This window comes from Pipistrellus hanaki (assembly GCF_964339955.1).
Source record: "Pipistrellus hanaki genome assembly, chromosome: 3".
Classification (NCBI taxonomy): domain Eukaryota; kingdom Metazoa; phylum Chordata; class Mammalia; order Chiroptera; family Vespertilionidae; genus Pipistrellus; species Pipistrellus hanaki.
Genome location: NC_140505.1, coordinates 32,632,371 through 32,776,549, shown reverse-complemented (window position 1 = coordinate 32,776,549; position 144,179 = coordinate 32,632,371).

Sequence of the window (144,179 nt, the reverse complement as noted above, 5' to 3'; positions counted from 1 at the left end):
AGTCCTGCAGTCAGTGCTGGGTTGCTATGGAGACCCAGCAGTCACTGCTGGAGATGCTGACTGGCATAGAAACCAACCATTCAGAACCACCTCTGGGTGAACTGCAAGGAGCCAATGGCTGCTTAGGAAGCGGAGCTTTTGACACTGACTGGCATAGAAACTGACCAATCAAAACCTAATCTGGGTGAACTATTACAAAGGCAGCACCTAACGTGAGGGCTGAGGAGGGGTTTTAAGGCAGTTGGGGGTGAGATCCGGCCAGCAGGGGAGGTCAGTTAGAGGTGAGATCAGGCCAGCAGGCAGAGAGGTTAGGGACAATCAGGCAGGCAAGCAGAGGCAGTTAGGGGTGATCAGGCAGGCAGGTGAGTGGTGAGGAGTCATCAGTCTCAAATTGTGAGAGGGATGTCCCTGATTGGATGGAATGCAAACTGGGCTGAGGAAACTCCCCATGCACAAATTTCGTGCACCTGGCCACTAGTGTATATATATATATATATATATATATATATATATATATATATATATGAAAGGCTAAAGAACAACGTCAAATAAATATATTAAGTATAAATATATTAGGCAGTTGTCTAATATGGACTGACTAGAAAAAATTTAAATACTAAGAAAGTGATTTAAATTCCTGGGGAAAGAAAGAGAAGATATCAAACTTTGAAAAATTTTGTGTTTTTCTAGATCAGTACACCTTGGGATACATTTTAGAAACACAAATTCTCAGACTCTATCTGTCATGTTATCTCAGAACTGAATCAGACACTCTTGGAGCAATGCCCCAAATCTGTATTTTAGAAAGTTATTGTGATGGTCACTTAAGTTAGAGGACAACTGTACTAGAGAAAATTGAGGATGAGCTACTGATACACATCAATAAATCTTTTAGCTGAAACCGGTTTGGCTCAGTGGTAGAGCATCGGTCTGTGGACTGAAGGGTCCCAGGTTCTATTTCGGTCAAGGGCATGTACACTGGTTGGGGACACATCCCCGGTAGGGGGTGTGCAAGAGGCAGCTGGTCGATGTTTCTCTCTCATCAACGTTTCTAGCTCTCTATCCCTCTCTCCTCCTCTCTGTAAAAAATCAATAAAATATATTAAATAAATAAATAAATAAATAAATCTTTTAAATAGACATGTGAGACATCCATTATCCACTACCACTCACTTCTCAATTACCAGAGGCCAGGCATTATACCACATTGCTGACTCTATGTTTCTTATCCTGTTAGTCTCATCTATTTCATCCAATGACTCTGGACTCCCAATAAAACTCCACATTTTACTCTGCATGGAAAATCAAGTATTTTTGTCACATAGTGTTTTAATTAAAGACAGTAAAAATTACCCATTAAGATTTTCTTCTTAATAAAAGATAGTCTTTGTTCTAAGAAATTTTTTTCTTCCGTTTTTTTTTGTTGTTGTTGTTTTGTTTTGTTTTGTTTGTTGTTTTATTATTGCAACTTGCGTATCTTCCCTCTGGGATGTGAATTTTTCTGGGGCAGAAGCTGTTTTTATTCACTTTCCTCAATTGTTGGTGTTTCACAATGCTTGCCATATAGTAGGTAACATTTTTCTTTTGAGATGACAAATTTAATGCTCTACTAATGCTTAATGCTTGTTTTGTACAAGTTTCTGATGACACTCATTTATTCATATGTCACCATTTATCTTTTTGTTAAAATAACTCAAATATTTACTTATTCATTAGCTATTTTTCTCCATGGAAAACAAGTTTAATAAGGGCATAAATGTTGCTTTTCTGGTTTTCTATTATATATTCCTAGGGCCTAGAACATAAAAGTTAATAAGTGTTTGCTCATCTGGCATGGCTCAATGGTTGAGCATCGACCTATGAACCTGGAAGTCATGGTTCGAATACTGGTCAGGATACTTGGCCAGGGTGTGGGCTTGATCTCCAGTGTGGGGCATACAGGAGGCAGCTGATCAATGATTCCCTCTCATCACTGATATTTCAATCTCTCTCTTCCGCTCCCTTCCTCTCTAAAATCAATAAATTATATATTTTTTAAAAGTTAATGTGTTCAATATTTTTGAATAGAAATTTTATGAGTCAAATGCATAAATAAAATTTTAATAAATAAAGGAATTTTAAATAAAGTGATTCTTGTGTTTATTGTTATTATCTAGTCCTTAGACTGTATTACTTGAGTGGTTAATTGTAGTACTGTATATATCATTCATTTCAAAAAGTACTTCAATTTATTGGTACTGACTTTAAAAAATAGATTATGACACTCAGCAGAACTTTCTAATTTATGGGAATTAAGTTCAATTTTTTTGTAATTACCTTTTCTTTTCTCTTTTTTACTCTCATTCCTTGAATTCATTGTAAACTTTCATTGGTTTTCATATAATTTTCAGATTTTTAAAATATTTCTAGAAAATGACAAATATTCTCCATATTTAATATATATTGCTAAACAATTTTATAATTATTTATGAAAGCAGTACTATTATTTATAGCACCTCTTTGCAATTCCTTCCTGAGCATTCTCAGCAACAAATTACCATTCTCAAAGCTTAAATAATCTAAGTATCCATTTCTGAATCAAATTATTAAAGTAGCCTAAGTTTTATTGTCCAAATGGTGAAACTTTTGAGGATCATGGCTTAACCAGACAACATTCCTGCCACCTCACCAGGTATCAATAAGTGCAAGGACTGTTCACATAAAAGTGACCACATGACCAGAATCTTTCACATTTACACCTCTGACATCTCTGTGGCTATTTATTCCCGAAAGCCAGTTCCAGCATGTCATAATTGCAAGAGTTTCATCAAAAGGTTGATGGAACTTGGGGACTCAAAAAGGGCTGAGTCACATATGTTATCACCTGTTGGGAATGTCTAAAGGCATTTCCTCCAAACCTGAATAGAATGATTATTTGCTGCCAGACAGTTCAGGGCATTTTAATCTACATGTTATTGCCTCCTACAGGCCAAACACTTGAACAGCCGTGGGCTATTCCCCAATCTGACAATGCTTCTGTATGAAACCCTACCCTTTGAAGTGTATATCCCCACCCTGCCTTGCAACAAATTGTGTTAATAAAAAGCAATGGGTCCTGAGACAAGGAGAATTTAGCTCCTTTAGCTAGGCTCCTCTGACCCCCAATGCATTTAAAAATTATCTTTTGTCACTGGACTCTTACTTCAGTTACACACAGCCTTTCTCCAGATTGCTGAACCTTTCTTAATGCCGGAACAAGAAACCTGGCAATTTATGCTTATTTTTTCTTTAAGGTTGCCTTAGGCCCACACTATCTTCAGATTTCTGTCAGTAAAACAGACAGTAAAGAACAGAAAGGACAAAATAGCTAAAGGCATATGCCAGTAAAGTCAGTTTATCTAAAAAAGCAATAGCTTACAGTGACCTCAACTTATTAAATTCTGCTTACCTCCCATTGGCCAGGACCGGGTCACATAATTACTTCTAGCCTTTAGCAAGTCTGGGAAGTGTGTCATGTTGACAACACATATTGTCCTTTGGAACAAAACTAGGTTTCTCTTAGAAAGGAAGAAAGTAGGAGACCATTGCCTTTAGATATCTGCCCTTAATGTAACTAAGGAATAGTACAGGTGATTAAATCTTGATAAAATTCTCATGCCCTTGTCTCCTTTAAAAATATCTTCCATCTAGACCACATAACCACAACTTTGCTTTATCAATATTAATAAACTTTGCATTAGAAATGGTCTATTATGTCAATTTCATAAATAGAATGATGAGATCTACCCAAACAAGTTAAAAATAAAAATGAGAGTAATAAGAAGTCTCAAGATCTCAAGATTAGCCAATATTATTTGTTAGCCTTTCATAGTAGCATTTATGAATTCATGTGAGATAAAAAATGGCAAATTTTGATTTTACTAAAGCCTCATTTTTTTTACTTATTATAGAGTTTTTAGGCAGTCTTAGAGTCATCAGGAAGACGTTCTAGGCACTAACATATGAATGGAGTTAGACTATTAATGATGATTTTCTGATGTTAGTTCACAAGCTTGCTGATGTCAATTCCACAATTCAGTGTGGGGAAGTTTAAAATGTGGCAACTGTTTTATATTTAAAGGTAGTTTACTTTTTGACATTCAGAAAAGTCCAATAAAATGTTTGTCTAAACACTATAACATAAAGGACTTGAGAAGAGAATAAACTGATTCTTTTCTCTTCCCCAGCTGGAATTAAGGTCCAGTTCAATTAGTGAATTTTCCTCACAGCAAAAATGTTCAGTGTTAATTTTATATCTATTTCTCAGTATAAATGCATTCTCTTTTCATGTTAACTTGTTATTTTTTTATATAGGAAAATTCAACAAAATTAAATGGTATGCTTGCAATTATTTTTATCTTAGCAAGGGTAGCAATATATTTTAATCACTTAATGAAAATGTGTCATTCCAATATGAAAAATTAAGCAAAATTAATTTGACATGGGAGTTTAGCATATTATTTTTTGTTCCATAATGGTTGTCCACTTTACTTCCTTTATTTCACAATTGCAATTCAATTTAAAATATTTCATGCAGAAATGCAAACCATGCACCTAGAAAGAGAAGGTTGATGCATTTAAATGAGGTGCACTTGATATGGTAACACCCAAATAGCCTCCAGGCCATATAAGTTTATCTGGCTCATATGATAATCAATTCATAAATTATGCATATCTAAGCCCTTTTCACCTTAGGCAGTTTTAGAATGTCCAAAATATCATCAAATTTAGCACATTCAAATCAATTGTTTAAGCCATCTTAATGGCCAATTAGGACCTCTGCTGTGGTAATCTAATCCATTATGCATAGTTGACTGTTAACAATGAAAAACTTAAAGAATTTTATTCCGGATTTATAAACACACAGTGTCTTTCTAACTTTAACCTCTTACTTATTGCTGATGTCTGTGTGTATTTTTGCAAAAAGTAGACATAAGACATTCTCTCAGTGAAGAGAGAAACAAATATTTGGTCCCATAACCTTTGTACTAATAGAACAGTAGACTAGGAAAAGAGAAGACATTCAAACATTTAAAAAAAATCTTTATTGTTTAAAATATTACAGATGTCACCTCCCCCCCCCCCCTCCTGCATTGACTCGCTGCCCACTACTCCTGTGCTACCTCCACTCTCCCCTCAGGCCCTCACTGCACTACTATCTGTGTCTATGTGTTAAACGAGGGAAGATAGATTTTAAGATATACAGCAAATGAGGCTTTGATCAACAGTGCTGATGAGATACACTGGTCAAAAATGTTAATGATACCATGATATTGGCAGAGCAGAGTATCACAAAAACATCAGGATACTTCCACATAAAATGTGTCATCCCACTATTTAGGCATAAATGTGCTGGGTAAGCAATAAGGTGGGTAAACAATAAGGAAACATCCCTTTTTCTGTCTATGAATTTTTATAATAAAGAATGCTATATATTTTTCATTAATTGGCCTTAGCTGTTTTAAAATTACTCATCATTAAAATATTTTGAGAGTTATTTATTTTCTTCATTTTCAGCATGCCTCCTAAGAGCCTCCAAAAAATGGAAACAAACATGGACTTATATAGAGCTATTTTCAGTGAAAAATAAAGTAATTTTAGAAGTAAAGTCTCAGAGGAAATAAGGAAGGAAATTAAAATAACCTATTGACCAAATCAATGACATTTGAAACATTAATAAAGTTTATATCTGAACCCCCTCTATGAGTGAAAACTTATTATCTTATTAGGGAGTTTGTATAATTATTTCATAAACTAAAATATTACAGAATTATTTCTTTGGTCATTAACTCTTTCAACAATTGCTAACTGTGTATTTACTATATAGAGTGTACTAAAATCTACTATCTAACTTAATTACTTGTTTTTAGTCCTGTTTTTTTTTTTAATATATTTTATTGATTTTACACAGAAAGGAATTGAGAAGGACAGAGTTAGAAACATCTATGAGAGAGAAACATCGACCAGCTGCCTTTTGCACACCCCCCACTGGGGATGTGCCCGCAACCAAGGTACATGCCCTTGACCAGAATCGAACCCAGGACCTTTCAGTCCGCAGGCCGACGCTCTATCCACTGAGCCAAATCGGTCCTGGCTAGTCCTGTTTTTGAAGCCCACTGTATTAGGACAAAGTTATTTCCTTATGCTTTCCTTAGAATACCTTATATTTTGAGAATTAGTCATCATATTTTCTTCTTCAAAAATATTCTTTTTTCCAAGTTGACAAATGAATGCTTTAGGCTGTTTTTCTGTAACCCATTAACCTCATGTTTTCATATCAAGCCCAGTATTTCAGATATTTATACTTAACATTCCAAAATGAGGTCTATACATTTCACTGTTCTATGTATTCAATTTTTACCAGTGCAACATATGTGTTTTTTTTTAGCAGCCTCTTGGCACTGCTGGTGATTATTGAGTTATTTCCAAGTCAGACCTTATAACCATGAACTACTGGCTGCATGATCCTCTACTTAGCATTGTTATTCATTTTTTGAAACCCAAGGCATGACTTGAGTTTCATCCTTATCAAACTTTATATTCTTAGTGTTCATCCTGCATTCCAGTCTTTGGAGACAACCTGAATCTCAATCTTGTCATCAACTGTTATATTGCTTATTTTCCCAGTTTTGAATCATTATCTCAAATTTGACAAGTGACAGGTTCTGCCTGTTTATAATCCGCACCCTATCTTTTCCTTATGGCTGGGGCCAATTGATCAATGTCAGTAAACACAGACTATTGCCCAGTTTCAAGAGCTATTTTTTCCAAATGGGAAGTATATAAAGAGTTTCAACCTTACTTTTGACAAAAATCTCCCACGGTATCATATGGATATGATATAGACATACAGATGTAATTTTGATTTTCATTACATTATGTACATTTTAATATGATTTAATATTTATGGCAGAATACTGATATATGCTATTCAAAATGCAGGATAGAAAAAAGGAAATGGCATATTCATATGCAATTATAGATATTTAATGAAAACTAAATTTTTAGTTTTACTATATTTTTAAAAAATAACCTAAATATCTAAAACTGCATTTACAAAAATAAAGTTAAAACAAAATATAAAGAAACACATTTTATTTAACTCTTACATTATACTATTTTAATTTTCCTAGAATTTAGTGAGACTATCCAACTCATAGTAGCAAGCTCATATTTAAGTGATTAATTTGCTTTAGAACACTATATTTGGCAAGTATAAGCCTCTCTGGCATTGTTTGTCATGAATTTAAATAGTTTCCAAAAATATTTGTGGATTTTTTTACACCAAAATAGTGTCTATAGCATAATGTCTCGGTCCATCTTTAAAATAATAAAAGGTGTTGTGGTTTCAAGTGATTTTAATTTCAGCTTTATATTGTCATTCTTTGTTTTTGAGGGTCAGAGAGAAAACTGCTTCTTCTCTGTTTTTTTTTTTTTTATCACAAGGAGAGAGCTCAATTCGAGCAGCACTTGGCTTCTTTCTGTCGCTCCTCATTCAATTCTTCACAAGGGGAAGATCACATATAACTCATTAGTTTGTTTTAAAGAGAAAGCTGAGCTATTTGGCTGAGTGGGTCCTCTTTTCACTTCTTAGTATGTACCTACCTACAGAAAGCATTCATTTTCTCTACTTTTCTATTATGTAACTTTGGTGGGGAATGCCTACTTCTTAAGTGGGTTTTAGAAGATTCATCTTCATTAATGTAGACATCTTTTGTAATAAAGGAAATATTTAATCTCCATTTCACTAACTCCAGGGGTTATCTGTAATTGAGAAACAAGGCTGCTATTTAATTAACCCCCCCAAAGTGCAATATTAACTAATGAAAAAAGGAGATAACAAAAAAATGCAAGCTAGATATGTATGGTAACAACAGTATACATTTAAGACAAAAAAAAAAGCAAACAAAAATAAGGATTAATATTATATTTGTAATAGCGGCCCAGTGCACAAAATTAATGCATGGGTAGGGTCCGTAGGCTTGGAAGTGATCAGGGCCAATCAGAGCCTTCTGGGTGACAGTTGGAGCCTTTCTTCCCAGGCTGTTGGCTGCTGGTTGGGGCCTTTCTTCATTCTGTGCTGCCCGCTGGTGGTTAGCAAACATCATAATGAGTGATCAAACTCCCAGTCTCCTGGTCAAACTCCTGAGGGGACAATTTGTATTTAGGCTTTTATATATATATATATATATATATATATATATATATATATATATATATATATATACACACACACAAGAGGCCTGGTGCATGAAAATTCATGCACTGGAGGAGGGAGTCCCTCAGCCTGGCCTGGCCCCTCTCACAGTCCAGGAGCCCTCAGGCAGGAGCCTACCAGCGATCAGGGAAAGGCAACACCCCCATCACCCTTCTGCTGCTGCCACTGTTGGCAGTGCAAGCCTTGGTTGACCCTGGTTATCTGAGCCTCTGGTGGCTCTGGGTGGCTGGGTAGCCACCATCTGAAGTTTGCCTGTGCCTCGAGCCCACCCTGGGTTGCTGAGCAGCCAATATCCAATACTTGCCTGCACCTTAGGCCGGCCCTGAGTGGGAACTCTGGAGGCAGGGGACTGGGGAACTCTCTGGAGGCAGGTGCACAGAGCAGGCCATGCCACGCTTGCTTTCCTGGTGGGGCTGAGGGGACTGGATGCTGCCATCTTGCAGCTGTGGGTGCCACCATCTTTGAGGGTATGGCAGTCAATTAGCATATTCGCTCCTTACTGGCTGTGGGTGCTGCCATCTTTGTGAAGGTGTGGTGGTCAATTAGAATATCCCCTCTTTATTAGATAAGATACTAGAGGCTCGTTGCACAAAGATTCATGCAATAGGCCCTCCTTCATCTGGCTGCCAGCACTGGTTTTCCTCAGGCATGTGGAACCCAGGCTTTTGCTCTGGCCATGGCCTTCCACCTTTGCTCTGGCCAGAGTTTCTTGCTGACTCCAGCTGGAGTCTGCAGTCTTAGCTTTGCTTTAGCTGGAGCGCCACTCCTGTAGCTCCCTCTGCCCCCTGCCCTCCCCCTCATAGCAGGTGTCCTACCCAGCCTGGCGGCTTCACACCTGGAGTGGCTGGGGGGATGGGATCACTGCCATCTTTGTCCTGCTAATTTGAATATTCTCTCCTGATTGGCTGGTGAGCGTTGTGGAGGTATGGTCAATTTACATATTTCTCTTTTATTAATAAAGATAGATGATTTTTAAGTATTCTCAGGATCCATCATCACCTCAGTGATGTAACGAACTATAGAAATGATCCCTGAAAGTATAGTCTCATCACCTCAGTGATGTAACATTTTGTTGAGGGGATGGGAGTGGGAAAAGGGAGCAAGTAATATTTTTGGCCTTTTTGGAAATAAACAAGCATTTTAATACACTAATTATAGAGTTTTTATAATTTTTCCTTATTTTAAAATATAACCCATGATTATAGATTCTCTAGAATTGAGAATGACTGAAAATGATATTTAATAACTTATTATACAGATAAATATTTAACAAACTTCTACATGCAAACTTGCCTTGCTTTGGTCCTAGTCCAGTAGCCCAGTTGGTTAGAGTGTTGTCTGATAAGCCCAAATTGTGGATTTGATCTCTGGTCAGGGCACAAACTAAAAGAAAGAAAAAAAAAGTTGCCTCATTTTTATAAGTTCCACAACATAATTTTATTGATATCAGAATGATATTAGGTTAATTTTATCTAAGACATATAATGTACAGGTTATTTAACAAGTGTTGAAAAGGTATTGCAAATTCCTAAGATGAGAGAATCTTGAGTTAAAGATAGAGACTTTAGGCACTCTCTTACTGGCCCATTTAAAAATTTAACAAGTGAATATTAGTGATTTTTGTCTACTTGCCTTAGTATCTTAAGCGTAAAAAAAAAAAAAAAAAATCCACCTGAATTTACTTTATTGTCTCTCTCAAGAGTCCTACAAAGTAGGACTAGTCATAGAGAGTTAGTAGATTTTTATTATTTCAAGTTTGTTCCTAGAGAACCAGCAGTTGATTCTCAAAAATATTAGACTTACCTGGATACTATTTAATATTCTCAAGGGTTTTTTTTAATAGCAGTAATTATTATATCTGATTCCTAGAAAAAAATTTAACTTAGAACAAACCATCTATCTATTTTATAACAACAATGATATTTCTAATGTTTATCCGTTTGTATTTGACATGACATTTTTAAATAAATTTTCTAAATTAATATGTGGTGTATATTATGAGAGAAATTTATTTGCTAATGAATCATGGGAAATAGTGATGTTTGTTACACTGATTTTTTAAAAAAATGACTATCAAATCATTAAAATACTTAATAATTGACTACCAACAAATTAAAATTATTCTTATCTTTTTTATTAAGATTACTTTAAGTTTTAATTTTATAGTTTTTTTTTTTTATCTACCAACACTAAAAACATAATGTTGAAATGTTGAGGTAAATATTTGAAGTTGTTAAAGTTAACACTCCTTCATCAAACCATTCTGTAAACAAAATGTACATATGCAGGTACATGAAAGAAAAAATAACTCAGCATAGTTATGTAAAACAGTATTCAAAAGAATAGAAAATATTGAGGCAGGTTTTTATGCTAAATAAAAAGTAAAATAAACATTTACCTCTAGGAACCATAATTTTCAATTCCAGCAAAATAAATCTTTCCATGAAAATACTTTGAATTAAATAGCTATTAGTTAGAAAAAATATCCAGGTGTGGAGTGCATTTTGCTTCTTCATGTCTAATATTTTACCAATTACCCTCTTTTATTTTTATATAAGTAAAATAAATTATTTATAAAAAGTTACAATGAGACAAAAGAGTTATATTGATTTTACATAATAAATAATCAATATAAAAATAATTTACTTCCACTATCGAGACAATTTTTAAGCAAGTAAAAAAAGAAGGAGAATTTAATATTTCCATTTTTTGGGTCATAAATGGGATAATGATTAATGTTTTCCATGAATATGTCAACCTCCTTAAAAATTACCAAACTAACATTCAGGTAATTTCTGCTTATATCTCCTCTTTTTTAGCAGAATGTCAAATCTGGAGGAAGACTAATTAGAGGAATGGACATCCTGACAACTACACAAGGTGTAAAGGGAGAATGATGAGAAATGAGCACTACCTCTTCTCTGTCTGGTCAGCTGGAACCCTCCAGCCATTAAGCCACTCTTAACACTAGGGAGCACACTTGCCCCAGGAATTATCCTGGGAAGTGAGACAGGAGGCTTTCCTCCTGCAAATCAGCATCAGGCAGGGTGCCAGCCCAGGCCTGCTGTACAGAATGACAAGGCACACAGCTATGACAGTGCTAATAGTAAACAATGACAGTTCTGTCAGGAATCTGAGAAGCTCTTCATACTTGTGCATGCGCCGAAAAAGAAGCAGAGTTATTTTATTTGTGGCATATAAAAATGACGGCATGAACTCTTCACCCCTTTTTTTCCTTTAGACAAATCAAAATTAGAAGAGTGTTAGCAGCTTTATGATGGTGGGAATGGAAAGCAGGAGGCAATAGAAATGTGGCCACTAGAAATTTGAAAATATGAACACCTTGGTTAATTGTTTTTAAAAATTAAATGACTTTATATTTGTAATGATCTTTCCATAATGCTTTGCTTCTCTTATTCTTAAAAGCATGCTATGCTACAGTCATGTAAAGAGGGTACAGAACTAACAGGCACTCACCACAGGATATCTGAAGAAATGGACTCTTTGTAAACTTAGATAATACACATTCTGACAAGAATTCTATAAAGGGGAGGACAGAATGACCATTGACTCTTCTTTGATAAAATATATATAAATATATATATACACACATCTATATCATATTTTATATAAGTTTATTTTTAAAAAAATTTATTGTATACTCAAAGCATATACAGCATCGCTTAAAATCTTGGAGAGATAAAGAAGAAGAGGCAACGTACTTGCTTCTGGGAAGCCTGCCACTTTTTAAGGAAAAGGATGAACACATGCAATGCATGGTATATGAAAAGGTGGAATACAATCAAGTTATATATCACGTGCAAAGGGATATGTTAAAATAAACCTAATGTGTACAGTGTCATGCTAGTTGTTATAGGAATAAGGAGATGAAAAAGATATGGACCAAGACTGTGAGAATCTAGTGTTATAAAGTAAGTAAGACAATTATAATTTTTTTGTTTGTTTGTTTTAAGAGCACAGTATAACCAATGGCACATCAAGAGGAAAGGAAGGAATGGTGATAGTGATATCAATAATAACAAATGTGCTTCAATTTCTGGGTTGTTAAAATAACTTGCCTCATATATCTCAAACAGTGGATTTTATAAATAAGGAAACAAAGCTTAGAGGGGTACCTGGCAAGTCATAGAGTGAAGGTTCAAACACGCATAACCAAATACAAGATCTATTTGATTACCAAATTACTATTTGCACAATGTGACTCTTTGCATGGTCCAATACCCCATTCCTGTTTTCTGCTGAAAGCCTTCCTGGGCTGTGGTTATGTTGCAAGCCAATTATGGGGCTCCTCCATCCTTTTGGATGTAAGGGCCGAAGTGTGGTATAGACCCGAAGCCACCGTAATCTGCCCAGAACGACACAGGAAGCCTAAATTAAATGAGTAAAATTCCTTCCTTGTAGTTTTTATACAAACGTTGGGAGAAGGCTCTTTTCTCTTTCCTTCTGGATTTCTATTTTTTATAGCATAAGCTGTTACCCACTGAAGCGATGGTCTCCCTCCACTTGCTGTATAAAACTCTCCACAACCCCCCAAGTTTAAGGGAATATTGATGGAACTCAGTGAGGTGGAGCTCATTGTTCAATCCATTTGTGTTTGAATCTTGGTCCACCTGAGTACTTGCGAATAGTTTGAGTTGAGTTTTTGTATTTTACAATCTAAAATGAAAAAAAGATTTAACTAGTACATTCAATGCCTAGAGAGAGTAAAAGAATACAAGGAACATTACATGTGTAGTTGAATTTAAAGCATCAGTAGTATTCCAACAAGAATCATTCCAAGGGGAGAAAGGATCCATTGTTTACAAGCAGAAAATCACAAGATCAGGTAAAAATTATGCATCAGGTTAACCATACATCCTGATGTACCTAGAATATATTTGATTTATGTTAGTTATCCCTGTATTTCATTCCCTGTCTTTTTCAATAGTTTCCCAGTCTTAATAATAACTTATCATAGTCACCCTACTTACCTACCAAAAAAGGAGAAAACATTCATACATAATGTGTACAATTTAGAATTTAGGGTTGAGCCAGATTATGAAGTCCCATAGGTGTTATATCAGAGATTTAGCTATTATATTAAGAATCTAGTGGTGTGGGTCACATGAGGTACATGGTCATAAACTACAAAAAATACTGTTGCTAGCAATGTTAAATTTTGATTGAGTAAAGTAAGAATTTTTTATCGTCTATGTGAGAGATGATTACATTCTGAAAAATAGTAGCATAAAAAGAAAAACCAAAATGGTAATTTTTAAACTATGAGTTAAATGATATAGGCCATTTATTTGGATTAGAATGCCAAAAGCTTGAAATATAGAGGACAGAACCAAGCCACCCCTTCTTCCGTCATGGAGAGAGAATCAAAAGCTGGAAAGAGGTTTGGAGCCTTGTTAAATGACCATATATAAAACAGCATTTATATCCAGCAAATAGAAGCATAAACTCCATATAAACAGTTTGTACAAGCTCAATAGGATTGGTAAAAGCCACGGTTTTCTGGTTAGTAGGTTAAGTTTTAGATACATTATATTCTTAGTTTATGGCAAAACAACACAACTAGTTTTAAAATGCATCAGCTCTTGTATCTGATCTATTTGCCTATTTTAATTCAAATTGACTCCAGGTATGAATGGAGCTACTACCAATCTTTTAGCTGACTAAGATCCGAGAAATCAGAAATTGACCTGGTAAGAGGCAGTATAGAAGAAGAACTGAAGTAGGACATTGAGGACATATGAAGCTCAAAAGAGGACAAGTTAATGTAACTAGTTCTGGTTTTAAGGTCTAGATAATGGATAATGTTAATTTTTTCAAAACAGATGGGAAGGCAGAACATGTGGGATTGTCAGGAAAATGCTGGAGGTAGTCACGAAGCCAGTGGTATAAATTTGAGTTAAAGATAACTGCCACATTTTTAGTGTTTTTTCATAATTTACTTTCTTTGTTAATATAAAACTCAAGAATGAGGCTTGATAGAAAATATATGAACATGTAATTTTTATAAAAAAAAAAGAAAGGAAAGAAAGCTGACATCAGGTCTTTGCGAAAAGCCTGCATTTCTATGTGCAAAGGACAGGGAAAGAGACGTTTTAGAGACCAAGGGAACCAGTGGAAGATTTGCCATCTTCTAGCAATTGAAGGAGGAATATATTTAAAAGAGGAGGTGTTTAATTATGTCAACTGGTCTTGTAAGGTATATGAAGTGAAATGAATGCTATAGTTATAAGGTAATATTTGAATAAAAATAATCTCTCTATATCTCTCTATATCTATCTATGTATCTATCTATCTATCTATCTATCTATCTATCTATCTATCTATCATCTATCTATGTATAAAGGAAATATGCAAATTAGGCTGGGATGCCATAACAGGTCATGACTAGACAGGAGGAGGCTGAGTGCCCAGCTGAGGCCTAGAGCAGAGTTGGAGACAGAGACACAGGAGGGCTGGCGAGTTGCTGTGCCCTAGCTCGGGCTGGCCCCCAGGGCCAAGGCAGACACTGACAAGGCCACGGGCTGGCCTACAGCCTCTGTGACAGAGCACAAGCCCAGAAAGGTGACAGAGGGCCTGCCTCCCACGGAAGCAGTGCCACTCCCTCCAGCCTCCTGCGGAATTAGCAAGGGTCCCTCCTGGCTCCCCTGGAAGTGGCGGGCAGCCTATTGCATCCAATGTCGTGCAATGGGCTACTAGTTTCAATATATTGATGACAAGGCGTTGAAAAATTAAAGGGGATTGGTTAACACTGAAAATTGGAAAGCACTCTACCTTGGGAAGGATGATGTTCGATGGAGCAATGAAGTAGAGAATAGGATAGCAACTCAAGAGTAGAGAAAGCCAGAGAGAAGACTTTATGGAGTGAAGTGCAGTATTCATTTAATGACCATATCACAGACGCTTAACATGTTTATTTCTTATTCATGCAAAATATGGAGGAAAATGAGTAACTTCCCATGGCAGCCCTCTTCAATAAAGTAACTCAGTGATACAGACTTCCAATTTTTTTTTACCCTGTTATATGACTTCCATGATTTTCACGGTAGGTGAAGAACTTTCCCTTTTCCTCTTGGCTTTAGATTAGAAATGATACACATCTCTTCTATTTATCACGGATTTACCAGAATTAACGATATTACACCAAAGCAGCTATCTACAAGCAGCTGAGTTGTGGAGGCAAGAGGCTGTTCCATGAGCAGCAATGGCCACAGAAGTATTTAAAAGAAAAAATTCAAATGAGAGGAGAGTAACATTAGACCCAAGAAAAAATAGAATAGAATATGATTATTATTTAACAAATATGGGGAATTTTACACAAAATACTTGTTCAAAGTTATGAATTAGACTTTAGACTCCATTGATGGTCACAAAAATTAATCACTTCCTCTGTGTAGTAAATGCTTATTCTGTAAAATACAACTCTAAAATTCTATAATTCACAGACATTTATTTTAGGAGACTGAGCTCAAACATTATTATATATTTAATAACCATTTAGTATTCAAATAACTATATACCTTCACACTATTCAAGAACCTTTTGAGCTCTGCAGAATATATAGACATTGGAGTACACAATTAATTATGAAAAATGTATTTAGATCCTGTCAGCTTTATTTTCTATTCAGTGTATATAAATGTCAATAAAGATTTTTGTTGCCTTATATACAATTATATTGCCAATTGGCTTATTTTGCTATATCCACCAGTTTTATAGATAGAAGTTGAGTTTTTCTGTTTTTCTTTCTTTCAAAATTACCTATAACTTTTCATTTCTGAAGAAATTGGTAATAAAATAGGCAAAGTAGGAATGAGAGTCATCTGGTTATAAAGCAGACAGAGAAAGGAACACTTCAGCATTTATTTTTTATGGCCTAGTTAACCTCATTGGATTTATGTAGCTGCCAGACATTGATATCTTTTACTGCTGATGCAAATTGAAATTTAGTCCATAAACTACAGAATTGATCTTTTTATTAAAAAAAAAGCCAGTAAGGAAAAGTAGAATGATTCTACTTGATCTTTATGTATGTGAGGCTTATATCAAATCATATAAATATATAAAACAAATTCAAATAATTCCATTTTTGTAGGAATGTTAATTGCCTAAATCAAGGTTACCAATATTATTACTCCCAAAAGTAAGACTTTTTAAAGTTTATCTTTATTGTTCAAAGTATTTCAGATGTCCACTTCTCTTCCCCTCCCCTGCATTGACTGCTTCCATCTCCTTTCCAGGCCTTCACCATACTATTTTTGTGTCCATCGGTTATGCATATATGCACTTAAATTATTGGTTGATCTCTTCCTGCTTCTTACTCCTTCCCCTCTGATATTGGTCAGTCTGTTGTATGCTTCCTTTTCTCTGGATCTATTGTGTCAGTTTATTTTGTTCATTAGAAGATGTGTTAATAAAAAAAAAAAGTTTAATTGTTATAGGTAGGATGTGATTGGGTAAAACAATGACAAATCATTTATTTAGTTAAAGGAATAAAATCTTCATTTTAAGTGGTACATAATTGAGAGATTTTTCTTATTAGGAAATCATAAAGTAGATATATTAGGAGTCTATGCATAAATTATAATTATTTAATAAGTTATGAGGTAAGTCTAGAGTCAGCTTCCATAATACATTGTGTTTTTAAAACATCAGCTATCAAAAAAGTAAAGAAAATAAGTATCAAAATGTACTTGAATTAATTGTGATGTATAGCTAGTTTCTGGCTATTACTATGTAATCAGGATTTGGTTTAAAAAATAGATTCTTTATAATAATGGGTTTAAGATGGAATATGAAAATATGTGCTATAAATTTAATTCTGCATTAATAAATATATTAGTCATTGTTATTATAGCACTCTCACATAACTAAATAACATAATTACACTTTTGTTATTTTAGTTTTTTTTTAATACCATTTGCAAGGGTATGGGATTTGATATTAATATTTTAAATATATTTTTAATCTCCCAGTGAAAGAAGAAATGAAAATAATCCATACAGAATTATGCATTTCATTTGTTATCTTATTTTTTGTTGGTGTTTGTAACTTTGAGAACAATCCATACAAATAGAAAACATGGTCTTTACTAGCTCCTATAGGTTTATACAAACATTTTGCTTTGGGGGAAACATACCTATGCACTGCTCTTAATTAGCTGATTTTTCAATAAAATCACAATATGATTGTTAAAATATGTTCCAGTGATTTCTCATAATTAATGAAAGATGGCACATAAAATAGTTTAGTCTTTAATGATGCCAGTCAGCTCATTTAGATTTTTAATAAATGGAAGGACCATTCTTAGTGTGTCTTTGCAAATACTACTTTCAACTGTTTTCAGCTCATTTTGTTCTTTTGCCTTATTATGTGAAACACTTCTATAGAAATTACTTTCATGGTTCCTTTCCCAAAGACAATATGGTATTGAGATTTATTTCCTGCATTGTATAATCTACTACAGTAATTACAAGTTAAAAGAATACCAAACCTTTTCTGAATTCCTATATAGCATTGTGTGTACCTCCTAATCATATCAATGCTGTTCTAATAGCTAGTGGAGACATTTGTACAACCCTTTCCTGTTTTACCAATTTTAAGTCAAACAACAGTCTAAGGTTAAACTGTATTTCTGTCATCTAATGGATGATAAAATGTAGGAATGAGTTTTATGGCAGATTAACTCCTTAACTCTCGGGACAGAAGGGCTCTGGCTGTCAGTACACAGCGTTCTAGGTTCTGTATTATAAGCTTGTCAGGCTGGTTGTTGTGTTCCTAATAGATAAAGGATTATGGCAGAGATAAGTACTTCTCTAAATGTTGGCCCCCTTTCCACCTACTCTTAGGTTTCTAAAGGCTCCTTTCCTAAGAAACAAGTTAAGGGAAGTAATTGTTATTCATGGGTAGATTGTTAATATTTAAGCAAATTATTTTGGCCTGGTAGTTTATTTTAGTTATGTTACCATAATGGATAAGGCAATCATAGCATTTACTTAGGCTGTGCTGGCATTTTTTAATGTAAATTAAGCTTTTGTTTCTAGGGTAATGTATTGCATCACATAGAAAGCTCTGAGACTCACTGATACATTACAAGCACTTTTAGTAAGTTTTCTCTTTTACACTTTTTTTAAAAATGAGGAATTCTCTGACTTTGTTTAGGAAAAGACATTAAATTTGTCTAGAGGGGTTATTACAATACAGTGAAATCAACATTAGATTAAAGATGTGATTGGGATGATCAAAATGGATGGATGTTGCTTGAGGGTTTTATTAGTGATATTTATTTAAATTTGTATGTACCACATAGAAATTTAGTTACCTGCCTCCAAAGATTCAAGTTGGTATCCCTAGATAACAAGCTAAATTTAGTATGAATACTGAAAGTCAATTTATCTACTTTTGACCAATTAAACTTTTGACCACATACAAAGAGTAACTTTTTAAACTTTATGATTATGTCTTAATTTGGATCCATTCTCTTGCTCAAATTATAAACTACAGTTAATAACAAAGGGGAGAGAAAAGGAAAAAAAAGAGACTTTCCCCCTTTATGTTATCCTTATAACCTTTTAAGTATTCTTAACTTAGAGAAAAGGTTTGTTTAAAACCATTAACCCAGTTTATACAAATTATAATGCCGTCAATGTCACAAATTTAATCACACTAATCCTATAAACAAAGTCAATTTTTTCTTCATTTTAGAGAAGTCATTTAATCTTCCTTATAATTCCCCAGGTTACTTAGTAGGAGATAAATTTAGGTTTATCTCTTAATTTTTATTTTGTTTAAGAAATCTCCTTTGGTTACATTTTAGTTTATTCTAAGTCCAAATAAGTTTTTACATTTTCTCATAGTCAAAGTGAAGTAGGGAGAATCTGCTCCTATGCCCCAGCAGCACGGTAAGGGTAGGTAGTCCTAAATGCTCTCTTTTTGTCTGGTCCTTTTCCGGGATCTTGGCGTGAGAGTCTCTGTACTGTCATCAGTGAAATCAGTGCATTCATCTATCTCTCGCTATTACAGGGTCACCACTGCTGCTGACAGTTGACCACGTGCAACCTATGGGAACCCTTTTCATGGCTTGCGTGGTTCAGGGTTCTGGTTTAGGGTTCGGGTTCTGGAGAAGGGCTGCATGCAAATTAAAGAGAGACTAGATAGGGAGATATGGGGGAGATAAGAGATCAACCAAAGGACTTGTATAAGCAAAACCAATGGAAGAAAAACTCTGGTGGGGAGAGGGCATGTATGGACCTGGGGAGGGGGGCAATGGGAAAGATATGTACACAAATAATACCTTAATAAAATAAAAATAATAATAAAGAGAGACTAGGAGAAATTTAATTTGGCCATATTGGGGTGGGGGGGGGCAGGCGGGATCCCACCTTAGGCTCTGGCCTTGCTATCCCTTTTACTGAGACTATGGGGTGCACTCATTACCCTTAAGCAAGGTTGGCATACACCCATAGCCCTTAAGGAGATAATAAGTGGATTATAGTATCAATAAGGATTTACACAATTACAAGGGGAAATTGCCTCAGTTACCATTGTCTCAATTAGATAGGGAGTGGTTGGCTCTGACTTTTCAGAGCTTCAAGGTTGACCAGCCTTTTACATCTTTTCTATTAGTGAGACAATGGTGGGTTTCCGGCCACAACCCTATCCCAGGTCTCAGCCAACTGAGTGCATCTTTCAGCAGCTACCTATGCCCTCATCAGGGCACATGGAAAGTTTTGGATTCCTTGAATGCCAGGAGCAAGTAGTGCTGTGATGTCTTCCTTCCTCACCTAGCCAAGTAACCCCTTTACTTGCTATTATCTAATTTCATGTTGGATATTGATGCATATAAGACTTCATCTGGAGGCTTGGTAAAACAAGAAAAGCTTTTTGGGGGGTTGAATCGTGCTTATTTGTATGTTTCTATTTCTACCCACCCCCCAAAGTGCCAACTCAGATTCCAAGTTGGACCCCAACAGACTTATAAGGGGTAGGTTTTCTTCTTCTTTTTCTTTTATCCGAACAGGACTTCATTTCTGTGAAACTTTGATTATTCCCTGAGTCACCAAGCATCCAGACTTAACGATGTAAGGGATATCTTTGATATTCTATAAAAGATTATCTAAGTTCAATACAGTTGGCCACTGATAAAAGAAAACCAAACCAATTTGGATACGCATATTACCATGAACCAAAAGAAATATTTTTTAAAACCCTGAGCATTAACCATTTTTTTTTATAACCTTGAAGACAATATTCTGATCCTTTTTCATTAGGAACCTGGATTTGGATTTTATTAATTCAAACCATGTAGAAAAATACAAGATTGAACTTAAAATTTGTTGTTGTTATTGTGTTTATGTCAAAAGTAGTAGAATATTGTCAAAGCACACCCAAGTATTTCAAATTTTCCTTTACCTTGTTTCTGTGACTATAACTTTGGGAAAACTCTGACCAAGTGTCTAAATATAGGTATACACACACACACACACACACACACACACACACACACACACACATGCAGACACTGCAGTGAGCAGGCCAGCGGTGGGGGGGGGGGGAGTTGAGGGTGATCAGGTTAGTGACAGGGGGCAGTTGGGGGCAAACAGGGTGGCAGGCAGAATGTTAGGGGCAATTTGGCAGGTAGGCAGGCAGGTAGGTGAGCAGCTGGAATCAGCAATCCCAAATTGTGAGAGGGATGTCCGGCTGCTGGTTTAGGCCCAATCCCTGTAAACCGCAGGAGGACATCCTTTGAAGGGTCCCAGATTGGAGAAGGTGCAGGCCGGGCTGAGGAACACCCCTTCCATGTGCACGAATTTCATTCACCAGTGACTAGTGTAAAATATATATGTTTATAGTATGTGTAGTTGTTTAATTTCACTGCAAGGGACATTGTGTATCATCGTATTCCAGGCAAAACATAGCTTGTGGTGGGCCTACACAGTGAAGCCCTCCATGAAATAATTTTCCTCTGTTTATAAAAATAAATAAATAAATAAACCTTCACAAAAGAGGTGGAACACGTGCTTAGCAATTAATATGATGTGGGTTGGAACAAAATGAACACATTTTACTTTCACCGTGTCTGCGTCCTGTTGTTGTGTATACATGGCCTTGGTTTCATAGTAATGTGGGAAAATTAACCCACTAGTGATGGCTATGATCTTTTTAGGTTAATTCACTATAAAAGGTTTCTTATTAAATGATTAATGTTTAGTGACTGTTACTAACACTGTGGAAATGGGAAGACTCAGAAAACATTTGATGCCTACTTAAAAGTTTGTTTTTATTTTTTTCAGCATTGAAAAACTTGAACCAGCAGTCCAAAAATATACACTTTGAATATAGGCTTTCTAGGCAATAATTTCTTATTGAAACACACACTCATAAACATAATATATAGTCATTTACCTATAGCAAAATAACTTCCAATTTTCTTCATGTGACTTATAATTTTCTGGATTTGAGATATAAGAAGGAAATCTTGCAATGACCAAATATTGTGAAACTTATTATGCCTTATATATGTTAAATTACATACTTGCATCTATAGGGGAAGGGCATGACTAAAGCATGATATAAATGTATATAATTTAGACAAACAATATGCTGCTAGATAAATCCTGCAGATGTGAAGAATTTAAACAGGAACTTTAGAGGAAAACTAACAGTTAGGTTTTTCAGATCCCTTTGAAAACGTTTGTAGAAAGAAATATTGAAACTTTTAGTGGAACAGTGTGAGCATATGAAAGACTCAGCAGTCTCAAATGATGGTACACTATTTCCCCCTCAGCAATGGAAAAGTAATGATCAGACACTTTCTGTAACTCACCCACTGAGCTGGCAGTGCCCAAGATGCCCAATAACCTCTGTTTGACTTGTCACTTGCAAGACAAATTTGCTCATATATCATGACTGTCAGAATTCCTTTACGGCAACTGTATCAGTAATTAGCTATGCCTTGTTAGTCCTCAAGGCATATGTATTTGTCACATTGATAAAAATGTCTAGTTTTTTTTTCTTCTTTAATTTTAACTAACATGTTAGCCTCTCAGCATTATAATGCCAACAAAGAGCCACAATATTGATCAAACCATCATTGATGACCTTTAAAAACTCATGTTGTTTGAGAAAATAAGAACCAGTATGCAATGACACCATAAAGAGTGTAAAAATTAGAGTATAATAATAGTCTGAAGTTAATAGAACCACTTGGAAACATTCTCATAAGTTTTGGGATAAGTTTTTTGATTGAGCCAAGCAATATGAACTATCTTCTCTAGAGTTTTCTGAGAAATCTGTGATAAAATATATTCATGTGTTTTCTCTTATAAAACACTAAGAAGTAATTACAGGAGTTTTAATTCCACTGAAAATTGTTATTTTAGATGTTTATTTGTATTAAGCACAAATTAAAAAAGCATATATAGAATTTTATAGATCAGAGATTTTCAAATTTATCTTCAACAAAATCAAATGTACAATAGTAATGGTTTAAAAATAACAATTCAAAGACCAAAATATACTGAAGCAAAATATCTTAAGAGAAAAGACATCATTAAAAAAAAAAAAAGCAAAAATGCCAGAAAGTCTCAAATAAAGTATTTGAAAAATTTTATTAGGTGATAGTATAATTAATATTTTATAAATATTTAATCAAAACATTAAAATATTTTAGCCGCTACAAATCAATGATATGCCAACATTAAAATTTAGCATAATATTGAACAAGAAATTTAGAGGAAGAGCAAATGGCCAACAAATACATAAAACTATAGCAAATCTCATTTATAATTGATAACAATGTAAAATGGCAATGTTGATTCTCTTCTCATAAGACTTGCAAAATTTATATATATATATATATATATCCCCAGTAATTATGGTAATAATATTGGTGAGATTGTTCTATTTGTTAACTTTGGGGGGACACATAAAAATATCTACCTACAATATAGTTTCCTCAAAAAACAAATATGTTTATGATGTCTTCTGCTCTGTCCTTATAGTACATCCAATAGAGACTAACACTAGCTAGCACATATTGATTCTCAAATATAATCTGTTCAGTTAATTATTAATTATGCACATTTTCTGACCTAGTTCTCTCTCTAGCAAAAATCAATCCTATAAAAAACATAATATAAATAATTAAGAGTGCAATAAGATGTTCATTAACATGCTGCTTCCTGAAAAGGAAAGGCCATCAAAATAAAAATTAATTTACAAAAAAAGGAAGACCTAGATCTCATATGCTTTGGAAAGATATCTACAATAATAAGAGGGTAATATGCTAATTAGAGCAGACATCTGGTCATCATTCTGGACATCCTTCCCGAGGAAGCCGGGCCCAAGGGAAGCTAACTTGGGTCCCAGGTGCTTGCTGGCGGCAGACAAGGAAAGCAGCCTGGGACCTGAGGGCCAGAGAGAAGCTGGTGCCCACAACCAAGGAAAGGAAGGCCTATTCTTGCACGAATTTTCATGCATCTGGCCTCTAGTCTAAGATATTAAGTTAAAAAAAGACAAAGCATCCTTGGCAGGTGTGGCTCAGTTGGTTGGGCATTGTCCCTTGTTCCGAAAGGCTTCCAGTTAGATTTCTGGTAAGGGCACGTGCATGATTGCAGAGTGGATCCAAGGAAGCTGGTATACATGAGGAGCCAACTGAAATTTTTCAATCTCATAAATGTTTATCACTCTTTCCTTCTTCCTTCTTCTCTCTCTAAAAATTATATACATATAATTTTATATGTGTGTGTGTGCATTTAAATGGATATATAGTTTAAATGAATATAGTCCTTTAAAAAAAAGAAGACAAAGAAAACTGTAATTTAAATGTAATGATGTCATGCATTCTCTAAAATGTTTAGTTCATTGAGAAACATAGCTAGAAGTTTGACAGATCTGTTGGTGTATTTTAAAATTTTAGGGGAGAAAACTAAAGTCAGATGCATAGAATACTGAACAAATGCAAACACATGAATAAATTCTTACATGTGGAAAACCCCTTGAAAATCACCATTATAACAATAATAATACATTACTTGACTGTCAAGTTAAAATACTAAAGTAGTCATAAACTCTAAATATTTGCTATTTATACAAAAGTTTTGATTTCTTTAAAATGGTTTGTTCCAGGCAAAGTGTGGTGGATGTGGAAGAAGCTGAGCCCTCACTCACTACTGTAAGTAGTTAAAAGCTCTTGCCTATAATTACTGATGGAAGAAATTGCTACCAAGTACATTACTATAAAAAATACAAGTAAGTACCAGAAGAAGCGTCTGAAAAAAGAGCAAAGCTCTGTAAGGAATTAATAGTCTGGAAAGTTTTAAGGGAAAGAGACTGCACAGAGTATGGGTGATTTCAAATTTAAATTTTTAGCAAACCATTTTAAGGTTCTTTTGCATTTGAAACAAAATAAGTAACATTTTTGTTTCCATGCTTGCGTTTTTTTGTTTGTTTGTTTTGTTTTGTTTTTTGGTTTCATTTAACTTTTTGTGAAGCTAAGGGGTAGGTCAAAATTATTTTCAATTTTTCATTAGAAGATCCAGTCAAATTATTTAACTACTTGCCCTGGATTACCAATATATTCTTCTATAGTTTTTACTTTTGAAAAGAAGAATTGGTAGTTGAGTGAGAGTGAGAAAAGGCATAGAAAGAAAAATATTATAAAAAAGTGGTTAATACCATTGTGGCATAGCAGGAAACACCAACACACAATGAATAATTTGTCTCTTTTGAAGTCAGAAAAATATCAACTTTAATGCTAAGCAGTGTTAAATACAGTATTTTATAGATATAATTTCAAAAAGTACATTTCTTTTTTCTTGAGGATTTCATTTTTCTAGCATTTAAAACTATATGCTAGTAATAGTATGAGTATTAAGTGTGCTTTCTTTTATTACTTGAAAAGAAATAGAAACTATTTTAGTTCATCAACAAAAAGAAAGTTTTTTTGGTGCAAAAGTATATTTTAATTAACCTAAATTATACTTTCAGCCAGAATACATTTAATCCTGATCAGCACACATTTGATTTTAGCATGTATTGAATTAAACAAGAAAAATTTATATTGATCACTTCATTTGAGTTGGTTATTTCATCATAATTTAGAATGCAGCTATATCTAACTATCTTATATAATAAAAAGGTAATATGCAAATCAACCGAACAGTGGAATGACAGGCAACTATGATGCATACTGACCACCAGGAGGCAGACGCTCAATGCAGAAACTGCCCCCTAATGGTCAGTGTGCTCCCACAGGGGAAGTGCTGCTCAGCCAGAAGTCCTGAGCCAGGCTTACAGCTGGTGAGTGCAGCAACAGAGACAGGAGCCTCTCCCACCTTAGCAGAGCACTAAGGACTAAGGATGTCAGACTGATGGCTTAGGCCCAGGCCCCATGAGGAGTGGGCATAAGTCGTCAGTTGGAGAGCATCTTAGGGCTCCTAGACTGCGAGATGATACAGGTCAGGCTGAGAGACACCCCCCCAACCCCAAATGTATGAATTTTGTTCACCAGGCCTCTAGTCCTATCTAATAAGAGTAATATGCAAATTGATCATCACTCCAAGACACAAGATGGATGCCCCCATGTGGACACAAGTTGGCTGCCACAAGTTGGCCTTCAGGGGAGGGCAGTTGTGGGCAGTTAGGGGTGATCAAACCAGCAGAGGAGGATAGTTGGGAGTGATCAGTCCTGCAGAAGTAGATAGTTGGGGGCAACCAGGACAGCAGGGGAAGGCATTTGAGGCAGGGGATCAGGCCTTCAGGAGAGGGTAGTTGGGAGAGACCAGGCCAGCAGGGGAGGGCAGTTGTGGGGGGACCAGGGCTGTTGGGGGGAGAGACCAGGCCTGCAGGGAAGGACAGATAGGGTAGGGACCCAGGCCCTCAGGAGAGGGCAGGCTTGCAGGGGAGGGCAATTAGGGGCAATTAGGCTGGCGGAGGAGCAGTTAGGCGTTAATCAGGCTGGCAGGGGAGTGGTAAGGGGTGATCAGGCTGGTAGGCAGAAGTGGTTAGGGGCAATCAGGCAAAGGCAGGTGAACGGTTTGGAGCCAGCAGTCCTGTATTGTAAGAGGGGTCCCAGATTGGAGAGGGTGCAGGCTGGGCTGAAGGATCCCCCACCCATGCACGAATTTTGTGTCCCGGGCCTCTAATATAAATATGTCACTAATGTATTTTAAAAAAATGCTTTTGGTTTAATAACTGATGGGGCTATAAACCCTATTTTTAAAATGCTTCTTTAAAGTGATCCAAAATAAGTATCTTCATTTGCCTAGCAATATTAGTCCCCCAAATCCTTAAGCATTTATTTTGTAGGGCACTTATACAATACTAATTTTTATATTTGTTTCAAATGAAAGGAACTAGAAAGACAGTCCCTTACAAATCATAATCAATTCACACTGACAGGGTAGGATCACTATTAGCCATACTATATGTCTGGTTATAAAATGGACTAATTATTATGTACAGGATCTGATAAGTGGATTGCTAATTTACTATGAATGTATTATCCACATTAATGGGAAGTCATAGAAATCTGAAAATATATGTCTTCATTGTTTTTAATGAACTTATCCATCACCCCAATAGTTTTCTCACGTCCCTCTGCAGTTCTTTCTGCAGTCACCCCTGCCGCCCAGACATCCTCAGGCAGCCACTCTGATATGCATTCTTTCATTGTGTTTTCTTGAGTTTTATATAAGTGAAATAATTTAGCATACTCTTATTTTTGGCTTCTTTCAGTCAGCATAACTATAGATCTGTCCATGTTATATGTATATCAATGGATATATATTGGGTCGGCAACTAAGTACTTGCGCATTTTAAAAAGAAAATCAAAGACAATTTTTTCATGGAACTAAATAACTTTATTCTGTAATGTATTGCCCATTTTGATCAATGACCTTTTGCCATCTTTCAGGCAGCATCATAATCCCACGTTCAAAAAACTTCTGGTTTTTATTAGCAAAAAACTGAATCAGGTACGATTTGACATCAACATCATTATTGAAATTTTTACCATTCAAGGAGTTTTGTAAAGATCGAAACAAAAAGTAATCAGATGGTGCAAGGTCAGGACTATATGGTGGATGTGGCAAAACATCCCAACCAAGCTCCATTAATTTTTGCCGAGTGACCAAAGATGTGTGTGGCCTTGCATTGTCATGATGGAATACAACACCTTTTTGATTTGTCAATTCGGGCCGCTTTTCTTCAACTGCATTGTTTAATTTCGTTAGTTGTTCAATGTAGACATCAGAATTGATCGTTCGGTTGGGTGGTAAGAGTTCAAAGTAGACAATTCCTTTGTAATCCCACCAAACTGATAACAAAACCTTCTTTTGATGAATATCAGCTTTTGATGTTGTTTGAGTTGGTTCACCTGGCCTGCTCCACGATCTTTTCCGCTTGATATTGTTGTAAACAACCCATTTTTCATCGCCAGTTATCAGTCGTTTTAAAAATGGATCATTTTCATTATGTTTCTTTAGCAAATCGCAGCTGCTAATGGGTTGCGTTAACTGTGATTCTTTCAGTTCGTGAGGAACCCATGTATCGAGTTTTTGAACATAGCCAAGTTGTTTTAAGTGATTTTTCAATGCATGTATGTGATACATGAAGCTTCTCTGCAATCTCACGTGTTGTACTGTGACAGTCCGAATTGATTATTGCTTTGATTTGGGCGTCATCAACTTCAACTGGACGACCAGAGCGTTTTTCATCTTTGAGTGAAAAATCACCAGAACGAAATTTGGCAAACCAATTTTGACACTGCCGTTCTTTTAAGGCTTCGTCACCATAAACAGCACATAACTTTTTATGAGCTTGCGATGCGTTTTTCCCTTTGGGGAAATAAAAAAGCAAAATATGACGAAAATGTTCCTTTTGATTTTCCATTTTTCAACGAACGCCAAACGAAAACTACAAAACAGATCAAAAAACTTGTTTTACTGATTAATAGCTGAAGAGCCAACTATCAAATAACAAAATGTGTTTTACATTTGTACTAAGTCTGCAAACCTAAAAATTCAACTGAAGCCATATATGTGTGAAACCCGCAATTACGTAGTTGCCGAACCAATATATTTTTTATCCCCCCCCCCCCCCCCCTGATTTTAGAGAGGAAGGGAGGAAAGAGAGATAGAAACATCAAATATGAGAAAGAATCATTGATTGGCTGCCTCCTACATGTCCCCTACTGGGGATCAAACCTGAAACCAGTGGATTCAGCCTTGCTAATGTAGCTCAGCACGTGAGACCAATTCTGCAAGTAAAGGCTGAACTGGAGGGCAGGTGGGGGCAGGCTCAGCCTGGAATACCCCTTCCTGGCCCAGGGCATGGCTGTCCTCACCTGCTCCCTTTTGCACCCACCATGATGACGCTGAGGCATGTGCTGATGATGAGCTTGATGCTCTTGCAACAGTCCCGGTAGGGAAGAACACTTGAGGGCATTGCTGAGGTCCCCACAGTTGAGGTAGTGGTCACCAATTCCTCATGACCACACCTGTAGGCCTGGCTGTGAGTGGACACCACCTGGTGTGGACCTGGCTGTCCCTGCCATCATGCTCTTCCCTGTCCTGAGTGGCACCTGATCCTCTCCTTGATGGAGATGTCCTTGCAGTTTTTCAGGTCTGGGTCCAGCTTCTCCTGCCTCAGCAGGGCCTCCTTTATGTGACCTCCACCCAGGCATTGTCCAGGGGAGGGGGGCATTCCACCCCACTCTCTGGGATGGCGTCAGGCAAGCTGTGCAGGTCCCTGAGGGCCTGCCCATCAGGGCTGATGTGCTGACAGGAGGGCACTTCCTGGAAATCCCTACACTTCCCACTACAGCCCCTGGTGGAAGCATCCAGTCAGCAGGGAACACAGGGACAGTGGGGGAGGGGGAGCAAAGGGAAAAATACTGTGGCCCTGCCTAGCCAGAGGAGTCCAGTGTAATAGCACAAGCACACATGCACAGGAGAGGACAGGGAGGGAGTGGGAGGGGAGAGGGAAGGGAGAGGTGAGAAAGAGAGGGGGAGAGGGAGAAGGAGGTCAAAATCACTTACCATAAGGACAATTTAATGTATACAACTTGATGAGTTTGGATATAAATGTAGATTCAGGAAACCATCACTACAATCTATGTCATATATATGTCCTTCAGATTGTGGCATATTCAGACCCTGGAATAATATTCAGGGTCTTAAAAAGAAAAAGAAAGAAATCCTGTCATTTGTGGACCTGTCGAACACTATGCCAAGTGAAGTAAGCCAGATACAGAAAGACAAATTCTACTTATATGAGGAATATGAAGTGGTGGAACTCATAGAAGCAGAGAATGGACTGGTGATTGTCAGAGGCTGGGAGAAGGGGGAAATGAGGAGGTATTAGCCGAAATAGATTCTTACTCATCAAGGAAGTGTAAATTAGAATGACAATGCTATCCTACCAGGCACTACCATATGGCTTAAGAAAGGGAGCAACAATAAACAAACAAACAAAAAAATATATAGCAATTATACAAAATGTTAACAAGGCTGTAGAAAACGGAAAGTTCTGGCATTACCGGAGAACATGGTAATTGGTAAGACCCTTTGAACCACTTTGGAAAAATTCTGGTGCTGTTTGCTAATATGTAGCTCATAGTCCAGCAACTCCACTCCTAGATATAAACTAATGAATATGCATACAGATGTGCACTAAAGCAACACACTGGGATTTTACAATGGCATTATTTGTTGGTGGTGGCAACAAACTGGCAACTTCCCAGATGCCCATCTTCAGCATGAGGGTGTATTCATATATGGGAATTGTAGAGGGCGATGTAAATGCCCACTCTACAACTACCCACACCAAAACGAATGAAGCCAGACACACACACAAAAAAACCCACATATTGAATGAATTGCTTTATATTACAGAGCAAACAAAGCCACTCTCTGCTGCTAAACATCAGGAAGAAAGATAGTGACAGAAGAGGGCACAAGAGGAATATGAGTATTGGACATATTCTTGTTCTTGATATACCGGGGATGGTTACACAGCTGTGTTCACTTTGTGAGCAGTCATGAAGATGCACAGTTATGACATGTTCTGTTTTCTGTGTGTAATTTAATACAAATAAATATAAAAATGATATGTGGTAGGAAAAATGTTACCCTATGTAATATGAAAGACTGTGACCCCTCCCACTATATTTATTTGCTCAAGAGAATAGTTGATGCTGCATTTTTCTAGCCCTTTCATTGGAACATTCTGAGATAGTTATCTTGTGCCTCCCAGAGGAAATCTGGCTTGTGGTTGCCTGACTTACACAGTTTTGTGGTTTTAAAGCAATGTAGTCAAATTGTCACTGGGTTGAATTGGTTTAAAATATTCATTGTGAGTGAGAAAGAAAATTCTTATTTGAAGCAATACTAAAGTTCTCAGAATTAACCAAGATTTTGGGGGTGGGGTGCACTTTGACCTTCTTTATGTAGGGAACAGATTGTATTCATCACTCTTTTCTTGAACGTACACTCTGTTCTCAGTTTTTAAAAGGAAACGATCATGAAGTAGATAATATCATAAGCAAATGTAATTAAGAAAAAGGGTTATAAAAGAGAGATTTTTATAAGTGCCACTAAAGATTGCTTATATGATTTATATCTCATCAAAAGCTGTGAGTATATGCATGACAGGAATATTGAAGAAGAAGATATCATTGATTATAGTTAGGATTAAGATAGTATCAATTTATTACTAAAATAGAATTAATGATAACAATTATCAAAGACTATGTTCCCGATCACAAACACTTATCTAATCATAGAGCCTCATAGTGACTCTAGTCACTTTCAGATAGAATCTGAATCTCGGTAATCAAATTCATGACTGGGTCAGCCATCTGTGCAGGCCCCAACTCAGAAAGAGGCACACACACTCTCTAGCACATACTTAATATTACATGCATTGTGAGAGCTTACTGGATAAGCCTAACCAAGCCAACTTCTCTTCATTTAATTTTGAAAAGCATGCTTGTTAAACTAAAGCCATAACAGCACTGGAAGGTTAACATTCATTATGTATTTATAATAAAAAAGATCTATTTATTCAAAACAACATTCTGAATGCTAGTGTGTTCTCAAATTACAGTTTGGTATCCTTGGCAAGGCATAGGGTTAATTCACTTTTACAAAGAATTATGATACAGTTTTAGAAATAGATGAACAACTTATTGACTTTCGATGCCTGATGAAATAATAGGGGAAAAAAATAAAACTAGTATATGTATAAAGACAAGAACAAATTAAATTTCTCATACTGTCTGTTATTTATCATCTTCCAAATAGGCCTCATTTTGTAAAGATAAGGAAAGTAATAAGATCTATTTCTAGACCATATGGAACTGCATAATTCATCGGGGATGTTGCCAGATTCAAGAAAAGTGACGGCACTTCACAAGCTGGAGAGTTTCTTTCACAAGTAGAATTACAGAGTGAATATGTTCATCTTAGGGGCTCTCTAAGTTTTTTCATTGGATCTATATGGGATTATAGAACGGTACGATGATGATTTTTTAAAAATACTTTTCAATACACAATGTGGTTCTGCCTTTTTATTTCTGTTTCAAGTAAAACTTGTTATGCTAGACTGTGAGAGATTTCCATTTGGTTGAGTCAATAAGGACATCACAAATTTTATTTTTTCAAGATGATACTTTTCACAAATGTCTAACCTCATTTTCCAAGAAGAGTTATTTCTTGGATGGGTTGATATTCAACCTAGGCATGAGCAAACAGCGTTTATTCAGAGAAATAAACACAGAAAAAAATCAGAGACACACCAAAAGCCTTTTGACAGTCTCTCACATTTCTTTCAGGGAAGTGGCCATTTTTTTTCTTTCAAATTCTTATGGACTGAATTGTGTCCTCTGAAATTTGTATATTGAAGTCCTAACTTTAATTGTATTTGGAGTTAGGGCCTTTCAAAGGTAATTAAGTTTAAATGAGGCTGTCAGGGTGGGTCCTAACCCAACCTGACTAGTAACTCTGTAAGAAGAGATTAAGACACATAGGGAGACACCACAGGTGTGAACACACAGAACAAAGACCACTTGAGGACAGAGCAGGAAGATGGCCTTCTGCAAGCTAATGATAGAGGCTTCAGCAAAACAAAACCTGCTAGCACCTTCAACTTGGACTCTAGCTTCCATTTCTGCTGTTTAACCCTATGGATATCTTATGATGGCAGCTCTCAAAAACTACTACACAAACTAACTGACTTCAGGTAACTAAGTTTCCTGCATGGATGGCTTGGGCTAGTTTCATCTCCTAGTCAACAAGTGAGAAAAATACATGATTGAGCTTTTTGAGAAAGCTGATAAGAATTTTGATAAATAAATTATATATTTAAGGCCCTTTAAAAAGGCTCCTGGAATTATCACATTTTGTCTGACCCAAGACCCCCCCATCCAATTAAGATGGTATAAACAGGTAAAAAGTTAGCTTTCAAAATTTGGGCTCCTACATTGTGAGAAGGGGCAGGCTGGGCTGAGGGATTCCCCCTCAAGTGCATAAATTTCCATGCAATGAGCCTCTAGTCCAATTATGGAATGCTATCAACATTTCACTGTTTCCAAAGCTCTCTGCCCACTTTTGATTAAATACACTGTCTTGAGCAGTGCTAATAGCTTGTTAGTTAGCCATTACTGTTAATGTCCAAGGGCATCCATATTCTGATTATAATTTCTGATTAGTAATATCTTATTTAACAATGCAGTCTTTTAAAAATATATTTTATTAATTTTGTTAGAGAGAGGAAGGGAGAGTGATAGAGAGTTAGAAACATCGGTGAGAGAGAAAGTCCATCAGCTGCCTCCTACACACTCCCTACTGGGTATGTGCCTGCAACCAAGGTGCATGCCTTGACTGAAATTGAACCTAGGATCCTTGAGTCCACAGTCCAACACTCTATCTACTGAGCCAAACCGATTAGGGCAGTGGTTGGCAAACTGTGGCTCACGAGCCATATGCAGCTCTTTGGCCCTTTGAGCATGGCTCTTCCACAAAATACTACAGCCTGGGTGAGTTTATTTGAAGAAGTGGCATTAGAAGAAGTTTAAGTTTAAAAAATGTGGCTCTCAAAAGAAATTTCAATCGTACTGTTGATATTTGGCTCTGTTGACTAATGAGTTTGCTGAACACTGGGTTAGGGCTACGATGCAGTCTTGGTTATTGTTTAAGAAAAGAACCTATCCTCAAATTTGTCAACCCTTTGGAAATTAAACAGGAGGCCATCACAGGTCACTGTGTTATTTGTGTTGGTATTTCTTTTGTTTTCCAGAGATATCCTGTCTATGACTCTATCAAAGGATGATTAAGGATGAAGTAATGCAAACAAGAAAGAAACAATGCAGACAAGCATTTATATTGTTTTTGTATTTTCAAAAAAACTTTCTATTAAAATTGCTTTGTTTCATCCTCTCTTAAGTCCAATGAAATAACATGATATTGCCAAAAGATCATTGACTTGGAATCAGGTTTAGAATGATTACTAATGATTTTATCATCAAGTTTAGAATGATTACTAATGATTATATATATATATATATATATATATATATATATATATATATATATATAATACCTTGTAATCATTAATCTTTAAGTGTATCTCAGGAGGAATTAAAAATATTATTACTCAAACTTAAACTAAATGATGTGACTTAATTGAAACAACCGAAAGATGCTGTCCTTCAATCCAGTATAATAGGTATAATAGGTCCTTGGGTTACATCGGAGATCCATTCCTACCATGCAAAGCAACATGATTTTTGCCATAAGTTGAAACCCACCTACATAAGCACCTACATCCTCACATGGAGCACATACACAGCAGTAATGAAGTGAAACAGTAAAAAAAAAATTAAGATAAAGATAACAAAATAGTAAAAAGCATAAAGCACATATGTATATATGTCAAAATGATGGAACTTTCTTTTTTTTATAAATAAATGGGAGATGGCGACATAACCACGAAATAATGTACATCGAGTCCCACATAACCGATGTCTGACTGTATAAAAGTTTTGAAGAAATCTATAAAATATGAATAGAAAAATATAGATTTCTGATTCTCTGCCAGTCTTTGTGGTCAGTGCTTCCTTGCTGTTTTATTGCACCCAGGGTGAGAATTTGCCTCATTGGTGTCTACTCTGGCTATGACTATAGGAAGACAAAACAGAGGAAAAGCAGAGGAAGCCTCTCTCTACCCTCCTTTCACATGTCTCTATGCCTTTGTTCCCCCCTTTTCTCTCTTACCTTCTCCACTCCACCCCTCACCCTGCCACCAATGCACAAATTCCTGTTAGAATACAAATTGGAGAATAACACACTTCTCTCTTTAGAATCAGAAGTAAAAACAAAACAAAACAAAACAAAACAAAACAAAACAAAAAAAACCCCAGAAGATCAAGGGTATTATTTGCTCACAATTGAGCTCTCACTTTTGCAGAAAAAACAATGACAAAACAAACATTCAAAATCTTTATTCTTTGGCAATTAACCTTGGTCATTCTCATTTACTCAATCCTGATACAATTGATTCAAGTATACTTTTTCCCTAAGTGCAAGACTGAGAAGTTCCTTTAATTTTATTTTTAGCATACTGTTTATATTGTTAACATCAACTGAGAGAATATTATTTATAAGTAATAAGATAAAAAGTAGACAGCTCCTGGCTTTTTTGCCTAACTAACTAATAGAAATGGTGTCACCATCCAGAAATGATAAAATGAAATAATAGAATTGTCTCCTTGAACATGGGTCTTTATTTGTCACTTCTAGTACCTCAAATAACTCACCTTTCTCTCATCTTTACATTCAACACTAAGGTGCTTGCTACTTAAGAGAATTTACCAACTTAAAGATGTTAGAGGTGAGATCAAACTTTCTCTGGCTCATGTTTGCAAGTGTCCTCAGTTACAAACCTTATTTGTCTTCTCATGTTTAATACATTGTTGGCATTCATTGAACAAAAATATTATATAAAATATTTTAGACATAACACTCAATGTTTTTAACCTTTGACTATTTTTTTATTTCAACAGATAAATTCAGTGTTAAGATTGAGTAAATTCAGAGAAGAAAGGATGACTCCATTTTGAGAATAAAAAGAAAGAGTTTGCTTTAAAACACAATAACTTCAATGTATGATTCTGATGGTTTATCACTTCAATCAGTAACTATAGAATACAATAGCTCCAAGGACACTTTAGAGATGATCTAGATGTATTTTGTCATGTGAAATATAAAGAGTATTTCTCCTTAAGGTGAAAACTACAGATATATGATTTTACTGATTTTACTATATGTCTATGTAATATACTTTGGCTAATTTTATATATATATATATATATATATATATATATATATATATATATATATATATATATTTAGTTTAACAATAAATGCCTCCAAAATTTTAACACCCTTTCCTCCTTTCTCTTTTTTAATAAATCCATAAAGCTCATAAATTTTACCTAAATGATTTCCTCCTAAGAAATTCTGATTTTTTTAAATTATATTTAAGTCCACGGATTATCCTATATTAACAATTCTAGTTTCAAACATTATTTTTCTAAGATATTTAAAATTTTATTAAATAAATTTAATTCAAAAGCACAAAACTATACTCAAAAGAGCATTTTCTGTTTGAGGTTTCAAGCAATCAAGAGTCAATTTCTTTTCTTTTTCTTTTTTTTAAATATATTTTATTGATTTTTCACAGAGAGGAAGGGAGAGGGATAAAGAGCTAGAAACGTCGATGAGAGAGAAAGATTGACCAGCTGCCTCTTGCACACCCCCTACCGGGGATGTGCCCGCAACCAACGTACATGCCCTTGACCGGAATCGAACCCGGGACCTCTCAGTCAGCAGACAGACGCTCTACTGCTGAGCCAAACCGGTTTCGGCAAGAGCCAATTTCTTGATGTTGAAATTATGTTACATATTTTCACTACAGATACTGGTAAAAGAAGTTATCTTCACTACCACTTGGGAAGAGTGCATTTAGAAACACATGTCAACATTAAAATAATCAACTTGCCTTTGATTATGTGGTGCATTTTTGTTATTTTATTAACCATGATATTACAAAGGATAGATGTTCCAATAGAATTGATTTCTAGGCTTTTTCTTATAATGGGTTCTGTGATAAAGAGCTTATGCAACTTATCATAAACTAATATTCATGTTTCTGTGTCTATTGTTCTTTGCAGCCACTTTATACATTACATAAACTGAATCTCTTAATGGCTCATTACTTTCTTCAGAGTGAATTGTAATGGCATAAATTCATTGGGTCCTCAAAGCATATGAGCCATACAGCCTGAGGTTCTTGCCACAGGAATAAAAATCCTACCTATATAATTATCTTCCCTAATTTCAAGATTACAAATTTACTTTATGTACTACTATATGATATAGATAAATTTCCCCATACATATAATACTTATTATAATCATACTTATTTCTTCAGCTGTTTCCTGGCAGCATAAAATATGAATTATAGAACTACTAGAGGCCTGGTGCACAAAATTTGTGCACTGTCCCCCAGCCAAGCCTGCAACTTCTCTAATCTGGGACCCTTTGAGGGATGTCTGACTGCCAGAAGTCAGATATCCCTCTCAAATCCAGGACTGCTGGCTCCCAACCTCTGCCAGTTTGATTGATGCCTAACTGCTCCCCTGCTTGCACAGTTGCCCCCAACTGCCCTCTCCTGCAGGCCTGGTTCCCCCCCCCCCACCCCAACTGTCCTCCCTCTACTGCAGGCCCAATTTCCTCCAACTGCCCTCCCCTGCCACCCTGGTCACCCCCCAACTGCCCTCTCCTGCTGGCCTGGTTGCTCCTAACTGCCCTCCCTTGCTGGCCTGATTGTCCACAACTGCCTTCCCCTGCCAGTCATCTTGTGGTGGCCATCTTGTGACCAATGGGAGCAGCCATCTTGTGCAAGGGTGTGATGGTCAATTTGCATATTACCTCTTTATTATATAAGATTTGTGTTCAAAGTAAGTTTTGCAAACATTTTTGAGAAAATGTCTATTTGCCACGAATTTGCCAATAACTGTGTCCTTTATACAACAGTCTTTAGGAATTTAGGGACTCTTGACATATGACTAAGGAGAAGCCTTGTGATTATGTTAATGTTTTCTGGGCTGGCTCCAGGACCAGGAATGCAACGATTTTTACAGGACTTTCTGGTAGTACCTGATTCTAGGTTGAGTGGTGACCATGGAAGGAACGCTTACATCCAGCACTAACCTGACTCTCATCCACATTTATATTTCATATTTAGTGGTTATACAAGCTCAGAAAGGAAAGAGCCCCTACCCTCCTTTTTTTCTTGACTATCCAAGAAAATAATATCCTAGATAACTCTTTCTTGGCAACACATCTTAAATGCTTAGAGTGATTCTAACACTTGTTACTCTAGCATATACCAAAAATAAATAAGCACATACAATTATAAAAACACTTATAATTAAAATATTTTTAAACATAGAATTCCTAATGTGAAAGAAAGCATCTCTCAATTTAACAGATTATTGTTATGTACTTTGTAATACAATGTCCAGTTCCAGAATTATTTGATGACTTTCAGAATGGCAAAACATATTATTCTGGAATTATCCTAGAAGACCTTGACATTCACAAAAATTCTCATCTTTGCATATACATCTCTTTCTAGAATATTCATTTTAGCACTTTGACCCTAAGCAAGTAAAAGACCTAAAAATCAATGTTAGTTTTTGAAGTAAAACACAACCAGGCAATAAATCAATGGAATGTACAAAGTCTTTGCATATTTTAAGAAAACAATCAATAATGATGACATATTTGGCTTCAGTTGTTCGTTTATTATTGTTTGTCTTCAAATTTTATAACAGATAAGGGTAAAAGTTCACATAAAATTTGTTATCTTTCCTATGGAGAAAAATAGGATGATTCTTCTAGAAAAAACAATAGGACAAGTGATAATATTTTGAGGGATCAAGGGAAATGTATATGACATGTTCCAATTGAGCATGTAGTATATCTATACATTTTTAGAATACTATATCTGGTACATTGTAGGTAAACATTAAACTTTTATGGAAGGAATAAATAAAATAAAATACTGGTCTTGTACTAGTGGAATTTTTATCTCTAAATATGCCTTTTAAATCTTTGATATGTAAATACAGTTAACTTATTAACTTCAAATCTTAAATGAATAGTTTTTAGTATTTCTCAACTAAGAAATGGTATGCATTGAAGAATGTCAAGTGAAATCAATATTAAAAATAAAAAAAGAGTCTTATAGCATTACCATTAACTAACTTATCTAGCAACATAAATTTGTTTAAAATACATGAGTAATTTGTTAAAATGTTTTCTAAAATGCTATATTTCCAAACACTCAATAATTTTGCATCTATCTTCAATATAATTAAGACATGATAGCTATTCTGTTCATTCATAGCTGAATAGTTAATAATGAAAAAGTGGTTTTATAGTTATATTTAAAAAAATCAAATCACCAGAACATTTCCAAGAAAAAATTATTTTTTCAATTGTAAAATTATAGATGGTCAACAACAAATTTTAATTATCTGTTCTTAAAAATTCAATAAGATATTTAGGTACATATTTTATTTTGTTTTGGAAAGCAGATGGTACATCATTTTAAATAAAACTATTATTCAGTCTGAAAGAGGAAATTTATTGTAGAAATGCTTTATTTCTCTTGTGACCTTAACCTATGTTGTCTCAGAAAGCATTTATGTAAGATAAATTTAGTTAGCAATGATTTGAATTTTACATAAGAAATTTGGTATTTAAATCCATCTTTATGTCATTTTATTATTAATAATTTATCTACTGATACCATAATTAATAGAGTCCTCTTGGTATTTCAGTTGTAGCTAATTTATTCATAGATTAGAAGACTACATGTAGTTATGTTACTTTATTTCATACTGATAGTAATATCTATACAAAAATAACTTATGAAAATATTTTAATATGGGGAAAAGCAAACTGAATCAAGAATGAGGAAATCTGTGTTTGATTAAGAATTCTGTTCCTTTTGGCCAGAGACCTTTGAAAGCCACCTGTACTCTGAGACTCAGATTCTTTAAATATAAATGCATCCTATGCAAATATATAGGCACTTATCAGACTTTGCAAAGTGTCTAAATAATAAAAGCAACAGCAAAGCATAAATGGAAGTAACAAAAATGCTTCACACTTATTTAACACCTTAATTTATTTTAAGAATGTGGACATATGTGCTGCCATGTGATCCTATAGCAACTTTGTAGATTAGTCAGGGAAGAAACTTTTGCTCCAAAGTTATTTACAAAAAAGCAGAGGATAATAAAATTTATATGCCTTAAGCAAATCCACATTTGCAAAGATATGACATGCAAGAAATATTATTAATTTATGTGTTTGTTTATTACATAAAGCAATTCCAGATATATTAATTTCACTCATTCAGACTAATGCTAATGAACACTATGGAAGCATTATTGGATTGTAATATTAATGATAAATGATTAGTAGAAATTTAGAAATCATTCCAAATTCCTCTTTAGGATGAATGGAATAATAAAGAAGGTAAAACAACTTATTTTATATGTAAGGGTGAAAATATGTGAACTAATATTTATTATTTCTACTCTTTTCTAAGTACTTCCTGTAAGTCAATTCATTCTTAATCTCCACAATTAACTTTAGAATATCCTTAAATCTTTTTTGTTTTCAAGCAAGAAACTAGACATAAGCAAGATTAAACAACATAACCACAGCAAGCCTCTCTAAAAAAGAGTAATATGCAAATTGCCATACCTCTGCTATACCCACAAGATACACCTACAAGCCAATCAAGAGCAAGTATGCAAATTAAGCCAACCAAGATGGCTGATGCAAGCAGGAGGCTTGGATTTCCTTGGCAATGGAGGAAGGCAAGCTTCCCTGCTGCCCTGGCAGTCCCAGGACTACACTAAAGGCTACAAAGTTTCAATGATAGAAGATGAATAAATCCCAACAAAAATAGCAGCAACTACGGAGAGAGCAGGAGGCTTGGCTCTGCTCAAGGCTACAAAGTTTCAACTATAGAAGATAAATAAATTCCAGATACCAGGGCCTCTGCTTGGTCGCCTGGTGATGTGGCTGGCCTGAAAAGCACCACAGACCTCTTGTCCAGGCTGCCCCACGCCCCAAGGGAATCGCCACCCTGACCTGGGACACCCTTCCGGGCAAACCAGCTGGCCCCCACTGTGCACCAGGAGTCTATCCTATCTAATAAAACAGCAATATGTAAATTGACCGTCACTCCAACACACAAGATGGCTGCCTGGACATGTGCCCTTGACCTGAATTAAACTTGGGACCCTTTAGTCTGTGGGCTGACACTCTATCCATTGAGCCAAAGCAGTTAGGGTAATATTTTAAAAGTAAGAGCTCATTAATTTTGTAAGGTTTGCTTACATAATCTCACTTTTTGACTCATATATCTTTAGGTACAGTCTGGAGTCGATCAGTGTTATCTAAAGCTTCCATACCAAGATACTCAGTGGAAGAAGAAGGTGGATTACTTAGTAATTTATAAAACAAAAATTCAGTAAAATATAAGACAGCTTCTTAAAACATTTTTCTATTCATGATTGTATTTCTTTGTGAATTAAAAAAAATTGTCAAGAAAAAAATCGTTTTGTAGAAAGGGTTTTATTAATTAATAAAAATAATTATTTTTTATTTGTGTTTTAGGAAAATTTATTTTCCGTATATATCTTGTGCCTATTTTATTGTATTTATTTATTTCTGTATCTCAATTTAATGTGGATTACTGAAAGTCTCATAATTTAGTTTTGATAAATGAAAGAATTTCATGAAAATCATATTCATCTACCGCATTTTCCGGCATATAAGACGACCTTTGAAACGAAAAAAAGCCTGCTCAGATAGGCCAGAGTCAGAAAGGAGGTCTATTAAAAAAAGAACTGGTGTTGCCTCAGAAGTGGGGGGTAGTCTTATACAGCGAATATAGGCCTAAACCTATGTTTTAACTATAAATTAGGGGGTCGTCTTATACACCGGAAAATACAGTAATTAATTTGAGTGATACACACACACATACTCACACATATATATAAATTTATATTTTAAAATCATTCAATTGGTGTTGAATATTTTAAGGATCTTTTGCATAAGGGTATTTAGTTCTTAAATCTATTCATTTTAATACAGGGTAGGCACTAATAGATAAAATTTGACTTTCAGGTTAATAGGTAGCATTTTCAAATTAAAATATATCCAGCCATAAAAGCTATGTTACCTCAAAATAGTTATTGCCTACCCATATCCATAGTAATTTCATGTGCCACTGCCATTAAATGAAAATACACTTGAAAGATTATTTAAATAAACTACTTTGAAATGATTTTTTTTTTTCTAACTTCTACTCAGCTCTTTTTTTGGTGACTGGTGTTTTGTGTTCCTATAGTTCACAATGTGAGGGAATCACACTTTACTTATAAATTCTTATCACAGATAACATGTTTTAATATTGCCATTCTTTAAGGTTTTGCTTACGATCAGAGTGTAAGGCTCTAAAGACTAAATTGTTAGTTAGTGTTCTTTGTAAATGGAGAACCAATAAATAAATGAACAAGTCATGAAATTCTGCCCGATAAAGGCTGATAGGGAGCTAAGTGAGAACGCACAATTAACATTCAATCTGATCCACCCTCCAGGGCAAATGGCTTCTCCAACTTACTTCCTTCACAGACCTCAGACAATTTGTGCAGTAATGTTTCGCACACATCTGTTGCACTATTACATTCTGTCTGTCAATTTTCTAAAGGAAACCCCTTGTCCCTAGTGTATCCATATGCAAAGCTTCTTTGTTCTGCTGGATAATTGCCCATGATATGCACAGGGTGAGTATTCACCATATGATGTGAATACTTCATTTATATGTGTTTTTAGAGGCCATCTCATTGTGAACTGTTTTTTATGTTTATGTCTGGAACACAGCTGTGTCATCCTAACCATAATTTCCTATATTCTTTCTCTTCACCCTGTCACTCCCTCCATCCCCATCCATTACTCACCTACTCCAACCCCCTTCACTTCCTTCTGGTCATACCTTAAATGGCTAGTGATTCGTGATACTACTTATCACACAGAATATATTATTTACTTACTTATTTTCTTCTCTAAGGTACTATGTAGTAATTGTCTCAGCTATTCTTTTTATCTCACTAGGCATATTTCAAGTACTTCTCATAAGATCTCTTTCTGATTAGATGCATATGCTGTTTAATATTTTGATATTATCTTTACTCTTCAAATTTTGGCCCATTTATTTAATATAATTTTCTATATTCATAATATTTTATACTTATTTGATAGCATCTATATAGTATAGAACTCTGTAAAACATATGAATGAACATATATTACTTTATTTAAATATAAATAAATGGTGAATACATGAATGAAAGTAAAAATCACATTTAATTAGCCAACAAATTAATGGCAATTGTTGCAATTTGTTACAATTAGATCAGATATTTATTCTATTCAAAATAGATATATGTTTATTTAAAAAAAGAAATACATATTTTCTTACAAATATTTAGCCTGAATTTTAAAATGCATTTTCAACTTTTTTCATTATCAATAAATATTCTGAAATTTCATTTAAATTCCTGCATAGTATTTCATATATGGATAGATTTTGTCAGTAATGTATTTTTGTTATTTATATTGCTCCCAATACTTCAATGTTTAAAGTGATACTGTGAATAACATTCTGTATCAATCAACAACACATTCTTTGGCATGCAGATAAGTGTAGAAATGTTATAAATATAGAAAATTACATTAAATAAATGGACCAGAATTTGAGGAATGAGGTTTATATCAAAACATTAAACAGTATATATAAAATTGAATTGATCAAATAATTCTGAAATTTTTAAAGTATTGAGAAGAATATACAAAGAAGTAAACTATTACTATTAATAATACACTCAGAAATGTTAATATAGGCAATTTTGATTTAGTACTAATGATTTGCTATGCACTTAAATTCTTCAAAAGACAATCTCATTTGGTGAGCACAGTTTTCTTATTTACAAGTAAGGAAGTTTCAGGTTTTAGAATCTATTTCACTTGAAACAAACCAGAAATGATAACACAATTATGAACAAAATACAAAATGTTAGTGTTAAATGAGAAAAGTAAGTTATTTGATTTTGATAAATAACTAATGCTTATTAGTTATAAAAATATATAAATCACAAATTTACAGGAATATTTATAAATACATATCATAAAAACCTATTTGCTAAATAAGACAAGCATAAATTAGATGAAGTATAGTAGACATCAAAAAGAAACATTCAGGCCTGGCTAGTTTGGTTCAGTGGATGGAGCCTTGGCCTTCGGACTCAAAGGTCCAGAGTTTAATTCCTATCCACAGCACATGCCAGCGTTGCGTGCTCAATCCTCAGTAGTGGTGTGCAGGAGGTAGCTGATCAATGATTCCCTCTCATCATTTATGTTTCTCGCTCTCTCTTACTTTCCCTTCTTCTCTGAAATCAACACACACACACACACACACACACACACACACACACACACACACACACTACAGGCCTGGTGCAACAAATTTGTGCACTGGGGGGGGTTGTCTTTCAGCCTAACCTGCACTCTCTTACATCTGGGACTGCTGGCTCCGAACTGCTCACCTGCCTGCTAGCCTGATCACCCCCTAACCACTCCCCTCCCCTGCCAGCCTGAAGAACAGCTAACTGCTCCCCTGCTTACATGACCACCCCCAACTGCCCTCCACTGCTGGCTCATTAACCCCCAACTGCCCTCTCCTGTAGGCCTGGTCCTCCCAACTGCCCTTCCTGCAGGCCTGGTCACCCCTAACTGCCCTCCCCTGCAGGCCTGAGAGTACACAATTACCTTCCCCTGCTGGCCATCTTGTGGTGGTCTCTTCTTTAACCACATGTGGGCAGCCATCTTTTACCAAATGGAGGTGGTCATCTTGTGTGAGGGTGTGAGTGTCAATTTGCATATTAGATCCTTATTATATAGGCATGTATATATATATATATATATATATATATATATATATATATATATATATATATATATAAAATAGAAAAGAAACTGCCTATCTAATAAAAGGGTAATATGCAAATTAACTGTCACACCATCACAAAGATGGTGTTTCCCAGTCTTTTCAGCCCTGCCAGAGTCCCTCATACCTAGAGGTGTGGCTGCTAAGTGAGGGCAGTGTGAGCAGCCTAGCAGAAAGCTTGCTTCATTGCAGCAGCCACAAGGCAAGTGTTCCATGCCCGGTCGTGGATGGGCCTCTGGACCACGGAGAGTCTCTAGGCAGTGGGCGTGGAGCAGTCAGGTCCTGCAGAGAGCTATTAGTGCACAGATTTGTACACAGGGCTACCAGTTCATAGGTAAAGAATAATCTTAAAGATAATCAAAGAAATGTACACATCATATATTTTTAGCTAGATTTTCAAAGATTAAAAATAATGATAGCATTCTGTTATAATTGGAAGACTCAAGAGATTATTTTGTCTTTCTTATTTCCAAGTCCTATTAGCTTTTAAGGAAAGACATTTTTAAAAAGAATAAGGCCATATCAGAAAGATTGAGAAGGGCCCAACAGAAAATAAGATATTTCAATAAATTCCTCAGAGAGAGAAGCAGAGAGAAGCAGAGTAAATACAGTCATAAGTACAGGATTTTGTAGTTATGACTGAAAGCATATATACCCAGAGCAGGGAGTAGTTAATTAAATCTATCTATGGAAACACAATAGCAATTTTTAAATTATTATTATATCTCACTATTCTTGCCTTTCTCTGACATTTATGCAGGCTAACTTTAGATAGCATCCTGTTTATCCTCAGGCTAAAAGACAAAAATTCAATGCCTTCTTCCCTAAAGATATTGAAAGAAATGTCAATAAAGACTTAAGACAGTGATGGACTTATATGAAAAAAATCCAAGTACTTTGAAATTAAAATTTCAGCCTGAAGTGCAGATTTGTGATTGTTTTACCTTTATTTAGGAATTCTATCTTATTGATGCCTTGGACAACAAACTCTTCTCACAATCTGAATTACTAATCATTAATCAATTTTCTCAAAGAAAGATGCAGGAAGGGTGTGGGAGGAAGTGGAAAGATGAGCATACATACACAGGTAGGAAAAAATATCAGAAAATATTTTTAATACAGTATCACATTTATGTTTTAAAAATATAAATCTCTAATGGAAAGTTTATAAGACATATGAGGATAGCTAAAATATAAAAGAAAGTTATCAGAAACAAAGAAAGCTAGAGAGTGTCACAGATGAAAGGAACCTAAATGTAAAGTGATGTCCTGGATGGAATTCTCTAAGTGACCAAAACATTTGGGTATAAAAACTAAGTAACACTGAATCTAGTATAGACTTTGCTTAATATTACTAATAACCGTCTTTGCTTATTTATTATGAAAAAATGTATTACAGTATTACAATGAAAGATGTTAATAACAGATAAAACTTGGCAAGGGTTAGATAGGAATGCTATGTCATTCTAAAACTATCCTAAAATAAAAGTTTTATTTAAAATAAAACAATAATAATAAGTATTGAGAGAATTTTTAAAAAGCACAAATGTGCCAAAAATTTAAATGGTCAGTCTGGGTACAGAATATATAAAATTTCATCTTTATTATTATAACTATTAATATGATAGAAATGATTTCAAAATAAAAAGCAAAGAATAATAAGCAAACAAAGAAAAATTCATCCCAGAAATAAGCTGAGAATTTAGAGTAAAGTTTTAACAGCAAAAAGATTAAAAAAAAATGTAATTATTTTTCCTTTGTCATGAAAATATAGCATCCAGTGGAATGTAGAAGGGGCTTACTTAGCACAACATGTACTGAAATGGAATAATCAGAAAATAAGAAAGACTTTATAAAACTTAAAAATGACTACAGAGTGTGAAAGATAAATTAAATGAAACTTCATAGTCCCATTTGTTTATTTTCTCTTTATTTTCCATTGCCTTAAGAGCTGTATTGGTAAATAGAAAGCTTCTGTACAGAAAAAGAAACCATTAACAAGACAACAAGAAAGCCCACTGCATGGGAGAACACATTTGCCAATGTTATCTCTTATAAGAGGGGTTTAATCTCCAACATTTGCAGGCAACTCATACAACTTAGCAAAAAAAAGGAAGATAAACAACCCAATCAAAAAATGGGCAATGGACCCAAATAGATATTTTTTGAAAGAGGACATAAGGAAGGTTAAGAGACATATGAAAACATGCTCAAAGTCACTAATCATTGAGAGATGCAAATCCTAACAATAATGCGGTACCATTTCACACTTGTCAGAATAGCTATCATCAACAAATTCAAGTGCTTGTGAGGATGCATAGAAAAAGGAACCCTCGTGCACTGCTGGTGGGAATGCAGACTGGTGCAGCCACTGTGGAGAACAGTATAGAGTTTCCTCAAAAAACTAAACATGGAACTTTCATTTAACCCCGTGATCCCACTTCTTGGAATATATCCCAAGAAACTAGACACACCAATCAGAAAGAATACATGCACCCTTATGTTCATAGCAGTACAATTTATCATAGGTAAGAAGTGAAACAGCCTAAATGCCCATCAGCAGATGAGTGGATTAAAAACCTGTGGTACATCTACACAATGGAATAATATGGTGCAGTTAGAAAAAAGAAATTCTTACCATTTGCAACAGCATGAATGAATCAGGAGAGCATTATGCTAAGTGAAATAAGCCTGTCAGAGAAAGATAAATATCACATGATCTCACATATTTGTGGAATATAATAAACGGCATAGACTGATGAACAGGCACAGATCCAGACAGAGAAGCACAGATCAGACTGAAAAACCTCAGAGGGAAGGTAGGGGAGGGCCGGAATAAGGGGGAGAGATCAACCAAAGGACTTGTATGCATGTATATAAGCATAACAAATGGACACAGACAACAGGGACATGGGACCATGATTAGAGGGGTTGGGGAGGAATGAAGGGGTAAAGCCACATATGTAATACCTCAATCAATAAAGAAAAATAAATAAATAAAATGTATAAAAATGAAAAAAAAAGAAACTTCATAAAACCTAGAGGAAAAATATTTAAAAAATTGAGGAAACAAGTTAAAAAATAAATATGAGACACCAAATATGTAAAGTTTTCATATTATTTCTAGACAATCAAACAATTAAATGAAGATAAAAATATTATTAAAAAAATTAATAGTAAATTAGTTCCTGGTTCTGAAGAGAGATTTCCATCTACTGTCTCAAATGGTTTCTGTAGTGACAATTAAATCATTGAATGCATGAAAAAAGAGCAACCAAAAGCTATGCTCATATCATGAAAGTTAAGAATATTACAGTACAATACACAGTTCACGTATGTTCACCTGGAACCTAAGTAATTTTATTAACTGATATGATCTCAATAAAAAAAGGACCTCAATGAGAAATAAGCAATCCTGAAAGATTCTGGAATGGATAAAACTGTAGCTTTGGGCCTAATGGGCAGCCAGACATCCTTCTCACAATCCAGGGCTGCTGGCTCCCAACTGCTCATCTGCCTGCCTTCCTGATTGCCACTAACCGCTTCTGCCGGCCAGCCTGATCAGCTCCTAACCACTCCCCGATCAGCCTGATTGATGCCTAACTACTCCCCTGACAGCCTGATTGCCCCTAACTACCCTTGTAGGCCTGGGCACCCCCCCACTGCTCTTCCCTACAGGCCTGGTTACCCCCAACTTTTCTCCTCTGCCAGCCTGGTTAACCCTAACTGCCCTCCCTTGCAGGTCTGGTTCCTCCAACTGCCCTATCCTGCTGCCCATCTTTTGGCAGCCATCTTGTATCCATATGGGGGCAACCATCTTTGACCATATGAGGGCAGCCATCTTCTGTGTTGGGGTGACAGTCAATTTGCATATTACTCTTTTATTAGAGACAATAGAGTCCTGGTACATGAGTGGGGCTGGCTGGTTTGCACTGAAGGGTGTCCTGGATCAGGGTGGGGGTTAATCTGGGGCATGGGGAAGCCTGAGTGAGAGGCCTGTGGTGGTTTGCAGGCTGGCCACGCCCCCAGTGACCTAAGCAGAGGCCCTGGTATATGGAATTTATTTATCTTCTATAATTGGAAATCTTGTAGCCTTGAGTGGAAGGCAGGGCAGGCCAAGGCTGTGGAAAGCTTGGCTTCCTCTATCTCCAGGGGCAACTCAAGCCTCCTGTTCTCTCAAGCTCCGTGGCTGCTGCCATTTTTGTTGGGATTTATTTATCTTCTGTAATTGATACTTTGTAGCCTTGAGCAGAGGCCAGGGCCAGCCAGGGCTGGAAACTTGCCTTCCTCCATTGCCAGGGAAACCCAAGCCTCCTGCTTGCTTCCTGGCTGCAGCCATTTTGATTGGATTAATTTGCACACTTGTTCCTGATGGGATGGTGAGTGTGGCTTGTGGGCATAGTGAGGTAAGGTCAATTTGCATGTTTCTCTTTATTAGATAGGTTTATCAGAAACCATATTTGTATATACAAAATGAAGCTATTTATTATATCTGACTGCATAGCTGACTATATCAGCATTGCATCTTTCATATTTCAAAGACTTACAAGATGCTTAAGTTTTTAAAAACAATCCTTTTATTTGGGTATGCAGGGGTGGACAAATGTTGGTTTACAGTTGTAAGCACACAAATCTGTTTATTCTTGTATTATTATTTATTAGTTATTGCATTACTAGAGGCCCAGTGCATGAAAATTCATGCACTGGAGAGGGGGGTTCCTCAACTCAGCCTGCCTCTTCTCACAGTCTGGGAGCCCCCAGGATTAGAGGCCACCTAGCTATTAGGGTAAGGTGACATCCCATCACACCTCTGCTGCTGCATAAGCTTTGGCCGACCTTGGTTACCTGAGCCTCGGCCAGCCCTGAGTGGCTGGGCAGATGCCATCCGAGGCTTGACTGCACCTCGGGCCAGCCCTGGGAGGCTGGGGGGATGAGCAGATTGGGGGACTCTAAAGGCAGGTAAGCAAAGGGGCTGGCCAATCTGGGGGCAGGCCCATCCTTGCCACACACCTGCTTCCCCTGCAGGGCTGAGGGGACTGATCACCTCCATCTTTTGGCTGTGGTGCCACCATATTTGAGGGTGTGACAGTCACTTAGCATATTCCCTCCTTATTTATTGTGGATGCTGTCATCTTTGTGATTGCATGAGGGTCAATTAGCATATTCCCTTTTTATTAGATTGGATTTTCCATAGGAACAAAAGTAAAACCACTTTTGCCAAACCCTAGTATAATGTATCTCTTTGGATTTTATAAGCTGTTACATGTATCAAAGCAAGGTTTTTATATCAACTCTACTATGTATACCTACTAAGTATCAAAAACCAGCAACATACACTCTACTTTTACCAGTGGTAAAATTTATATGGTATGAAATCTGTGTCATGGAGCTATCTTGTTCTCTAAAAACATAGTATGTCATTAAAGTCTAGAGATAAAATCAAGTGTCATGAATTATATTTCCAGATGCTCAGTATTGATTATTTATGACTTTATGAGAACTAATCAACTGCTAAATTAGCCTAAATGTATTTCATGGCTTCAGGATAATTAATTAATTAATTATAAACAAAAATTTTAAATATATTTTAAACTGAAAGTTGCATATACTCACATTCATAACCATATTGTTAATTAATTAACATATGAACATATGAGAGTTTGTGTGAATTTTTATTTTTGCTACAAATTCAGAAATTCAATTTCCCAGTTGTTTTAGGAAAGCAAATAGAAGCTGATATAGAATTTTTGCAAGGCAACTGGGGCATTTTCCCAATTTCAATTAATGTGCCTGAATTTTATCATCTCCAATCTATTCAGCAGGCAAAGAGAATATGGAATTATTTTTGGTTCCACAAGGAGTATCTTTCTTTCCATTGCAAACAAAATACTGGCACCAGTGAGTGAAAGGAACAAACCAAAAAAGGTTCAGAAGAAAACAAGCATATTAACATTTTTTTCACTTGCTTTTCTGTTAAAGAAATAATGATTCCCACTGCTCAAAGACACTCCAAATGAGCACAAGCATACAATTACTCCTCATGGTTGAGGAGTTTCTCTCTCTCTCTCTCTCTTCCTCCCTCTCTCTCTCTCTCTCTCTCTCCTTTTTCTGGGAGTACTGTATGAAATTGTTGCAGATGTCAAGAAATAGCATAATGAAAATGAGGTGATTACTCATTTAAGCCAAATGGAAAACTGTGTCTAATTGTCTGCCTGCTCCATTGACTTCAAATAGTCTGCACTCCCAGACTCCTGATATGTTGAAAGCCTTCACAAGGAGCTAAATGGACTTTCTGCAGCAGTGAATGGCCATGGAAATTTAAAGAGGATTCCTGTTGATTCCGTGTCTCTTCATGTCTTCTCAGTGCTAATTGTGTGTGTGTGTGTGTGTGTGTGTGTGTGTGTGTGATTTAAAACATACACTGAAATTTCTTATTTCGTGGTTTTCTTGGTTTCTTGGAGATTAGGAGAGAAAAACAAAAGCTTGGGAGTAATAAAGTCAAAGTAAGATTACACTATTTCCTTTTGTCTTTTTACATCTAAGCAACATATACTTGCATCATTTTGGGTTTCTCAATGATCCCCTAGCCAATGCCAGCACTTTGGTGTTTATTCAATTATTCAAAAAGATTTTCTTTTGTACAGTCTTGTCTAACTTCATAGCAGAGTAACTTTTTTATCAGCTAAGAAAATATTTCATGAGCTATTTGAATATTGGCCTTTTTTTATCTTTAAATTGACCCAAGTAAAAAGTTAGACATATCCTGCAGTTAATATACCAAATGAAAGTCATTTAAATAAGGGACTTTCCTAAAGAGTGTTGAAAATTGAGTGTTGTTTCGACTAGTCATAGAGACATTTTTATTTAACAGCAACTAAAAACATCCAATAAAATAATTTATAAAATCTAAATTGAAATTGCTTAGGTTGTATTATATTTTCTCATCATGATGTTCTGAAAACCTAGAACACAGGAATGGTAATTTATTAACTATTAATATGGTATCTTATACATATTTACACATAAATCTTGTTTGTAAAATAATTGGGATAATGAAATAAAACTGAGCTCAATTTTCACAATATATTAATTTTATTTTATATTAAGCCATCATTTATTGGGCCTCAAAGAAAATTCTTCATATAAAAATTAATAAAGAAAAAAAAATCTTAGGCAAAATAATAAAACAAATCCTGAATCCGACAATGCCAAAGTATACATACCATAATATTTGTTTGAAAATAATTTATGGAAATTATATTTTTATTTCCAAAATTAATGGTATCAGAGTTTGCCATTGGTTAAAATGAAGCAACATAATAGTCTTTTAAAATGTTTTTGAGCATCAATGTTAAAATTAGATACTGTTATACTGGAATATTTGACTTAGTGAAACACCATATTACTGTTAATAGTAGAGGTACATAGGAGCTAGTCATCAGAGGAACATCAAAAGGAACAACTTTTGATTTAATAAGCCAAAAGTGATGCCAACATTTCTGGTAGGTCAGTGTTCTTTATCTCACAAAATTGATGAACGACTTTGCGAACAAAATTGGTTAGCAGAAGCAACGTTTTTTGAGAGGTAGATGGACTTCCTGCAGTAAGAAGAAGCAGGAAGTGGCCCAAAGCAGGTTATTGGTGAAGCTTCTTTGTCTCAGGTTCCATAGTCCCATGCCCCTTAAGCTAATCCAGGAAAAGGAGCAGCTGGGGTCCCAGGAGAACCAAAAGCAGGCCAGTGTCCACAGCTTCTGTTCCATGTTGCAGGGGCGTGTATGTAGTTCGGCATCCAAGCAAATTAAAGCCCATTAGTCCCATCTGTGAATTCCCACATGGCCATAAACCACATGGGTGCAGGAGAACCTATTTCTGGCCATTGGAGAACCAGGAACCCAGTGTGCCAGAGAGAGAAGAGGAAGCTAGTGTGCTGCTTTGTCTAGGGGTAGATACATACTTTGCTGGCTCCTGATAGGTCCTTTTAAAGAATTCTGCCTAGTAAAATCCTTAGGATTAGTTATACACTCCCCTGTCTTATGATTGGTTATCTGCAAGCTATCTGTCTTAGCAACATCCATACATTTTTTTTTAAATCTTTATTGTTGAAAGTATTATATGTCCTCCTTTCTCCACCCCCCCACCCCCCATTGACCTGTTCCCCACTCTAGGCCTTTACCACCCTATTGTCTGTGTTCATGGGTTATGCAAATGTGTATACAACTTCTTTAATTGATCTCTTCTCCCCTCCAACCTCCTGCATTCCCTCTGAGATTGGACAGTCTGTTCCAATCTTCTGTATCTCTGGATTTGTTTTGTCAGTTTATTTTGTTCATTAGATTCCACATATGAGTGCGATCATGTGATACTTATCTTTATGTGGCTGGTTTATTTCGCTTAGCATAACATCCATACATTTTAAAGCTCATGTCTCCCAAGTGAACCCTTCTTTCAATGCACAGCCAGGTTGCCTTAGCAACTCCTGAAGTTCATGGTCGGTTCCCTAGTTCTACTTTCTCCTCCCAATGTCCTGTCTCTAACTACCAAGCTTCCTTTTGTTTCCTCAAAAGCATCAATGGAATTTCATTTGCTTGAGTCTTAGGGGAAAGTAAATGAAAAAGAGTGAAAAAATCTAATATAGGAATATATAATGTAAAAACATATATATTTGAACATTCTAATAGAAGACCAAGCATATGTACTGAAAAGGATTACAACATCAGAAATTGTGGCTTATATATGTATTGTCATATGATCAGAGGACTCAGGAAAACACTAACAATGTGGAGATTTTCAGCAGCAGCCTCCTCCCTTGGGAAACTAAAATAGAGCACAGAGGAAGGATATCATTTACAAGACTTAGGAGAACTTATCTGGCTAAGATGTGTTGCAGTCTTTCTGACAATGAATTAGACTAATGGTAACAGCTGTGTGGAGAGAGATAGGCAACCCGGCAAAATCATTACTTTTCTTTTAAAAATAGCCTTTGCTTTGCTGTATTTATCAAGTTGACACCCATGCTTCCCCCAACATCTCCATTGTCTTGTGTTCATCGTACCTAGCCATCAACATCAGTTTATAACCCTACAAGGCAGAAACTATATTTCATTTATATCCTAAGCACTACCATGTTTTGGTTTTTCAGTTATATAGTAGGTATAGATGATGTATTTGCAAAATGAGTAAGTTGTGCCAAGAAGGATATAAAACTTATTTTTTATCCTATGTTTTAAACTATGTTTAACTAGGTCATTGTAATTTTCTCTCGGTTAAGTATTTTATATTCACTTTTGTTAAGTCAATTCAACATAAATATTAAATAATAGGATGTCTTAATTATTATCTATTATTTTAACAAACAATTCAAACATATAAATGAATATCAATGAAAGCAATTACTTTTTTTTTAGTAATTTTTTTTGTCAAAGATTTATTTTCTATTTCTTTCCCTTCTCTCTCCCTCTCTTTCTTCCTCCCTGCTTCCCTCCTCAAAAATACTTGTACTTGGTATTTATTGTGGAAGCAATGTGAACAAATTAGAAAAAAAAATGCTTGTAATCATTTACTTTACATCATTTCAAAGGAAATGCAACATTTTAAAAATGAAAACTTTTAAAGATATATTTGAATGCTATGATTTTTTCCTAAGACTATAAAGAATCAATCTTCCTCATTTTCTTATTGACATAGATCTAATAGTCAATGGGTTTAACAGGTCAAGTTCATCTGTATTCTAATTTTCCTTTTAATTGACCTCAACTAGAGAATTTTTGTAGTTCTTTGCAGTCAAATATTTTGACCCCCTGCACCCAGTTTCATCAAAAATCCCTACCTCTTTCAATCTAGACTTCCCAAACCCTCTGAAGGAAGCCCAGTGTCCTTTCTTAAGGGAGAATGGACTGCATTCCATATGTCCAGCAGAAACTGGAAATGAGTTATTGCAGCTATGTCTGAAAGTACATACATACATACATACATACATACATACTATAAACATACAGACAAATATTTTTAAAAAGTATTCTAAGAGCTATATAACTTAGAAAGCAGTTTGAATTTTAAAAAATATTTCTGTTCTTAAAAATACTATTTATCTTGAAGCCACAGTTTTTAATATTCCTAGCTTGCATTATTGAGTGGATTTATCTAGCAATTTAAATTATTTCTGGAGCATTCCAAGTATCTTATGATACTTCTAGATTCTCATAAGAAAATTTCTCCTACTATATCCTTGTCTAAATCCCAGAGAAAGTAGATCCCTTCACACAACAAAATAAATGACCAGTATTCTAGAGGTCTTTTAGAGAGAAAATTCTGAAATAGTATCTTAACAGGAAGCTGGTTGAGAGAACTGTTATGGAGATAATATAATCTATGTGATAGAGATAAACATTTACTTCCTTGTGTGGTCCCAGTTCTGTCTGTGAATCCATCTGGCTATCAGAAATTATCCATCTATATTAACTTAACCCTTAAAAAATTCCCTTCATTGTTTTGAGTTTATTTTTAATACTTATTAATGTTAATATGTTTCATTAAAATATACATACACACATAAACCCAAGGATATGTGTGCAATTAGATAAATTTTCATGCTACCAACACCAAGATCAGTAGGAATATTACCAGAGTTGTCTCCAAGCAGTTTTGTCTTTATTTTTAAAGGATTCAGGATTCTTAATTATTTCTTTTAGCACTATAAAGAATACAATTTATGGTCCTCTGATTTTTATTTTATTTTGTTATTTCCATTGAGAAGTTACCTGTCAATCTTATGCTTGTGCACTTGAAAGAATTGTCTTTTTTCCTCATTATTTTAAAAAAATTTTCCTTTTATATGCATACTTTTTTACTTACTTCCATTTCTCCCTGTCTTATGTGTCTATTCTTATGTTAATACAGCCTAAATAGCTCTTAATTTCAGGTACTTTATTTTTTAGTTCCACATCCTCCATATATTTTCTCTGTATAGATTCTAATCAATTTGTGAAATTTTTATATTTTAATCTACTTTGTCCACCCCACTCCCTCACTTTTTAAAAAGTTATTCCAAAACCTTAGTCAGCTGACTTCAATTACTATCTCATCTGTATATTTGTTTCTTTATTCCATTTTCCATTCTCTCTCTCTTTATTTTTCAGTTCTATCCTTTGGTGCAAGTAGCAATTTTAGATTGAATGCCAGATATTGATATTGCGTATAAAATTCTGAAGCCTCAGGTAATATCATCATCCTCTAGACCAGTGGTTCTCAACCTTTTTAATGCTGCGACCTTTTAATACAGTTCCTCATGTTGTGGTGACTCCCAACCATAAAATTATTTTCTTTGCTACTTCATAACTGTAATTTTGCTACTGTTATGAATCATAATGTAAATATCTGTGTCTTAGGCTCTACAGCAGCGTTCTCAACCTGTGGGTGTTTTACATCATCTTAGGTGACCCTGCTAGTGGTACTCAACCTGTGGGTCGCTACTAGGTCAAAGATTGCCAAACTGTAGCTCATGAGTCAAATTTGCTTAGTTTGGCCCTGACTGGTTTGGCTCAGTGAATAGAGTATTGGGCCATGGACTGAAAGGTCCTGGGTTCGATTCCAGAGCATGTACCTTGGTTGCAGGCTTGATCCCCAGTAGGGGGCATGCAGGAAGCAGCTGATGGATGATTCTAACTCTCTATCCCCTTCCTTCCTCTCTGTAAAAAGTCAATAAAAATATATATTTTTTAAAAAAATGCATAGTATGCTGTTTTAGTAAAATAAAAAGTTTTATTGGGACACAGCTACACTCATTTTTCTACATACTGTATATGACTGCATTTGCAATAAATTAGCAGACCTGAGAAGTTGCAGAAAGACATTGTATAGCCTGCTATGGCAAAAATATTTATATCTGTCCCTTTACTGAAAAAGTAAGCCACCCACAGCCCTTACCCCCGTTCTCACCTGAAAAAGTTGTTTTTGATCACTTGAATCTAGTCAGGGACTTGCTTTACCACAGCCATGTCGCAGTCCTGGAAAGGCCCACTCTAGTTATGGTCTCTCTGGTCCTGTAGGATTTTAATTAAAGTCACAGTGGGTTCTCTAATGCCCTACTACATAAACACATCATATATTTGTCTCAGAAAAATAACAAAATTATATTCTTTGCTTTCTGTGGGCTTTTAACTTAGGCGTTTCATCCCAGCCCCATAGAATCCTAGTATTCAGCAAATCTACTTAGGAAAAAAAACTGTGGCCCCTCAAATCTCTAAAAAGCATTTGCCAGATCTATTTTTCACTCAGTAATTGTCCTTTATGGGCACATAGCTGGGGTAGTCAATTTTCTGTAATCACCCAGAATTAGAAAATTGCTCAATAGTAAACTTCTTGGCAGCATGTTAGTGCACTTCTAAGAAGTTCTTTCCTCTCAGCAGTCTTAGTTCCTATAGTTGTCTTTGTTTAAGCAACTCTCATAGTCCCCTCTGCTTCTCTATTATTTTGCTTTTCTGTTTGGGGAGGAAAGGGAACAGGTCTACCACCAGCTATTCATATCAACCAGTGAACACCCTACATTTAACTTTCATCAAATTTTACTATATGTAATAGCAATGGTGAAATTGTTTTTTTATATTGCTCTCCAGGTTTTCCTTTGGTTTCTGTTTTTAAATTTCTAAATGTTCATCTAGAGGTCAGGTGTACAAATTTGTGCACAGATAGGGGAAGGGCTTCGGGCATTTGGCTGGCTGGTCCAGGCCTGTGTTCAAGGGGACAATTTGTCTTTTATTATATAGGATGTTTTACTTTTGCTGTTGTTAATCCTCACTGGAGGAGAATGAAATGGAGGGGGAAAGACACAGGGAGAAACATGGATATGACAGAGACACATTTATTTGGTTGTCTCCCACACATGCTGGACCAGGGCAGGGATTGAGCCTATAACCACGATGCATGCCCTTGACTGGAATTGAACCTGAGACCTTTAGTTCAAGGGCTGACACTCCATCCACTTAGCCAAGCTGGTTAGGGCTATATGTTTTACTTTGTAAGCCACCTCACAGGTTTCTGGGGATTGAACAGTAACAAGCACATTTTGTAATCAACAGGAAGGTATTAGAAATGTCTATTCTTTATATGTAAATATATATATAAATATATAAATATATAAATATATAAATATATAAATATATAAATATATAAATATATAAATATATATATAAATATATAAATATATAAATATATAAATATATATATAAATATATAAATATATAAATCTTTTTTCAATATTTTCAATAGCAGTACATTTATATTGTTATTTTTTTCCACAGCCTCTTTAAAAAAGCAGTCTGACAATAAAATAGAACCATCCATTGTATATGCAGCCCTTCAGGAATTTCATTTGATCTATAGAATAGAAATATCTTTATCATTCAATGTACCTACTTATTGTTCAAATTCATTAACACTTATATTTTCTACACCATAATATAGTAATCACTTGATTATTCTTAGTTATATAATTTTCAGTTGTTACTTATTCACAAACATGCTATTCTACATACTGCTATTGCTTCAGCCCTGCTTTGATCATGGTTGGTTGTTACCATTAAAAAAGGTTAGATATAGAAAATTGTCTATCTTAAGGACTGCCTTTTTATTGATATTCAACAAAGTCTGGTTTCCTTTTTTTTTTTTTACATTTATTTTAAAGTTATCCAGGTTCTGATACTACTCTTCCTAAATCTCTTTCAATTAACTTTTTGAGGTTATTGGATATTATTTTATATAAATACTAGAGATCCAGGGCTCGCTTCTAACTGCTGGCCTACCTGCCTGATCACCCCTAACCACTTCTCTGCCTGCCTGGTCACCCCTATCTGCCCCTGCCTCAGCCCCCACCACCGTGGTTTTGTCCTGAAGGACATCTGAAAACATCCAGTCTAATTAGCATATTACCCTTTATTAGTATAGATTTGGCATGAGGCAGCTGTACTAATATTCATCAACAAAATAATATGACCTAGTTACTGTAATATTATACATATTCTGCCGGGACCAGTTTGGCTCAGTGGATAGAGCGTCTGCCTGCAGACTGAAAGGTTCGATTCCAGTCAAGGGCATGTACCTTGGTTGCTGGCACATCCCCAGTAGGAGGTGTGCAAGAGGCAGCTGATCGATGATTCTCTCTCATCGATGTTTCTAACTCTCTATCCCTCTCTCTTCCTCTCTGTGAAAAATCAATAAAATATATTTTTAAAAATTTATACATATTCTTTTCAATTTAATTCACTATATTTTACTGATGTTTAATACATGAGGAAACTGAGCAGAAGAAAAGTCCAATGAATTTCCCTAGATTACTATCCAAGTTATCATTATCAGACCTTGAAAGTTACTAATAATTAAATATCAATAAATACTTAATATTTATTACAGGGGTTCTAATACATTCTCTCTGTATAATAATTCATTAATATATTTAATAAGCTTCTTCCAGTATTTTATTGCTTCATAAAGAAAACTTCTAAAATTTAGTGGCGTCAAAAAAAAAATAAATAAAGTACTATGTTAAAAGAATAAATGTATTATTTTATTTTCTATGCCCGTGGATAGACAGGGTTCCCCTAGGTAGTTTTTAGTTGGAACTTACTTTAAGGATGCAGACAGATTGTGGTTGACCTGGAGTAGTAGTACACTGGAACTAGCTTTTGCTGGCTCAAGAGAGACAAGGTGAAGATAATTAAATTTTTATGATCTTTGTATGAAACTTAAATAAAAGCCATGATCTTCTACCTTCTCTATTTGGGTTTTATATCACTCATGTATTAGTATATTAACTTGAATCAATCACAATTCATATAGTATAGAGTATAATGAAGCCCACATAAGGAGCAAATCCATTATTATCTATAATAACAAAAATGTAATATGATAATTAGAGTGGATGTCCTTCTGGATGACCTTCCAGACGAAGCCAGGTTTGGGAGGGAAGTCAGGGTCTCTGGTGCCAGAGGGAAACTGGTGCCAGCAGCCAATGGAAGGAAGGCTTACTATTGTACGAATTTTGTGCATCACGCCTCTAGTTTAATAGTATTCTTCTACCTTGTAGAGGAAGATGAGACCCTTTTACCTCCGTCTTCAAGATGAACAAAACAAGTCAAACACTCCTAAAGGGGTATTTCAGAAACCACTAAATAAACTAGTGATGAGTTTGGGAGCTGCCCTTGCAGGTGTAGCTCAGTTGGTTGGGTGTCATTCCTGGAACTGAAAGGTTGCCAGTTGGATTCCTGGTCAAAGTACATGTCTGGGCTGCAGGCTTGATCCCCAGTAAGGGGCATGCAGGAAGCAGCCCATTGATGTTTCACTCTCACGTTGATGTTTTTCTTTTTCTTCCTCTTCCTTCCTCTCTCCTTTCAAAAAACAAAATAAAATAAAATAAAATAAAATAAAATAAAATATTAATAAAAAGACTAAAAAAAAGAAGTTTGGGAGCCATGGGAATAGAAATAATATTATACATACATTCACTTTATTGTAATCTTCAGATGAGATGAATCTGTTCATCTTAGGTTAAGTCTTAGGTAAGATTAATTCTGAAGGATTTCCTTTCAATTCTTCTATAAGAGACTGATTTTCTTCTAAACTCAGATCTATTGCAATTTGTAAAGTAGGTCTTTTCCAAAAAAAAAAAAAAAAAAAGAAGGAAAGAAAGCTATTATATGAACCTAACTAAAGATACAATAAAAATAATTTTAGTTGTTTTATTAGTAATAAATATTAAAAAGTTGCAATAATTGAATTAATGTCACAATCCTATGAAAGAGAATCCTAAATATGTACTTGAAAAGAGGGTTTGTGAAAGCAGATGAGACTATTAATTAGTGATGTTTCTCATTGTCTTAAGATCAAGGAATGTACAGGGTAGTGACCTAAACTATATTTTTTGAGTCATAGGGATCTGAATTGTAATATCATCTCATTTAATTTCTAAGTAAATTTGGCAGATTACCTCTGAATCTTGGACTTCCCACCTGCCAAATGGGGGAATTTATAGCTATCTCAAAGGTCTGTTGAGATCTTAAGTGAGATCAAACATGGAAAACATTTAACCCAGTAAAAGGCATATGGTAAGCATTCACTAAATGATACTCATTATTGGATGTCCTCAGTGGAACTGAAAAACATTGAGATAGCTTTCAGATGTAATTTTCTCATAAAATATTGAGAATAAATGTTTTAATAATAAATATATTTATTATCTTAAAGATTAAAACACATTAATTATGATGATACTATTATTCAATTAAAGTAGGAAAAGATGGTTTTGTTATGGGAAATGGAGGGGAAAATCTGAAACATTAAGGAATCTGAAATTAATAAGTAACATAGTATCTTAAACTTTTATTAATTACTGCTAACTATGTTAAGCACTTCCTTTCCTTTTTATAATTGTGGTCGTAATATAGAATCTTGACCACGTGGAGGACAGATTGTTTTATTCTTAATCTTTTTGTTTTGGTTTGGATTTAGTGTTGAGCTTTTTATTTAAGCTGATTTAGGTTTGAGTTAGAAAAGAGTATGTGAAATCCCCAAACAAATTAAAACCACATTGTCATCAGACACCTGTTAGATCATTCTTTTAACAAAATTTATTTTTTATAGGGAGGCTTAATTATTCTTTTAAAGAAGAAGTTTATCTACTTTAATAAAGAGAAAAATTGTGTTTTTTAACAGTAATTTATAATTTATAATAGAAGAATATTACTTGGAAACCACTATATTATAATATATTGAAATGATCCCTTAAGACACATGTGTCAAACACAAGGCCCGCGGGCCAAAACCAGCCAGCCAGGCCTTGCAATGTGGCCCGCACCTCGCTGTCATCACTGCACTCCGCTGTCAGTTTATGACATTGTCAGTTTATGACTGTTCAGTAAACCATTCGGCCCGCGATTTAGGCTGGATTTTAGATTTTGGCCCCTTCTCTGATTGAGTTCGACACCCCTACCTTAAGACAAAATTATTTTTTTATAAATCTGAAAAGAATATTTAAATCTTTTCCATTATACTTATCAATAAATAAATTTATTAAAAGATAAAAGGATATTTCATATATGATATACTAGATATTGGTAAATCAAAATATGTGAATTGTGAGACAATTATAAAGTTGGTTCACTAGCTTTATTATAATATATCAACATGCATAATACTCAGTTCAATCAAAATATAAATGTAAGTTTGGAGAATTTTACAAGATAATATTTTTATTTTATAATGTCTTCAGATATATACATTTATTTTGTTCAAGGTTTCTCATTACAAAATAAAATTTATTTTTAATACATATATTTTGGTTTGCACAAAATACAGATTAGAAAACAAGACCCTTAACTCTCTCTCTCTCTCTTTCTCTCTCCTTTCAGTGTTTCTTTGTAAGTCTACTTTATTTGTTTAGTAAAGGCATATTTTTAAGTTCACATCTAACTCTTTTTTTTTAAATTAAAAAGAAAATTAAAAGCATGTTTTAGACATAATTTTCTATGTCTTTTGTCATATTTTAAATAGATGTTAGGCAATATAAACAGAAAATGTTTGGTTTTCTTTGTTGTTAAAATTTAAGGGGAAATCTATTTTGGTAATACATCCCAAGAATTTTTATTTCCATCTAAAATATAATGAAAATAGTAAATTAGAAGTTATTTAATGCTCATTCTGAAAACATTTCTTTCTTTTCCAGATCATGATACATTTTTGCCAAATTATTTTATTTTTTAATTTATCTTTATTGTTGAAGGTATTATAGAGATCCCCTTTTTCCCCCCCATTGACTCCCTCTAACCTGTCTCCACCCTACCCTCAGGCCTTCCCCACACTATTGACCACCTCCATGGGTTATGCATATATGTGTCCATGGGTTATGCATATATGCATATAAATTCTTTGGTTAATCTCTTTAATTCCACACTTCCCCTCTCCCCTCTGAGATTAACGCTCTTTAATTCTCTTTTTCCATGATATGCTGAATTTAGCTTTGCTTCATTCTATTAATCATATATTATGCAATTAAAATATTTTTCTTTTTAAGATGAACTTGATAAAAATATTCCTTAAATAATTTAAAATATGTAATTAATATTTTCTAAATATGAACATTTCAAATGTCTGTTGTCTCTGTGATGCTCCTGTGAAAGTATTGTCACATCATTAAATATTCTAGATTTAATATCACAGTTGAATAGTGATATGTAATTGGGTTAATTAAAAAACTATTTCAATTTAAAAGCAACTTCTCATCATAACAAAAGGGTGTTACCTTTGGTAATTCTACCAAGGTAATTAAATTTTTTTCCACATAGATTTCAGGATTATATTGGACAATCTACAACTTCAATGCCTCAGACATTTTAATGTATCCTAGGCAGGTCTCTCTCTTTAAGTAGTGGACATTTTAATTTATCCTATCATCCAGATGTCTATGTTTATGTTAATTAGTCTTAAAATACATTTGAATTCCAAACCTTAGAAATATATGACTACTCTCCTGTTGCAAAACATGGAATTTTGACTCAAAATGAAGGTGTAGATGAGGTCCAAAGTTGATATGCCACCTCAAATTTTTATCATTAAAGATGAAGAAAAATATTTCATTTTACAGCAAAAATCCAAGAGTCATTGATTGCTGGAAGTATGCCTTTTAATTTAAAGTATTGTATTCATTATATTTTTTTCTAGAAAATACAGGGTGGGGCAAAAGTAGGTTTATAATTTTTCATAAGGAAAATAATACAATGATGAACACATAATAACACGAGGATAAACTGTCTTGCATACCCACAACTTTAAACCCCTTTCGCCTCATCTTGTGATGCAGCAATTACAAAGAAATATGATCTATCCATTTATCTACCTATTTTCTATTTACTTATCCATCCATCCATCCTTTCATTCATCTTTATTTGCTAATTTACTCACAGATTTTTTTCAATGTTTATGTCTGGCATTGTAGTTCACACTGCCAGATAGTAATAAAATAAACTTTTATTTCAGGCATTTCATTTGTGAGTGTCACAGGATACTAAGTTTACTCTCAAGTCTGAAGTACTGGTAAATGTGTGAAAATGCAATATACCAAACTGGTATTCTGGACAACAGGACGTGTGTGTGTAATATGAGAGCAATGCCAGGCTATTTCTACTTTTAACATTTATGTTGGTTAGTAACTCTTATTAGTGCCTAAGAGACATTGTGTGGCACTGGAAGTGATGACACTAAGTTCTAATTCTGATCCTAATCATGTCGCTGAAATTTGTAAGTTGTATACTTTTTTTTTAATTCTCAGTTACCACACTGATGAAAGGTACTAACCTGGAAAGCTCCAACTACAAGGTTCTGTACATTTCTGAACAAAGGCTGGGGCTCACAACACAATATTGTATGTACATAGCCATGCATACGTTTTACACTCTTGTTTTGTTTTCACTTCTCAAGTTCTCTGCTCAAGCGTCATAGCTATTTCACATCCTGGTCTAAGTTATGCCTCTGCTAAATACAGGTACTGACACATGGCTTCTTTTCATTTGCCTACCTGCTTGTCCTATTGTGGGCTGTCGATAATGATGTTTCCTAACAGTCTACAATTATTGTGTTGCCTAAATGTTTGCTTTACAATGACTTTTTATCATTGAAAAGAAAATGAAGTGTTGACGAATGTTCAAAAGTGTCAATCAGGAAAGTGATCATTGAAAATGCAGAAAGGTGGCAAAGGCGATAAGATGTCAGTGCCATAGGGGTGGTGTGTGGGGGGAACCTGCCAGTCATTGAAATGTGGGCTGAGATGTAGTGGCGCGTGAACAAATAAAACATCCCTCTAACAAAGAATAAAGCAGCAGAAGTGTACAGATGTGAAGGTATAAAAGCAGGGAGTTCCAGGAAATGTTATAGCACACATTAAACCCAAAATGAAGTATTTGGCTCAAGTTTATGACTTTTCTACAGTCTTTTCTATGTGTAAGTCATTTTATTTATTTATTTATTATTATTTATTTATTTATTTTTAACAGAGAGGAAGAGAGAAAGATGGAGAGCTAGAAATGTTGATGATAGAGAAACACCGACCAGCTTCCTCTTGCACACCCCCTACCAGGGATGTGCTCGCAACCAATGTACTTGCTCTTGACTGGAATCGAACCTGGGACCTTTCAGTCCACAGACTGACGCTCTACCACTGAGCCAAACTGGCTTCGGCCATTTTATATTTTTAACACCACTCATATGACATAACAGAAAGGATATTTCAAAATATTTGTTTACTTAATGAAAAAAAAAAGAATGAATACACAAATATGTCAACTGGACAGAAGGATGAGGCAGAGGACCTCAAACAACAGGATCCAGGCAATCTGATTTTAATATGATAACAAATGCATATAATTAATTTTTCAGGCAGTATAAGTTAAAAAATAGCAGTTACAAATTAATAACTAGTCATGCAGTTCACACAATATATTGATTAAAAATAAAATGCTATTACTAATGTAATTCTTTATATCAATGCATTTAATACAAAAACTTAGCAATATTTTAATGGAGACTGAGAGTACCAACATTGGTAAATAATTTATCCCAGATTAAATAGAGTTGGGATTAACCCTAAAATTTGAAAAAACTTGTCAAAGACAAGTCAAATTTCAAAAACTTCAGAAAGGACAAAACTAAATTGAACTAACAGTAAGAATGAAAATATTTTTAGAAATTCATGGGTAAATAAATTCAGTAGCTTAGTAAATATATTTTTATTTTACTATTTAATTTATACAGATAAATAGTATCCCTTACATAATGTTGTACTATCCAGACTAACTTGATATGCTATATGTTACTCTCTCATTTTTATTACTCAATATCCAGGTCAGCATAGTTGTCAAACACCAAATAGAACTTTCTGATTTATACTGCTTTCTGCATTGGTGGCATTTAGCTTTGGGTACTTCTCTAACATTTTTTTTTTTACTGTTTATCTTTTAATAAGTACTGCAAACAATTCACATTAATTAGAGTCATTTTTATTTATAGCCCCTTTTATCAGCTTTACTATTTGTTTGATCCAAACTGTGTCCTCATGAAACATAATTATTACTACCAGAACTACACCTTCTGAATTAGTCTTATAGATACATTGGAATCCACACCCTGAAGAAAAAAAAAAAAAAAAAAAAAAAGCAGTAACAGAATTGGAAATGAGCAATAAACCCTAACGAAATTCAAGCTAAGGCTCTTGAAGACACTGCCAACTTTCACAATCTTATCCCAGAGCCAGAATATTTAGGGGAACTACAGCAGAGGAAGGGGCTTTAGTAAAAAAAAAAACAAAAAAAAAAAACTATAAACATCACATGCCCAGGATATGTGAAGCTGGTTAGAATAATTTTCAGACTATACATACATTAGTGGAAAAAAAATAATGGACTGTCCATTGTAGAACAAAAGACTTTTGAATAGGGATATAAACAGGTTGGGTTTAAATAGCCTCTTCTGCACATTGCCACAGCATCTTTATTACAACATATGATAGAGAAATAATATTTTATAATGCCTTGGAAAGACATTAAAAAGAATACATAGGAGAATAATCCCACCAAATGCTATTAAAAGTCATTGTTTTCCTTCTAATGTTAATCTCTGTTTCGGTCTATGTGTTTCCTGAGTCTTCATTTTTCATGTGCAATTTGTAGTTCTTTATTTCACTATAGTGAAACATAATATCATTTAGCTTTCAAAAGATGAGTTTGGCCGAAACCGGTTTGGCTCAGTGGATAGAGCGTTGGCCTGCTGACTGAAAGGTCCCAGGTTCGATTCCGGTCAAGGGCATGTACCTTGGTTGCAGGCACATCCACAGTGGAGTGTGTGCAAGAGGCAGCTGATCAATGATTCTCTCTCATTGATGTTTCTAACTCTCTATCCCTGTCTCTTCCACTCTGTAAAAACTCAATAAAATATATTTTTTTAAAAAAGATGAGTTTGGAAGCTCTATAAAGCCCTATTGAGGTTATGATGACCACTTATGCATTATAGCATAGTAGAGTTGAAGGTTTATTGGAATATCTTTACTATAATACAAATCATTTATGAAATGTATATCAAATTATTACTAATATTTCCAAAAATTCTATTTTACAATTATTTTTTAAAATATATTTTTATTGATTTTACATAGAGAGGAATTGAGAGGGATAGAGAGTTAGAAACGTTGATGAGAGAGAAACACTGACCAGCTGCCTCTTGCACACCCCCCACTGGGGACGTGCCCACAACCAAGGTACATGCTCTTGACCGGAATCGAACCGGGGACCTTCAATCCACAGTCTGATGCTCTATCCACTGAGCCAAACCGGTTTTGGCTACAATTATTTTTATTGATAGAAAATGAGGATTTGTATTGCATTTACTTTTTATTTGAATTAGGGAGCTAAATTTTTATTTATTTACTTAAAACATAACTATTAATAGTTATTTATTTGTCATATTTGTGAAAAATATTTTCTTTTTGTTAACATTTTTCTTAGTATTATACTATGAAATGTTTTTTGTCTTATCAATATAGTCAATATTTTCCTTTGTGATTTTTTCCTCTGTTTTAGTACTTAGTCTTTCAACATGTATTCTGGTTTTTTAAATTAATTTTTATTATTTAAATCAACTATTTATTTATCTTGGGGGTCTCTATGACCAATGGAACCAGGAAGAAACTTGTCAAAGTCACAGAATAAGTATGTTTCTCTTAGTTTAATCATTATTATTCTAACAGGGTTCTGGTTTATATGTGTGTGTTTTTGCCATCCTATTTATTACATAAACATGCATAAGTGATTACTCATTGTGGATTGGACATTTTGTCAATTTGAACTAACCCTATTTGTCTTGGTCAAAGACTTTCCCATAAATCCTTCTTTGTCTGCAATTAATTTGCCACATGTGCACTTTTTGTGAGTTCTTTGACCACATCATTGTCCACCTTTGTTTAAAAGTTTCATGTCAAATTTTGTTTTCGATGCGTCTCTTCAAAGCAGTATTTATTTTGTGTTTAATACCGTTAATTAATCTGAGCATCAAAGGGAAATTTAACCAGTTTAAGGTTGTTGTCAGAAGTGATGCATTGGATTTTCTGCTTTGTTTGGTCATACTGATGCTCTGACACTTCTTGAATGTTTGTTTCCCCTCTATTGTAATGTAAGCTTTTTCAGTCTACTACTGACTATAGGGAGAGAGGTGCTGAGGAGGCTGGATCAACATCCACATGGTGGCTGCAAAGAGCAGCCAAGGAAAGCAGCTGCTATTACTTGTTTGTTTACCTTGTTTGTCTATTTGTTTGTGGTAGGAAGGCAGATGTCATAATTCTTACTTTGGGGACAAACAATGGGAATCATTTTTCTATATCTTGACAGTGGGATTATAGGAGCCCTAGCAATTAAAAATGATGTGGACCCTCATTTTGGTTCTCCAGCGTTGCATTGCACTTGTAGTTGGAAACTCATCCTGTACTCTGTAAATGGCTTTTTTTGTAAATTTTAGTTCATGCGTTGGTGTGCACCTTCATCATTTCTGTTTGTCTATAGCCTTTAGGATATACCACAGTTATTATTCCAATCCTTCATCCTCTTCTTCATATCTGTAACCCTATATGTACTCCTAACCTCTAGCAGATGTACTTAGTACCAACACCATAGAAATAACTTGATATAACCAAGTGAACTTCTAAGTGCCTCAAATTTTCATCATGAACCCTTCAGAATTATCTTCTCTAATAAACACCTCTACACTGTATGAGACGACCCTTCACTTCATTCCAGACCACATCTTTGGCCTTTCCAAAATCCTTATGCTCTGATCACACTTCTCCTCTTTCATATTTCCAGACTCCTTCTTTGTTCTCTCTCTTCTATCAGTTTTATAACTTAACTAGAAGCCCAGTGCACGAATTTGTGCATGGGTGGGGCCCAGCTGCCCCTTGTGATGGGGGCAGATTGGGGTTGGGCCAGGGGGGAGGAGGAGACTTGGGAGGTTTGGGGAACCAATCAGGACTCTGATTGGGCCTATAGGCCACCACCGTGTGTGTCATAGCAACCAGTGACTCCATCGTTTTGGTCGCTTGGCTTTTATATATATAAATATATTTTCCCATCTTAAAAGTGAAAAAAAACAACAACCACACAATTAATATGAAAACAAACCTCAACTTCACTGCATACCCCCTACACACACACACACACACACTGACCAGCTTAAATTATTTCTTGCTTTCACACCCAGATTTCTTGTTTACGCTTAACTCTTTCATCTTGAAACATGCCATTTGATTTTCCAGCATTCCTCCTCTGTCTTAATGACACTCTTTCCCCATTTTAGTGAAATTACTTTTTCTTAACTAAAAGCATAAGGTTCTGGAGAAGAATGAGAAACAGCACCCAGCCTACATCATTTGGCAGTTGCCTTGCATAAAGTGATGTGACAAATGACCCTCAAACTCAGAAGTTTAATCAACAACCACGTGTTCATTGCTACCATAGGTTTGCTGCCTGCTGCTGCTTTAGGATGAGCTGCAATTGGGAAGATCTGCTTTAAGCTGCAAGTCTGGTAAGGTTTGTGTTTTTCTGTATGTGGCATCAGGTTTGGTCCACATTGTTACTTCAGTGACTCAGGATGAAGGGGCAACAAGTACACAAAGAAACTCCTCCAGCTCTAATGGTGGAGGTAGCAAAGAGCATGCTTGACAAAGTAAGCATTTTTTAAGGTTCTACTAGTTTCAGGGCCACTGAGCTACATTCACCAAATTAAGACATATGGCTGATACTAAAATCAAGGGGAAGTACCATATCCAACCACCACGGTCACATGGTCAAGACCATACCAGGGACATAGGGAAGGAGTTAGATCTTTTGGAACAATAATGCTGCCTAACACCCCCATCCTCACTGAGAAGAGTTTATCAATTTAGTGTAATAACTTAAATCAAACTGCAGGAGTGTGGCATGTTATATATTCAGAATATTTGAGTCACAGTTTGTGTCCGTAACATTTTAAGCAAATTTTATTTTTAGTGAAACATTCAAACTCTTGGTGGTAATCTGGAAAAGTTTACGTCAACCTCCTTTGGCTGCCATTTCTCTTCAGCTTTTATATTTGAGAGACTGTCCCTTATGTACACACAAAAGTCAGGAATTACCTGCAAAAATATATCCTTATGACATCCAAAAACCTTGATTCCAGTTATTCCCAAAGTCTAGACATACTTGTACTTTAATATTACTAAAATGTCTAACCAGTTTGGTTCAGTGGATATAGCATTGGCCTGCAGATGGAAGGGTCCCAGGTTTGATTCTAACCAAGGGCACATGCTTGGGTTGTGGGCAAGAAGGAGTAGGCCAATCAATGATTCCCTCGCATCATTGATGTTTCTATTTCTCCATCTCCTTTCCTTTCCTTTCTGAAATCAATAAAGAAATATATTTAATAAAAATAATTTTGATTGATAAAGATTTCAGAACCAATCTTCTCTCGTTAACACCAGCTCACATAAATACAGTCGCACTGCTCATTTACAACATTCTGTTTATATTATTGTACCCTATCACCTTAAAACTAAGCATTCCAATGTTATGAGGATTCACCTTCTCATCAACTCTTTTTCAGTGTCATTGAAGAAATGACAATAACAACAATTCTATCTTCTTTTAAAATTCTTCTCCCTTAGCTTCCAAAACAACACTTATTTTTGTCTCTCATGTTGCTTTTCTTCAGTTTTATCTTTAGACTTTTCTATCTAACCTTATATAATAAATGTAGATATCTTTTAGGGTATGCTTTATCCAGAATTAACACCTCATTTTAGACAATTTCCAAATGCAATCTTATTAATTTCCATATTTTATTAACAAGCACATGAAGATGAATGTAGGCCATTTCCCCCCCTAAATATCAAAATAATATTCACAACTCTACATGTGTATGTAGATTCTCGGCTTTTGACCCTAAAATGCCCCAATTAAATTGATTTTATCAGGCAAACTCCGCTTTCTGATTACCCTCCTTTATATAATGAACACCTCAGTCATTCGCAAATGAATTATACAGCATTATTGCTCACCAAATATTGCAAATCCTACCTCCAATCCAATTGCCATTTTTCTACCTCAGATTATTAAAAATTTTGCACTTTGATTATTGCCACAGAATCTTCATTGCTTTTTCATCTTCACTGTAAAATCTGCCAAGCTACAATACACTGCATATCACACCCAGAAATTTGTTTCGGTAATGCTAATTATATCATGACATCCTCCATTAATAAAATTTTTTCAATGACGTATTTTGCTCTTCAAATCAGATATTTATTTGATTCATTGTTGTCTGATTCCCCATAATGTTTATTGGAATCATTGTCCTATGATTTCTGCTTGCCATGTTCACTCTTTCCTTATTACTCTTCACCCCTGCTATATTATTTTTTAAATTGAATTTATCAGGGTAGTATCAGTTAATTATAAAATTGGTTTCAGGTGTACAAACTATAATACTTCATCTGTATATTGTATGTTCACCACCCCAAGTCAAGTCTTCTTCCATCTCAATTATCCTCCCTTTACTCTCTTTCATCTCCCCTTTCCCACTTTTTCCTCTGGTAATCAAAATTCTGTTGTCTGTGTCTATGAGTATTTTTCCCCCTCTTAATCCCTTCAATTTTTTTCAATAAGCCCCACAACCCAACCCTCCACCTCTCTGATAGCTATCAGTCTGTTCTCTGTCTCTATGAGCCTGTTGATTTCACTTAGCATAATACTCTCTAGGCCTATCCATGCTGTTGTAAAAGATAAGATTTCTATATATATATAGACAAGTAGTATTTTTTTGTGCAAATGTACCACAGATTTAATATATATATGTATATATATATATGTATGTATGTATATATATGTATGTATATATACACACACACACACATATAGGGTTTATTTATTTATTTAATATTGGTTTCAGAGAGGAAGGGAGAGTGAGAAAGAGGCAGAAGCATCAATGATCAGACAGAATCACCGATCAGCTGCCTCCTGCACACCCCGCACTGGGGATGGAGCCCTCAACCCGGGCATGTGCCCCTGGCTGGAATCGAACCCAGGACTCTTCAGTCCACAGGCCAATGCTCTATCCACTGTGCAAAACCAGCCAGGGCTGAAATATATTTTTATTGATTTCAGAGAAAAAGTGAGAGTTAGAGAGAGATAGAAACATCAATGATGAGAATCATCGATTGGCTGCCTCCTGCCCACCCCTTTCTAGGGATGGAGACCAAAAGCCCAGGCCGTGACTGGGAATAGAACCGTGACCTCCTGGTTCATAGGTCGATGCTCAACTACTGAGCCACACCAGGCAGGTTACAGATATTTTTAATGCACTGCTCTACTGATGGACACTTGGGCTGTATTCACATCTTGGCTATTGTAATTAATGCTGCAAGGAACACTGTTTCAACTCTCTTTTTGTATAATCCCAGACGTGGAATTGCTTGGTTGCTGGGTCATAAGGCAGTTCCATTTTTTTTTTTTGAGGTACCTTAATACTGCTTTCAAAAATAAACAAATGAAACTATATTAAACTAAAAAAAAAAGAAAGAAAGAAACAAAACACACACACACACACACACACACACACACACACACACAAACACTCAAACACACACTCACAGCAAAGAAAACCATCAAAATGAAAATACACAGTGAATGAATGGGAGGAAATATTTGCCAATGATACATCTGATAAGGGGTTAATATCTAAATATATAAAGAACTTTAAAATGCAACATCAAAACAAACAAGCAATTAAATTAAAAATGAGCAAAGGACTTGAAAAAGCAGTTCTTTAAAGAGGATATACAGTTGGCTAATGGACATATGAAAAGATGATCAATGTCATTAATCATCAGAGAAATTCAAATTAAAACCACAATGAGATATCATCTGCACTCTATTCTTAAACTATACTAATCATGAATAATTTTTTTAAAAAATTATTCATGATTAGTATAGTTTAAGAATTATTTAAATATTTAAATATTTTAAATATTGAAAAATATTTACATATAACATTGTGATGTTTTGTATTTTTTCAACTTCTCACGAGCATTTACTTCACATTGTAAAACTTCTATTCATACATATAATTTATTCCACACATACCTCTGCCTTGTTAACAATTTATATTGTGCTGCAATACTAAAGCATTACAGGCAAAAACGCCTAAGGCTTGTATTTTGGGGGGAGGTATTTTTGGTTGGAAAGGAGGAAAAAAAAACCACACCACTAGCAGAGGCACACATGTATTATTTCAGATATTAACCTGCTATACCCTCACTATGGGAATTTCTCCCTTTATATCTTTACCAGATGCCTAGTGCACAGATTTGTGTACCGGTGTGGTCCCTCAGCCTGGCCTGCAGGGATCTGGCCCAAACTGGCAGTCCAATATCCCCCAAGGGGTCTCATATTGTGAGAGGGCACAGGCCAGGCCAAGGGACCCCACTGGTACATTCATGCTTCAGGCCTCTACTATGCATATAAGATCCTTGGTTAATTTCTTCCCACCCTCCTTCCTTCCCCCTTCCCTCTGAGATTCATCAGTATGCTCCATGTTTCCATGCTTGTTGTTTCTGCTCCTACAACGAGTGTCTGTCCCCTGGTGATCAGTGCGTGTCATAGCTACCGGTTTGATGGTTGGCCTGTCGCTTAGGCTTTTATATATATAAATGGAAAAAATTGATGAATAACTCTTTATCCAGACCAACAGAGAAATTCTCACTTCTAAAGAACTGATTAACATCACCATAAACCCCTGTGGAGTTAACAGCAGTAATTCAGAATTTAATTGGCATTGATTACTTTTCAATAATTTATGTCTACCATTAGAGAATTCAGGTCATGAACACTCTTCTTTTGTATTTTACTTGGTTTTGAGGTAGAGAACACCAATTTACTCAAATAATTGAACTTAAAAAAGAAAAAAGAAACAATATGAAGAAATGATTTAGAAAAGCATTTGTAAACAGAGATGGAAAAGCCTGGGTAGATAGTTTTTCAAATAAGTGTTCAATTAGTAATACACTATGATGTATAAATTGCACAGAGTGCAAAGATCATATGTCCCTGTTCTGTGTAGTGCTACAATTGGAGATGTCATTTACAAATAGATAATCCTAAACATGGTCACTGGAATTTTTGTTGAAAATGGGCCCTCTCCCTACCTGTGTTAATACTCACTGACCAGAAACAACTAGAGATATACTGGCAGTCCGAAAGTTAGGCTAATTTAGCTTACAGCAGCAAGGGCCAACACATCCCAGAGGAATTGTGGCGACATCTCAAAAACAAATGTTGGGAAGAGCAATTTTTAGAATTTAGGCTTGTGTTGAATGATTACTGGGAGGAATCCAGGAAGCTGTGGCTAAGTCTGAATTGGATATTTTCTATATGCAGAGGGAAAGAGAAATTATAAATCTGAAACATTTTATCTAAGAAGAAGGAACATTAAAATGGGCTAGGACTGCCATGGGTAAAAAAGCAACAATCATCTATGTTGGTCAAACGATAGGTTTGTTCAATTGTTTTGGGGGTCATAGGGTAGTTTGTTTTAGTCTTGTTTTAAACAAGCTTGCAGTATGGTTTTATTTTAATATTATTTGGATTCAGTCTAGAACACCTTGTTTTCACCATAAGCAATGTTGTTAATTTTCACAGAAGGGATTGTGTATCTTTTCCACACTGATATCCACTTGCCTATGAGTTTTGCTTTGATAACAAACTGTGAATACAAGTGATATGTATCAGTTGTGAGATAAAGCTCTAGGACCATCATGTTTTCCACCCATTTCTCTTTGCTCTCTGCTATGAGACCCATGGTATTGCAGATGGGGGCTGCTTCTCACAGCTGGGTTCTGGCATGAATACAACACAGGGAGGGCTTGTCGGTTATATGCAAAGACATATAATCTATCTGTGCAACTAGCCTTGGCTCTAGTGAGCTATTAAGATTTAAGAGTTTTTGGTTCTATGCTATCACTAGTTCTAAGCTGAATGACATAATTATTAGAACAAGTTGGTGTCTACTAATAAACATTCTATAAAACATTGCCTAATTCACATTTCTGTTACCTTAAAATAACTGTAGACTAGCAGCCGGATTTCTCAGTATACTGATAATAGATTTATCTCTATTCACAGAATTTGTACATAACATATAACACTATATTTATAACATTTTAGTTTATAATGGTTAAATGTCACATTACTGGATTATTCTCTCAACAATGTGTATCATTTACAGAAAATTATCATTGTGGAGAGACCAAGAAGACTCCAAGTCTTTCTGATCTGAGCATACTGTATTTTGCTTTTGTTTTAGTATATTTTTATTGATTTTTGAGAGGGAGAGATAGAAACATAAATGATGGGAGAGAATCACTGATCAGCTGCCTCCTGCACACCCCCTACTGGTGATCAAGCCCACAATCTGAGCATGTGCCCTGACTGGAAATCAAACTATGACCTCCTGGTTCATAGGTCAACACTCAAACCCTAAAGGACACTGACTGGTCTGGGTTTTTACAGGCAAATCTATAAGGGACAAAAACAAACAAACAAACAAAAAAACCATAATGATAAAATGTTTGGAAAATATGTAATTATTACATAATAATTTAGGTAAACCAAATGTTTATTGGCATTATACTTCAATGTCTTCAAAATTGAATGACTTTGGTAGAAACGGAACACAAAGTTGATTGGTTCTCTCTTTCCTGGAAACTCATTGCTGAATATCAACAATAACATTTGCACTAATAAAGCATACTGTGATATGACATAAATCCTTGTCTATTTACTAGTACTTTTTTTATATATGTATGAAAATATGGAGACTCAAATTTTAACTTTCCATTTAGTATTCAATGACAAAATATATGTTTGTAAACTATTGCAAACATATTTTTCTAATGTCTTTATATATGAATTGTTAGTTTTTTTAAAATAGTATCAAATCCTCATAAATTGATTGCATATTTGTCACCAACTCCTTCCTTTGTACATCCATAAATATCTCCAATGGGACAACTGAACATGGATTCTTTGTGAAATAAAACTTTTCAGTCAAGCAGTTAAAAAAAAATTATTACCACCCTAGCAGATGGAAAACCAGTAATTTAGTACTAATCAATTAAACTGGTTTTACAGAATTTCTGCCTTTAACATGCTGTGCCTTCATTGTGTATGATTTACTTCTAAGCTAAGAAGAGTTTCAATAGCTTGCAGCTATCATTAGCAAGATGATGTTTATCTCTCTGTTATTAGTTCTTTGTTGCCCCCAGTGATCTTTGGATCAGGTGACTAAGTATAGCTATAAAAATGGGCACACCTATAAATGGATTTTTCCTTATATGAGCCACATTCAGACTTAATAGGAAAAAAATGGTGCATTGTATGTATTTCAGACCACCAAGGGACTTCACCATTATTCCATCAGCCATCAAGGGTTAATACAGATAGAATATTTGTAGCCACTTTCATCCAGGAAGAAGTTGCAAAAGAAACTCAAAGACTGGTTCCAACATGGGCTAAATACTTGTTAATTTATGTATCAATAAATTGTCTAAAGTTTTAGTCTGATAAAAATCTGGTTTGTTTAAAAAGTTTTTGAAAAATTACATAACAATGGACATCATTCAAAAATAACATAACTTACACTAGTTGCTTAGCTTTGGGGAAAGTAATTATTTCTTCCTTCCTTCCTTCCTTCCTTCCTTCCTTCCTTCCTTCCTTCCTTCCTTCCTTTCTTTCTTTCTTTCTTTCTTTCTTTCTTTCTTTCTTTCTTTCTTTCTTTCTTTCTATCTTTCTTTCTTTTTTTTTTGAGCTTCATTTCAAGATGTTGTATTCCCCAATGTGATTACATTGAACAGATGTTCAGTAGTTTATACTGTTTCTTTTAAATGCCTGAATTGAAATGTTTTATCCACACTAAAGTTTTCTAATTTTCTTTAAACTCCAAAAGTAGAATTAGCATTATGTAGAATCCCAAAGGAATTTAAACCCTGTGATCTAAGGCCATGTTGTTTTTGTTTAATTTAGCCACAGTGTTTAAGTCATGGGAGAAGCATCCAGGCAGGATGCTGATTTATAAATGTGAAGTAGCATAGTTCATAGTTCTGCTTTCTTTGTTTTCTTTTGTATTACTTCAACAGTCCTCTCTAAAGAAGGGAAATGGAGTTAAATTACTACTAAATGAATACCAGCAATAGCTATAACTTGTTAATCTGATATCAATAGGATAGAGACAAGCCAGCTCCTTAATTGGATGATGGGTAGAGTAAAATTAATTTTAGGGCCATAATAGAATATTATAATTATCTCAAGAAATACCTGTTTATGATAAGAGAATGAGGATAAACACTTTCCATGTAAACTGTGTTTGCAAAATAATTTTTTATATTACTTTTCACTGTTGATTGGATATACATATGTATATGCCCCAAAGCACCAAAATTCAACTCCTTTTTGAATGGGAAATGTACTGATGCATAATTGGATGCCAAAATATAGGCCTAACAGTTCCTGAGAAACAGCTGGTAGAAATCTGACTTCTATAGGAATAACAAGTATCTTTGCTTTTTTTTTGATAGGATGAAAGGTATGAGAAAAAAAAGTTCATGGAATCTGTTAAACTTGTTAATTCTCTTTACTATGATCATGTTGAAATAACCTGTTCAAATTTTACTGTGGTTTTCAATATGTCATTGCTATGTGAAAGTGCTATTTATATATACATATATACATTTTAATGGATTTCTAGATTTTCTATAAATGAAACACACTTGAGTACCACATAATCTGTATGTTGTAAAACATTTTAATATGGAAAACCTGAAACGTACATAAAAATAGAGTATAATATAATGAATTCAGAGGTACTCATCACCCTGCATCAAAAATTTTAAACTCCTAACCAATATAATTTCATTTATATCCTCACCAACTCCCCTGGAGCCGTTATAATTTTAAAATAAATCCAAATATCATCTTATTCTATTTATAAAAATTTTAATATCCTATGTCCAAGAAGTTTGTAATAAAACAAACCATTTCATTTTAAATTATAAGGTATTATCTTAAAATACCTTATAATCATCAAATATCTAGTCAGTGTTTAAATTTCTCCACTTGCCGCAAAAATTTTTGGTTTTGCATTTTGTTTGAGTCAGGATTGAAAAAGCCATATATTGTAATTGGGTGATGTGTTGCAAGTTTCTTTAAATATATTGATGTCTCCTTCCTCTTATTGTAAATTAATTATGTTGAAAAATGTATTCCATAAAGTTCTACACTTCTAAATATTTTTTAAGATTTCCTCTATTTACATTGAGTACAACTAGAGTGTGATACATTATTGTCATATTCAAAGTTTATCATAAAGTTATCTTCAAATACCTCAAATATTTTTATATAGAAAAATTTTTACCAATTTATGGCAAGAAACAGTATTCTAATACTTGAATAGATATTTTGTCTGAACTCCAACACCAGTTTTATTGTGCATTTTTATTAGAGTTAACTTCATAATTGTTGATATATATATATATAGTTATTTTCAACCAGGCTAAAAGCACTTAAAAAACAAATTCTGTGGTTATGCTGAGAGGCAAATGAATTAGTCTGTAGTGAGTTCCTTTCTGGGCCAACAGTTCTTTTGAGTCCCAATTTCAATGCCAGATAGTTCCTTATGTGTACTTGCCAGCCATGATATTTCAGATCTGGTTGGTGGACAAATGGTGGTAATGCCTCAGAGGGAAAGTAAGGAAGGATGGGGGTAAGGGGAAGAGATCAACCAAAGGACTTGTGTGCATACATATGGGCCTAGCCAGTGGCCATGGACAACAGGGGTTTGGGGGGGGGGGGCATATCTAGGGAGGGGTTTGGGATGGGAAAGGGGGAATAAGGACAATTATGTGGGAGCATAATCAATAAAATAAAATAAAAAATAAATTAAAAAATCTGTGAATGACATTAAATTATTACTTCAGTGGATTTTTCAATTGAGGTATAATTGACATATAGCATTCTATTAGTTTCAGGTATACAACATGATTCACTATTTGTATATGTTTATTATGAAATGATCACCACAATAACTCTCAGTAACATCAATTTTTCTGATTTTATTTACCTGTCATATTGCATATTTTCTACCCTCTGTTTATCTATAAATTGGTAGATAGAGTGGGGTTTGATATTTTTTGGAGGGTCAATATTATTTTACCAGTGATTGTCTACTTCTTTCAGAAGTTAGATAATACTTTATTTATAACTTACTTTGTTTGTATTGATACTCTCTTGATTTCGCTAACATTACCAAACATATAAAAACTTTGTTTGACAGTCTGGGAAGTCTTACTACAGAAGTGGCAGATATTAAAACAATTAGTGAATTAATTAAAAGAAAAACAAAACAGTGAGGCCACACCATGTCATAAGCACTATTCTTTTAAAAAGGGACATTCTATATAATAAAAGGCTAATATGCAAATTGATCCAATGGTGGAACCACTGGTTCGTATGATACTCAATGAGGAGCTGCCCCCTAGTGGTCAGTGTGCTCCCATAAGGGAGCACCATTTAGCCAGAAGCCCTGAGCTGGACTCATGGCTGGCAAGTGCAGCAGCCTATGTGGCAGTTGGACATCCCCCCAGGACTTCCGGACTGTGAGAGGGTGCAGGCTGGGCTGAGGGACTCCATTCTGAGTGCACAAAAGTCCCTATTCTAAAAGATCACAGTTCAGTTAAGTGAAGATAGCTGTAAAGCAAAAACTCAGCCTTATATTGCATTTGGAAGAGGTATGAGTCTAGCAATATGAAGTGACCTTTGGTATAGAGAAGAATTAGGAGCAGAGATTTAGTCTGGAAAAAAATGTCTTACTGGAATGGGGAAATGATAGATGAGGCCATGTTTGGTATGACTGAAGAATAGAGCGTACTATCCAACTAGGAATTATCTAAGAAGGGAACACAGTTGTATGTTAAATTTGCAAAATATGTGATCATATGCATATTTTAGAAAGAAAATTCTGGTATGGAAATGTTCAAAGAATTGAGAGGAAAATGGCTAAACTGAAAAGAAACCAGCTAGTTAAGAAATTCTTCAATATAACCACTGATTATATAATAGTAGTAGAAGTATATAATCAAATGGAAAGTAACTAGGATATCTAAATTCAAGTGTAAGTTTTATCAAAGTCTCATACTTTGCCCTACCCTACCTTACCTCTCACCATCTGAATTATCATATTTATAAACTGGGTCAAATTGAATTACTCAAGAGAGATTTGGTTGCAATTGACAACAAACCCAAGAATGTCTTGTTTTATGCAAAATAATATTCAAGGGAATATCTGAAGAGAATTGATCCAAGGACTCAATGTGTAACCAGAAATTGGCATTTCTCCATCTCAGCTCTATTTCCACCTATTAAAGCACTGTCCCTAAAAATACTGCATCTTTGTAAGCAGGTTCATGGAGCCATAAGGATTGAATTATCAATCCCAATAAAAAAGGAAGAGATGCTATTTCTTAAGAGTGTAAATAGAAGTTCTAGGTCTGAATCCCTTTGGTTTAAGTGGAATTAGTTGCACATCTTACACCAATCACTTGGCTGGGAGACTGAGATTTACTAACTGACTTACACCACAATCACTACAAAATTGAGATTGGGTGACCACCAACTATAAAGACTAAGAGCCAGGAGGTGACTCTTTTTAATGAGAGAGAGAGAGAGAGAGAGAGAGAGAGAGAGAGAGAGAGAGAGAGAGAGAGAGAGAGAGAGAGTTTTCATGAGACAAATGAGGAGAAAGTACTGGGAAATAAATTAACAAATGTCTACCGTGTTTCCCCGAAAATAAGACATCCTCCGAAAATAAGACTTAGCGCATGGAAAGGTAAGACATCCCCTGAAAATGAGACCTAGAGCAACTTTGGGAGAAAAAATTAATATAAGACACTGTCTTATTTAAGGGGAAACAGGGTACTATCAGATAATGAAAGTTTAAAAAATTGCTTATTGAATACGTACTCTCTTATGATTTTGTCATGCGCTTTTGGCCCACATCTTTTGGTTTGGCCAATGCTAGGGCAAGTTGGATGCACATTTATTGTCTTAACCCAGCCGTTTTAGGTGTAATTTACTTTCTGACTCAAAAATTATGGCAGACATAGGTACTTGTTATTCACATTTTCCTCAAGAATCACTGGCATGATTAGAAGTTCGAACTTTCAGCCCCGTTCCCATCCTCTAGGCCTAGGGAGAGCAAGGGGGCTGGAGATGGAATAAATATCTGATCATGCCTGCATTGAGGATGCTCCTTACAAACCCCTCACACTCCAGGTCCCTCCAATCTCAGACCTCTTCCTGTTCACTCTGTCCATCATTGCATATTTAATAATAGACTGGTAAACCTATTTAAAAAAGGGGGTTTGGAGGGGGAGAATCAGTGCCTCGGTACAAGAAGGGTGGTTAGCTGAGAGACTGTAATTTAAAATTCTTTCAGGTTCCACATAGGCTTTTTAGCCAAAATCACACTATTCTCCAGATGTTCCCTAGCCAGTGTCATTTAGAATTGCTCAAATTTCAGGTATATGAGCAGGCAAAAATAGATGTTTGCATACATTCATGTATTTGACCTACCTACATATGTTCAATGGAAGACCAGAAATGTAATCTTTCTTCATGTGGTTGTAGGATTCCTTGAATCAAGAAAGCCTCAGGCCAGGCTATAAAGTTCAAAAGAGAAATAAAGGTGAGTCACTGTAGTACAGTATATTAAAATCTATAAAGCCAGAAATAATAATGTTCTCTAATAAATATAACTCAGGTATTGGCAGTAATTCAGGTAGTGTATGAGACAGTTAAATAAGTTTGAGAAGGCCTTGGAACATGTTAGATATCATAGCAAATATGTTGTAAGAGTAAAATTGGTAAGTAAGATGGGTGTTGAAGAGGTTTTACAAGATAATGATAAATTTAAAGTTCTTATTTGAAAATACTTTTAAAACAACATTGCTATCAACCATTCTTAGAAATACAGATGTGAGATAATAAGCAGATTTAACTCAAAGAGGCAATGCAAGCTGTATTCTTGAGGGGAAATTCAAGTATCAGTTAACAAAACATAAAGTCAAGATATTTACACATTTTATTCAGTAACAGCTGTTGGTCAATAGATGTACTTTAATGAAATAAATAAATGAATAAATAAAATATGTTAATTATTGCTTTTATGTGAACCATGCAATAGTTTCTTGTAAGAGCTAAATAAAAGATTGTATAGTTGCTTAACCAAGAGGGGGGAGGGCACAAAGTAAGCCCTCAATCAATGTTACTGTATTATAATTATTTTATAACAGCTTAGATTGTCTACATGTCTAGACAGTGCTGAATAGATACTAAATAGCTTTTTAAACTTTATAATATTTATGGCAATTGAAATTATATGCATATGTGCATAAACCATGGACAGATAATAGTAATTCTGTTGGAGGATATACATTATCTGAGAGAAACAGATAATCTATATATAAAAGGCTAATATGCTAAGCATCCCTTTGACCAAATGACCAGTTACTATGACATGCACTGACCACCAGGGGGGCAGATGCTCAATGCAGGAGCTTCCATGATGCACACTGGTCATTTATAAAGAAATGTCACTGTGGATCTGATGTTGACAAAGTAACACTTGGCTTCCCCCAAGTGGGGACATAGGCCTCACCATCACCCCAGGGTGACAGCCCACCAAACTGCAGCCAACACTATGGAGACCCCACGGCTCAAAATGCAGGCCAACAGCCCAGCCCAGCCCAGAAATGATCACTGTGGGCACCAGGTAATGACATCATGTAGCAATGCCTGGCTTCCTGTCCCTAGTGACTAGCCTCCTTGCAGTTTCTTCAGCCCAGGAATATGACTTGCTTTATAGCCAAGTGCAAACATTTTATACTTTAACCAAATGTCTGTGAAGCGTTTTCCCATACTTTATCTCATTTGATCCTTACAGAAGTCCTGGAATAGGTAGATAGGAGACTTAGTGGAATCTTTTTTCCTTTCATTATTCAGAAATCAGATATTTAGAAAGTTTAGAAACTTGAACCTACTGAAAAGAAGAAATGGTGGAACTTGAAAGTGACTTCAGGTTTTCTCACTGTGTAGAATATAGTCAAACACTGCTGCAGTTAAATATTTACCCTTTGTTCTCCCTGTGTGATCTACAATAATAATCTGCTTCATGTTGATATTTACTGCTGTGTTGCTGACAATTAAATAGGCAAGTTCCTGTATGCAAACCCAGGATTTCTGACCACAGAGCTTATAAAATACTACTTAAAATTTTTTATTTTGCTTAGACTAATACCAACTACATGATAACTTCAATTTGCTAGTATTGCTGCCAGGAAAATGCAACATATTTTGGCTCTAATGATGTACAACTTTTCATTTATTCTTAGAAATGCTGTAAAGTTTTCACCCCTGGAGATCTTTCAATGAATCCTCAGCAGCATTCACTGCCACCAGGATAAGGTTACCAATCATACTTCACTTCAACAGCACTCAGAGGAGTTTGCAGTGAGGGCTTGGCCAGGAGCTAAGATGCTTTTAGAATTTTGCTTCTTAACATCTCACTTACCCCTCCAACTTCCAAGAAATACTCTTTCTTTTCACATCATTTTCAAATGTAAAATGCATATATGTTGGTATTGAAAGTGTTTCTTTATGTCTGTATTCTTAATGTGGATTTGTGTAATTGACTAACATTGTAAATCCCTGCAGCACATGGACTGTCTTTATTTAAACCCCTTTTCATTTCTCAGAAATCAGTGTGAAATTAATATTGCTTAATAAATGGTATTGATAATCATAGTTATTTGCATTCCTTAAAAATTAAAATCATTCTTATAATCACCAAATAATAAATCACAGTGAAGGGGTGAGCAGAAGAGAGGAAAGTTTTATTTCTATAAATGTTCTATAGCAACACACTAAAAATGTATCCTTGTAATAATTATTCAAGTAAAAATCATATGACTCTTTGCTTCTAAGTTTTGTGAATAAGATTCAGAGCCAAGCCAAATATTAGGCAGTATGATCATGAATACAAATCATGTAATCTGTCCCTTTTTTGTGGCTACTGTAACTACAGTTTAAGGCTTTTTTTACTCTTATAATGCAACAGGGGGAAATCCCTAAGGAATGATCTTGTTTTATCATCTGATTTATAATGCACAAGATATTAATATAAAGATGTTAATTATTCAATTTGGTTAGAAGAAGTTATACAGTGTAGCTTCAAATTGTTTCCTATTATCTTAAAAGTTTAAAGACAGCTTTCTACTGAAAAATATATATTTTTACAATAGCATTTCATACTGTAAATAAGGGCCTACTGAGAATAAACCATTTACAGACATCTACAAATCTTTAACAATTTTCTTATATTCAGATATAGTTTATACCACACTTACTGCTTCATAGAAAGATTAATAGAGTTTCAGGGGATTTATAAAACCATGTCCAATTGCAGAAAACTGGCTGAAATATTGAGGTTTAATCAAGTTTCTAAACACTCTATTTTCAGAATTGAAATAAAATGACAAAGTATAAAAGAAACAAGAAAGGCCTGATAGAAGAGAGGAAAAAAGGAAGGAAGAAAGGAGAGTCATTATCAGGGGATATTAATATATATAACACCAGAAGTTATCAGGAAATAAGTAAATGGAAATAAAAGAAACCAAGTGTATCTCATGAATTTTCAGCTTATGAAAGCAGTGAGTCAAGGATGTCTGTGGTAACTGAGAGAAACCCACTAAGTCACAGAGGTGAAGATAGACTTGGGTTGGTAGCTTAACTAAAATAAAGTTAATATTACAGTGACTGAAATATTATATAAAGGACTTTGGAAAGGTCAGGAAATCTGTGCAACAGGGGTTTTTGTCCAATGACCAAAAGAGGAAAAGAAGGGGCAGGGGGAAGTCATTTGTGAGAAAATGCTGAAGCACAAAAAAGGATCAACCCAGAGAATAAAAATTAAAAAATAAATTAACACATATAATAAAATTAAAAACTATGAATCCTGTTTGTTCCAGAAGCAGAAAAATAATTCACATGCCACTTATTTTCTCAATTTGATTAAAGAGGATATTGTCTATATGGGCATGGGAATCAGGAAGAATATAATTTGTTCACCTAGATGAGTTACAGGGGTACTGTAACTTAATTATATACTTAATAAGGAAATCACTCTAATAATTCATGGCAAAAATTCAACCAGAACTATGTAAGATTTAGATATTTTAAATATAATTCTGGAGCACAGATAACATGCTCAAAATGTGGAAACTATAGCTCATAAATGTGGACTTATAGATAACTTGCTAAAATCAGGATAAAAATCCAGTTCTTTATGAATACAGATTCCATATTCTTTACATTTTAATAGACTGTACTATGTACAGAGAGATTTTTAGATATGTAAGAAAACATTATCAAAAAAATTTAAGTCAAAGATAAACATTAATATGCAAATCGACTGAACAACAGAACAACCAGTGGAAAGACCATTGGCTATGATGTGCACTGAGCACCAGAGGCCAGAAGCTCACTGAAGGAGCTGCTCTTAGCCCAGCCAAGGTCACCAAGGTGTGGGGGCCCCCCATTACCCCACCAGTCGCCCCACAGATTGGCCCTGATTGCCGGCCAGACCAAGGAACCCTACCCATGCATGGATTTCCTGCATTGGGCCTCTAGTTATAATATAAGCTACAATAATTAGAAACTTAAAAAAATCAATGGTGGAGAGAGAAAAAAAAAAAACTTAGATGCTAAATTATTGATTTTTATTTTTGAACTTTAGTTTTTACCTGAAGGATTTGGTGTCATTGGACAAAGTTCAAACATTTTGGTAAACTCAGTTAGAGTCATGATATTAATGCAGATAATTGTTGAACAAACTTAAAAAGAGCTTGGAGCTTTGGCTAGAAAAGAGGCCAGTAAGCCAGGACAAGTGGAATGGGGAAACTGAGACAGATAGCTAAATAATCTACAGAGTAATTTACAGCAGATACAAAAGGTCACCCCCCTAGAAATAACATCTAGGTCTCAGTTGTATTTCAGTTTCAGACCCAGAAAAGTGGCAAAACCATGCAGGTGACACTAGGACCAGCTACAATGACTAATGACCTCCTGCCCTGACACTGACCAATCAGTGGAGATCATGACCCTGGAGGAGCACACCTAAAGAACTGATGAATATTCTGCTAAAACCCTCAAATGAGGTCTCTCCTAAGATTCCCACCTTCATGAAAGAGATTATGCTTTAAGACAAAGGACCTAGAACACGCTACACTCTGGGAAGCAGCCAGCATCACTCCCCTTCCCCTCTTCTTCCCTCACTTCTTCTCCCACTAGCATCTGTCTCCTAATCCCTAAAAACCCCATGGGACTTGCAACTAGGGGAGCAATGGGCAGCAGCAGCTCATTCCAGGTTAACATCTGAACCCGACCCCAAGGCCCCTTTTTCTCTGACTCCCAGATAGCTCAGGGAAGCCCAGTCTTAGCTCTTCTGTCACTTCTATGCTAAGCCCTTTCTTGTTTTATATCCACAGCTTTAATAAATTTTCCTTTATAGTCATTTGGACTCATGTGAAATTTTTCCTGCATGAAGTCTAGCCACACACTACCAACTGGTCCTTAGCAGACCCACCAAAGGCCAGGTCCTCTTTCTGTAACAGAAATAAATGTTAGAGTTGTATTTAAGGGACTAGGGTTTGCAAACTGGAAATAGGACTAGGCAAAAACACAGAAGTGCTTTAAAAAAGAAATAAACATTAAGAGTTTTTATAGTAAAAAAGTACACTCTGTAGAATAATCAGTTCTGCATTGTTAGCCCTAGAATTGGTCCAGGAAAGTTATCAATCAGTTGGCAGGTTATCTCTATGATGGATGCCAGAAGGTCTGAAGAATGGGTACTAGGAGGTCTAGACATATCCTGTAGTCTGGATGATGGATGTCAGGAGGATATCAGGTAGTCTGAAAACTTGAGTCCCTCAATAGTTAATCAGAGGTTCATCTGGAGGTCTGATGTATATCCAGACATTGATGCAGAACTGGAAAGCTCAAAAGTTTAAATTCCCAGCCTAGTTAGAATAAAAGTAGAATTTGTCCTCATGCCTCAACTTACTTAACTTTAATCATTTAGCAGCTTGACTATAGTGACTTCATATTATATCTTCATTGTATTCCTCACACTGACACTCAATATCAGAATTCTGTATCACGCATTTCTCATGAACTAGTTACTCTTCCACATAATTGGCACCAGCATTATTTTACAGGAATGTATCTAAAATATGCATGAGTGGTCATAAGGTCAAGTCATGAATTGCTCTATCACATAGAGTCACAGTTTTACTTAATTGGCCTTCAAGGGACATACATTCTCATTAATTTTAACATTATTTATTAATTTTCTTCTTAGGAGTCATTATGCTAATAGTGATAACACATATGCCAAACCTTTCTTAGTAGTAAGAAATAAATGTAAAGTATATGCTTTATAAAATTACAAATAATTCCTTAGAGATTGTAGATAATATATAAAAGATGACATGTCAAAGTTGAATTGCATCAAGCAAGAATATAAAAAAGAAAGATGATATTGTGATTAAAGATAGCCTCATTTGCCTATTACTCCTCAACTCTATTCTTTATCACCACTTTGGAGCACTTAAAGTTCTTTATTAACTGGATTTACATCAATAGCAGTTCCTACAAAGTTATTTAATATTTTACTTAAGTTTATTTCTTATAGAAACACCCACTCCATTAGCTAAGTTTTACTTTATATTGACAAACATTAGGAATTTCCAAACTGGGGAAAAAAAGAAAAAGAAAAAAAAAAGAATCCCTCAATAATGTAAATTTTCTATCAAAACACGTGATTGCTTTATTGTTAAGTTTTTTTATTGTCAAATATTTTTTTTTCAATTTATAAAAGAACATAGGAGACAGAAAATTTAATTTTACCTCCAAAAAATACACCATTGCATTAAAATTATTTGTCAGTTTTATGGGATTTAATCCAGGACTTAGCTTTTAGACAAATTACTCATTTTACCTTAAGTCTTCAATAACTATGATAATCAACTGATTCATTTTTAATTACTTGGGAGAATTGCATAAATTTAACAAAATAATAAATACTAAATTAAGGCAACTTTAACACATAGAAAGCACCAGCACTCTGTAATTCCGTAGATGTTTTTATTTCAAATACTTGCTTTACTTATCACCTTGAGAATATCATTTCTTATAGTAGATTGAGTATGTAAATGACTATCTTCTCAAAGTTTAAAAAATTTTATTCACAGTGTTAAATATAAACCTAGATGTTAAGATGTAATAAACAGTTTGTGGTTATAATTTCTTTAAAACAAGCTTAAACCTTTTCAGGATCAGTGTTACAGCAAATCCAACAATGGGTTGTCACCTGAATGACCTACAATTGGTGCTCAATGTGGGGAGCATAGCACTCTTCGCAGTTAAGGTGAGTCAAGGGAAACTAAAAAAAATAATTAAGGAATGTCAAGGGTAAGTATATCTGACATTAAAATAGCCTGGCTCTCCTGCTGTGCAAGCGACTGCTGTGGAATCTGGTATGCAACCTCATTAATGAGGGTAATTATCTCCTCCCGCTTTTTAACTATTGTTAATTTTTTAAAGTTTCTTTAACAAGAGCTTGCCAGAAGTCATAACGATATCACAAACAAAGACATTAAGCAGATATTGAGCATTCTGAGGTGAAATATGCATAAAGACTAAAAATGTTTAAATTTTCCATGTACTTATTCAAGATTTTAAACATTCCCAAAATTAAGACAGTATCTTTCATTTTTATGTCTCACCTAGGTAGATTAATGTACTGAAATACTTAAAATTATTGGACTGCCTGAAAAGTGACCTAAAGAAAAATATTTTGGAATCTCTCCGACTTTTTAGTTATTAGTACTCATGTACTTGAATGATTTTGAGACTAGGATATTAACAGTTTTCCATATCTTTGGGTGCTATTGTGATATATATGTTTGATCTTCCTCCCAACTTCTGGCAAAGAACTCATACAATCCTTGGGATTTCTTAAATAATGAGAGTGATAAAGATGTTTTTTGGAAACACCGAAGGTTGGGAGCTGATTACCAGTGGAGCCAACCATGTTATTAGAGGGTTGGGACTTTCAGTCCCACACCCCGATCTCTAGGAAAGAGAGAAGCTGGAAGTTGACTCAATTACCAATGGTCAATGAGTAAATCATTCATCCTATGCAATGAAACCTCCATAGAAACCCCCAAAGATGGTGAGGAGACAGAGGGAAGCTAGATAGTCAGGGACTGAGACCGTGGTGGGGGAGGAAGTAAAATTGGGAACCCAAATAGGTAGAGTTATTAGGACAACCCAACTGGGCAGGGAAAGAGAGGCACACATAAGAGGCATGAACTTTAAAACGTGTGGAGATTGCTAAAATAAGCAACATGCCAATAACCAATCACAAGGCAATGGAGCATATAAACCAATCCCAAGGATGTTGCAGAATTCTCTGAATAGACCAAGCAGGAGCTAGCAAGGCTGCATCTGCCCCCTAAATTTAAAAGAGCTGGCTTCCTCTGGCCCTCTTCTCTCTCCCCAGGGTGCTAGATTCTTGGGCTCATGGCCAGAGAGATGCTCTCCTGCACCCACATGACCATGGCCATGTGGGACTCTACACATGGACTAATGGACTTTAGCAGCCAACTGTAACTTGGCTGGACACTGGCCTGCTCCTGGAACACCCCAGCTGCACCTTTTCCAGGAATGGCTTCCATTTTGGTCCCCAACTTCATTCTTCAAGTTTGTGAAATAACAAATTCAGACTCAAACCCCACATTCTGATTTCAATGGTATTCAGAGTTTCCAGGTTGGGGTGCAGGTGAAGTACAGGTAGAGTGGAGCGCTTGAAGAGGGTATGGAAGCTCTGCACTTCTTCCCACATACATTGCCCTATGCATGCCTTCCATTTGGTTATTCCTGAGTTAGATCATTTTGCAGTAAAACATTGATCTACTTAGTAAAATATTTCTGAGTTCCGGGAGCTGCTCTAGCAAATTAATAGATCCAAAGAGGGGTCATGAGAAAGCCGTCCCAGATGTGTGAAGATTTAGAGCCAATGGGTAACAACCTGGACTTAGGATTGGTGTCTGAAGTTGAGGTGGGAAGGAGCAGTCTGATAGAGCTGAACCTGTACAATCTGATGCTTTCACCAGGTAGATAAAGTCAGAATTTCGGTGAACTGTAGGGCATTCTTCTGGTGTTAGGAATTACCAGGCTATGTGACAAAGCCCTACTGCATCTTGGGAATTAGTGGTCTGGATCCTAATTTACTTTTCAATACATCAACTTAGGTAAGTTACACCTCTTCCCTAAGATTCTAAATAAAAGGATATTTCACCTAAGTGTTTTGCTGCTATAAATTCTAAAACTCATATAAGTTTTATCTTAGAACATTAATTTTTACAAATATACTGGTTATTGTCACATTGCTATAGCATCTCTCCCCTGCTTACACATATGTGCGTGCATTCTAATCTTCATTCATTGGAATTATCACTCCAACTCTTTTGCCATATTTCTGATTTAGTCCCACATGTTTTAATCTTTGGCCATTATGTAAATAAGATACTACCTTAAGCATTCAAATTAAAATGTAGCATATGGGCAGCCAGGTGTCTCTTTTTTATAAAAGAGCCTGAAGATTTAGGAAAATATTTTACATATCCAACCCCTTCATGCTGTGTACTTTACCTTTTGAAATATGGAAATTAATAAGAGTGTGCTAACTGCTAATTTTCTATTTGAAGATGTGTAAAGCTGGTCCTGAAAATAATCTAAAAGCAAGAAGGAGAACTAAAACCAAATTGTAGCAGTTCATTTTTAAGAAAACGAGAAGAAATGAGGGGCCTCCATATAAGAAATAGCTGGAAATGTTCCAGGATCTGAGAAGTTCAAAGATCATGGAAGAGGTGCCAGTGAGAGTGGACCCAGAGTGTAGTGGTCTAAACGATCTGGCCAAAAACAGTTATCTAGGGTTAGGTGCAAACCCAAACCACTCTTATACACACAGGAGAACTAGATAGACTCATAGCAGAGATCTGTTGAAATCATGTTTGATTTCAGAAAGTGATTCTGCAGAACCAATGAAGAATCACATGGGAAACCCGTTTTTCTTAGTATATAGACTGTCTCTGTGGAACAGGAAAAAAAAAAACACAAAAAACAGTTCTTGTATTTAAAATAACATAACTGAAAAAAATCTATGTGGATCTTACTCCCTCTTGGTTAGGGAGAAGTAAACAAAAGCGAATTTACTCCAATGTTCAATTATTAAGGAAACTTGCAGGTAATCTGAATCACTTTCTGACTCTCACTTCTCCACAAAAACATTAAAAAACAAAACAAAACAAAACAAAAAACATCAGAGACCTGTGTGAATAGATAGATAGATATCAGATATGTACATATATTTCCTATCCAGGAAAAATTCACCTGTGTAAAACTGAGTAAAGAAAAGTAACAAAGGAATAATCTGTGAATTTGAACTGAAGTGTCTTCTGATTCCCAATAGATTAGAGTAGCTGAGGCCTAAACAACTAGAAAAGATGGAATAAAAATAATAAATCTTCATGTGAATGGTGCAGAATTATTCAGGGACAAGTGAAAGCAGCAGAGGAGCTAAAAACAAGAACAAAAACAAAAACAAAACAAAAAAACAGGAGGAAAAATCTTGTTCAGGCTAGTGACCTGCAGAAATTTCACCCAGGCTGGGTTCACTTTGAGAGAGAAAAAGTGACTGAGCATCAGATGTTACACCCATAGAAAGAAGCTCAGGGTAAATAGGGTAGGGGGAGCAGAGACCTATGGGCTTCAAACACCTGGCTGTTTTTCCCTTAGGATATTTACTAATCCTGGGCAGGAGGTGGGCTTACTGGGACAGGAGACCCTGCCACTGCACTACGGGAAGCAGACTAACAGCCCTAGCATAAAACTTTTGAAAAGCAGACTGTAGTTTTTCTGCAGTTTGGTGGAATAATGATTGGAGATCCTGAGAGAAAAGGCCCACAGAATGCACAAGACTTTCAGATAAAACCCTTAGTGGTTAGGGACAAACCATAGGCAGATGCTATTGCTTCTGATTGGATAACTGGGACCAAACTGACTCTGTATGACCATCCAAGAGAAAGTTAAAAAAAAAATTAGGAGAAAATTGCACAGTCTCAGTGAAATATTCCAATAAAAGGAACAAGGCTCCTTTTTCAAAGTGGAGACAGGGAAAAACCTAGAGGACCCTAGATTATATTATGGAACCACAAAGCAAGGAAGTGCTCAATACATGACAATGTCAAGTCAAATAGTCAGATTGTCTACCTTAAAAGAGAATTTAACCATCAAAATTAATTATAATAATAATATATTGTAACCCATTAAGTAAAATGTAAAACCTGAATCCACTGAGATGTAAATAAATAATCAAGTTTCATGAAAAAATATATTTACATAATTTTAAATTATCTCACTTCAAATTCTTATTAATTACAAAGAGGAAAATTATAATTACGCAGTGGAGAAGGCTGACAAATAGTTTATCAAGTGATCAACATGAATGCCATCAGTAATTGCCAAATTGAAATCCTGTCTACCCAATGGATTGCAATCAGAAAAACTCAGCATTACTTTCAAACAGAGATGCTTAACTTGAATCTAACTGTGAGGCAACATTAAACAAACCCAAATCCAAACTGAGGGACACTTACCCAATAACTAGTCCGTAATCTAAAAATGCCAAGGCCATGAATGATAAATAACAAACCTGGGACTTTTCCAAAGTGAAATGCTGTAGGGCAAGATTAAAATAAAATAAAATAAAAAATAAATAAAAAAATAAAAAAAAAGATTAAAATAAAATATTATGATTCTGAACTGAAGTTGTTTGTCATAGAAATATTTGGTGAAACATGAATGAGGTCTGGGGATTACTGGGCAGTAAATGTTAATTTGTTGATCTTGTTGGTGGCTCTGTAGTCACTAAAGACAGTTTTTGTTTATTTATATTTTGTCTATTAACATTCAATTATTTTGAAGTGATGGGGAATTAGGAAGATAATAACCTCAGAAGACTCAGGAAAATAAGAGTTCTCCATCTATGATTGTAAGTTTTTCATATGTTTTTATTGTTTCAAAATAAAACCTTTTTTAGATGTTAGCCCACCTTTTTTTTTCTTGCTTTGGTCTTCTAAAAATTGTTTTAAAATATTTACATTGGGAGAATTAATGTTTCATTGAAAGGCAATCTGTGTGAAAACTACTGAAAAATAAATTATATTCTTCAAATCAATCAAGATCATTTTAATCATTAAAATAACAGAATACTTAAAATTTGAGTTAGCTAATATTAATAAAAATGTGACTCACTTTTCATGAACACAAAGTACAAGACAACAATATCATAATTTTAAAAGAAAAAGAAATGGAAAAAGTGAACTGTTTTCTCCTTGCTTAGCTGTTACATATTTGATGAAAAGAAAAGTAAAGTTCACTCTAAAGAAATGTAGTTTATATCATCTTCTGAAAAGCAAAGAGTTCCCTGTATTTGCCACTTCAATGTGCACAGTGTGACAGCATGATGTAGGATCAGTTGTTGAAGGGCAATTTGTGCCATACGTATATTCAGTTATAGAAATAGCTGTGATGTAAAATAACAATTTATATAAGAGACCTTAGAAATGTGACACAAATGTTTTGGACTTTGTTAAAAATGAATATACATTAGATCTTTTTAGGTACTAGTATCTGAAAAACTGAGGAATGTTAGTAAGAATGCTTTGCTTTTAGGTTTCTAAGTTTGAAACCGGTATGCTAAAAAAACAATGGGTGTTTTGAAGACAGACTTGAGGTGTAATGGGATCCAACCTTTCCCTGCTGGTGGGAGGAAACCATTGCGAGTTAGCACAGGCTCTGGAATTAGTCTATCCAGCACCTGCAGAACACTTGACATTAAGAAATTTGCATGGTATTTTCTCTTCCCTCAATTTTTGTTTTCTCTAAAATGGCCCTAGCAATAGTAGCTGCCTTGTAAACTTTTGTTCAGAGACTGGTATATAAATGATGCAATGATTCTCAAGTATTATTCCGTGGGTTCCAAATCTCAGTACTAGAGAATGTCAATTTTAAGTATTTCAATTGTAAGTATTTTCGAAATTTCAGCAAACTTCCATTGTTGCAGAGAATACACAAGCTAATGGAGATATGAAATAATGATCCTCAGAGATTTAATGGCAGCTGTAGCAAAAGATAGATCACGGTTTTGCCCTTCTACAACACCATGGAATAATGAATTTACATATTACACAAGCATCTTTTTTTAAAAAGTACTAGGAGCCCAAGTTCGTGAAATCACACAGCCCCACCCACCGCCCTGCCTTGATACTCCACCCTCTCCCCGCAGAGCTCCAGCATGCCTGGCCCAGCCTACCACCCCTCTGGCCTTCACTGGCCATTTCAAGGCCCAACCTCAGTCCCTCTAGTTACCTGGGGCTGGTCTCACCTTCTCTGAGCACCTCCCTGCTTCCGCCCCATCTCCAGAGCCACTTGGAGGCTCCGCCCAGTCATGGTGCCAGAGGAGAGCATGGAAGCCTTCCACTTGCTGTGCTGTGCTCCATCCCCTGGCAGGAGGGCGGCTGGGTGCATAACAACTTGGGTCAATCTCTGGGTTCTCTATTTTGTTCCATTTGTTTATATGCCTGTTCTTGTGACAGTACCAGGCAGTTTTGAGAACAGTGGCTTTGTAGTATAGCTTGATATGTGCTGGTGTGATCCTTCTACCTTTTTTCTTCTTTTTCAAGATTTCTGCAGCTATTCAGGCTCTTTTTTTTTTTTATTCCAGATGAATTTTTGGAGAGTTTGTTCTAAGTCTTTGAAGTAAGCCTTTGGTATTTTTAATGGGAATTGTAATGAATCTATGGATTTATTTGGGTATTATGGACATTTTAATGATGTTGATTTTACCAACCCCTAAACAAGGTACATTCTTTTTTTTTTATTTAATGTATTTTATTGATTTTTTTTACAGAGAGGAAGGGAGAGAGATAGAGAGCTAGAAACATCCATGAGAGAGAAACATTGACCAGCTGCCTCTTGCACACCCCCTACAGGGGATGTGCCCACAACCAATGTACATGCCCTTTGACCAGAATCGAACCTGGGACCTTTCAGTCTGCAGACCAATGCTCTACCGCTGAGCCAAACCGGTTTTGGCACAAGGTATATTCTTCCATTTGTTCATGTCTTCCTCTATCTTTTTTCAGTGTAATGCGTTTTTCTGAGTATAGGTTTTTACTTCCTTAGTTAAGTTTATTCCTAGGTATCTTAATTTTCCCCCAAAATATATGTTTGTGCATTTTTTTCTATTTCAGAGAGGACAGGAGAGGGATAGAGAGATAGAAACATCAATGATGAGAGAGAATCACTGGTTGGCTGTCTCCTGCATGCCCCACACTGGGGATCAAGCCCACAACCAGGTCATGTGCCCTTGACTGGAATTGAACTGAGGAGCCTTCATTCCACAGGCCATGGCTCTATCTGCTGAGCCAACAAGCCAGGGCCTATGTATCTCAATTTTAAATACAAGGTAGAGAAAGGAGAGAGAGAGAGAGAGAGAGAGAGAGAGAGAGAGAGAGAGAGAGAGAGAGAGAGAGAGAGACATCTACCAACTGTCTTCTGCATGCCCCTATTGGGGATCAAGCCCACAACTCATTCATGTGCCTGACCAGGAATTGAATCAGGGACCTCTTGGTGCATGGGACTAATCTCAACCAACTGAGCCACACCAGCTGGGCATACACAAACATCTTTTTAAAAATATATTTTATTGATTTTTACAGAGAGGAAGGGAGAGGGATAGAGAGTTAGAAACATCGATGAGAGAGAAACATGGATCAGCCGCCTCCTTCACACCCCCTACTGGGAATGTACCCACAACCAAGGTACATGCCCCTGACCAAATTGAACCTGGGACCAATCACTCTATCCACTGAGACAAACCGGTTAGGGCACAAACATCTTTTAATAGTTTGTTTTTGCTAGCTGTAAATAGTGGTGAAGTGATAAAGTAGAGAAACAAGAAACTTTTTTTCCTTCGGGGAAATCTCCCTTTGCTAATCTGCTCAATTTAGCTAAACTCATAGCAAATATTTTTTTATTTAATATTCGCTTTAATTTTTGCTTAGCTTTTCTTTTATTCTAGTCACCTGATGCAACTCTCTATGATGTTTTGATATACAATTCACATGTAGTAAGCTATGACAAATAAGGCTACATCTGTGACTGTGCAACTATATAAGTAAAGGTCAAAGTCAAATTAAGATTGAAGGAAAAAGCACTCTTGTAGGATAGCAAGTAGCTTGGCAAAAATAATGATACTCTTGCTCTATCTAGATAATTATGGCCTTTTCTTATCCTACAATGCCCTTCTGTGCATTTCAAGGAGAATCCGAGAAACACTTGGCTTCTCTCGCCTCCTGAGTACAGCAGGATGGAAATTCTGATCAGAACTGCACAGACCATAAGAACAAAGGTAGTTGCAGGCACCACATTTTTTGGAAACAAAGCAACCATTTTATATTAGATCTCAGTAGAGCTGGAGATAACTGATGCTTATCCACTAGACTCTAATAGAAGAATTTTTTCCATTTCTTTTTTTGTTTTGTTTTTTAACCATTATTCTCTGGGCAATTACTTCACCTGGACAATATCCTGAGAAAAGACTTATTCAATAGAAAAATCACAGTTCCTTGTAAAAGAAGCAAAAACACTCCCTGATAGCCCTTGGGACATCTTTTCTATCTCACACTTCACTTCCAGTCTCAGATGAAATCTGCATGACACTGACTCTCTTACATGGGGTTAGGTTCTAAAATCAGCATGGGAAGTGAAAATGTATATCATCAAGATAACATAACCAGTGAACTGAGGAGATTGCTCTGTGAGAGGCAGACTGCCTGAGAGCAGAGCAAATCAAATATTTCCTCTCACAGTCTCTTGCTTCTCTGCAGGGCTTACATATCTGCTATTTATATGACACTTGATAATTAGTAAGTACTGCCACATAGATCCTCTTATTTGATTTGTATGTGCCCTATATGGGGTATAATTCCTATATGGAAAAAAATTTAAAATATGCTAACTTGCCTAAAGAACCTTATTTAAGGCTGTCATTGCATATTAGCTAGATTGTGGTTCTACTTTTCACTAAGACATATTCCTGTGTTTTTACTTCCTGCTAGATACATCTACACGAACACGTATTGATTTTGAAGTTTAAACTTCATGTTCTTAATTTCTTTGGGGAAATCTTTTGTGTTTTGTTTCTTTTGTGTCTCAGTATCCTTCATAGATCTTTAGTACCTACGTTAGAAAGTTGATCGGTCTATTCCTCAATGTTATCTCTCCCCATTAGATTGACAGCAGATGTTTCAAGATTATAAGTCATTGTGATCTGCTTCTATGGCTATATAATTGAAAAAGTTATAAGGGTTACTCATTCATTCTCAGCACTTTGGTACATCCGTTTAAATGTCTACAGACCAGAATGAATGATGTGAAAATAAACAACACTTCTAATCTCTTTTGTTGCTATCACTTTATCATTCCAGGCTTAAAAATACATCATTTTCCCCTCTCATTTTCCTCTTTAAAAAAATCTTGACAGCTTCTGCAAAGTGTTACATAACTTTAGAAATAGATTTAAAAATATCTATTGCTATTCAGTTTTTCCTAATCTTCAACTACATGTAAAATTGTCACTAACTATTCTTAGAGCTTTAATTGTTTCTCATTTTTATGTTAAAAAAAATCTTGAGAATTTCTTTGAATGCACATTTCTATTTAAAATATTCTGATGAGTTACAAATGGCATTTTTCAAAATAATTCATTAAAATTCATAATTGGGTACCTGGTCACAAAAGAACATTTAGAATAGGAAATTGTTGTTATTGCAAATATACATCAGATAAGGTAAAGCTATCTTAATTTTAAACAACTCACATAAAAGTAAACTTTCTCAGGAGAAAATGAGGAAAGCTGTGTGCTTAGATTTTGACTGGGTGAGAAAGCTAATGTAGAAAACATTGATTTGTGTGTTTAAAAAGTTTAGACATTTCATAAAATTTGTCTTTTATCAAATTACAAATGATTGAATGAAACTATATTTTTATTTGTTGGGAATCCATGTGTATATTACATATAAGTTTTTGTTATTTCCTTATTTTATAAGTGTAACATGCAAGAATATGAAAAATGAATGAGATAGATGATGAAGGTACCAATTAGCATTATTTATGTTTAAAGTACATTAATAAAATTAATAATGCCAACACTATAAATCTTTCCTTACAAATATAAAGAATAGGTTAATAAATTTATTTGATAATAAAAGGGAAATTTCTGGAGTTTTTTCTCTGCTGAAATGATTTGAATTTTCATAAATAAAATCTAATTTTAATTGCTTTTTAATCCAAATTTTTGCTCTTTAATTTATTCTTGATTTTAGAAAATAACATAAGGTTATTTTTGTGCCAGTTGTTGTTGGGAATTATTAGTTGGATTTAATAAATTGTTGTTTGGTTTAATTAGAGATGATAAATCTGAAAGATTTAAAAATAAACTAATAAAATAGATTGAGGCATGGATTCATGCAACAGATTGATAGCTCTGAGTGGAGAGGAGATTGGAGGGATGGGGAGAGATTAATGAAAGAAGATGTATGCATACTAACCCATAGCCATGGACAATAGCATAGGGAAGACCTTGAGTGAGGTGGGAGCTAGGTGGAGGGAGGCAAAAGGAAGAAATGGGAGACAAGTGTAATACTGTCAAGAATAATTTAATTTGTCAAGACCGGTTTGGCTCTGTGGATAGAGCGTCGGCCTGCAGACTGAAGGGTCCCAAGTTCGATTTTGGTCAAAGGGCATGTACCTTGGTTGAGGGCACATCCCCAGTGAGGTGTGTGCAAGAGGTGGCTGATCGGTGACTCTCTCTCATCGATGTTTCTAATTCTCTATCCCTCTCTCTTTCTCTCTGTAAAATATCAATAAAATATATTAAAAAAAGAATAATTTAATTTAAAATCTGACTCTAACTTTAAGTTTTTCTCAATAATTTCTTGATGTGAACAAAAGAGACATATCTAATCTCCATTACAACTGTTTGTTGCCTATAAGATTTTAAATGTGGGTTATGTACAAACATGAACCTGAGACATGTGAGCATATGTTCATGAGGAGGGGAAAGAGAATAAGAGAGAAATTTTATGAAAAATTTATATATTTTGTGGCTTTATAATTTAACACATTTACATTTTTAGTGTAGACCATAAAAAGAAACCTTTGCTATCAAATAACCTCAAACATGTTTACTGAGAGCAACTTGTAATGTCTATAATGAATCCACAAGGTAATTTTCCATGAACCTAAGGAATGCAAACTTCAGGGCCCCCATCATTTTCAGGGACCTTAGAAGGCCCTGCATAAGCAATGTGTTCACATGATGATATGCTCCTAAATCTTCAAAAGGATCACTCTTTTCATTGGGATTTTTCCTCCATTTTCTTTTCCCTTGAGGGAATGGAGTAGCCAGGAGTGCTGTGGGCCTTTATGGGTCTGGTTAAGAGGAATTTAGTGGATATAGATTTATGGTTCCTATCACTTCTGTGTATAACTTACTTATTGACTGCTGACCTAGGTTGGAAATGGTTTTCAAGAATAATCCACCTTCTCCCTATTCCATCACACTCTGTGTCCTAACTGGAAGGCACAGTGCCTGTAGTCACATTGTGCTATGAGTGTGTTCTACACCACACACCATCAAGGTATGTGGATCCTGGAGGAAAATCAAAGTCAGTAACATATGGAGCTCAAATCTAATCTCTATAAAAGGTCTCAAAACCTCATACGTAGACTTTTATAATTATTCTCATGAATAGCTTGTTAATTCTTTCCCGTCAAGAATATCTCTATATAAAAGGCTAATATGTCAAGTGTCCCCTTGGGAGTTGGACTGGGAGACCAGGAGTTCTAGCGTACATTATGACATGTGCTGACCACCAAAGGGTTGCATGGAATGAAGGAAGGCCCTGGCAGGGAGCTGGCAGCCAGGGGAGGGTGGTTCTGCCCAGTAGCCAGCAACTGGAGATGGCCGGTCCTGGCCAGAAGCTGGAAAGTTCTGATTGGCCCTGATCTTCGGCCATGCATAGGGAACCTACCCATGCATGAATTTCGTGCACTGAGCCTCTAGTATTCATAATAATGATTGTACAAAATTATAAATTTATTTTATACTTATTTTTATGAGCATCATGCAAAATAAAATTAATTAAAATTCTTATATTTGCAGAAAACAACCTGTAGTAATAGTAAAAAAAAAAAGGGGACCTGTTTGAAACAGTTCAGATATGGTAAAACCTGACCAAGTTTCTCCCAAATTAGATGAGTGCTGTAATTATAAAACTGAAAGGTATTTTATAAACTATCAATAATAAAAAAACAATTTTGATTATACAGACTAAAAGAAAGAATGACATTCTGCAAAAAATGTTATAATATTTTGTCAATTGATCACCACAATTGAGCTAACTACACTATCCATTACATCACTGTTACTCTGCAAGTGTGTGTTTGTGAGAGTGTGAATGTTGAGATTTATTTTAAATCTATCTTTTTAACAAATTTGAAATATATAATATAATATTGTTACTATTGTCCACCATGTTGTACAGTCAATCTCCCTTTTTACAGGCATCTTTATTCATGAATTTGTATAATTTTTCTTAAAATAGAACCCTGAATTGTATAACTGACACAACATAATATTGATCTGCACTTGCATATTTTCTTTTATTTCCTCTTTCCCTCTTTCTCACTCTCTTTCTCTGTCTCTCTCTCTTTGGTAGTAATTTTGATGTTAGGTTGTTGTTGTTTTTTTGGGGGTGGTTGTTTTCACAAGTGAAAGTATGAAATCATAAGATCCTTAATTTTTAAAGAAAATTTTAGATTTATTAAAGTTATTATTCCTAAAAAGTTCAAAAACAAAAATTAAATAAGCCTTGATAGAAAAAATTAAACAAAAGGCCATAGTGACTGAATTGTTTATCTTCCTTTTGTTAAGTTGTATGAGTTCTCTTTAAATGTTGGAGATTAAAACCTTATTAGAGATAACATTGAGCAAATATGTTCTCCCATGTGTTGGGTTTTCTTGTTGTTCTGTTGATGGTTTCTTTTGCTATGCAGAAGTATTTATTTTGATGTAGTCCCATTTATTAATCAGCAAAGGACCAAAATAGGTAATTTTAATAAGTCAACATACAGAAGGCCAAGAGACATATGAAAATATACTCAAAGTCACTATTCATCTGAGAGATGCAAATCGAAATGACAATGAGGCACCATCTCTTACCTCTCAGAGTAATTATCAACAACAAATCAACAAAGGACAAGTGCTAAGAGGATGTGGAGAAAAGGGAACCCTTCTACACTGCTGCTGGGGATGCAGACTGGTGCAGCCACTGTGGTAAAACAGTATGGAGTTTCCTTAAAAAATTGAAAATGGATCTCCCATTTGATCCAGTAATCCCACTCCTAAGAATACATCTCCCTCAAATAAGAAACACCAGTCAGAAAGAACATATATATCTCTATATTCATAGCAGCACAATTTACAATAGTTATAATTTGGAAATAGCATAAGTGCCCATCAGCAGATGTGTAGATTAAAAAACTGTGATACATCTACACAATGGAATACTACCCTGTTATAAAAAAGAAAGGACTCTTACCATCTGTAATGGCATGGATGGACCTGGAGAGCATTATGCTAAATGGAATAAGCCAAGCAGAGAAATATAAATATCACATGACCTCACTCATTTGTGAAATATAATGAACAACATAAACTGATGAACAAAAATATATCCAAAGACACAGAATCATAAAACAGATCATCAAACATCAAAGGGAAGGCAGGGAGAGGTGGGCAGGGTGAGGGGGATGGGGAAGAAATAAGAGATCAACCAAAGAACTTGTATTCATATAAGCATAACCAATGGACACAGACAATGGGGGTGGTGAAAGCTGGGAATGGGAGCAGGGGCAGGCTGGGAGATGACAATGAGGAAGAAAGAGGACATATGTAATACTTTCAACAACAAAGAATTAAAAAGGCCTTCTAAAAAAAGAAGAAGAAAAAGAAGGGGAAAAAAAGGCCATAGAGTTCAAAGTTATTTTGGCATGCTTAATAAAGACAACACATTTATTTTTTTAAAAAAAAATCATAATGTAAAGTAGTAACTAAAAGAAACTATTGTAGAAGAAAAATCAATTAATTACCATAAATATTTATTTTTATTTTATAGATATTTAATACAATGATTGTTTATTAATAAATTATGTAATTGGATTATATTTCATAAAATTATTTAATATTTTATATAGATAATCAAATATTATATATTTTATTAATAACAACCAATAAATGCCAGGTAAAATGATCAAATAATTTTCATACATTTTATAGTATATCTTATTTATAGGAAAACATAATATTGAAAAAGATACCAAATTATAACAGAACTTTCATTTCTATATAACGGCATTGTGCACTACGTATTATAAAACAAAATTTATAAAACTCACTAAATATTAAATAGTGAAATGTTTGTACATTTAATTTTTATTATTTGGTAAATAGTATTCATCAATTATTAAATATCTATTTATTGAAATATTCTACTTAACTAATTAAAATATATTAATTTTATTTTCATGGTGCATTTGTGTTAAATTCTAAAAACTTTAAATGATTTCTGGATTTCTGGATACTTGCTATTATAAAATATGTCTCAAGTTCTTTCACTTATCAGGCTACAGGTTTTTGTGGTTGCTTATTCTGTGAAGGGATGAAACGTGTTAATATGAGATGATTTAGAGATACTAATTCAAAAGATTCAAAGAAAGTTGAGAAGATAAGAACAGTTTCAGTTAAAAGAATTCATTTTCTAACCAGATCTTTGTTTCAGATTTAAGAAGCCACAACTTCAACCAACAGTGAGGGCTGCATTGGAGAAGCAGACATTTGGAAGGAACTTAACAAACTTCCCTGCTAACACATAAAGATTAAGTAAATGGTCAGTTCTTTTGTGTGCTTTGTACAAATTCAACTGCATTTTGGAAAAGTGCAGTTGGAATTGCACATGAGCATTTACAAATAAAACTTGTGGCGTTCTCTGTTGAAACCATCTGAACTGTCAGTTTAGCTAACCTTTGTTTGCCTGTCACTGAGTTCCCATGATTAAATGTGAAGATTATAATCATTAGCCATGCCAGGGGTTCATGGTGGGTGGAATCTGATGTGTGGATGACATTTTGTTTATACGATGAAATAAAAATCAGACTTCATTTTTTCTAGCTCAGCACCCAGAGGTCTCTGGGTTAGCTACCAAGGGCCAGCAGCATTTGTATTTCCTGGCTGTATATTAAATATTGCATTCATGTTGGCTGGGGAATATTTCCCTACATCCTGTAATCACTACCTCTCTGCTAACAGGGACACATATGTATTTGCCATCATAGGGATAACTTAATTAATGTTCATGCATTTTAAAATATAATTTTTAAATATTTTTAGGAATTAGGCAAATTTAATAGAACATTTATTTGTAGTTTTAGTAGGCTTAGTGAGAGTGGTTTTTCCAAGAGTGTGGTAACCTTTAATACCTTTCTATCAATATTATTATTAATAACTCTGAATGTGTTTCTTCAGTATATGTGAAAATGATTCACTTAGTAATTAAAATGAATAGTAATTGAATTCAAATAAAATTGCTTTTTAAAATGACAGCCTCTATTGAGAAGGCCAAAATCAGCCTGCAATTTTGGCTAAGATTTAATAATTAAAAGAATAAAAATTAAAGGAATATAATATTTTATATTTGTATTCTTTCATTATTTACAGTTTTTATCATCCAATCCTTTTTTTAAAATTGAGAACATATTTGTAATTCTAAGTCCCTGTAATTGATTAACATTTTACTCTAAATATGTGAATATTGGTTAGTCTTTAATAATCGATACAGTAAATACAATTAGAAATAACCAACATTGATTTACAATTAGAAATAACCAACATATAAATTTACATATTATAATCATTTTCCTTTTGATTATAATAAGTGAAAATAAATATTATTTACCATTTTTTAGCTTCAAATATTTTCCCAAACATTCTTGGAAATAATGACTTTCACATGAAAAGCAATAAAATATTCAAACTATATAATTAAAAATCACCTGTAGATATGGTCATCCCATAAGCAGAACTTGAGACCCTTTATAACCTATACATACACTGGCCTTTACTAACATTCAGATACGGTTTTAAAAAATATACAGAATGACAATAAGTGCAATTATAAGAGCTTTGAATTGAAATGCAGCATGCGTATTGTGAGTTCAGATCGTCATCAAGGTGAAGCTCTTGAAGAAATACTGCTAATAATTGAAATAGGGTAAATCATGGCTGTCCCACACTAATTAAATCCAGTAGATTGATTGTAAGGGAAGACAACTTGAGCATCGCATTTAGTGGGCTTATCCGTCAATGCCCCATGTAGCTGTCCTGCTGCTAAATCTTCTCTGACCTTCTGTGTTGTTTTCATTAATGTTACAGTGATTGTTCCAGGCGATCTCTGCAGTGGGACTGCTTCCTTCCCTCTTGTCATCCACACTTTCGGGCGGCGGGTGAAGAGCAGGCAGCAGACCTCATAAAGACTCTGCAGGTGCTTCTCAATATTGCCCTTTTGGGCAAACTAGAGAGAGGAGTCAGGGTCAAGGGAGACATTGTGCAAAATGCCTATACCTGAGACAGGTGTTTTCTTATGAAATGAAAATATGACCCTAAGACATCAACTCACGAGGAAAAGTTATTCCAAAATAACTTTAATTTTTTATTTTTAAAATATATTTTATTGATGTTTTTACAGAGAGCAAGGAAAAGGGACAGGTAGTTAGAAACATTGAACAGCTGCCTCCTGCGTACCTCCTATTGGGGATGTGCCTGCAACCAAGGTGCATGCCCTTGACCAGAATCAAAACTGGGACCTTTCAGTCTACAGGCTGATGCTCTATCCACTGAGCTGAACTGGTTAAGGCCCAACATAACTTTAATGAACAAAGGTAACACGCCCTCCTCACCCTATGTCCTGGATGCATATCATACATCATAAAAGAGAAGTATGGTCACTTCAGGAACATACAAACATGGGGCAAAGTCAAGTGAGAGTTACACATGATTCTAGAACTGGAAATGGAAGAGTAATAACCCTGGTAATTACAATAATAGCAATAAACAAAAATGAATTATTTTGCATACAACTATCAATTATATGCCAAGCATAATTCAATTTGCTATACATATATTACCCAATTTAACTCCCAACTATTCCATAAGGTTTTATTTTTATCCTTATTTTATAATGAAACTGGAACACAAAGTGATTAACTTCCCAACAACACACAGCTAGAAATAATGAAAAAAGGAATAATCAGGATACAAATGCAACCAGTTTATCTCTGGACCCAGCCCTCAGAACCACCCCAACATGCTGTCAAGCTGATGCATTTAAGTAGATTATGTGGTATTTGTCTGCACTGCCATTTTCATTCATATTTTTGTTGTGCCTGTTTAATAAAGATGCAACTTATTCAAATAATATTTTAAAATTTCCAATATAAAACTTCTTAGAAAACAAATCAACCTGGTTGATATCATTAGAGTTGTTGGGCTTAGGGGGTTAGGAAAGGATGAGGGAATGAAAAGGTAAGTAAACTGCAAAATAAAACAGAAAGCAGCAAATAAAAACACTTTACACTCTGTCTGCTGTGAAAGTACAGGTGTGATAGTTTGGATATATTGCCATGTTCCTGCAAAAGACTCATGGGAGGACTGTTACAAAATCAAAGATGGATGTTTCAGAATGGTCTAAAGCCTGGTGGAAGTTTTCATTCTTTATTTTTCTTTTGATTTTTGGTCTTCACACTGGCCATTAGGCCCTATAAAGAGCCATTAACTTGAGAACACTAAGCTTAGATGGCTCAGCAAGAAATTTGATCTGAACAAATATTGGGGCTCTCAGATGAACGACATCACTCCTTTTCAATATCACCCTTGATATTTTGAATGTCACCCTTCTCGTATCTCAAACGTGTCTAGTTTCTTATTTTTGCAGATCCTCTACTTACAAGAGATTTGATCTCTCTGATTAGCTCATGCTCCCATTTATAGTCTGATGGTTTCCACTGTTGGCTATCCACTATTCAGGCCCTCTATTTATCTATCACATAGGACTAGATATTAAACTTAGCTTCTTCTCCTTTTATTCTTCACATACAAACACTTGACGTGGTAAAAATTTCACACCAGGCTTTGCATATAAAGCAAGCTTAACAATAACATCAACCTCAGATACAAGTGTTCCTAAAAATGTCTTTGAATTTTGGCCAGCTTGCCATCCAGACTTCTATATGTCTGCACCTTTATTCAATTTTCATGGTTTTCTCTCTCTTTTTTTCACTTTTAAAAGAAAATTTTCTTACCTTTCTAAAGCAGAACAATTGTTTTCTTCTTTTTCTAATCCATGATGTCAGTGTCTGACTCTTCATTCAAGGATTTTACTAAAGATTTTTCTAAGACTTTTTTCTCAAGAAGGAATAATGAGGCATGTTTTTAATTTTTCCCCTGCTCCATTGCCTAAACATATTGCGAACTAATCTCAGGTGGCATACTGATGAACTCATATATTAAATCACATTATTGTTTTCTTAATTCCAGCTCTCATTGAAACCCACTTAAATGCTTCTCTTGCTTTAATCTAGGCAGAGAACCTCAACACTAGAATGCTATTTCTAAATTGTTGCAATGATCACTTCATTCCCTCCTACAAGGAATCCTTGTCATCTAAACAACACTTTTTCCCTTAACAGCCCCCCCAGCAGGTGTTCTGGTTCCTTAAGTTAGTTAAGCTTCATTTACTTTGATCCCCTCGGGGCTCATTTCACCTCTGGAGTCCTTGTCACTAGTTCTACTTACCCTCCAGTTATGCCCTATGAGAGGGCTTTTACTTGAGTGCTTATCAAACTTCAATGTGGTTATGCTTCACCTAGAGACCTGTTTAAAATGCAGATTCTGCTTCTGTGGCTATGAGAGATTGTATTTCCCACAAGCTTCCAGATGAAGACACTGCTGGTCCCATGTCACAGATCACTTTGTGTAGCAAAAATTTGGTTGACAAACGATGAATTATTGAGTGAGTCTGTTTAGATTTGGGACTCTGGTTTCACTATTTATTATCAGGGGAACATTGGGTAACCTATATAAATGCTCTCAGCTTCAAGGAACTCTCCCTATAAAATGTGCTGTTAATACTTCATAGGGTTCATGGGAGGACATGAGATAAAATACGGAAAAGTCTGAAGTCATTTGCATGGGAGGTCCCTTTCTCCCCTTAATCTTTCAGGCCACACTCACTCTTTGAAAGAGTTTGTCACTCACTGGAGCTTGCCACCACTTGTTCCTTTTCTAGCTTTGAGTTTTATCACTGGTTCTGTGGTCTATCCATAAATTAACTGGTCATTAATGATCATTCACACCCATATTTTTGCTCATAGGAACCCTTAAATCATGAGGACCCACAGTAATAAAACTAGGATAATTTTAACACTCTTTTGTTGAAACACAACTCCCTCCCGCCCCCCCTAAATCTGGAGTTAACATTCCTCCAGTGAATTTTGTGAAATTCATTAAAATCAATTAAAGTCAAAGAGAATTTCTATTGGGCTGTCTAGTTTTAATGCAGCAGGTGCTCAATAAAGGTTAACAATGTCCTCCCCCTTATAAATTTCTCTCCTAATTAATGGGCAGGTAATAAAGGCCCATTTTGCCAAGGTGCTTAATTATATATGTGATTTTCCGGAATTAACATTGGTGAAAAGATTTAATTTAAATAAAGCAAGGGGGAATTTTTTTGTATTATTTATAAGATCCGGAATAATCAACTTTAGCTAATATATATATTTAAAATAATGCAATTGTTTGAGTTCATTTAAAAAGCCATGGAGCAATGTTTAAAAATTACCACCATCATTGTAGCATTTGGTATATAAATAATTGATCCTGAAATTAGGTGAACAGGGGATATTAGATCAAATAAATGGCAAACTATAAAAACAGGAGAGATGAAATTCATGCATGAAGTAAGTATGAGAAGTAACATTTTTAAATTGTGAGTGATGTTGAATTTAAATAAACTTATTTGTGGCATTTCAATTTATTGTATATTTTATTCAAACTTTTGTTTTGACATTTAATTTTGGTGCTATTTCCTTCCTTTGGTGCTATTTCCTTTCAAATATATAGTCTATCCATCTGCAGTTGTGAGCTATAATTTATTATAATATCTTATGAAAATCAAAACTTCTTATATTTTCTTCATTTATCTGTTCTAAGAGAAAGGATATGTTGATTATTCCATTATATTTTTTCAGACTTGTTAGTTTGGCATATTTTTGGGCTAAAGTTTTATCTTGTTTTAAAAATGGTATGATGTTTAGAATTGAATGTTGCTTTGAACATAGGGGTGCATATGTTTTTTCTTGTTGGTGTTTGAGGTTCTTAGGATATATTCCCAGAAGTGGGATCACTGGGTCAAATGGGAGTTCCATATTTATTTTTTTAGGAAACTCTATACTATTCTCCACAGTGGCTGCACCAGTCTGCATTCCCACCAGCAGTGCATGAGGGTTCCTTTTTCTTTGCATCCTTGTCAGCACTTGTTGTTTGTTGATGATAGCTATTCTGACAGATGTAAGGTGATACCTCATTGTCATTTTAATTTGCATCTCTCAGGTGATTTGTGACTTTTAGCATTTTTTCATATATCTCTTGGCCATCTGTATGCCTAAGTGCCCATCAGCAGATGAGTGGATTAAAAAACTGTGGTATATCTACACAATGGAATACTGTGTTGCAGTAAAAAAGAAGGAATTCTTACCTTTTGCAATAATATGGATGGAACTAGAAAGCATTATGCTAAAGCGAAATAAGCCAGACAAAGATAAATATCACTTGGTCCATTTTTTAATTGGATTGTTTATCTTCCTATTGTTAAGTTTCATGAGTTCCTTATATTTTTTGAAAATCAACCCCTTATTAGATGTAACATTGGCAAATATGTTCTCCCATGCGATGGACACTCTGTGATGACTATTTCATTCATTCTCCCCAAATATTCAACAACTCTTTTTCAACCTGACTCTCAGCATACAATAAAATATTTGGGACCAGCAATAACTACTTCATTTTTCAATCACCACTTTAATCTGGACCCAATTGCTCAAGTGCACTCACTGTGGAGATCAAAGAACAGTTGCTGCTCAAAGACCAACCTCAATACCTAAGCCTTTGATAATATTTCCTCCTGCTTTTGCACTGTGAATTCCCTTCCTTCATAGCTAAACTGTCATCTCCCGGTTTCTCCTCAGCTACCCTGGTCGTACTTTCTATGCAACCATTCCAGAGACTATAAAGCTTGCCACACATTAAGATCAATTTTATGTCTTCATGTTACTTTATATCTTGGCAGCATTTGGTATTCTCTTTTTCATGATGTTTATTTTTTTCTCAGCTATTTTTGGCATTTTATTCAGACACTGGTAGTGTACTCTCATTACTGTTGTTGGTATTTTTCTACTTTATCAATTCACTGACTAGAGAAGTGTCCTAGGACTCCTTCTCACCCTTCTTCTCTGTAACTGCACTTTCCCAAGGTTATCTTATCCATCCCATGACTGCAAATAGCATCCATACACTGACTTTCAAATGCACATCAATAGAAGAGCCCTATTTCATGGTCATCAGATTCCCATATCCAACTTCCCACTTGCTGTCTTTACTAAGATATATGCTAATTTTAGATGAGACAGAGGTGATGGTTTTTCATTCTACTAATTTCTTGTCACCACGATCAAGCATTCTCTTTCAGTAAATTCCATGACCATTCACCCAGCCACCTGGGAAAAACCGAGGAGTAATGCTCTGTCTCTTTCGCTCATGCCTACATTCACTCCAGTCCTGTCAAAAGGCCCCAATAAAACTGTGCTTTCCCACTTCCGTGACCAAAACCTGAGTCCCTATTACCATCATCTCTGGCCTGGAGTATGCCCACAGCTTGCTAATTGATTTCTTCCTCCACATTTTCCCTCCTTGTGCTCTGTAGAACAACCAGAGTTTGTGTGTGTGTGTGTGTGTGTGTGTGTGTGTGTGTGTGTGTGTGTGTTTAATGAAGAATACATGGAAATAAAAATATATGTTGAACATCCTCCAGTTGTTTTCTGCAGTTCTTAAATATCATAGCCTGAAAGACCCTGCATAGTTTAATGCTCACGTCTCTTAGATGCCTCTGAAAACTCTTCCCTTTTTCACTAAGCTCCATCCTAACTGGCTTCATTTTGGTTTAAAAAAACTACTGATATTTGCCGAAACCGGTTTGGCTCAATGGATAGAGCGTCAGCTTGGGGACTGAAGGGTCCCGGGTTCGATTCCAGTCAAGGGCACGTACCTTGGTTGCGGGCATATCCCCAGTAGGGGGTGTGCAAGAGGCGGCTGATGGATGACTCTCTCTCATCGATGTTTCTAACTCTGTATCTCTTTCCCTTCCTCTCTGTACAAAATCAATGAAATATATTAAAACACACACACACACACAAAAAAAAAACTACTGATATCTTTCCTATTATAGCATTCCATGGGTACTATTGCTCTGATTTGGAATCCTCTTCCTCTAACATCACGTATAATTTTAAAATCAAAGCCCAGCTCTTCAGAGATGTCTTACCTTACCATAATCCCTAAACATCCTTCTCATACCACCTCTCAGCTCTCAGCCATATTACCTACTTTATTTTATTACTGACATTTTTTAATAGCTGAAATCATCTCACTTGTTTGTTTATATTTTATATAGCTCCCAAAATACAATGCAGGATAAAGGAATACAGACTGTAAATTTTTCTCAGTAATGTGTACCCAATTCAGGAGGATTTCCTCCATATAGTGCTTTAATCCTATGTATTTTGTTTAATTGGAATATATTTGGAGAAGACAACCATTTTTGTTGAGTGAAAATGACCTTAGGTAAATTATTTAAGGGTTCTGTTCAAAATTTCCATTTTACATAACCTCAGAGTCTATCAAAATAGACCTTACACTTGTAGATATGTTTCATAATTTTCATCTACTGTTATGTTATCACTGGTTAAATTTGCAGTTCTGAGATATGTGTGTGGGGGGTAGGCATGCATATGTATGGTTGCGTGTGGAGTAATCTTTAAATGAATCAAGAACAAAACAAGTTCGAATACAAATGCAAGGTTCAGGAAAAGCCCTTTTGCTTCATGATAGAGGAATTGGACAGGACAAGCTTGTGAAGTCATCCAAGGGATGGGTCAGGAAATTAGTTGGAGCCTCTGAGCCCTGGAATCCTCTGAACTCCAACTCAGGAAATACATTATTGAAGCGCGACCCTCTGGAAAGCCCCTGTAGGTTTCAACCCATAGTTTCTATTACAAACATAACAACAAAAGTAATGGAATCATAACACATTATGAGAACTTGTTTCTTACAATCTTTTTGCACCATATAAAGGATTGTGGGTGGTCCTGAGTGCTCTTACCACGTCTAAAGGTGTTACGAAAGAAACAATAATTTCTTTCTAGTAATGCTAGACATCACGTCTCAGAGGAAAACCCCAAATCACATCACACTCGCGTGTCATTGGTGACATATGTGTAATAAAAAGCCTGAATTTTTTAGGGTGAGTGAATCTATCACATTTACATTTCTCTGACCTTGAGAAGCTTTAAAAGATGCCACAGAAATATAGGAATTTCAAGAACAATTGCTTTTATATGCTACTTTCTATTTGACATTATCACAACCCTCAAATATCTGAAAAATTGACTAAGTTCAGACACTTCTACCACCTACACCAGGAAGGGGGCAGATAAAACTCAGGGCAGAGGGTCCTCCTGGTGAGTATACCACAGTCTAGCCCTGGATGGCCACACATGAAGCAGTAAGATTAACATAGGTATTTGGAGGGAAGGAGGCAGGCCCAGTGAACTCTGCCTTATCGTTTATTTTTAAACTTAGTCTCACATATCAAATCCTTCTCTCTTCTGTGATCTAAACTTCAGTGTGCTGAGTAGAGATGTGAGAAGATGATACATTCAGCTGGTGACTTACAAATTCATTTTTTCCCTGAGTTCCTACCTTGTATTCTTTATATTATTTTCTCCCTTGCTATTTAAGCTTATTTGATGCTGAAGTGTATTAGCTTCAGGATTGCAAAATAAAATTATATGAACAAAATTCGCTAGCATCGGGAGAAGAAAAAATAATGTATTTGCATAAATAGCTATAATAATGTATTTAGAGGTGAGCATCTTTCAGAGAATATTTGCTCAGAAATGAAGTAAACTACTGAAAAATATTCTGGATTCATATTAGTGGGTAAATGTATATATACATATGACTTGATCCAGAGGATATATACAAGAGTGCACAAAATATAACTGTTGTCATACAATGACCATCGTCATATAAGATGGCTAGTTGTTTGTTTTAAAATAATTTTTAAACTAGGTGGAATTGCTTTGCTAGACTCCAAAGAATAGTCTTAGTTATATTTACAGAGGTGATTTTATTGAAAAAAATATGTTAGGACCTTTTACACATATTTTATTATTTATTATCAGCCATTTGTCTGGCTATTTCTCACATGGATAACACTCAGTTTAAAACACCATTCCTTCCATGGTAAATTCTTATGCCTGTCAACTGATTTGCTAATCTAGAGTCCAGTTGTTGCCAAGAACCTGGATTTTAAGGTACAATAAAAAAAATAAGATGCTTAGTAATGTTTAGAAAGAAAATACATATGATTGTAGTAAAAATTATGTTACTCTAGGAAAAAAAAAAAGTTTTCTATCCTAAATCAACACAGAACAAAGTGACCGTGTTGCTAGAAAGAATGGCCAAGCCAGCACCGGGTCCCAGAGACAATAGAGTCATCACCAATTTTATAACCCGGTCTAATTCGAAATGTCAGGCCCTAATCAGCTCTGTTTCACAGTGCTTTGCTCCATACAAGCAGATTTGTTTAACCACAGCCCCTGTTTCAGCATGACTGAGGAGCAAGAATAACGGACAGAACCCGGCGGATCTCACGGCTGTGTTGATGGGGATAAAGTGAATCCATCATGTGCTGGAGAGGCAGAGGAAAAGTGACAGGCCCATTCATGCCTTCGAGACATTTTTTGGTCTATTGAAAATTTTAATCTGTGCACTCTCCATGAACCTCCGCTCCGCACTCCCTAATTTAGAGCGTGTAGCCACGTGAGGAATCTGTCTGCCTCAGATAGGGCGGCCTGGCCTCTGCAAGACAGCAAGCCCTCCGAGCAGTGCGTTCTCTAAATGCATCCTGCCTTGAACCTGACACACACATATCAGCTCCATTTACAGGGGGATTTCAGAGTTAATTAAACGCTGAATTTGTTTCTTTTAGACATCGCATATGCCTCGGGGTTAGGTAATAGCATTTCGGCAACTGCTTTAATTTAGGATTAAGCATGCCGCACATTTTCTGAGGGAATTTTATTTGTAGAAGTACACGTGTATAGAGATGGGGAATTTCCCCCCTCTGTTACCATAAAAGATTTTTTTAAAAATAGCTTTTAAAAAGCACCATATGCTAGGAAGTGCTGCGCATCAGCAAATCCAATATCATCCTTTACTTTAAAAAAGCATTGGAAACAGACAAATGAGGAGAATGCTGGTTAAATTGTTGCTTTGCTGATAAGGCAGTGGAATGACTTCCACCCGAGGCTGGCTTCCAGGTTTGAGTTCTTTTTGCTCTGGATTTACTCTGCGCGGCCACAGGAACAAGCCCAGAAGCATAATATTTACAAATATTTGGGTCAAAAATGACAGGTCAGATTTTTATTATCAATCCAGCAAGTTGATGCCAACCATATATCACTTTACTCCCACTAAAGAGTCTAACACAGAACAGTAAATATTTTCATTCTTAACTTTCTTAAAGGTGCGTACTTAACATTGGACAGAATGTAAGCAAATGAGCAGAGCAACAAGGGCGCCTAGTGCCATCCTCAGTGGATTTGCTTTTGAAAAATCTGTGCTATCAAAGCTTCGCAATAAGTAATGTAGTACCTGGAGTTCATGGTCATTGATACCTTTGGGCATCTTTTGCAAGGACGTTGTACTTCAGCAAAATGACAAATTTATTCGGTCTTAGATATATCAAAAGCCAAAGTGTATTTGTAAAAATAAAATTTAGAAAGACACAAGGGGGGAAAAAAAGTGCCTTTCAAGTTAGAAACAACCACCCCCAACTGCTTCTGTTTCTGTTTAAATTATTGAAACTTACATGCTCACCTCAGCATGAAGTGTTTCCTTTCCTGAGCTTTTTCCTCTGTCCTTAAAATTTGAAAGGGACATAATTGTTGCTATTTGTGAGGTAGAGATACAATTAGGCAGCATTTATGGATTTCTATAGTCAGATGAGCATATGGACTCTTGGAGGTAAAAAGTTCAATTCCTGAGGAAGAACAGAGACAACGGAAAGCTAGAATGACTACAGTAAAATAAAACAGCCCCACAGCCCTGCCGAACAAGCCCCCATCCATAAATCTTATTAATCATGGATATTTCAAAATAAAGTGAGCAAGGAGGAAAGCATGTCCTGGTTCAGACTTGTGCAGATTATTTATTACTTAAAAGAGAAGATTGAAAAAAGAAATGATTAGGAACATGAAAGGTGTATAATCAAATCAAGAAACAATGAAACTTTTGTAGTTTGTACAATATAAACAATGTATATAATGTTTTGAAAAGGCCTATATAGGCTATACTGAATGCATCAAAATTTTATATTTGCATATGTACAGATTCCTACTTGATGTGTGAAAGAATCGCATTTTAAGATGAATCTATATATCATGTAATTTCTATTGTTTGACCTATTAAGATAAAAATGAAAGTATCCACTGTTCAAATACATTGTCCATAAATTTATTTCTGAAACACTTCCTATCTAATTTAGAGGAGAAATTTCCCCCCTAAAGTCTAAAAACATACGTTGGGATAGAAAATTAAATAAAACAAACTAAGGTGATCTAATTATGAATGAGTAAAGGCCTCGGAAAGCATTATAGTTTTGAATTTTATCTTAATCTATGAATAGAACCTGCTATTAAACTAAACAATTGGTCTTGAAAAAAATAACACATATACTAATGCAAATATTTAAGAGATTGTAATTACCCAATTATTTTTTTAAATTAATAATTGATTTGAATAATTATTGCTCGGTAATTATAAAACAACAAATTTATAAAGCTTCAAATCTATACATGTAGTAAAAATCATTTTAAAAAATGGTTTTCACTTTTCAATGATTTATGTTTATTAATTATGAAACAACAAAATAATTTTAGAAAATTTCAACACTATATAAAGTAAAAATAGGAAAAATAACTCTATATCACAATACTTGGAAATCCTCAGATTTTGGTAGACTAAATCTTCTCCAGTTAGATGGCTCTTCACTTGTCTACATAGACATAATCATATGAATAAGAATAAATATAAAAGTGAGACTTTGCTATTTATTTGTATGAATCTTTTTTATGCTTCCATATAATATTATACCCTAGATATTTTCATCTCAGGAAGTATTTTTTGGGGAATAGGAATTTTGTTAGCTTTGTGAGTCTTAATGTAACAGAAACAGTACAATTTATTTGCTCAATCAGATTTCTTAAATATTTCAGTTATTTGCTTTATTTCAATATTGAAAACTGTATGCTATTTATTTTTCATTTCTCTTTTAAAATATATACATGGTAATTTTTAAACTGTCTCTGTTATAGCATCTCATATAAATATAAATAACATTTCTCAAATTATAAAAAACATGTTTTGATTGTTTTAAATTTCATTTTTGTACTCTTCTAAGATTAAGTAGTATAAATACACTTGTTGAATTTTTTAAGTTATATACATATATATTTGTTCACTTTTTATAATGGACAAACTTTTTATGTAATCACTCATCATAAATTAGCAACATTTTTATTTTATACTTTAGTGAGTTTAAAATGTTTATTTTTGGTACATATGTAACTTCAAATGCCTATGATTCAATGTGACATTTATTATAATTTATGCTTTTGTATAAGTGCTTACATAATCTTTCCTTGAAATCATGAAAATAATCTATATTTATTTTAATAATATTTTGTTTTGAATATAATGTAATTTTATCCTTATGTAATTATGTAATATGTTTGAATGTATGATAGGATACAATGACATTTTTTTATTCTTTACTAAAAAGTCACTCTAGAACTATTTATTAAAGAATGTACCTCTTTATTTTATTCATATTGTCACTTTTAGCATATTTTAAAGTTTATGCACTACTTTCTACCTATGCATTTAAGTTCTTTTTCACTATTTTTTTCTCTCTCCAAATCAAGAATGCAACATTTAAATCATAAAGATCTTTAAAATGTATTTTAATTTTTGATATAGCAAGTCTTTTTCTTCTTATTATTTTTTTTAATTCTTGATAAACTCTCCCATGAATACTTCCAAAACTATTTATTATACTCTTGCTGAGTAGCCCTAAATAATATTGTTATTTACATTTATATTTTACTTAGAAATGTTTAATTAAAATTTTATTTTATGTTCATTCATACAGTTTTATAAACATCCTCTCTATATATAGGTAAATAAATACATATATATATATATATATATATATATATATATATACATAAAATTGATTTTTCTGTGATGCACATTTTTATTGTAGGTAGAAATGAATTCCTTGAATTCATATGCTTCTTAATTATTATTGCTAAATTTTGGAAATGTTTTAATTAATTTCTATGAGTCTTAGTATATATTAATTTTATTCCTATGGTTTCTCTATGTAGTAAATTATCTGTAAAGATAATTATTAAACAGGCCGCTAAATCAGTTTAAAAACACATAGATACATACACAAAATAAAACCAAACTACAATTAAAAACTATACCCTAATTGCTTTTCTAACTGCCAGAGTAGCAGCACCAAAACTGTTACTATGCCTTGATGGAGAACATAGTCTTATTTTGTACTATATATATATTAATATATATATCCCTCTTTTTGATAGTTCTTTAATAAACTATTATATTTTTAAAGATTGACTTTTAATGTTTATAATTTTTATTTTTCTATTAATTTCCATTTAAGCTTTATAGTTTATTAATTTAATTTTCTGATGATGGGACTATTTTTCACCTTTTAACTGTTATCAAATTGATACTTAGTTTCTTTTAGCTCTGTTCAATTAGATTTAGTCTATTTAGGGTGGCTTCCAGATTGTGATAAATTTTATGATTTGGATATTTTTTCATGTTAATACTCTATAAGATTTACTTCTTGTATTAATAAATATTAATATATTTTATTGATTTACATTCTGTTTCTCTATGTACACATATAGAGAGGGAGAAATAAATATAGAAATAGATACAGATATAGATATAGATGCATATATAGACTATAGCCATGGATGCTCGCTTCGGCAGCACATATACTAAAATTGAAACCACTATAGCCATAGGATAAATCAGATCTGTGAGAGATAATAAATTTAAACTTTCATGGAAAGATAAGATGGCAAAAAAAGAAAAGAAGAGAAAATAAAAGAAAATTAGAAATACCCTGAATGGCTTTTCAGGTTTTTCCTTGGGCAAATAACTCCTCTCCTCCATGACCTCCTTTTATTTCTCTTGGGTCCTGTGGCTGGGGGTGAAGTGGTTAAAAATAAGGTTATTAGGTGTTGATCAGGAGCCAACAGGCCAACTGCCCTGAGAGCAGGCGTCCTTCATGCTAAAGACCTGGAGGCACCTCTTTGGTCCCAGAGTGCTGGTAAAGGGGCAGTGTGACTTTAAGGGGAAGGCATATTTGTCTCCAGATGCAGCCAAGTGAGAAATCAGCTCTAGTGGGTAACCTTGAACAGGGACAAAAGAATAATCTCCTTTCAAACTGGGCTGGGAATGTGTGCTAGTGAATTCTTCCAATTTGAAGGAGGTGAGTATGGGTGCTTAAAATGAATGGGCAAAAACAAACAAAAACACCCCAGGCATCAACCATTTCAAGTTGTGAGCTAATGTTCTGTTTCTAGATAACATGTTTGATTAATCTAAACACGTTCTGACAAATGTGGGGTTGGAGGTGAGACTTCCATCTTACAAACAATGTGGAGGATGTGGGTGACCCCGGGAGCCGCACTGCTGCTCACACACAGGACAGGGTCAGCACTGGGCACTGCCACCCCAGGTCCCTTGGCTGCCTGTTCTTCGATGCTCCACTCCATGCAAGGGCACCTCTGTCTACACTGAGCATGTGCTTTAATGAAAGTGTTTTAAAATCGGCCAGAATATCTCATCCTGCGATGGTGAAGCTGCAGATTGATACAAGGGAGCTGTTTTGCCTACCTTTCTACTACTGTACGTTTGTACTATATGATCAATTGTACATATGTCCTTTCTCATTTAGCAGGACTTTGCATCAATACTTTCCTATGACAAGTGGAAGCTTTAATGTAGTTTTGAAATTATTTTAAGGTAATTAAGAAACTATAGGGAAATGTATTAATGTAATTAATGTGGTTTTCCCAGCTTATGGGTTTGATGAACAAGTGGGTATTTCTTTACATTTGAAGCTAGAATGTATTCTTGAAAGTTTAGTTTCTAATCTTTCAAAGCAAACTTGGATTAAACAGAGATTTTATATGCATATATACATAACTCATGGACACAGACCGTAGTGTGGGGAAGGCTTGGGGAGGGGGACAGGTGCAGGCTAAAAGGGGTCAAGTGGGGTAAACCTGGAAATCTGTAATACTTTTAATAATAAAGATACTTTTTTAAAAGTAAATTTATTCATATAAATGATCTGTCTATAAAAGCAATCATGAAATTCACTTAAAAGCTTTTATTTGGTTTTATAACTATGCATACCTTAAATTGTACGAATGTATAAACATGTTGTTCGTGATTTTCCCTGATTAAAACTTAGGTTTGTCTTTTATACATTGATTTAATCTAGTAAATTCTCTAAATCATACTCATAGGTATTTTACATCTAGACACAGAAAGTCTTTTTTTATTTATTTATTTTTTCATGTCACAATTTTCCACATTCACTCAGTATCTATATAAAATGCCAAAGAATCTGGAGGGAACTGACTACTTTAGGAAATATTGCTAACATTTCTATTCTATTTTAACCCATGAATTTTTTGAAATTGGAAAATACATAACTTGCCTCTGAAAAAGTTAAAAAAAAAACTTTAAAAATTACCTGTCAAACAAAATATCCATTCCAATATATATTTTGCAATATTATTATTAGTGATATTTTAGAATGTTTGCATACCATTGCTTTTGACATTAATAACTAAAGGAAACACTTTACAGAAACAAACTGTGTATTTTTTATATTCCCTAAATGTTGTTGAGATTTAGCTGCTCCTCTTAGAAAGGTAGAAGAATGAGGTATCAGCCCTCAGTTGATACACTGAGTCTAAAATATTGGACACAAATCCTAGATATTCATGGCATCTTGCAAAGTTTTCATTACAGATAAGCCATTTTGGGGGTTCATTCCTCTGTGTATGGGTTTGGCAATTAGAATGCTACATTTAGAACTCTTCAAAAGTTGAATCACTGTAATAATTGAAAGTCATTATTGTTACTACTTCTATTATTATTAACAATACATTGATGTTAAAACAACCAATAAATATAATTAGCTTGTGATATATAAGCAACTCTGTTGGAGTAAGTTGACTTCACTCTGCACATTTTTTTGTAAAGATGAATGGTCTGTTATTAAGCAGGAGATGAAGATTCAAATGAACAGCTTCTTCTACTCTTTCCCATGCTATATAAAATAGCTTCAGAGAAAAGGACATTTTTACGGTAGCTAAATAAAAAAAAGGAAGGATAGACAAGCTAATTGAAAAGTAGTCAAAGTCCATGCATATGCACAGAAGAAATGCAAAGTTAGCAAGTTAGGAGACAGAGTCTGGGAAATCTGAGCGGATCACCACTATCCTGAATCACATGAGTCTGATTGTTAACCAATTTCCTTTTTCAATTAAAAAAAAAAATCCTCACCCAAGGATATGCTTTTATATTGATTTTGAGAGAGAGAGAGAGAGAGAGAGAGAGAGAGAGAGAGAGAGACTCCTATATGAGAGAGAAAATCCATTATTGCCTCCAGTATAAGCCTGACTGGGGATCCAACCTGCAATCTAGGTATGTGCCCTGACCCAGAATGGAACCCCAAACCTGTTAGCATATAGGATGATGTTCACCCAGCCAGGGCTGATTGTTGATTAATTTTTTTATGTAGGCTTTTAGAGAATGAAATAATACTTCTGAATGGGTTTACTGTTGGGAGTATTAACAAGGAATTAACTAAATTGTCAAGTAAAGGCAGAATCACATCATTCTCCCTCTCTGACTTTAGATAGAGGAAATCATCCCATCAGCACTAAATTTATTTTGATTTTTTTTGTTTAATTCAGCACTAAATTTATTTTCCTTGTTTAATTCAGTTAACATAGCTTTATATTCTTATTAACACAAGTAACTTCATGTGTATGTCCTTTGCATTGCTTATTTTTCACTCAGATATTCCCCACATATCCTTGATGTGGCATACATATACTCTCTATAGTCTCCGCTTGCCTTACAAATGAACTTTGCCTTCTCATATGGCACATATTAGGTAATAATAAATAAATTCATTTTACTCCACAGTTAATGGTTTTGAATTTTCCTCCTGTTTGTGTTCTCTTCCCCCTATATGAGCTTGCCCCCTGAGACTCTGATCTTCTGTAGCCCTGTTTTTCACTCTAGTCAGTGCAGTTGTTTTCTCTCCTGATCAGCTGATAGATAAGAGGAAGAAAAGGTTTCACTTGTTTTTTAATGTTCTTCACTTTAATTTTGACCCTAACCCATGAGTCCTCTCTTTCCTGAATCTCCAATCTCTTTCTCAAACAGAGGCTCTATTCTGAATGTTTCTCAGAGAATTACTAACCCCATCCAACACTATTAAAATGAGCAGTAGTTTCTGAATATGTCTTAGTCCATTTGTGTTGCTATAACAAAAATACCATAGATTGGGTAGCTTATAAATAAGAGAAGTTTCTCTGGGAGTTCTGCCAGCAGGAAGTTGAAGATAGAAGCACTAATAGATTCAGCATCTGGTGAGGACCTGCTCCCTAGTTAATAGATGCCCTCACATGGTGGGAAGGGTGACGAAGCTCTTCCAAATGATTTTTACATATATTTTTATTGATTTTAGAGAGGAAAGGAGAGGGAGAGAGAGAAAGAAACATCAATGATGAGAGAGAATCATGGATCAGCTGTCTTCTGCATGCCCCCCACTGAGGATCAAACCTACAACCTGCACATGTGCCCTTGACCAGAATCTAAACCAGAACCCTTCATTCTGCAGACTGACACTCTATCCACTGAGCCAAATAGGCTAGGGCTCAAAATGACCTATAATAATAAAAGCATAATATGCAAATTGACCAAACAGCTGAACAGCAGAAAGACCATCCAGATAACCAACCTATAACACCCACTGGTGCCAGGCCAACCAAGGCGGGTGCAGTGAAATTGGTCAGGGAGCCTCACCATCACCCCATGATCATCCTGCAAAGGGAGGCCCAGGCCCCAGATCAGTAGGCTGCGGAGGGTAGGTGGGGCCTCCTTCTGTTGGGGCAATCCATCACTGAGATAGCTGGGTGGGCAGGGCCTACTTCTTTGGGACAGCTCCAAGATCCACCGCCCCAAAGAGGAAGGCCCAGGCTACCTGGCTGGCAGTGCTGTGATGCGTGTGGTGGGGCCTCCCGCTGTGGGGCCAGTGAATCAGTGGCTCCTAGACTGAGAGGTAGCAGGCTGGGCTGAGGTCACCCCTCTACTCCCCGCCTCCCCCAGTGTATGAATTTCATGCACAGGACCTCTAGTTTTTTATAAGTATATAAATAAGATTTCCACCATCATAACATAATCCTCCCCTGCCCCCTGCCCAGAGACCTCACCTCTTCCTACCATCACTTGGGACTTCCACATATGAACTTGAGGAAGACAGGAACATTTGATATTCTGTTGAATTTTCAATACTCATATTTAGTTTCCCATTTAGCCAAAATATAACTGTGTTTCTAGGACAATGGTCTACTCCAGCCCAATGTTACCACTGTCATCACCTTTGACATGGCTTATCATTTTTTAAAAGAAGGGGGACCCATTTAAAGGAGAGGCAAAAAAACAAACAAACCCGAAACCGGTTTGGCTCAGTGGTAGAGCGTCAGTCTGCGGACTGAAGGGTCCCGGGTTCGATTCCGGTCAAGGGCATGTACCTTGCTTGTGGACACATCCCCGGTGGGGAGTGTGCAGGAGGCATCTGGTCAATGTTTCTCTCTCATTGATGTTTCTGGCTCTCTATCTCTCTCCCTTCCTCTCTGTAAAAAAATCAATAAAATATAAAAAAATAAAATAAATAAAGGAGAGGCAACACCTAAAAGCTAGAGACTGGGCAGAAACTAGATATGGTGGTAACAGAGAAAAACAGCTTGTGAGACATAGGGCCCGTGTGATAAGTAAGAAAGGTGGTGATTAGGTAACCAACCAAATCTTGTTTCTAAAGAGGGTCTGATAAGGGTCTGTTATCCTTGAGCAACCAACCTTGTGGAAACTCATTCCTGAACTTCAACATTGGCAATGGTCCTGTTCCTAGAGTTACTGACTCAATCCACAGGGGCCATTCTGCTGACCCCTTTGCTAAAGACGTTCCTCCCCCTCAGAGTCATGGGAGTAGTACTAGGGAGCTGCTTCTATTTCCATGCAGTTGGGTGTGCTTCTGCCCTCTCTACTTGGGACACCCATTGAAACAATACTGGTGCCAGGGAAAGGGGGTTGATACTTCTATGGATTTGAAACCATATGCATTTGTGTCCATTATGCATTAGGCCGGCTTTCATGGATTTGCCTCAGAAGCCCACCACACTTGCAACTCTTTCTACAGGCAAAGGTCAATTCCAGGGCAATAGGTTATAAAAGCAACTCTTGGAACATAGCATATTTATCTGCCACTGAAGTGAATCTGTTCACTGTGCAGGAGTATAAGAAAAACATTCACCGCAGAGCCAAACTTTGGAAGCCGGAACTCAAAGCAAAGCATCAGGGTTATGCTGTCCTTCAGGGAAAAAAAAAAAAAAAAAAAAAAAAAAAGCTAATTTTTTTTTATTTTGAATGTGTTATATTCCTATAGACCACGAGTTGACCTAAGCATTGTTTCACTGTTTCTGTTTTGCTTGCAAAACCAAACTCTTGTCAGTGCTTTGTTACTTGAGTCTAGCTAAGTGGTTAAGGGCATGTAAAGTTCACTCCCAGCCTGCAGTTTTTTTTAAAGCATTTATTTCCTTGTCAGTGTTATTATGTCAGCAGCTATGTGTGGGTGGTAAGGGAGGCCCTGGGAACACTAACCATTCACCTGATTAAATAAAAAGCTGCAAAAATAATATAAAGATAGGAAGGGACTATCAACAAATCCGTGTTCTGGGCTTAAACATTAAGTATGTGTGTGTTTTCTTTTTCTTTTGATACAAGATGCCAGCAACACATATATAAGTATACAGGGCCAAATTTGTCACCACCTTAAAATAAACATTTCCCACAGGGAGTTCTAATGTCTTATCTGCGAATGTGCTTTCATTCGGTGTGTTGTCTTCAGCAAAGGGAACCAAAAGGAGCTATGGAGAGAGGAAGCGGAAAACTTGTTGCCTGTGTACCAAGCAGCATAATTGTAAACGGCATAGTAAGTGAGTTGAGTCTGAGGGATGGATTGTTTGCTGTAAATCTTGGCAAACAGAAATTGGTAAACTGATCTACAAATAGAAGAGCCTAAAATGTGGAGTGATTCATGTGTCCCCTCAAGGGGAGTGTGGTGGTCACGCCCAGTGCTAGCCCCACGGGTCTGCGAACACTGTAGCCTAGTTTCTGGTAAGCATAACTTTAAAAGCAGCTTATCGCATAAGATCATCTCCCCCAGGTGAAGGCTTACAATGCATGAAACAGGGCTGTTTGATGCTAATGAAATCACTAATGCGAAAGCCAACCCAATTATGCATTTCTGTTTGGGTATTCTGCATTCATTCATATTTTCTGGAAAGAAAAAAACCCCAGCAGTACAATATGGGAAGTGTATTAATCATGTTACTACTCTAGCTGGGATAATTTATTAAACAGTATCATAGTTTCCTGGAAGATTTACTAAGCCTTTTAAATTACTTAAATCTTATAGAATAATTTACATCCTGGCAAGAGCTGATGAGAAAAATACATAAATGAAGTCATTACGTTAGAATGTTTCAGAAGCACCTGGATGAAGGAAATGTTTTCATCTCCTCAGCTCATCAAGAAATACATGGAATGTATTAACCTGTCTTTAAAAATAGCCCTTACACATTTTTATTTTACTTAATTTTTAAAATCTTTAATATTGTGGATAAATGACAAAGATTTATTGGTTAATAAATTAATTTTAAGTAAGCAAATATTTTGACATAAATTTGCTTGCTGTGGCATTAATGTCTTACTCCAATTTGCTGACACATCACATCAGGCACCAGTCATATTACAGCGCTTTTTATTTTTATTTTTTTGCCGTGACCTCTGTATTTGCTGTATTTTGCATCTTCCTCCTGATATTTCAAGATTTACTTGTAAAGCCTCACTCTTAGATGTCATTATATCAATCTAATGAAGTAGTTTTTAATAAAATGTAAATTGTTATCTCTTTCAGGAACATTTAAACAAAGAGCTGAAAAATCTAAATAATGGAATTGTATGCTCTGCTATACATATGAAGGAGATAATTTTTTTTCAAAATCCAAGAGGGTTTTGATTATGAAATATACCCTTGTGTTATGTACCATTGAGGAAGAAATAAAAATCATAAACTTTAATACATACTAAGAATAAGTTACACAGAATTTATAATGGTTACATTAGCCTTTGGAAACTTTGAAATTTATTTAATACTAGAGGCCCAGTGCACAGATTCATTCACCAGTGGGGTCCTCAGCCTGGCCTGCAGAGATTGGGTCAAAACAGGCTCTCCAACATTTCCTGAAGGGTCCCAGATTGAGAAAGGGCAGTTCTTGGTGATGCACCCTGTAATTGGCATCCTCCTTTCTGGTTCCAGGTGAGTCACCTGAGACCTGCAGCTGCCAAGTTACCACAGCTCAACAGCTCCTGTGTTGAGCGTTTGCCCTGGTGGTCAGTGCACATAATAGCTACCTGTGTGAGCTAGTCACTTAGACTTTTATATACATGTAGATGTTACTGATGAGGTGTCTTTTTCTCCTTATATTGTTTGTAGGTGATAAGTCTTTATTTTGCACATACCTCAGTTGCAAAATATGACACCATATGACCCACTATTTTCCACCCCCATTCTTAGGTACAATAAAGAGCTTTGTTTTTGTTTTACATGGCAATAGATGAAATTGCCATCATTCCTGGAATGGCTAAAATTTACTTGCAGAGATTGAAAGAGGCGATCAATTTCTAGATGTGTCTTGATTTTAGAGTTGACAAATTAGGGAAAAATGATTCTAGAATAGATAAAATGCTGTAGTTGGGGGAAGGACTTCATTTCTAAAGACATTTAATTTCTCTATTCAAAAGGATGAACTGTCTGGCACTCCCATTCACCAATGGTTATCCTTCCTGGAAGTCAGTGACATAATAAGATATTTATCAAGGCATGGACCCTACAAAGGTATACTACTTGATATATGGCCTGGACTTTCATTACTGATTGTCTGTATTAAAAATGTCAATCATGAGTTATTAGCATCTTTAATTTACCTGAATTGTTAGTTTGAAATTATTATACTTATAAATAAATATATAATTGTTCTCAGAAAAATTACTAGCTAGTTGATGGAGAATGCAGGCATAGGAATTTGAATTATTTCACAATAATGCATGAAAAAATTCATAATTCTGTATCCTTTGATTATGAGCATTACAAAATGATGTTCATTGACACCTCATAGAGTTAAATTTGCAATGCAATTGTTCATAACATTGTATAGTCTTTTTTTCTTTTTCTAAAACTTTACACATTTTCTTAAGCAGGTAAAAATGACTTAACATCTGAAATGAACAATAGAATTTATAAGAATGGATATTTGAGAGTAACATATTTTAAAAATTAAATTGTTTATTAAAAACTATTAAAACTATAGACATATAATTCATATGATACAAAGTACTGCTTTTAGAATAATATTTGTATGCAGCAAGATAATATAGAAACAAATACCTAGAGAAAATTTTATATTTTTGGCATTTATTTTAAGTCATATTTTCCCTTAAATACATATTATGTCATCTCTTCACTTAGTATATGTCTAGATTCTCTCATCATTTTTATTTTATTTTTTTACTTTATTTTTGTTGTTGACACCATTACTGATGTCCCTACTTTCACCCCCTTCTCCCACTTTCATCCATTTCCAGTACTCCCCTCTGGCCACGCCCACACTGCTGTATGTGTCTATGGTTATGTGTATACATTCTTTTGCATAGCTCCAGGCTGTTTTACCTTATCACTTCAAAATTTAAAGAAAAAACATACTTATTATTTTTTCTCATTTTTATGATAAAAATCTTTATTACACAAAATACATTTAAATTTAAATTCCCCTTTTAAAAATTGAAATGCATATACGCATTAAAACCTGTAACTATCTGGCCTAATGTCTTTGGAGATTGTATTAAAAGTGCTGAAAGGAAAGTCTATTCTCTTTGGGGTATGACAGAACTGGGTTAAACTCCCACCACCTATTCAGCCCCATCCATTTTCTATTCCATAAATGGGAGCAATAAGACTTGATTATTACTATGACATGTAACCTGCCCTGATATGTACCGATCATGGTGCATAGCTTTAAGAGATAATATTTTATCCTCCTCAACCATAGGTATCTATAATAATAAAAACGTAATATGCTAATTAGACCAGACTTCCTTCTGGAAGACCTTCCGGACAGAACCGGGGCTGTGAGGGAAGCCCAGGTCCCATGTGCCGGAGGGAAGCTGGTGCCTGTAGCCAGGGGAAGAAAGGCCTGCTCTTGGATGAATTTTGTGCACAGGGCCTCTAGTGTACTATAAAGGGAAATATGTTTTACAACTATGACATTGTAAATGCCCATAACATTTATACAAATTAACATCTTGAATACAAATATCTGAAACCTTGAAGCATTTGTAAACTAAAAATAAAATGGAGAAAAATGAAAGTAGAAGAGGAGGAGAAGAAAATTAGAAAGAGATTGATAATTGGAGGGGAAAGGCAAGAAGGCATGACTTAGCCATTTTCCAATAAATTATAGTATTTGGTAAAATGGCAATATGTAGTCTTCATTTCTATTTATTGTTTTGCTTTATTAAGTATTATTGCAGATCATAATGTCATTCATAAATGAAATGCTTTAGTGCTTTAATAATTGTTAATTTTTTTGAAAGTCTACTATATTTCATACACTGAGCTATGCTTTATAAATATTTTATTCAACTATAAGAAATGAGTTAGGTTAATTTATTTTTATTTTACTTATGAATTAAAAAAAATGATGAGTTTTTGCTGACCTTACTAAAGCTGCTTGAGAACACAAATTTATTAATATACAGACCCCTATTATAAACTATAACATTTACTTTAAAAAGCAAACAAGATATAAAGGATGTTTCGCACTAGCCAAGAACCAAATACAAAAACAAAAGGTAAAACCATTCTAAATGTTAACAGATTTCTTTGTGGAGTAATTGCATATAGTTAGTTATAGGTAAAGAGTATGAGAACTACTTTGTTAATGAAGAATCTGAAACACATGGATGTCCTTTGCTAGCTGGGTGAAATCTTTGACAAATTCCTTAATTTCTTGAAATTTATTCAAATATTGGTAAATGACCTGAATACTGAAAATATATGCATAATATAAAATATTCTGATAAATGGTCAAAACTGGTACGAATATGCTTTAACTTTGTAAGACCCCGCGGGTAGGACTATGCACAAAATATCAGCAAAAGAGAAAAAAAAAAACACAACAACAACAATGCAAATATTACTTGATCAGTAGTCAACAGATAATGTGAAACTTTATTCTAATAGTTTGGATGAAGTAAAATATAAACATGTGAACACTTGAGTTAGGATGAAATGGTGCTTATCCTAATCTTCTAATGTGTAGATTAAGCATTTGAGACAGGCAGAAATGAGAAAAGTTGTTTTAATACATTGCATTGCATAATGATTAGTTTAGTCTTGAGACCAGAAATTTAGGGGAAATGGGTTTCTGGATTGACTATGTAAAAAACTAAATATTAACATTAAATAAAATGGGAAATAAAACATAACTAAGCTTGCTTGGCACATAGAAGGATGCTTATACCATAGATAGTACATTAGTGAGATTAAATGTCTTTGGGAAGAGTAGAGAATTTTATCTATATACATTTTCAACAGTTATCAAGAAGAAAAGGTGGATATTTCTTCATCAGATGTTTATATGCCCATATTTATATTTATTATATAAAACACATTGCTGACCACCACCCAAAAACATACCCAAATGTGTGCAGTATGTGCATATGTATATAATAACAACATAAGTATTTAATTATTTAGGTGCTAATTCAACCCACATAAGGAATGAAATAGAGAAAACTCCATAATAAGTTCTGGGATGTTATATATTAAAATCTTATTTAACCTTTTCTTCCTTCCAAATATTTTATCCAAGTATCCTATATAATAAAAGGCTAATGTGCAAACTGTCTCCTTGACCAGGAGTTAGACCTGGAATTCAACCAGGGGGCAGGGCCAGTCGACCAACTGCCAGTGGGTCAGACCCCACCCATGCCTAAATTAGTTCACCGAGCCTCTGGTATGTATTGTATATATGTATACATTTGGAGAGAGAAAGAGAAAAATGTTATCATTGGTTTTAAGGGAAAATGCTTTAAAATTCTCATATGTTATCACACAAATTTTTATAACATTTACTTAGAAAAATAAATAAATTTATAAATTCTCCTTATGCAGAGATATAATACAAATCAGCGTGCCAGTAGATGACTAAGAGTCTAACTAAATTCCCAGAAATCATATAATCGGAGGGGTATGGGGACTAGATCTAGGTATTTTGATTTTCATATGAAATATCTTTCTTTCTGCCTTATAATAAGAAAAATTATGAATCCATTTGTATGTGTCTTCCTAACAATGAAAATACTATATTTCATTGCTTATTGTGTCATTGAAACATAAAAGTAAAATATTGCTTTGAGGTTTTTGAAATAAATTTATTTAAAATGCTTTTTAAAAATATTTTATTTACCAAAATTTGACAAATTTTTAAAGATCAATTTAATTCATATTTTCTTAAAAATACTATATGCATAATGAATGTGAGGTTTTATTTTTAAATGTTTTTTTTCATCTTGTCAATATTTATAAGAACTGACATTTATTACTATGAGGTTCAATGATTATTTTAGGCTCTATATCTTAGTTACTGTAGGCTTTTTATTTCTCTCTCTCTCATTGAAGGTTCTAACACAAGATAGATCTCTTCAATAAGATTGCAACGTATTTGGAGAAAAAAATGCACATGTAACACAAAATAAGAACCATTACAAGTTTTGTACATCAAAAATTGCAAAACTACCAACATAGAGTATGCCTACATATTGAGGGTGTGGTACTTCATGCTACTTAAGAGGTTTATAGGTGTCAAAAGATGTATGCATTTGAAAATATATTCAGGATATAAAACTAGGTGATTTTATTACCATTTTATTTTGAATGAATTTATCCTTTGCTTAGAAAACATTTTCTGGGGGGAAAATGACAGCCTAAATGAAGATTTCTTGTTTTTCTTAACCATATAGCTTCTGCTTTACACATTTTGAGAAAAATCAATTGAACACATTTTGTTCCTTTCAAAAAATCAGGTGGATAGAGATAATGAAAACAAAATACGTGAGCGTTTCTGCATTACGTCTTTGCTAAGATGTGAAGGCACAAGCTCCGCAGTCCCTCATCTGTGTCAACTAACTTCATGGCTGCCACAGTGAGCTGGGCTGCATCTGTCTTACTGTGTCATGTCACGTTGCATGGTGCCTTCTGATGGGTGCTGACACGAGGTAGCAGGCTGCCTTCACACCTAGGGAGATGTATTCAGAATGAAAACAGATGGTACATTGTTTGCTGCAGTAACTATTGTGGCAATAAACTACTTAAACCTAATTGTGGGAAAGTATAACATCTCACCAAACTTTACAGTTTGAACAGTATCTAATATGTAATAATATAAAAATAAATGTTATTTGATCTAATATTTTCTTTTTCTTTAATAGTGTGATAAAATAGAATTCAGGCTAAGTAAAATTGCTTCTTTTTCTTAATATTGCATGAAGTATTAAGCTGGAAGTTATAATGCAACTACACTCTATGCTGCCACGGTTATTTGAAATTGGCTTTCTACAGAGACAGTAACAATAGTGCGTTTGCATTTATGTACAGCGAGATTGAATCTAAAATGGTTTAATAGTCAATTCTTGTTTTGGAGAAAATGACAGTAATAATTTTTTATGTTTTATATTTTGGTCACTGATCACTCATATCCTTAAATTGTGGCAAAACATTGCCAATGCAGACGTGAGTAAAGTTTCTGAGATGATAACAATTTTAATAGGACACAAAATGAACAATTGCTGCTAAATAAGGCCAAATATAGCTAAATGACTCCTGTATTGCATTAAATTACAAGCTAGGAGTGAAAAGTGGAAGCAAAACCTTATTATTTCCAGTTGAAAAGTTCAATATCACCATTAGGATATGATGTACTGTGTAAATTCTTGAAGTTTTTTTTTTCCTTTTTCTTTTTGCTGCAGTGAGTAGCAGTTCATCTAAACTATTTTAAAAACATTAAAATGTGTGTTGCATCATAGTTGTGCTTAGAAAATTAATATTTTGTATTATAAATAAAATTAATTACAATATAATATAATTTATAATTTGGTAAATCTCTACTTAATCATAGGAGTAAAAGTATTATGTCATAATCAATATAAAATGTAAGAGAAATGTAATTAAATGGGTCAATTGACCTAATGGATTAAATATAATAGTTCAACAATTTCATAATTAGCTGATAGACATTTAAAAATGTAGTTATTTCATGTGAATATTTATTTCATATTAGACTAAATGAGGATATGTGTTAGTTTAGGTTTTAAGTAAAGACATATAATTATATGAAAAATTAGTCTTATTACATAGATGGGTTGATCCATTCAAATTTTAAGCCATAGCCAGTTTTGTTCAGTGGATAGAGTGTCAGCCTGCAGACTGAAGGGTCCCAGGTTCAATTCCAGTCAAGGGCACATACCTTGTTACAGGCTTGATCCCTGGCCCAGACAGGGCTCATGTGGGAGACAACCAATTGATGTGTCTCTTACATATCAATATTTCTCTCTGCCTCTCCCCTCCCTCCAACTCTCTCTAAAAAATTCATGGAAAAATATCCTTGGGTGAGGATTAACAACAACAACAAAAAAAATTAAGCCATAAATAAATGAATTGATTTAGTACTTTATAATTTTTTTTCCCTGGACACTTGATTGAAACATCTTTAATTGTTTTCTTTCCACAGCAACCAAAACCCATGCTTACGTAGTTTTGATATGGTTTCTGTGAAAGTGTAATGCAAAATTTTAGGCAAATGATGTTACTATCTTTTACAAATAAATATGTAATTAAATCGAATATATATACACACATATATATATATGTAAACATACATATATACACTCATATATATTATAAATACATACACACACACACACACACACACACACACACACACACACACACACATATATATATATATATATATATATATATATATATATATATATATATCTTTGAGGGAGGTACTTAGTTGGCCACCTGTTTGTTTGTTTTTTAATCTTTATTCTTGAAAGTATTACATATGTCTCCATTTTACTCACAAATCCCCTCCAGCCAACCTCCTTCCCCTATAAATATTTTTAATCTGAGGAACTACTCTGTCTAGTATGACATCACAAAGATCCAGATTGCACATTTTTTATTTTTTATTATTAAAACTTCAGCTGTAAAGGAACATTTACTCTCAGCAGGTCGTTTAGTTTGCCCATGTGTATATTTTATAATCACCTCATTAAAAAAAAAAAAGCAAGGAGCACAAAACTAATTACATAGGTAAATGGTAGACAGATGATAGTGAATAGATAGATAAATATTATAATTTGATTTTCTTTCAGAAGAAGTAACTGTGCTAAGGAGATATAAAATAAACAATAAGTCTGCTTGGAAAAACACAGCATTTATGGGTAGCTAAAGGAAATTCATAAAGGTAGTCAGTCAATGCTCACAGAGAGATAAGGATGGAGAACATTATTTTAGAGGCTCCAGTAGGGCATATTGAACAGTTGGACTGTACTCTGGGAACAATGGAACAATTACCAATGGTTTTTATGGGAAGTATGATGACCAAGTGTTCATTTTAAAAATTATTCTTAAAAGACCCTGTGTGTGTGTGTGTGTGTGTGTGTGTGTATAATTTCTTTATTGATTAAGGTATTACATATTTGTCCTCAACCCCCCATTCCAATCCCCCACCCCCCACTTATGCCCCCACCCCCCTATTGTCCTTGACCACTGGTTACGCTCATATATATGCACATAAGTCCTTTGGTTGATCTCTCCCTTTTATCCCCACCCTCCCTTTGAGGTCCAACAGTCTGACCCATTGCTCCTTATCTAAGAGAGCCTATAAATTCTATAAATATCCTACCTGTCCAAAAGATATTTTCTTGCTAATGTTTCACCTAATTTCTTTCATCATATTTTCGGTCCCAGTTGTCATTAAAGGTTAGCCATTATTCTCTCCCAACTCTCTACATTATTTTACATAGTAAGTTTATTCTAACTCAAAATGTCTCTTTAGTACAGTCTTTTCTCTATCCTCAGTGAATATTTCCTATCTCCACCTCATAGAATCCCTTACTCAAAAACTGGAGAGAAAAAAGCATTTTAAATTTTCTCACTCCACTGTTGTCTTAATCCATTCTAATTCATCACCTACCTTGTCACCAAGGTTTCTGTCTTAAATTAATTTTATCATAGCACTCCCTCTTTGGCTCATTACTGGACACAATCCAAATTCATCAGCATGGAGTCAAGACTTATATCTCCTCTGACCCTAATGTTCTGGTTCTTGAACCCACTTTTGGCTTTGCCACAAAAAGTTCTGCAATACTAGCAGGTTTAAACATTATGTGTGCCTGGTACACATAAACTCTATGCAAGTGTATGGCATTTGCTACTATAATTACCACAAACCACAGATGTTGAAAAAGCCAAGAGAGCAAATTAATGGAGGAGAATCAGACATAAAACTAAGATTAATGAACTGGAAAATAGATTCAAAATACATCTACAGGGTGGAAGTTTCTAAAACACATAAAAATACAGGATGCATATGCAAAAACTAAGAATCCCATGAGAATAAAATGTTACCAAGCAATGGATAGAACAATAATATGGCTAGAAAATTCTATAGAATTCCTTGCCCACAGGAAACTCTGACAGATGAGTCTTGTACCAGGCTACATCCCTCCTACACAACCCTATCACTATCTTACTGTCTCCCCCCTGTCCATGAGCAACCGATATTTAATAGATGTTGATGAGTAACAGCCTACTCCCCTATAAATAGCGAAGTGCTACTCCTTCAGCATATCATTCTAATTAGCAATGAGAAAAGTAACCCTTGATGTACACATGAGGAAAAGTTAAACAGATTATATTCTCAAGATCTAATGACAAATTTAACATGTCTTCATTTTGATCTGTTGCCAACTAATTCTATTTGAATTTCCAGTCACTTGTGTCCAGTGAAATTTTGCTTTACCAGCTCAAGCAAGAGCTGAGCAGCAGCTTTTCCCCAAGCAGATGTAAAAGAGTCTTTAATAGGGAGTGAATGCATTATTATTAAGTCTCAAATCTTCCAATTTGAATCTTGTCAACCACATCTAAGCACTTGGCACGGAGCTGCCCTCTCTCCCTGGTACATATGGTTTGTTTTGGAACCAAATCTAATTGAGTTATTTCTAATTGCAGATCAGCAAAGGAGTGTCTTCCCATAATGAGATTTTATTGGTCCATGTCAAAATGAGAAAAAAGGTGAATTCAATAAAATTTTCCAAAGGCCAAATTATTTATTATTAAGGACTTTTAAGTTTGAAATTATTTTTTTTTAAATTATTTTTGACATTGAAATACCTTTCACTTCATGAAATGACATTTATGAAAAATTCTTCTCAGGATGGTAGAATCTAATTTTGTTCTGGCATTTTTATATACTCACTAAAAATATAAATGAATGTATAAATGTTGCTAATCCAATTACATATATATATATATATATATATATATATATATATATATATATACTTAATTTTACAACTTTGCAAAATCCAAAATTTACAAGAATTCTTCCAGCATACTCTAACAACAATCTTGATGCTGCCACTTTAAAGAACCATTTTAACATTAGTCGTAGCTTTCAAAGAAAAGCAACCTCTGAAGTTGGGTATCTTTTGTCAGTTCCTGATGGCCTTAATGAATGGCACATTCTCTGCATGGTCCCAGAAACATACTTCTTGAGTGGGTCTCCTTACATAACATTTTATATATATATTCCAGTGAGCCACTCCCCTTAGCCTCTTCAAACCTTTCTCTTCTAACTGCTACAGCAACTCAGACTTATTTATTTCAGTGAACACTGCCCGCCCCTGCGCCCCCCCCCCCACACACACACACTGTCTCCAATCTTCCAATAACCACACTACCAGTGTGTTTGCCTTATTCTTAGAGTCTTTGTCAGAGTGTAAAACCCTGTGTCCTAAGAAAGTGCCACATTCAGAAAGTGCCACATTCAATGCATTCTTCATTCTTGCTTATCCAGTCTTAGTTCCATCCCTGTTGATCAAGCACACTCAAATGTAAATGAAATGTAAATCCAGGAATGCTTCCAGGCATCCTACCAGTACAGGCTCTTCATTCTTGTGGCTCTTTTGTTATATAATCTCATTTCTCTTTCATCAGTCCCAGAAGGTCTTTAGTCAGATTATTCTCTATTTTATTTTTTTAAATTTTTATTGTTGAAAGTATTATTTGTGTCCCCTGTTTTTTCTTATTGACCCTTCTGGCCTACTGCCTCCCCCCATCCCAGGCCTTTACCACCCTATTGTTTGTTTGTGTCCATGGGTTATTCATATATGCATGCAATTTTTTTGGTTGATACCTTCCCACCCACCCTCGCCTTCCCTCTTAGATTCCACAGTTTGTATATCACTCTATTTAAACCACAGTTATTAGCACTGAAGCTTATGGGGGTAAGGTTCTGTGCATTACCTAAAATGAGTGGATAGTTAAAATGTATGCTGGATTGAAAGTGTTTTCAGCCGAAACCGGTTTGGCTCAGTGGATAGAGCGTCGAACCTGTGGAAAGGTCCCGCATTGGATTTTGGTCAAGGGCATGTACTTTGGTTGTGGGTACATCCCTAGTGGGGGGTGTGCAAGAGACATCTGATCGATGTTTCTCTCTCATCAATGTTTCTAACTCTCTATCCGTCTCTCTTCCTCTCTGTAAAAAAATCCATAAAATATACTTTTAATAAAAAAAGAAAATGTCTCATAGTTGGCACATTCTGTCATGCATTGAAAGGGTCAATGCCACTGAAGAGCATAAAGAGGGCTACCAATATTGATCAAGAAACACTCATTTGTGGAATATAATGAACAACATATTCTGATGGACAGAGAAGCATGGATCAGACAGTCAAACCTCAGAGGAGGGGAGGGATAAGGGAGAGAGATGAACCAAAATACTTGTCTGCATGCATATAAGCCTAACCAATGGACACATACACCAGGGGTGTGAAGGCATGATGGGGGAGGGCACAGGAGGATAAGGACACATATGTAATACCTTAATTAATAATAATAACAATTAAAAAACTTCAGTTATCTTTCTCTATAACAAGAGATGTAGTATTATCTCTATTTTTTCCAGTTCAAGTAGAATATAGCTCTTCTATATTTTCTTATGTCCACTGAACAGAATTATAAGGTAATACTTTGTGACTGGTTTTTTGCTTGTTTACAATGACTTCTCTCCCATTTTATAGATGGAATGAAAATAAATTGGTAGTATTCTGTGCAATTAATGATGGCCTTGGGGAAGGTATGGCCAGATTCAAGAGGTGAATGCAATCCAAGCCTTAAAGTTTAGCTAAATTCAAAAAGATTAGGGATCATATAGAGAAATCATTTATATAATAAATATCATAGGATAAATGTCTGACAGCTTATAGGTGGGAGTTAATAGTCTAATAAATTGTTCCCTTCTAAAACCAATACTTTTTAAATGATAAAAAATGTATTTAGATGTAATGAAAATAAATTCATTGTACCCTACATAATAAAGAAGTAATATGCAAATTGACCATTAATCCAACACATGAGATAGCCGCCCCTGTGTGGACACAAGATGGCCGACAGGGGAGGGCAGTTAGGGGTGACCAGGCTGGCAGGGGAGGGAAGTTAGGGGTGACTGGGCCAACAGGGGAAGGCAGGTAGGGGTGACCCGGCATGCAGGGGAGGGCAGTTGGGGATGACCAGGCTGGCAAGGGAGAGCAGTTAGGCGAAATTAGGCTGGCCGAGGAGTGGTTAGGGGTGATCAGGCTGGTAGGCAGAAGCAGTTAGGGGCGATGTGGCAAGCAGGCAGGTGAGTGGTTGGGAGCCAGCAGTCCTGGAATGTAAGAGAGATGTCCGACTGCCCATTTAGGCCTAAATGGGCAGTTGATATCCCTCAAGGGGTCCCATATTGGAGAGGGTACAGGTTGGACTGAGAGACACCCCCCCCCCCGCCATGCACAAATTGTGTGTACCAGGCCTCTAGTATTAATATATATTGTTTTCATTTTATATCTTAATCATTATATTATTTTTTGTTTATTTTATATGACTTATTACCTAAAACATTGTATTTTACTTCCAAATAAAAACCTGAGTATTTTTCTGATTTATCACACTAACAGAAATAAATTATAAAAAATAGTAAATCTTCCTCCAATTTTACCTAGTTGTTAATCTTTTGTCAGTTTCTTTCTTATTTTTCACTATAATTGATAACTTATTATTAGACAATATGAATTATTTAATGTTCAAATATAATTTGCCAAAACCAGTTTGGCTCAGTGGATTGAGTGTCGGCCTATGGACTGAAAGGCCCCAGGTTCGATTCCAGTCAAAGGCATGTACATTGGTTGCAGGCACATCCCGGGAAAGGAGTGTGCAAGAGGAAGCTGGTCAATATTTCTCTCTCATTGATGTTTCTAGCTCTCTTTCCTCTCCCTTCCTCTCTGTAAAAAAATCAATAAAATATAAAATAAATAAGTAAGTAAATAAATAAATAAATGTAATGTATTCCCTGAAAATAGCATTAGGATCTGCATTACTATGTTTCAGAATTTAAAGCCATTGATGCTGTTCTATGTTTATGAGAAAATTAGAGGCTCAATGTATGAATTTGTGGACAGGTGGGGGGCAGCCATCCTGGTCCCTATTGAGGTGGGAGGTCAATCAGGGGCTGAGCCAGCAAGAGGGAGGGGCTATAGGCCCATCAGGGTGGCAGGGGCCCATTGGGGTATGGACATCTTGGAGGAGGGACTACAGGAGGTTGTTGGGGGTCTCACCCCCTAATGTGGTAGAGGAATGTAATCAGGGATGGGCTGGCTGGGGGGATAACAACAGCAGCAACAAAAAAATGGACTACAAACTTATAGTTAGCAACTTTCTTTAAAACTATAAAAAAAACCAAAAACAGATTTCAGGGCACTCAAATATCTATAGATGTTTAGTGACATGTTCTTACAGAAAGAAACAGGATCTGAGCATGAGCTTATCTGAGAAAAATGCTCCTGAACACTACAAAAGCTGGTAAGATTCAACTAGAAATGTGTAATGCATTGCAAAGTCCAACTATGGGCTAGTGAGAGAGGAGGAAGCATTTGATGTCTACTAACCTAGGGAGATTGGAACCTTCTTGCAGATCTTACACCAAATACTCACAGAGAAGATGAAGGACAACGCTGAGAAAGCTTACCCTTTGTGGAGTCTGGGGTTGGGAACAGCTGCAGCTGCCTAAATCTGCCTAGACATGCTTTCTTATTGGCCCTACACACACACACACACACACACACACACACACACAAAAAAAAAAAAAAAAAAAAGAGGGGGTGAATTAATATGTAAAAGATGGATTAGAAAACCTTCAGCCTGAGGGCATGGACTGTTGTCAAATCACTCAAATTAATTTTGTTAAAAAATGAGGAAGGAAACATTTAAGTATGCATTCCAGATATTTATATCTAAGGGAACACATGGTGTCAAAGTGCAAAGGAATTGAAATCTAAAGACTAAAACTGCAATTTAATTATAATTAGTTTATGGTTTTTGGAGTTAATGCATCATAAAATAGAGCTTGCATTGATTATGAGACTATGTTAAATTAGTAGGTGGTGGAACACATCTCATTATTTTGGCTATTAATAGCATAAGTGAACCAATCTTCTCTGGACAACTACCTCCATGAGAAATAACTGAGAGAAAAGCAGTAGGACAAAATCTGTGCTTCTGTACTTTTTAAAAATTCTTCCTTTAGCGTAAGATAGCATTTTTCCTGAATGTAGTGCTGCCCTACTATAGGGAGTTATCATGATTAAAATGTCCAGGATATTTGACACATCTAGGAAGTAGCTGCTGCAAAATTGGCAGTCTTACCTCAAACAAATTATATTTTCAAAGTCTAAATTATAGACCATAGCAGATAAAATCTGAGATTAAGAAATATATATATATATATATATATATATATATATATATATATATATTTATATCCCTAAGCAACCACTTGACCTGTTGACCATTTGACTAGTTAGATGCTCAACACAGGAGCTGGACCCGGGTGGTCAGTGTGCTTCCACAACTGGAACACTGCTCAGCTGACTGATGGGTGCCAGATGCCCAGTTCATGCTGGAGAGTGCAGCTGTGATGGTGCAAACCTCTTCCGCCTCCACAGCAGTGCTATCAAGCAGGGATCAGGCCGAAAACAGGGCAGTCCAACATCCCCCAAGGGATCCCAGATTGGAAGAGGGCCCAGGACAGGCTTAGGGAACGACCAATGCATGAATCCATGCACCAGGCCTCTAGTAACTACATATTTCTATTAGGATGAAAAAATAGAAGAATTGCTTTGGAACCAGTTACTTCAAGGCTCAAAATCTGAATCTGTTTTAATTAAGCCTCTATTTCTTGCAAAAAAAAAATCTCTGAAATTTAGTCTCCTCAATTGCAAAAAGGGAAATAATGCCTGCATGAACAGGTGCTGTGAAGTTTAATATCGTTATGTATGCCAGTCTTTAATTTACCCTAAGTGTTTCATAAAGAAAGCTGCTACCATTATTGTTATTATCAGAGTTGTTTTTATTTTGAAATAAAATAGCATAGACTTTATCTTCTTATGTTTCATTTGACTAAATGGATTCTCTACCTGAAATGCCTATAAATATATAATAAGAATACTAGTGCTGCTTTATTTAAATTTGTTGTAATCTTTAAATTACAAGAGTAAATGCACCTGTTTTGACTAGGGGAGCATTGTCCTGGGTGAAATAGTTCACAATTTATCAAATGCTAAAGGACATTAAGAGTTATTTCAAAGAATAACTGTCTAAACTTGTAAATTGCAGATGCAAGACTTGATGGGCTTATAATGGACTTGCAGTACATGACATTTTATCAGGCATCGAATGAGCTAAATTTAGACCAGCAGCTAGCATAATGGTACCATGGAGTCAAATAAAATCACTTCTGTGGTGGCAACCTGCAAAATTCAAAGGCATTTGCAATGTTAATGAATTTGATTTATTAATCTTCTCCATTCAATATCGTATTAGGTGGTAAATGGTCAATATTTAGCATCACATTTCTGGAGAGAAAATGAATCCCTGTCATATACTAAATTTAAAATAAAAAGCTTATAATTGGTGACTGGAATTGACCCCGTTTACATTCAGTCATTATGGATGAGTCAAATGCAGTATAGAGACCATTTTCTCTATGATTAAATTCACTTGAGATGGGAACATTTTTAGATGTGTTTATGCCTGTGAAATTCAGTACCTCATAAATATGGTCTGGCAAGAACAAGGTAATGCTTAGGAGAGAAAAGGCTGTATATCCAGAGGCCTTACCAGGCACACACATATAAACAGAGACACCTCAATTAATTGCAGAGTATTGTGCAAAGACTTATTTGGACAAAATTAGCTTGCAACTGAAAACCTTACATCCCAATTTTTATTCTAACCATGTAGCACTTTCTTTCCACCCCTTCCTCCTTCCTCTTTCTTTCATAGACTTCCCCTTCCCCATCTTCTCACTCATAATATAAATAATACGTGACAGAACAACAACAAAAAACACAATCTCAGAGAAATTCTGTGAAGCAAGACTTGCAAATGCAAAGACTTATTTGTTTATATTATTAAAAAATTGCATGTTGTGTATATGTAAAACTAACTACTGTGTTTAAGTACTCAAACTTTGACCCCATCCTCAAGTAAACCACAGCAAGGACAAACAATTTTAATCTAGATGTTGAATAAAAAATTGGTAAAAAGCAAAAGTCACATATCTCTTTAAATTGTATATCTGGATCCCCCCATAACAGTAGATAAAATTGGTTTCATTGGGTATGTAAAGGAATAAACATCAATATTTCTTAAAATTACTAGAAATAAAAAGTAAAACCTGAATTGTGATACTTAACATAAAAATGTCATAACTATTTTGCTTTACGCTCATTCAGCAGCATAATTTATATCCCTTGAAAATCTAAGCGTTTCTCTCCACTGAAGTCTGAATGGCATACGATTTGCAGATAAGGCAGGTAACATTGCTTAGTGGTTTTTATAGAACTCTGGATTGCGGAACACAGGCCTCTGCCTACTGTTGACTAACGTGCAGAAGCTGCATGTATTATTGAGGTAGGCCAGGAAATACTTAGAGCAGGCCTGAGGGAGTAAGAAATATTCTACAGAAACCATTCCCTCTGATATAAGGTATTCTTTCTCCAGAATTCCAATATAATGGGGCAGGCTGCCAGTCAACAAAGTGCCTGCATTGAGGCAACAGTGCAGCAGCTCTGGCAGTACATTCATGGGCTGAAAAGGTGTGTAGAGTACTCAGATCCCTTGCCAATGACAATAGTGTGTCCTTTATCTAGGTGGGAGTTGCATTAACTCTTTCCTTTTTTTGTCTACTATTAAACACTTTTTGTATTGTCAGGACCAAAACTTATCAGTAGAACTGTATCTCAGCTGATCTCAGGTGATATTCTCCTGTAAGGCTTGTGGATTGGCTATTTTGTCAGTTCGATACTACCGTTCATCCATGAATGTCACATGTTTTCTGGCTCAGCAAGATGTTTCTAGAGCCATTTCTCCAGGCAACTTTCCTTCCTTTTGGTGAAAATGATCAGGAACCAGAATTTGTTTGCAAGGGTAACATTGTGTAAGAGGCATTGCTTCTGTGCATTTCATTGGATAGAACTGAGAATGTATTTATTTTTTGAATTACAAATCATCTCAAGGCTAAGTGACCATCTGACCTTCTGCCTGTAGGTATGATGATCATTGACCACAAGGGGGAAGATATTCAATGCAGGAGCTGCTGAGCTGCTGTGACTTGGCAACGGCTGTTCTCAGTTGATGCACTCTCTGGAGGGAGCCTGATTCCTCATGGGGCTGCGTGATTCCACCTTCAGCCATAGGTTATGTTGTTACTCTCAGCTCTGAATCTGGTTTACTGCACAGTTGCATTTCGGTTTCACAACCTGTACAACAGCAACTTTGAAAAATGCCCTCTTATACCCCAGGACTTCTTGGAGGATATTGGAGAGGTGGTTTTTGGCCAGATCCCCTCAACCCAGGCAGAAAGATCCCACCTGCTAGAGGGACCCTGTTCACTCCACAGATGCCCTTCTAGTCTGGGCACAGTCCCAGGTGTGGCTGGCCCAGAAGGGACCACAGGAGATTGGCTTCAGGGAGTGTCCAGCCTATCTTACCCAGTCCTGCCCTGCCAGCCAATTTCTAATTAATTTCCTTTCATTGTGCATGAATCACTGCACCAGGCCATAAGTGAATTTGTAATTGCTGTAATAAAGTTTTAACACAATATTTCTACTTAAATTATTGATGTAATGATTGATTTCCATTACTATCATATGAAAAGTCTAGATTTACGACACAATAAATACATTACATACTATCCTATATAATAAAGAGGTAATATGTAAATTGACCATCACTCCAACACACAAGATGGCTGCCCCCATGTGGACACAAGATGGCCACCACAAGATGGCTGGCGGGGGAGGGCAGTGTGGATAATCAGGCCAGCAGGGGAGGGCAGTTGGGGGCGACTAGGCCTGCAAGGGGGGCAGTTAGGAAAGACCAGGTCAGCGGGGGAGGGCAGTTGGGGGCAATCTGGCTGGCAGGGGAGCACTTAAATGTTAGTCAGGCCAGCAGGGGAAGGCAGTTGAGGGCAATAGGTCTGGCAGGGGTGCAGTTAGGTGTCAATCAGGCTGGCAGGGGAATAGTTAGGGGGTGATCAGGCTGGCAGGTAGAAGCAGTTAGAAGCAATCAGGCAGACAGGCAGGCAGGCATGCAGGCAGTCTAATGGTTGGGAGCAGCAGTCCTGGATTGTGAGAAGGATGTCCAACTGTCCAACCCTCAGTCTGGCAACCCTCAAGGAGTCCCAGATTGGAAAGGGTGTAGGCTTTGCTGAGGGACACACCCTGCCTGTGCACGAATTTTGTGTACTGGGCCTCTAGTAACATATTAATACACAATACAATTATTGTGTAAAGTCAACTAGTTTTAGATTGTTTTCATCTAAGTAATTGCAATAAAATTATTTTGTTCTATTGTCACTGAAAACTCCAAATTCTGTGATGGAGAGTGATTTCTATTTTTGAATCTTCTTTTAGTATATATACAGATATGTGCATGCAACTGTTATCACAGTTAATTTTAGAACATTTTCATCACTTCAAAATAAAACCCCTTTCCCTTTAGCTATTTTTGTTCTCTTTCGATTTGAGGACACTCACATGCTAACACCTAACTGTTCTAATTTCTAAGGTGACAGATTCCAGCTATTATTTCATATATATATATATATATATATATATATATATATATATATATAGTCAGCCCCTAAGAGATAAAAAGGTCTGCTCCAGTTTGAGATTTTTTAATATATCTGAACTAGCTCCATCTCCAAAATTATGAACAATGGGTTATCTAATCATCTAAAAATGGCTATAAGTACATGGTAAGTGTATGGCTCATAATTGTGATTTTGGCTTCATTAACCAGTTCTTCCTCTTACTTAATTTCTAGTATTAAAAAGCAGAGTGATTTTTCATAATTCATTGTTACTAATTCTGATAGATCACATACTGATATTCCAAACTTTTATCTTGCAACTTTTATCTGAACTGCAAATTTATTTCATTTCACAACATTTTCTTACCAAATTTATATATCATGCTATATATTGCTATACCAAAGTTTTAGTATATAAATGCAAATATAATTCATGTTTATTGGCTTAACCTAGAACTAGTCAATTTTTAATTTCCTGCAGAGAATTCTAATACCTAGTAATTCAGAATTTCATATTCATAGCAGAGAATAGTACATGAAAAGCAGACACTTAAGACTTTGCCTAAAGTATTCATTAGACTTATTAATCCAAATACTGACTCCTCTTTCCCTCTCTGTGTGTGTTTATAATATATAACACATGTTTGTACGCATGTGTTTATATTATACCATGTATGTGTGTAACACGTGCAGTGGTGTCTTTGATTTAATTTCAAGTAAGCATAGTGCAGAATGTCAATATGTCACAGACAATTGGATAATTGTTAACATTCACTATTATAATGTTTTATAAATTCAAACTTCCTAAATATAATTAAGGACATTATAAAATATGAACAGGATATAAAATATAAATAGGATATAACAATATAAATGTAATTGGATTTCAAAG